This window comes from Oreochromis aureus, linkage group 12, assembly GCF_013358895.1.
Source record: "Oreochromis aureus strain Israel breed Guangdong linkage group 12, ZZ_aureus, whole genome shotgun sequence".
Classification (NCBI taxonomy): domain Eukaryota; kingdom Metazoa; phylum Chordata; class Actinopteri; order Cichliformes; family Cichlidae; genus Oreochromis; species Oreochromis aureus.
Window position 1 is genome coordinate 11457167 of NC_052953.1, and position 144179 is coordinate 11601345.

A 144179-nucleotide genomic window follows, 5' to 3' on the forward strand; every position below is an offset into this window, starting at 1 on the left:
AACAACATAAATTGAAAAAATCCATTATAAATAGCATTTCCTACAACAGCTCCATGAATATATAATGTTCACAATATAATGGAACATCTATTGAAATATAAATAAATATATATATATTTATTAAATATATCATGTCCAACTTTGTATGTTTATCCTGTCAATTAAATGTAATCAACTTAACATGTAAAATTATAGTAAAATTTATTAGTTGACATTTGAAAATTCTGGATACTTGATACTGACACATTTTAGTGCCTATTTTCTCATTGTAGTTCTGGAGCAGGTGTAATAAAAAAATAACTTTTACATGGTCTGTTAAAAAAATGGTGTAATATTTGGATTTGAACATTTTAACACAGTAATCCTCGGGCTCCTACCCAGTGCAGTGAGCAGCAGTCAGTACCCATTGTGGATGGATTAATGTCCCTCCACAGAAAGATGTTTTGCTTTCCACATAGGCCATGAAAGGCAGCGAGTGTGGCTCAACCTCTTTCCCTTCAATAATCTCAGAACCATGGCCTAAAACAACAACAACAAAATCCTGTCACATAACAAAACGAGCAGACTATCAAGTAATGAACAGCAATGAAGTAATGAAAGTAATGAACAGGTGAGTGAAACAAACACTCTGAACCAACTGCTTTGCAATACTAAAACACATCAGTAATGTGACATTGCATTTGCTGATTTACATGAAAGTCGAAATTACCAAACAGTAAATTCAAGTGCAACAAAAGACATTACTAACCTGGCTGGATGATGAAAAGGAGCATGCAACTGAAATTACGCAACCAGAACATTTCTTCTTATCTCTCTTTGATCAGACGCTGAATGCATTATAACCCACTGTGATGCACATATTTATATGTTGAGCTGAAAGCTGTGGTTTGACCTTGGAAATTGATTAGTCAACAAAATCAACACATCAAACCCAACCGTTCAAAGTCTGTGGTTAAATATATCATTAATATCTGTCCCACAACACCCAGTCTACAGTGTTCCCACAGGTGCAAATTCCCACATAATGCCATCCATGGCCTGCAGGCCATACATAGAATCATGAAAAGCAACTTCCTGGGAACCCTTTTTTTTAACTTCACCAAGCATATCAGCAGCCTATTTTCTATTGAATGCAATGCTTGTACTCATGGGCAATTTTCATTCCCCACAGTAAAAACCGGTCCCCGTGGGGTGGTTCATTTTTCAGGTCATGGACACCATCAAGATAGAAAAATGCACACATACACACACACACACACACACTTACAAACTATGTAATGCTGCTATGTAATGATGGCGCTCACAGTTTCAGGGGGTGCAGATATGCCTGTGTGCCACTGAAAATTTTAACATTTATACAACCACGCTCAAATATGCATGGTGGTTGTGGAATTATGCTCTGGGTCTGTTTTCAGCCAGTGGTACTGGTGCACAAGGTGGATGTAATAAAGACAAAGGACTACCTCTAAATTCTTCAATTTCAGCTTGAACACAGTTGTTTAATCACAAAACAATGATCCCAAACACCTAGCCTTCCTACACATCAATCCTATAAAAAATTTGTAGATTGTGCTTTAAGGTCCATGCCAAGAAGCCAACAATTTTTAAATGAACTCTTTGAATAATTCCAAGCAGAGCAGAACAGTTCAAATACGTCATTGAAACACCCAAATTTCTCAGGCACAATAAGTCTTCTTATCTTGTTTTTTTATCAGGTGTTAAATGCACTGAAACCCAATTTGGCACAAAACTTTTTTATGCTGAGCTCAAAGGAAGTGCCGTAACCGTGAGTCAGCAAAATAGAGACATGGAACTGATGCATGAACTGATAAGCTTGTGGTCAAATTTAACATAAATAACAACCTTTTTTAATGACTGTGTGATGGAGATTCTTTACATGTGACATTTCCACTGGGTGTAGTGTATGTATATCACTGATATTTTCAGCTATACTTACAAGGGTTACTAAAAGCTGTTAAATTCAGAAAAACTATAAAGCTGGTTGAAAAAATGAAACTGTGTTTGTGGAGGTAAATGATCACAAAAGACATAATGTTTTAATATAACACTCCAAAAAATGAAAGGAACACTAAATCAGTCTCAGCTGATTTGGTGTTAATGAAATTAACAACTAGAGGGGCAACAATGCGATAACTGCTAAAACCAGATTGGATTTACAGATGAAGGCCACTGACATTTTTCTCTCCTAATCTTTTCTGGCCATTTTTTCATTAGTTTTGCATTTGTCCATTTGACGTCATGAAGCGAAACCTGGACCCTACAGAGGTTGCAAAGATGGTCAAACTTCTCCAGGATGGCACATCAATGTCTTTGCCAGAAGGTTTGCTATGTGCCCCTGCACAAATTTTAAAACCCTTTTCTTTTTCCACATAAATAGCCTCAAATATGAGTGCTCCGGTTTGCTTCAGATGACTGCAATAAAAGCAGGGAAAAGAAGAGCTTTCCTTGCTAAAGTAGTAAAGGAGCCCTTCTCTACATCACACGTTGACCAAATTTTAGCAACAGGAAACTCATGTGTTGCAATGATAACTCACTGAAGCTCATTTACTTGCTAATAGTAGCTGTGTTTCTACACAACGTACTGATTGTAACTCAATCAATCAATTAATCAATCAATCAATTTATTTATAAGCACATTCAAAAACAACACAGGTTGCTGCACATAGTAAAAAAGTAAAAAGTAGATCAAAGATACACAAAGAACAAGACAAAACTCACTAACTAACTGATCTCAGAGCAATGAAAGCATATCCAGCAGCACCTTGCCACACACGCTGGTCCCCCTTTAGGTCAAGCACTGCTTCTGGGTCCTGACGGAACCCCACTGTGGGGTTCTGTCCCCACAGTATCTGAGAGCAGCTCTGATACTGAAGGACCCGTTCCACCCCAGCAATAAACTGTTCCGGCTTCTGCAATCAGGCAGAAGGTTCCGCACCATCCGGACAAGAACAGAGGGGCCCACAACCAACCATAACAAACTCAGACAGGGCTCACTTATTCCTAGTCCCATTTCATGCCTGATCCTTCTGACTTCATTGCGGCACAAGCCACTTTAACACCCCACTCACACAGTGTACATTCCCAAATTTTGAACTGTAAATTTCCAGATTGTTTTATTCTATTTGACATGAACGTATATAATTCACTCACTTATTGCACATGTCCTCTTTGTATATATCTACTTACTTACTGTATATAATGTTTTTTCTCTCTCTATTTTGCACAGTCGAGGAGCGCATCAGGTCACATTTCTCTACGTGTTATACTTATATAACCATGTACGTGACAAATAAAAGGATCTTGAATCTTGAATCTGCGGTAACGTTAATTCAGACTGAACCATTTGTCTAGTAGTTTGAATAGTATGATGATTTCACTGGTCCACAGTGTGGTCATGAGATAACATACACACACAAGATAAAAACACTTCAGTTTTTCAGATAGAACATATCTTCTTTTCCTTCCTATGTTGATTCCACTGAAAGCCACAGTTTTTTATGCATGACACTGAGCATGAAGGATGTGGTCTCACCATGAAAATTAATGAGACAGCAAAATAGAGATATAGGAAGTGATGCATGCTGGTATAAAAACTTAAAACTTTATTGTTGTTTCAAAAATTTATCACAAATAACTATTTGCAGCCCACATTGTTACTGTATGTACATTGTACATTTATGACTGACACTTTCAGCCACTGTTAGTGTTTCTAGATGGTCTAAAAGCTAAGATTATAATCACCACATGTCCTTTTTCTTTTTGTTGTATATGTTTTTCAATTTTTAAAAAAAATGCTTCTTGGACATCAACTTTAGTTGTGGTTAGTCCCATCCACTGCAGGAAACTAAAGCAGCTACAAAATATTAAAAACTTTTATAGGACACAATCACCCTGATGGTTTTTGGATTACTGGTATTTAAATGTCATGGCGCCCCTAGTGGCAGACATGTTTGCGACGCGATACTGCTTACAGGGAAGAGGTGGCTCAGCTGGTGTCCTGGTGCCTGGAAAAGAATCGCTCCTTAAATGCTGAGAAGACTAAGGAGATGATTATTGACCCAAGGACGAGCACGCCCCACTATACATCAACGGGACTCAGGTGGAGAGGGTGAAGACCTTCAAATTCCTCGGCACCCACATCAGTGAGGATCTCAACTGGACCCATAACACACAGCAGATCATCAAGAAGGCTCAACAATGACTCATCTTCCTAAGGAAGCTGAGGAAATTTGGATTAACTTCCAAACCGCTCAGCAACTTTTACAGATGCACAGTGGAGGGTATCCTGACAAACTGCATCATGGGAACAGCACCACCCAGGACAGGAAGGCTCTCCAACGTGTTATTAAAACAGCACAATTCATCTGTGGAGTACTCCTCACACCACTTCAGGACATTTACCACACCCAGGTCAGGAAAAAGGGCACAGAATATCATTAAGGACAGAACACACAATTCACACTCCTGCCATCTGGCTGACGCTACAGGAGTTTGAAAGCAAGGACAACCAGACTAAAACACAGTTTCTATCCACAGGCCACCAGGCTACTGAATCACTGACTAATTGTTGAACTGTAGTTATCTTTAACCTGTAATTCGCAATTTTGTACATTTATATACAACATAATACAACTTCATACAATACAAACATTTTAATATTGCATATTCTGCATATATTACCACTGTGACAGTGTTGCATCTACTTGCACTTTAAATTCTGACTACCCACACATAAGCTACATAAGCACTTGTTTTACTTTATTTTTTTATTTTCTATCTCAGAATTAAGTTATTCTTTATTTTAGTTAGTTGTTTATTTAATTTTGTGAAGGGAACCTGCAAAGTAAGAATTTCATTGCTCTGTGTAACCACTTGGATTTTGTGGTGTATATGACAATAAACTTCTTGAATATCTTGAATCTTGAATTTAGTTGTGGTCACTGAAGACCACAAAAGAGTTTCTACAGGTACAAATCTGTAAACATGTAACATGTCTGTTTGCAAAAAGAACGTTATTTTTAATCAAGTGTTAATTTCCCACAAAGTTCAATCTGTTCATCGTGCCTTTTCAGTGGGAGAAACTGTTCGTAACTCAACCAAGTGACTTCTTCAGTATCAGCTCACAGTGGTTATGACAACGGGATATTAACTGACCCCAAGGCCGATTGTTAGCCAGTAGTCAGTATATTTTAATGCAGAACATTTAAACTTTTATTGTAATAAAACAGAATTTGTCTATTCTGTAGTGTTAATATTTTTAGTATTGAGAATAGAATACTTCTTCTACAACTGTAAAATGTTCATAACCAGCATTTGATCAGAGATAGTCACACCATGTGGGCTCTTTGAATTTTTGTGGCCTGTTTAATCACAGTGATTCATAACATGAAACATGCAATTAACTTGCACTCACTGTGACACTGACTCTCAGTTTCCATACTACACCACTAGATGGTGTTCTCTGCCATATGGTGTGAGCTCTGTGTGCCTTCAGTCTAGTAATGAAACTAGAAAACCAATCATTTAAAAAAACACATTAACAAGTGGTTAAACTGATTAATGCTATTTTTGATCACCACTGACTATTGTGGCAACATTAATACCTTTTTCCGCAGAGCACAATAAACCAAATTTAGTCAGTATTTGGGGTTTTCCACAATTAGCAAGATTTGATCCACACTACTACTTAAAGTGCAAAGTAAAAGCAAATCAAATGCTCCTTCAATCAGCACCTTACCATGTGCCTGCATCCACCAGTCACAGTTGTTTCCTGTATGTTGCAGTTTCCTGGAAAGGTCTTGACACTTAACAGTCTGTAAAAAAGACAGATGTACAACAAAAAGCAAAGCAAACAAAAGCATGTCCTTCAAAACAGATGATCAGCATTGTTTGGATACACTTTGGCTTTAGTGCAAGTGACTAAGAAGAATTCATATGAAAATAGTGATGTAGAGTTGTGTATGCACAGCAAAACAACACAACTGATGTTCAAAATATGAATAGCACACTGGCAGTATACTGGCAGTTTGTGGGTAGCTATGGACTTCTATCTGCAGAGAGTGTCTGTTTTCCAATCGGGCTGTGTCAAAAATATGTGGTACAACTGGTCTGTAGACTACGGTTGTTTGAGCTATTTTTGGTCAATCAGCTAGTTGCATAGAATAGAAAAGTTATAACAGCTGAAGTTAAACCACTGTTAAAAACAACAAAAAGTTTCCTTGGTAGCCATTGTTTGTACTTTTTTATTATGTATTTTTTGATCTATGGTGTTTGAGTCCCTCTTCTCCCATTCCTGGTAAGGTCAGCTATCCAGCCCTTCCCTGTTGCATGCCACTAGTCATCCAGACCGCATTCAATCAATGCACAGGATCATTCACAACAAGCAATGCGATATTGGGATTATGGAGGACTGCACAGGGGCATGTTTGCATTAGTTGAATACCCCTCTCTGTATGCTGTCCATAGGCAAATCCCTCTACAAATGGAAACATAAATTAAATCTTTCAACCACCTGACAACACACTACAAATGCAGAATAGCTTTTGCATGAAGGCCAAGAAAAACAGTGCAATGGCTGTTGACACAGTGCATCTGCGTATCCATCCAGCTCACAAATACACACTGGCCTCAATGCAAACATAAACCAATTGCATAACTATTTAAACAAATATGCCAGTCCACAATAATTTTTCAACATGGTAGTACAAACACCGTATGAAAAACATCACACATAAAATGAGGGGGACCTCAGAGCTATGGAACACCTTTCTAAGCATTTTATTCAAGTAAAATGAAATATAATACTATACAGTATAATGAAGCAGCTGAGCTATTGCATTTGGATATATTGTACATATACAATAAGGAACATTTACACTACCAGTCCAAAGTTATAGAACACCCTCCCCCCATCAAACTAAATCCTTGGAATTGTTCAGTTTTCGCAAGGCTCTGGGTTAGCAACACGTTTTCACTCCCAAAGCGTAAAATTTTAGCTCTGTTACAAATCAGCACTTCTGGGCACCCAACACATATTAGGAGATAAGAAAAATGAGGACACATGAGAACCATTTGGAATGAATCTACACATGTATAGTCATTTTATTTAAATCGCTTTGGAAAACACTATCTAACATCATTAAAGTCATGGTTAACGTTAGGGATAAGGTTATGGTTAGGGTTAAGGTTGGAATACTACTGGATTTCATCCATGTCTTATTTAATGAATCATTTCAGTGTAAGCAGTTATCTCCTGGAAGTTTTCAGTCTTTTGAATATGTGGCTTTACAGCTGAAGGCCCCATCCAAAGTTGTGTTTCTTAATGTTTACAGGCCTCCCAAATACTGCACAGACTTTTTTAATGATCTCAGTGAACTGCTGTCTGTGATCTGTGTTGATTTCGACTGTGTAATTATTGTTGGGGATTTTAACATCCATGTGGACAACCCTCAGGACAAAGGGACAAAAGACCTGAGTAACACTCTGGGCAACTTTGGGCTGACTCAGCATGTAACAGAGGCCACACATAATAGAGGACACACTCTTGACCTACTGATCTCCAAGGGCCTGAGCATTTCAAAGGTTACTGTATCTGATGTGGGCCTGTCTGATCATTACTGTGTTTTCTTTGAAAGCAAAATTTTAGCCCACACAAATATATCAACAGCAGTGATCACAAAACGGTGTATAACTGAACACAGCAGTGAGATCTTTAACCAGGTCTTCCCATTAACACCTGACCTGTCCAGAGGTTCGGTCAATGAGCTCGTCACTAGCTTCAATGCTAAAATGTTAAATGTAATGGACACTATTGCTCCCATTAAGGTGAAGGTTATCTCTGGAAGGAAGAAGTCTCCATGGAGAAACTCCACACTGGTGAAAAATGAAAAAAGAGAGTGTAGGAAAGCTGAGCGCAGATGGAGAAAAACAGACCTCCAGGTTCATTATGACATCTATAAAGAGAAACTTCACAATTATAATTTACAACTGAGGAGTGCAAGGAGGTCCTACTTCTCTGACATCATCACCAAAAACAGTCATAATGCTCGGGCCTTATTTGCTACAGTTGACAGGCTAATAAACCCTCCTGTGTCTGTGCCAGCTGAATTTCATTCGACCATGGCCTGCAATGACTTTACCAAATTCTTCACAGAAAAAATCCAAAAGATTAGACAAGCAATTGGTACATCAACAGCAGATCCAGGATATGTACTGTGTCCACCGAAAAACTGTTTAAATACCATGAACCAGTTTCACCCTATTAACAGCAAAGACCTGGAGGACATCTTAGGTCAACTGAACTCCTCCTCTTGCTGTTTAGATGTCCTGCCAACAAGCTTTTTCAAAAAGGTCTCAAAGACTTTGGAGTCAGACCTGTTACAGATCATCAACTTTTCTTTAATATCAGGTGTGTTTCCAGAACCACTAAAAACTGCTGTAATTAAACCTATACTGAAAAAGGACAATCTTGACAAGACACAAATGAATAACTACAGGCCGATCTCAAATCTCCCATTTTTAAGTAAGATCATTGAAAAAGCAGTTTCTCAACAGCTCAATTACTTCTTAACACAGAATAACTGCTATGATGCCTTCCAGTCAGGTTTTAGACAGAACCACAGCACTGAAACCGCTCTGACCAAAGTGTTTAATGACATATGTCTGAATACAGACAGAGGAAAAATGTCAGTCTTAGTTTTACTGGATCTCAGTGCAGCATTTGATACTGTTGACCACAACATATTACTCAAACGACTGGAGAACTGGGCAGGTCTCTCAGGAACTGTACTAAACTGGTTCAAAACATACTTAGAAAACAGGAAATACTTTGTATCAATAGGTAACTTCACATCTGAGCAGACAAGTATCACATGCGGAGTTCCCCAAGGTTCCATCTTGGGACCCCTTCTGTTCAACATTTACATGCTCCCACTGGCACAGATTATAAAGAACAACAAAATAAACTATCATAGCTATGCAGATGACACACAAATATATATCACAATGTCACCAGGAGACCGAGGCCCTGTACAGGCTCTTGGTAAATGCATTGAGGAAATTAATGACTGGCTGTGCCACAATTTTCTCCAGCTAAACAAAAATAAAACTGAAGTAATAGTCTTTGGAGCCAAAGAAAAACGATTACAGGTCACCAGAGAACTTCAATCTATACACCTAAAAACCACAAACCAGGCGAGAAATTTGGGTGTAGTGATGGATGCAGACCTAAACTTAGAAAAACACATTAAGACAATAACAAAATCAGCTTACTATCACCTCAAGAATATTTCAAGGATAAAAGATCTGATGTCTCAACAGGACCTGGAAAAACTAGTCCATGCATTCATCTTCAGTAGGCTTGATTACTGTAACAGCATCTTTACAGGTCTACCTAAAAAATCAGTCAGACAACTACAGCTCATTCAGAACTCTGCTGCTCGAGTCCTCACTAAGACCAAAAAAGTGGACCACATCAGTCCAGCTCTGAGGTCTTTACACTGGCTGCCTGTCCGTCAGAGGATAGACTTTAAAGTTCTGATGCTGGTCTATAAAGCTCTGAATGGTTTAGGACCAAAATACATCAGTGACCTCCGGACCCAGTATGAACCTTCCAGATCCCTCAGGTCATCTGGATCCGGTCTGTTATCAGTCCCCAGAGTCAGAACCAGACATGGAGAAGCTGCATTCAGCTTTTATGCTCCTTATATCTGGAACAAACTCCCAGAAAGCCTCAGATCAGCTGAAACACTCAGTTTATTTAAATCCAGGTTGAAGACTCACCTGTTCACAGCTGCATTTGAATAAAGCACCAAATCCACACTTTTAAGCTTAATTTCCAAAACTTACATTTTAACTACTGATTTTATCTATTGTTTTGATTTTTGATTTTATATACTGTTTTGTTTGTTTGTTTGTTTGTTTGTATGTTTGCTTGTCTTAATCAATTTTAAATCATGCTTTTTATCTATTTTGTTTTTAATGTCTCTGTAAAGCACTTTGAATCACCTTGTTGTTGAATTGTGCTATATAAATAAATTTGCCTTGCCTTGCCTTGCCATAACCTGGTGCGCAGCATAAGAATGTGGAAGGTCACGTTTTGGCGTTCCTCAGGAACGCCGTGGGACGTGACAAATTGTCAGTGTATTATGACTCGGGAGTGAAAATGGGCTCGGGTTAGAAGCTGTTCTCGAATCTGTTTATTGGTGAGCATGAATTGTCTTCCAGTGGGCAGCAACTTTGACAGGTCTTGTCTGGGTTTGCACGTTCTTTCATGATATTGGCAGCTCTGCTGGGACAGGAAGTTCCTCCAAAAACAGCAGTGCACAGCCAAGGAGTTTCTGGTTTTCATGTCTTTGTGAAGGCCTTAGAAAGCTGATTTGCACATTCTTTCAGTACCCATCCACTCACTCCATGAAGGAGGGTGACAGCTCTAACCTCACACCTTACATCATGCTGTAGCACTGTGAAGGTGTGGCTGTAGTTATCACAAGGTTGTTGGCACCTATCTGTGGAGGCCTTTAGCTCTCTCACCTTTACCAAATAGGTGAGCACACCACCAGCTGTACAGTTACTGGTCTTGTGATTGGTGATGTTCTGCCTGCCCTGCCAGGCTTATCCTGCCTTCCTCCCCTCACCCACAACCGGCCGGCTCTAGTTGTGCTATAAAAGGTTTGGTTGCCAGATCTGAAAGCTGTGTCACTCCTAATTTTCTTTGGCATCCAAGGCTAGACCTGGACATGTTTGTTGACAGTAACAGTGACAACACAGTGATTTACACAGAAGAAAACATTTGATGTGTACACTTCCATGTCCTCATCCTCAGAAAAGGCCCACTTAGTTCAAACCTCGTCTCATAGCCACAAGGACACTCTTGCACGCCTTTGTGGTGGCTTGTATTTTGCTCCTAAGTGCAGTGTATTCTGGGATCATAAGTAGAGATAAAAGCTACTTTCGGTGGGTGGCTCTCCATGCTTGATTTGGCAGATTTTAATACCAAATGACCTTCCTGACACAACACCCAGGGATTTGTACCTTCTCCTGGTATCAAAAAGAGATCTTTTACTTGTTAGGTGAATGTGTAAACCACTACACTTGACAAATGATCAAACACAAAACACATAAACTTCAAAAACACACACACAACAAGCACCAGAATGGAGATCTTAGAGGTCCTGTGTCTGTGCATGCTCCCACCATGTAACACGTAACATATAGCATCTAACTTAAAGTAGCAACTAATGACTAGTAATGACAAAGTCTGACAGTTAGATAATCTCTAATCTGGTTTAAACTGCCACTGTTTCAAACTCAGCCTACTAAAATACAGCCTATAATTAGTGAATATAAACCCTTACAGATGATGGTAACATCATAAAATTTGCAGGTAGTTACATATAGATAGATTTTATAACTAACTACCTACAAATTTTAAGCCTAATGTTTCCAAGAGGAAAGTATTAGTATTATATGACCACATTTTTTTATTATTATTTTTAATTTACTTTATTTGATTGTTATCAAGTTTATTAGGCTTAAGTTAGTTTACAACATCTTATCAGTAAAGATGCAACAATTTTTACTTGTGCTGGGTGTGCTGAAGAATTTGGCCAAATTCACAAAAATAAGTTTCAAAATATCTATATATCTATATATTGTGTTAATACACAATCATTATTATGTAATTTAATCAGTTTTTTGTTTTTTCAGTTGACTAAAACGTTACCTGAAACGCAAGTCTGTGTAGGATATTAAAAACAAGAGATAAAATCTACTTACCTTGGCATCAGTCCTGTTCCCTTACAGGTGAAGGGGGAAAACATACCACACCTATCAAATTCCATCATGTCTTTTATTTGAGCTCTTAGTGAATTAAACTGACCAGACACCTGCTTTTGTGTTTACTCTGTTTCCATGGGCACCCACAAAAGCTCACAGGCCCACCTCGATGCGGGTGAAACTATCAAAATTTGCCACACCCATACAAACTTATTTTGTCAGTGTTTATGCAAGTCTTTGTCATGTTTAAATAGCCCTCCCTACCATGGTGATCTCTGTCTCTCTCTCTCTCTCTCATACACACACATAAAATCAGAGTAAATGTTTACCTAGAGTTGGGTACATGTCCAAGTTGGAGGCGCCGTCTGCCTTGCCTCACCTTTTCTCACTTGTGACGCAACACGCATAGAGTGAAGCCTTGTTTTATAACTGAAACTGGAAGCTCATATATCTCAGCAGGTGACTCAGCATCTTTATCTGTGAGTTAAAGTGCAAACAAATATGCTTTGACGCAAATGCCCAATGATAAGATGAATAAAGTCTGTTTTAAAACCTGTGCCCTCCTACGAAGATTTAAAGGATGTTGCTTTGTTTGATTTTTTTGTTTGATTTTTTTCTTAAATCAGACATTGGATCTGTACGTGATGTGAAGGTTTGATTTTTCATAGCGTGAAACACACTGCGAAACAAACTGAAATAAAAGCTGCATGAAATTTAGTGCAGTATAAACAGGTTATTTTGCCGTATTTTGGTAAATTTACCAGTAATGTAGCGACGCACAGCAGCTTTGGTGTTTCTGGGTTCTCTGTATTTTTATCTGCTCATGTTCTACACAACAGGGTTAATTCACTAGAATTAAAAATTACTCAAACATACTTTAAAAATATTTATATAATGTTATTATTTTAATATAGCATGAGTTTCAGTTGACTTTGCCAAAAAATAGCTGATAGAAACATCCTCAAAAAAACTTCTTTTCACTTTCTTGCTTTAAGTACATTTTCAGAGGCTTTACTTTTTCACTTTTGCATGAGTGAATAAGTTGAATCAGTATTTCATCTTTTACCAGAGTATTTTAACACAAATCTGTAATTCTACTTAGGTACACAGTATCTGTACTTTTGCCACCTCTATATAAGCGTAACATAGTGTAACACTGAAACTGCTGAAAAGTACCAGAGTGAAGTAATAGTAAAAAGTTATTTAAAGTCCGTCTATAATATGGCATAAAAAAAGCTACAAATTTTGACAAAGAAAAAATGTTCTAACACAAAATGTAAACTAACTTTGTTATAATCGGGTGTTATTGTGTGTTTGCAGCTGAACCACAAACCACACCCCGCCACATGGACTTTCTGTTTTTGTCCTTCCTGTGATTCCTCCGTTTCCATCTGTATATCCTAATTATAACGAGAAAGCAACACACTAGAATGCAAACGTCAGACATACTAAACTCGCTGTCTGTATGATAGTCTGTATGATATTTGATTACTGATCATTAATTTCACACGGGCGCAAATTACAGTAAGAATTTTGCAGATTGAAAATTGACCTCAAATGGCAGAGTTCCAAAGATGGATGTGGTCTGACCAATAAGTACGGAGCAAAGGATTACCAGAGTAGGTCAGCCAATAGGACACTGGCCTCTGTACACACCTGTTCCTCATTCAGTTTAAGTTGTAATATTTTATGATTCCCTTCATGAAGTTTAATTATCTGGTGCATAAATAAGTTCTATACGGCTTAAAAAATTAGAAAAGTATAGTATCAAGTCATTCAAACTTCTGGGATATTGATGTGATCAGTTAACAACAGGTGGACTAGAGGGGCAAAAATGAGACGATGCCAAGACAGGAATAGTTTTACAGGTGGAGGCCACTGACATTTTTTCCCTCTTCATCTTTTCTCACTGTTTTTGGCTTGGATCAGTGTCACTACTGGTAGAGTGAGGCGATACCTGGACCCTACAGATGTTGCACAGGTAGTCCAGCTCCTCCAGGATGGCACATTAACACATGCCAATGGCCACTGCTATGAATTTCTCTGACCAAACAATCAGAAAACAGACTTCATGAGGGTGGCCAACGTCTTCTACTGGGCCCTGTAGCCACTGGCACTCAAGGTGGAGCCCAGTTGGAATTCCTTTAATGTTTTTGAGCAGTATTTACCCGCCATAATGGCACTGTTATCTTTTTCAGTTTGTTTGTCTGCCTTTGTGTGTATTTATGTCATCACAGAAAAATGCCATCCTGCAGGAGACACCTACCCTAGTGGTAACTCCCACAAAAAGGGCTTTGAGTACTGAGGTTTTTATAATGTATAATCATTTTCATACATGCTGTGTGGCCAAGAATGTTTTTAGACATTACCCAACAGAGCTGAATGTGACAACGTAAATCTTCCACTCAATGTACACTCTCTACCCTGCACTGTCTCAACCCTGACAACCACCCAGGGCTAGGTCTGTGATTACATCAGCTCTGTCAGTCTGTGGGCAGATTTTGTCAACACAGTTGCATAAAAACTACAAAATCTAGTTCTAAAACTTTACAGGTATGTTTTAATCTAAACGAAGGCCATGTTTTAAGATATTGGAAAACCTAATGCGGTTGCAGCTAATGTGATCCAAGTCTCAAAAAACAATGCCACAAATAGTTTTTATCTAACAAATTAATTTCAAAACGTGTAGCAAAGCGACTGTGATTCTACCCCTGAAATACAGTAGATATGAACATTTAAAGTATCTGTGTTTAGTAACAGAAGTAAGGTCTTCAGTCATAAATGTTTCCTTGCTGATCACTCCCTTACTATTCCTGGAACTGAGTCAAGTGACGCAAGATTCATACGTTCAAACTCAACACATTCTCACAGCAACTTGTCACATACTAATGTGTCCAATATTTTTCTCTTTTGTACTTCGTTTTACTTTCATTTGTAACTTTTTTTGTTTGGTTTAGTTAGGTTTCGGTATTAAAATTATATGTTTAAGTTAAGGCCTTGAAAGGTATGTTTAGAGGTAAAATCATGGTTTAGGTTTAAATAAAAACTCTCACGACATTAAACCTTTGCCTGAGATTTCATTGTCTAATTTAGATGGCGAGTGAGCGAGTGATCAGACTCGCCCACTTGTGGAAAAATGATATGACCAATGACCAAGGTAACCGGGTGTCACTATAGTGATGAGTTTTAATTGAAAATGTTATAATTACTAACGCTCTCTTTTTTTTTTTTAAGCTGAGTATAAAGCCTGAAATCCATTGATTTTCTGCTTATCCAAATAAGTTTGTGTAACGTTTGTCCTTTTGACATGAATGCATAGTGACTGCAGCCAAATCTGTCCGTAAAACAGTTGGACTTTCTTTACGCAATGTGCTTTAGACTTCTTTGTCCTGAACCATATAATTATGTTTTTTTCTACATTTGTGTTGTGAGAGACTTTTAAATTACCCAAGCATTCTAAAAATAGCTCAGACTAGACACACCCCTGTTTCTTTTTATCAGTCAGACAGTGCAAGTGCACGTTCAACATTCATTCAAAAGTTCTCTCACAGCTGTAAATTTTGCAAAGGAAATGCTTCAAATGCTTGTAAGTGTAGTGAAATGAGGTTAAATTTTATATGTTTTGTTTTATATATTAAAAATATGTTGGTCTTACAAGCTTTACCACTGAAATGGTAAATCTGAGCTTGGAGCACAAACACATACCAAAGGCAAATTTCCAGTCTCTCCTACTTTTGTATTGCCCTCATCTCTGTCTGAATACCTCGATGATGTCAGTTTTTGGAGAAGTACTTTCATGCTTATTCTTATCTACTTTGTCTACAAGACTCCCTTGTTCATGTAAACAAGCTGCTGAGACTCTGGATGCTTGCAGAGATAGGAATGTAAATATAAATCTAAGGCAGAAATGAGCAAACACTATCATTTTCACATAACACTGAGACATTTTATTGGTGATCATATTCCAGAGTGAAATGAAGAGTGTTTTCTGACCTATAACAAAAGCAGTGCAATAAATAAAGCCAAAACTATAGTCCTCAGCATTCACAGATAAAAGACATTATAATAGTAGTCCAACATACAGATACTTATATAGTTGTTAACAATAAATAATCATACTAAATAAATTACATTCTAATAAATTCTGGGCAGTGGTTTTTTACACAGCATCTAGTGAAGCCATCTATTCACTCTCCTTCTCTCTCGGGTGTTCAGAGCCATCTTCTTTGAACTGTTTAGCATTGCTGTGGAAAGACAGAAATGTGAGGTCAACAAATACATAAATTAATGTTTTAGCAGAAATCTATGCAATAGCTTCATTTTGAAACTTACATACAATCCTTTTTAGCTATGTAAAGTAAAACTCTACAATTCTGATATTGCACTTTGTGGGCGATTTTGCTATGACTAAGTAATATAACGGTGCAGATGTTTTATTTTAATTTGGGTAGATTTTTATGTCGTTTTGGGATTTTAAGAAAAATAAAGAGTAATAAAATGATTTTTTTTTAACTGCAAATAAACAGGGTTAAACAATCTGGACAGATTACTGTCCCTTTTAATTACTTTCCCTTAGTCTATTCACTCATTTTTGTCACCATTCATTCATGCTTCATTGTGGCAGTGTAACAGAAATCCAAAAAACGATATATATGAGCTTATGAAGAGAATACAGCATGTCCACGCTGTGTATATCTTGAAACTACAGTGTTTTGTTTCCAAACATGTAAAGTCATCATGCGTGTTTGCATGTGTTGCTCAGTAAGATTTAATGAGTAATTAAGCTCTTACAGGTCATCACGTGCACAGTCAGTGTGTCAGTACTGTTATTGTTCAGGACACGCAGGTGAATGTGTACAAATGAGCGTGTGGTTTCTCTTTACGCTGCTATTCACTTCATTGATGGAACAAGTGGAGACACCCCTCACTAATCCTGACTAATTCCTCTAGTAGGGATCTCTCTTGATCTGCATGATGCATGTATTCAACAACAACAACAGTCGTACGTGCTCTCCTGTCATTCAGTGAGCCCACTCCTTCCTGTTTGGCTTTAGACTCATGTGATCCGTGGCTAGACACACTCCTCTAAGGAGTTAAGCAAGACCATAGGTGAGAAAATACATCACGAAACTATACAGCGCCAGAAATACGAGAAGATTATATCAATGTTGCTGCACTGATGGCATCACTGCAACAGCACTGACACATTATCAGCTTGGTAAAGGTCGTAGTTGTCATTTTCATGATATGTATTGTTTTATATCTTTATTCTTATTTTTTATGGGTTATTCAAGGTGAGGGTTGGGTGATTCAATACACTCCTGTAAGGCGATGACTAAACGATATGTTTACAAAATCTGTCTGAAATAAAAAAGTTTCCATGATCTTGCTGGTCTGAACACAGTGCAGTACTTGGAAGTAGCACTGCTTTTTCTGATAATTTGGTGCTTTATATCGTGCAATAAACACTGAGTTGTATAAAAAATAAGTACAGTGAGTACGTGTTGGTTTGCACATAAGGAGGTCAAAACCTCAGGAGCACCTACCTCATTGTAACTTAACGCCCTCAAACGACAACGTCACCGGGGTGTTTCTGAAGCTTCTCCTGCTCTGACACGGTTCCAAGGTAGGAGGCCAGGAAGTTTTTATGTGACCTGTAACTACACAAGACATTCAACATTAGTATCAAAAGCCCAAACAGCTCAGATAAGTGAAATAATCAGCTATTTTGAAAGCCAGGACTGCAGCGCCAGCTACATGGTAATGGTGTGATAGAGATAAATACATTTTATGGTGACATTTTAACTGTCATTTCTATGGGATGTGCACATAGAAAGTATATGGCTATTTAAGTTTCAGACTCACAGAAATAAGTCCTACTTTCTCTCTTTTTCTCTAACTGAGTAGTTATAACTAACCGTGGCTGTAAAGCTTTAATTGCATGACTGCTTGTTTTATTTGCACCATTGTGGACTATTGACTCTGTCCACAATTCAAATAATACCTTTGATTTCATTACATATTGATAAGAAACTGTGATTATGTAATAAATTGCTTGTCATACCATTACAAGAATTCAAGATTCAAAAAAAGTATGAGTAATACAAAAGACCTTACAGCCTTTCTGATAAAACAACAGTGAGGTGGCACCGTTGATGGTGCTGTAGGAACAGGAATGACCATTAGAGCTGTAGAAGTCATTTGAGTTGATCTTGGCAAAGTGGTGAGCAATAACTCTAAAGTCTGGGTGTGTTCGGGTGTGTTAATGTACTTTTTGATGTGTCAGTGTGGTCATGTGCCAGGAAGTGTTTCTGGCCTGGATCTTGGAAGCGTAACCTGTGTTCTGTTGGGATTCATGGGGTGTGGATGGTTTATTGGATAATCTTCCCTACAATACTTTAAATGTAAAAAAGAAGAATAAGATTACTTTTTCACAAAATCACCACAATCAGGTTTCGTCTTAATGTAGTTCCAGCTTTGATGAAAAAGCTGGTCACACTGATAGCAGGTATATTGGGGTCTGCTAGTGGTGAGTTTGTGGGGACATTACATTTTGGTTTTTCTGCACCTCATTCTGTTCAGTTAACAATGGCGGGTTTATTGCTGTAAAAATAAACACACTATCCCACTATGAGGATTTTTTTTCAAGTTGTAAAGTTGTATTTTGACTGCTTTTACAACTGGGAACAAAAGAAAGATTTAAGTTTACTATTAAGAGTTCCTCAGTGAATTGAAGATGGGTTACTCATGCTAATACAATAAAATACTCGGTTAACCCTGCCTATCTTTATCTAGGAAAAGAGAAAATTTAAATGAAGGCTAAATTTTAAATTTTGTCACCATTAATTAATGCCATATTAGAGGGTTTTCTTTTCTTTTAAAATGTTATTATATATAACATATATAACAACTGGCATATTCTGATATATGTATTATGTTACCACTAATTTTTTTATGTTTGGAATTTTATCCATTTACTTTAAAATCCTTCAGCCAGAAACTAATGCTTTGGTTGCTACAGCCTTACCACCAATTAGTGTCTTGTTGTGTGTCTTTTTGTGTGTTTGGCTGTGTGACAGTTTCAAACTCACTGAGCACAGGTCATAAGCAGTATGGCGGTACAACTGATGACTGAAAGAACCACAGCGATGACCACTAAGACCGTCTGCACCAGCTCAGCATTGTTGGTCTCGGTGGGCTCATTTTTCACTGTCCCCAGAGTCTGGATCCCACAGCGCTCTCCATCATAACCCTTCATACATCTGCAGAAAAAAGAGTGAAGAAATCAGTGTGATGACTCAATGAAGAGGCTGTTATATCAGATATATATGCCTTTTGATGAGTGTTTGAATGATTTTTTTCAAGTTGTTGCAATAACTTGAATCTGTCTGAACCTGCCTATTAGTCACATTCAGGTGAGGTTTTAAAAGTATAATTGTTTTGGGGGGTTTTTGTCTACATCATTCATTTTGATGATTGCAAACGATCCCAAACTTGATTTAGTTCAGATTCAATGAAGGCCATATGCTTGTGGCGTACCAACCATGCAAAAATACAATAGGGCCAGGACTGTACTTACATACAAACTGGCTCATGCAGGCCCTCTATGTGCTTGCAGTATCCATGAATGCAGTAGCCCAGGTGGGAGGTGTTGCAGGGATCCTCATTGGTCCTGAGAGTGGATGTATGTCCACTAGTGAAGACCATGTGTTCGGGGTTGAAAGGAGTTGTGCTTTTGCCGTTGTGTCTGTTCCTCCTCTTCCCTTTGACCTTCCTTTTCTTCTTCTCATCACTGTTGGGATGCAAGTCTGTAGGAGGAAAGGAAGCATCTGCAGTTGTTTAGGGTGCCATTTTAGCTTCCTAGACTTAAAGGCTGAAAACATTTTTTAATCAATATAAGTTGTTAAAGTCAAGAGAACTTCACTTTCGTACAATTTTATATACTCATCTTTCTTAAAAGAAACAGAGATATACAAATCACACAGTTATATAATCAGATAAAAGATTCCCTTGTACCATGGAAGCTGACATTTTCATCATCTCCTCCGGAAATCACCCCCTGTTCCAACTCATCATCATCGCTGTGCAAATTCTGGAGGCCTTCCCCTGAGGCCAGGTCGACAGTGACTCCGACTTGGTCACCTGACTGTGTGGTTGTAGATCCCTGAGCACTTAGAGCACTGCAGACTACAAAAAAAGCCAACAGAAATGAATAAGACATTAATTCTACATAGAAATACACAATTAAGTCAAAGTTTACTTCTTTTGATCCAGATCAACATCTTGGATTGTGAAAAACACTCTTTCAGAGCTATAAATAGAAAAAGACGTGAATAGTTGCCGATCTGCTGATAAACTATTTTAAAAATCAGTCTTGGCAGTCATTTTTTTCATTCTTTCCTTTTTTTTCTTACCAGGAACTTTGGGTGAGTTACTTTCTTCAGAAATTGTGCTTATATAGCTTTACTTCTGACTCATTATTTCACCTTCCTCTACTGGGAACAATCTTAAACCAGTACAACCAGTCCACATTGAGGACTGTATTGCACCAGTGATGAATAGGATTCAGTGAAAGGATAATGAAGTATTCGAAATATGATGACCTTTCAGTGCGTCTGGTGTGTCTCCTGCACAATGTCTGGTAATAGTTTGGTCTCTAGAGGCGTCTCTGACAAAAATGATTTTTTTTCTCAAATACCTGTCTCCTCCCTGACAAGTCCTCGCCTGTGGATACAAGTTTTCTCCCCTGACCCATGCCTTGCTGTCATGCCATTTGCATTTCTCTTTTCATTTCAGTCATTTAAACTATCTGCGCACAACAAACACACAGACACTATTAAGTACAAGTCCAGACTTACCGAAGCACAGGAAACAGGTGAGGATGAGAGCGTTCATATCCCAGGAAGCAAGTGTTTTGTGTATAATAGTCCTGCACTAACGTGTGTGTAAGTAGGTGTCGAAGTGTGTCTTTGTCCCCCGCTGATAGAGAGTGTGCTTTGCTCTCTTCACCTCCACTGGGTGCAGCTTTTATAGACCAACGCCTGCTTCTCAGCTTGAAGGAAACAGATGGGTGTGTGTGTGCACTTGTGAGTGTGTGTGCGTGAGGCAGAGAGAGAGCAAAGAGACAGCACAGGAGAGAGAGTAAAAAACGTATTGTGCTTGTGTGTGTGTGGCTTATTCATGTGTGTCTAGTAATTAATCTGCCCCAGGCAATACATTTTGCACCTCACGTTCTGGTGGGGAATAATAGGTGTGGGCGACACTGGGTCGTCAAGCACTTGGTTTTTTATCACCTGTTTGGTAACTTTTATTACTTCCGCAGGGCTGCCTTTATATGGCCTTAATTTTCGATAGTGAAAGACACACATACTAGGATGTTATAAAGCTTTTCAACATTAACTTAAAAAAAAACTTTCTAGGTCATTATGTGTCATTCATTGAATGGCCAAAGTGTTAGAAACTGATTGACTAATCTTAGGCAAAATCATGAGTAAACCACAACAGTAAAGTTACAGGGTTCTTATTTGACAGCAGCTATACACACCTTTTTCTGTAATCAAGTCATAGCTACACTTTAGTCAAGGTACAAAGATGATAAAATAAAAAAAAATGTTACATTACAGTGAGAGCAGTAAGGGGTCATAAAAAGAGTATCTATGAGTGTTTGTTTCGGTAAGTGGCTTCATATACATATATGGGCAAATAGGTCATGAAATGGGAATTGTGACTGGCTTGTAGGAAATACACCTCTGAATTTGTCTTTTTTTCTGAGATCTAAGCCACTTTTTTAATATAATCTTTTTAAGTGTGTCTGACTTGTTACCTGTTTTTATTTATTTGCCAATAACAATGAGCGCGCTCTGTATTATTATTGTTGCGTTTTGTTTGATGGGTTGTGGTTCTGTCTGAATTATTATGTGTGTTTTATTAAATGATACTCAGTGTTACTATTTCTGTACACTGTAACTAAGAGGAGACCTTAAGACTTGGGTGGGGAAGCTGCACACAAGGGTGCGTTGGTTATGTTGTTGTGTCTGCAGAGACAGGCTGTCCCATCGGTCATACACTAGTGGAATCAAACACAAACCTGCTAGGAATGTAGGGAACTACTCCATCTCATTCTGTAACAGTGACTTGGAGCTCCTGGCACGCTTTGTTGAGGATAAACACGCAATTGAATTGTTTGGATATGTGTAATGACACTGAGGATATGAGATATGGATGTGTGGAAAGTCTGACACATACCACCCACAGTAAACACACTGCTGTCAAGCTAAAGGCACGGAGGATGAAAACTTGAACACAAAAACACAATTAGGTGTCTTTGTGCATCTTCACAACACTGTTACAATGTTACTAGCTGCAGATATTGAATCTCCACTTTTCCGTTAAAAGCATTATTCGCCATGTGAAGTATTAGCTTAAAGTTTTTAATGTATATGTACACTTTTGACTACATACCCAGGAAGAGCATGGTGCCTTTGTAGCTGATTCAGTTCTCCATTCATTTACATCCTCTTCTTAAATTTATTGCCCTGAAGTTGAATTCTTGCAACTTTACCAACTAGTATTAATGGCAGGAAAGCAACTCCAGCATCTTCCTGAAAACTAGAAATTTCCCTTTAATTATGTCTCTCCGCTGAGTGCCCCTAAATGATGTACGTGGTCTTTCAGTCTGGAGCCTTAATTGTGGGCATTTCCATCTAGAAAGCGATTCTTCGAGCATAAATGACAGCGAATAATGCAAATATAACAGAAACTAAAACACAAACCTGACTTGAGAAGCAAAACAAATGCATACGTGATAGACATGAGACTTGTTTGTTAAAGAACACACGAAGATGCAGCTTAGTGGGGCTTCCCCCATTGTATTACTCACTGCATGAGTAGCCTACTATTACTTATGCAATAATAAGTAATAGCAGAGTGCAGGGATTAGAGCAGCAGTTCCTGAATTTCAAATATCTTTATCCACAGGTTTTATGCTTAGAACAAAATGGCCACCACAGAGTGGGTGTGTTTGTGGGTCTTCGCGTGTGTAAGCGCATGCTAATGTGTTTTTAAGTATGTCTTAACAGAGCAGCAGCTGCAGGTGAGTTAATGTTTACGTGTCATGGTTGCTGTTCATTGGTATACAGAACATGTAAAGAGGAACCAGTGAGGTGTTAAAATGGATCATTGGGTCTGTCTGAGTGTAAAATGGAGCTATTGATTAACTTGACATCTGACACTGCACTCGGTAGGTCAGATGATGACCATAGACATGCATATTTATTTGGATTTAAAAGGGATGGCTTGGATGCACAAAGTAAACGTAACTTGTAGTAATTTGTCAGTCTTTTATTAGACTCGAATGAAGAACAACTCAAAGGAAAGCTGTTTGGAGATGGAGTTCTTAGAGTTTTATCAGAAGAACCAAAGCTCTTACCACCTGGTTTTTGCAAAACATTTCTGTGCCAAACTCACAGAAGGAAGCAGAAGTGCAAAAGCCAGCATCACCATCAGCACAGCAACATTTCCCCTGGTACAAGACCAGATAACACTGCCCAAGGAAGATTATTTTGCAAACTGTACAGCAAAAAGTGTTCTTACTTTTTCAAATGTAAAGGACGAAAAAAAAAGCGTGAAATAAATTTAAAAAAATACATATCAATATATATTTAAGACAGATATTAATGACATGTAGGAAAAATGTGAAAACTGCAAGAAGGCTTGAGAAGAATTTGAAGCCTCACTGCTGCAGCCTTATCACCTGAAGAATGAGTGAAGACATTGAAAGATACAAAAATAAAAAATAAAAAAAGTAAAAAGTAAAAAAAATAAATACTTTGTAGCTTCAAACACAGACAGAGATTCCAGAGTATAAACATTACTAACAGAACTTTTAAGAATAAGGAAACCTTCACACTACACAAAGTTTCAAGTGTTAAAGCTCAAAACTTCACACTCATTGGCCAGTTTAAAGTAACATCATCATAATAGAAACAGTAATAGTGGCCATTTTCATACTTATGCAAGAAAACAAAAACATAATAATATCTAATAAAAGCTAAAAGCTAGGCACAAGCATAAATTAAAAACAAAGTTCAAACCACAGTGTAAACAGTCCTAATCTATATTTTAGGATGTTAAGTCAGAGTAGACAGGACTGGAAGACAAACAAAACATCTTTAACCAGTTCTATTTTAGGATCTCGAAGGTTGATTCAAAAGATAACACAGCCTCACTGAAGCACAGAAAAGCCTTTCATATTCTAAAATTAGACTTGCATTCTAGCAAAAACCAGAAATCCCAAAGTGAGGAACCTACATTATTGTATTGATTATGATCAATTCTGCTAGTTATCAGGAAATTCGGAGCAACATTTTTTGTTCCGTTCCAAGCTACTATAGTTACTGCTTCACAATTGTTTATTTTCCATTAATTTTTCAGTATCGTGTGGGCGGTGTCACCCACAGAAACTGTTTTTGTGTGCCTAACTATTCATCTTTTCAAACTGAGTGTAACAGGTGCCGCAACTTTAGAACCAGTGCAGCTGGAAAACAATCCCACCGCACACAAAGCTGACCATTTTAACCTCTTTGTTGTGATCTGCCTGCTTGATAAAGCTTTGTGACGTACAGTGTAAAGGAGGCAGGAACAATTTAGTAAGCTAGCCACTGAACTGCCAAGATGTTCTTGATATGTTGAAAGTTGCATTTAGAAAACTGGGAAAAAAAATCTTGATTTGTCTTTTCCAGCAGTGGATGCTGCAAGAGAGCGTGAAATGCTCTAAGCCATCTGGACTCCTTTGTAACCCTGCCACCTTAGCTGAGGGCGAAAACTGTTCTTCTTATACCTACAAAAAGAACACACATTGGTTTTATTTCAAAATACACAAATCATGTCTCGGTGATGTAGCATTTCATCATTTCATGCTTTAATATAATCAACACTGAAGGTTGAGGAACTCGAAATGGGATTTAGGTCATAGCTGTTCTTTGTGGTTTGGTGCGTGTGCTACTTTTGACATATTCCATGGAGACAAAATGCTATTATTTTCTTTTTAATATGTACTGCTGCAACAGTCAAAGCTCATATTCAACATGGCTTCAAATGACATCAGCTTATGTTAAAATAATCCAAAAGCCAAAAGTCTGTTTCTTTTCTGCTCTGGGCTCCTCTTTGTTCTCAACGTTCAGTTTTTGTAAGAAATCTCATTGCTTTAGTTTGAGGCCTACTAAGTAACCACACGTACATTCACACACATTCACATTCCAAAGCCTTACCATCTGCAGAAGAAGTACAGAGCTCCAGCCAATCCTATAATCAGCAGAATCACGAAGAAAGTGATGATAATGATTTGCTTTTCACCCTCTGCCCCCGAAACAAGTTCCAGTTTCTCACACCTGGAACCAATGAAGCCTGTCTCACACCTGTAACACAAACAGACGAGTCATGCGTAACTACTCATGATGACAAAGTAGCACAGGTTCACTTACCCACCCACATAGCCACGTGTGACAGCCCTTTGCCATGGCCTGCTGCTTTTTCTGTTTGTCCCTGTGTGTGTGCAGGTTCCTGGTAGGTGGGGTTAATCAGTGTAACTGAGAGCACCTGGTCAGTCTCCCTGGAGCATTTAAGAACTGGCTGTCTCAGCGCTCAGGCTTTCTTATCTCTCCATTTATCCAGCGCTATGTTATTTGTTTGTTTGGCTTTGGCCTGGTTCTTTTAGGTTTTACACCGCACGACAGTATGCATCCTTAACATTCAATCACCCATCCAACTACTGACACGCTGATTGATAGCACTGATTGACGCATCTCATGGAGTATTATGTTTTTTTAGTGGGTAAATTTTGGTTTGAGTGGTGTCCCTCCCATTATCCCTCCCATTATTTGTCATGGCTCTTGCACATACACACACGATCGTACTTGCAGTGGTGTTCATTGATGTCCACAAGCAGTATGCACTGGCCGTTGTTCAAACAGTAGTGGTCATATCCGCTTTCACAGATCTGCATCGACCGCTTAACCACATGCTGTTGCTTTTCTCCCTGGCCTGAAACACACAAAAAGCCGTTGGACACTTTTCGTAAAAGTAAGACCTGCATGAATCTGTGTACTCAGACAGTGCTGTGGGTGTTACTTTTTACCTGAGCTGTGTCTTATTTGTTTACTAGATTTGAATATCCTCCATTTGTTTTATCTAAATAATTTACTTCATTGTCTTATTTTTAATGTAAAGGCTTCTGAGGGTTATTATATCTAACAGTGTAGAGCTAATTTTCCATATCATTTCTATTTAATAATTATACATTAAATGAAGTAAGTAGTGTTTTAGGGCTGCATCTATCATTTAATATTGACAGTTAATTCCATTAATCAATCATTTTATCTATGAAGTGTAAAGAAAGTAACATTTATCTGTGTGGTTTTATTGTGCCAAGGTGATATCACATCCTAACAGTCAAAAATGCAGATATATTCACCTTATTTTAACTTAAAGAAACATCTAAAAAAAAAAAAAAAAAACAGTAGCTGACTAATTGTATAACACCCCATCCTCATAGCCCCACTTTGTTTCAACTCCAGCTGCTCAGTGTTTCATTTTAATTTTGAAATCTTCTGATTTACTATGCTATAAAAAGGCAGATAAAATGGCATCACAGCAGCTGTAGAAGTTAATACCTGCAGGCAAAGAAGCACCATCTGCAAACGGCACTCTGGGTGATGCACTCTCGGTGAGTACATACGGCCAGATCATCATGACACCTGTCAGATAAAAACAGATCCTCGTTATTCACACTGGATATAAGTCCGATATGAACATTGAGCTACACAAGCCCTTTGTAAGAGGTTTTTCCTAAAGAATGCTGACCAATAGTATTTTCTAATTGCTAACAACCTTAAGAATAGCTGGTCAAAAACTTTTTTGTGCACCTTGCCACCCCCTGTCCTGGGTAACAGACTTTCAAGTGTTTTTATTTAAGTGTTTGCGAGGCCTTGAGAAGGTAAAACAATCAAAAAAGTCATTTGAAAATGGAAATTTTAAAAATGTGCTGCCCAGGTTCTTATATATTTAACCTAATCCAGTCAGTAAATGGTATAGTTTTGCATGCAAACACAGACTTTCACAGCTGCAAATGTTGTTTTTACTTGCAGAGAAGATATGTACAGTCAACAGCAATATGTTTTATGATTTTTTATTGTATGTAGAAACGACTTTAATTCCTTTAATTACTCCACAACAATCCAAAATGATTCATGTTTGTGTTGGTTTTGCTTAGCATTCTCTGCAGGGTGTACCCAGCCTCTCACACAGTGAAAGCTGGCAAAGGCTCCAGCCCTGAAACCTGATTTGGGAAGACGGTTAAGAAAAGGGATGAATGGGTTTGTTTACATAGCACCAGCATTAAAGAAAAATTCAGAAACTGTAAATATGCGGGGGGATAAAAGAAACTGTGAGAATGCCTGTCAGTTTTAGGCGATAACGAGAAGGTATAGCCTGGGTTACCTGGATCAAATACCTGTACTAGCCTGCACAACTTTATAATGGACAGCACTAGAAGCCGCCCACATTCCAGCAGACAGGATGCAAAAACACATCAAACAGAATGCAAGATGTGTCTAGTTAGGACTGGTTATGAATCTGGTAATACTCGCCATAAAATCGCTCCCTTTCTGGGTTTCTGTTCCTGTCTGTTGTTATGGCTGCAGAGGTATTTTTCTCTGTTTTCAGTTAGAGAGCTCAGGGTGGTTGTTGGGTGTTTCTGACATGGCTGACTGGTGTAAAGTACACAGTATGATGGAAGTGATGAAGTAGCTTTCCCGTATTACTAATTATTCACTATTTAATCAGATCATTTATATCATTTGCCAATGACTCACTCTAATTGCACATTCCTAGCATCCAGCCTACCTCATGACATTAATTGAGGTGAAAATAATTGTATTTTTCCAAAATTTTACATAATACATTTATACATAAAAATGTGACTCTTTCTTAGCTGGTGTTTAGTTTTAAATTATTATTGAAATTTAAAAATTTTAAGACCACAATATAAAATATTTAACTTTAGTCACAGACAACTACACCTCGACTTGTTTTATTATTAAAAATATACTCACAACAGAGTATGTTTACATCTCAGTATCAGTAAAATAAGTGAAGGATCGGACAAAGGAGTATAATTGGAATTCGCTGCATTCTTTCCTTCCTAAGTTTGTTATACTTTGTTGTACAAAGAGTGAATGTGAAATGGAAAATGACATACTTTCAAATAATAAATCATTTACCTGACCTAATAGCCAACACCCTTCAGCCTCCCTTAGGCTCTACAGATACCACAGAGTATCATTTGTCTGAAAAACTTTGGATAGTTTCTGTAATTACTTTTAGTCCAGTGGTTTTTGAACTGTGGGCTCCACCAGTGGGACATAAAGCCACTACATGTGTGGCATGGAAAGCTATGCAGGGGGAAAAAAACTGAGGAAAATCAAATGAAATAAAAAGAGTTATGCTCATATTATTTAGGTTACCACGATTTCATAGTCACACTGGATCCTTTTTTACTGATATTGACTGACCAAAATTGAGTGGAATGGAAATCACGTGAATTTTATTGAATTATTAAACATTTTTGGCTGATTTGGGGCATGTCAAAAAAGGCTTTTAGAGGCACTATACTTGGAGTTAACTCAGCTTTTGACTCAAGTGCCAAATACCAGTTTAAAAGTCAGTTTGGTAAGAATGCCAAAATATTAGCAGCAAAGGAAATCTGAAGATCAACACTAAAAGTACTCTTTTTAAATTTAAATGCTAGATTTTAATGTTATATTGCAGTGATTATGCTTTCAAGCATTGAGTATGAATAAAGAAATCAATCATATTAGCTGCAGCTTACCAAGACATATATAAGATGACATATATAAGATGCAGTAGAAATATTATGTGGACTTTGTACTTAAAGTCTTAATAATGAAAGTAATCATCAGTATGGAAAGTTATTTTATAGAACTTAACATCATATCACCTTATTATCTTTTTATAGACCTTACTGTGTTCAGTTTCAACTGCTATCTGCTATTAACATCTATAACACCATCAGAATCAATCAAGCCCAAAAGGATAGCATTATATTGTACTGGTACGTGGTACTTAACAGATGTATTAAAATGAATTTCAAAGTAAAAGCAGCAGCACCCTAGAAGTTTATATTCTCATCACATTGTTATTAAGAGGGTTTTGTTTTGTTTTTTCCCAGATCATCAAATCATGATTTGCACACAACAGGTGACCAGCTTACAAATTTGCATTTTTTTTTGACTCAAAAAGCTACCCTCTGTATCAAACTACTACAGATAAAGTCAGACTGCGTACCCAAATGGGTACACGCCCACATCAGCCTTAATGAAATCTTGTAGTATGGAGTCACTGACGCTGTTAAACAATGTTCCCGTGGCTACAACCATTAGTAACTGCAGTTAGTTACTTTTTAGTTCAGCATTCCGTTCCAGTAGATGCTACTTTTAACTTTGAAAGAGCTTTTCGTCTATTTAAAGGGGATCATCGCTCCGGGTTCCTTGGGATGACTTAAATTCAGTCCATACCTGAACAGACCTGCCATTCACCGTCAACGCGTCAAACTCAAACAATGAATGTCAGTAAAAATAATATTCAAGACTTCAACATTAAGAAAAGCACACACACTTTACCGATAATTGACAGAAGCACTGACAGTTTGCTGATTTCCATCTCAGTCGATAGTTCGCTGGTAGGACGAGCAGGACGAGTCGCTCCCGACTTGGGAAAATATCTGTCAGGTAAAGGTGCAGGTGACGTTTCTTTTGAAAATAGGAAACCAGTGGGCTTTTACTCCTGCGGTTTGGGTGTGGTGTCAGACTCCTGTAATTTAGATTATTTCACTTCTCAGCTGTTTCAATGAAAGGACAGACCCGAGAATGTCTGTCCTTACCGGTTTCCATAAAACAGGAGCTTTTATTGTTGATAATAAAAGGCAGATTGTAATAGGAAAACACGTGTATTTTGGCGAAATTTTCAGATAACTGACAAAAGTGACAGCACAATTTTAAAAAGCCCCAAATTAAAATGACTTTTTATAGATACATCTATTTTTTATGTAGATCGATAAATCGCAGCAGAAAAACCCCCACTTATAATATGTTGTTCTTCTGCACTCTGGCTCTTGCTGCGTTTGTAAGTATCATTATCGACAAAAGTGTGGACACAGTAAAATATAAGCTAAACAAAAAGCTGTCAGCAAACCATTTAAATCCCATACAATTTGAAAAGTGGTAGAAAGACACCCTATGAAACGTCCAAACTGATAAAAGCTTATTTGCGTGAGCGGGAAATTGACAGGGATAGGGTTGTTATATAGCGCACATGGCATAGATAACTGGGTACATATGTGAAGGCTGCATTAAAAATATATTGCAAATATATTATCTGGAGTAAAGGAGTTAGGTGGTACACTGATTTGGCAGATGTCCAAGCCAGGTCGATTGTTTGAAGATTTATTAGCTATGCAGTCCAAATATAGTTTTATTCTTCATTTTCTTTTTCCTGTTTTCGTATATTAATCTCAGCATTAATCACTGCTAATTAAAATTACCCAACTTTTCTTATACCCTTTACTGTACTTTGGGGTTATTTGCTCCTTTTAGGAATGGGACCAGTTTATCATCATATTTCATGGCTAAAATATGCCGTTCAAACATGTTTAGCCTTTCACAGCATCGTGTTACAAGTGAACCTGCTGTTTAATTAGACTTTGGGCAGCCTTTTTAGGCTTAATAAATGGCTCATTTACAGTTTGTCTGGGGATCAGTGAGCATTATCGTTTCAAAAGCTTAATAAGTGAAAATCAAACAGGCATTACGCAGTTTTGGAAATTCTTCTTTACCTCATCAAAATGGTAAAGGAGTATCTTGTCAAATGTTTGGGACGCACAATTATCAAAGCAAAAATATATTTATTGTAAAAAAGACAGTAGCAAAAAGTGAAATTCAAATAACAGAAATATCTTTTGTAATTTATTAAAACTAATTTTTAAATACAAGAAAATAATAATTTATAATAATTTACTTAACATAATATTACAATAAATATATACATTTTTTCATTCTTATTCTTTACATGAAAATAAAACAATCATTAAAAAAAGAATTAACGTTAGATTTGATAGATCTTGCTCTTTCCTTGCTAATAACCTCTTGTAACAGTCAAGTGTTTCCATTTAAATGTTGTCAAAAGGAAAAAAAAATTCTCTTTTTTTTGCTTTTTATACATTATCTTCTTTGTTTTGTTGCAAATGATTCACTCTTGTGAAATGCTGTGGTTTGTCTTTTCTTGAAAGGGAAAATGTTGAAGATGGTGATGGATGAGCAAATGTGAGCTGCAGAGTTCACACCGAGGTCTTAGCAGGTACATATTTTATTGGTACCGTCGATTCTGTACACCTGAAAACAGAAACACAAAAACAACATCAGAAATTGAACTGACACTATTTCTGCATACTTTTTTACATCGCGAAAACCTGTGGATACTCACCTCTTGTAGACAAACAAGTAAAATGCGATCCCCAGAAATATGATGAGTATGAACACCCCAAGAACAATGCCAATGACTTGCTCTACATCGAGCATAGTAACACCACGAGTTGGTTCCGCAAGCATGCAGCGTGGCCCGCTGTACGAGGGTGCGCAGCTGCAGATCGGAGAAAATATGTGAGCGCATTCCAAAAGTGAACATGAACAAACACGTAGAAGAATTTCATACAGATCATTAATAACTAAATCCACTGTGGATACTGTCTGATATTGCAGAACTTACATGCAAGAAGGTTTGTCACTGTCTTGCGGATACATGCACTTGCCACCGTTTACACAATAAGAAGCATGTTCGCTTCTACATGGCTTGTGTAAAGGTAGGACTTGAGGCAACTCCATGCCACCTGCAGAGAGGAAGAATAAAACAATCAACATAAACAACAATTTAACAGAAATATATTACTTTAATTATTCATTCTTATTATTAATCCGTTGATTAACAGGCGGCACAATTTGACACCGGTCTTCTGCAGATAAGCTTCAGTTATAAGACCTTAAATTTTGTGCCCACAACTTAACAAACATGTATCGTGACATCATGGGGGACATTTGGGGCTCTGTAGATTTCATATATGTCAGGGATAAAACACTGTAATGGCATTTGTCTTCGCCGTCACAAAACTCAAACTTAAAACACTCACTGTTGCTAAACTGAGTGGTCAGAGATGAGTTTGACAGAGGCGTTGCTTTGGTTTGGAGATTATCATTCACCACGGCAGAATGTCCTGCTGCAGCCAAAAGCAGCAGCACTGTCACTGCCGGCAGAAACGCTGTAAAAATGAAATAACAGAAAAATAGATTAAATATATAGAGTCTTTATTTTTACTCTGTTTTCCTAACAAGTTTCTTCCTTTACTATTATCATTTATACATAAAAATACTGAGGTTAAGTTTAATAACCAAAAGGTTTTTTCTTTTTTCTTTGTCTTGCTTCATGGCTATATCACAGAAACTAGAAACTTACGTTTCTCCAGGTACGTCTGTCTTTGTGTGACCATGTTGTCCTTTGGTGATGTGATGTGTTCAGCTCCTTCTGCCTGCACAGGTGTGACCAACAGGTCTGCGCTGAGCTTATTTATCTAGATTTTCACAGCCAATCAAAACACCGAAGGCTTTTTTTTTCTTTTGAAAAATGAAAAGTATTTCCTTCTGAAACTCGACTTGAATCAAGTCATTTACTTCATAGGCATGCAGAGACAAAGCCTATGGGGGAGGCACGAGATCCCCAGAGGCAAGTGCTTCCTTCTTCAGAAGAGTCACCTGGCTGGGTGACTTTCAATCAGTTTCACAGTCCAGTAAAGTTGCTTCACTGACAGCGGATGTTGGGAAATCCTCTCTTTTTTCATCAGCGTGATCACAATGGAAGCTTTATTTTCTTTGGCCTCTTAACACATAGAGACAGGTTACAGCACATTAGAATTAGATGTAATTGCAAGTTTTTATTAAAAGATGTAATAAGGGGCCAAACATTTCTAAATAAACTCTTCAATTATGTGTTTACTGTTTGTTTTTTTTATTCTTGTTTTTTACTATCACCTTAAGGAGGTGGGCCCATAGTGGTATGGTTTACACTTTCACCTGACAACCGAACAACCACTTCATTTAGGGGAGAAAACACAAATCCTATTGGGGTTGCGTGAGACAGGGTGTCCAGCATTACAAACTGGTGTGGAGCCACCTGCTCTGGTGACCTTTGTGAATACCAGCCAAAGCTCTGCCATCTCAAGGAGGTCAATAGCATCTTGTGTTGTGTTGACAAATAAAATGCATGCAAGCACTAATACCTGTAGGATTACTTTGTAAAGTGAGTATTGTAATGTTGCTGTTTACCTCACAATTTTTTACAACTTTCTAAGGGTTGTACTAGGCTTTTAAAACACCAAATAAATTATTAAACTAGAGGATTGTATTTTACTGTCCCACTGCTGAAACAGCTTGTACTTAGAGCATAAAGATAATGTTGAGCTATTATCTTTGTAGTCCTTAGTAGTCCAAGATGGCCTGCCTCCTTAAGACAGTGGAGCACCTAGCGCCAGCATTAGGAAAATGGACAGCCATACAGAAAGATGAAACATCTTTGGGGAATCTTTTCACTGGTTACATTCATTTTTCAGAACTTTACTATTTTTGGATATGAGGCATTGCAGAGGATGCGATAAGGAAATGAAAAGCTGTCTGTTAGATCAGGAATCATCAGCCTAATGTTTAAGATGCATAACCCTTAATCATGGTTGAGCTTTACTGTCTCACTACACTCAAAAGCAGAACAAATACACAACAAAATACTTTTGGAAATCATGAAAAAACTGAATAGAAAAAAACTTTGGCACTGAAATGTTTTTATTTCATTATGCTCAAAATGAACCAAACTTACATCAGTAGAAAAAATATTAATATAAATTCTTAAAAAGTGAAATTTGAAATAAATAACTTAATAAATAAATGAATAAATAAATATTATAAACGCAATACATATCAAGTAAATTTCCCAGCAGGTATTGAGTCTTGAGTTCACAGATGTTCAAATAAAACTGTGTTAGATGTTTGGCAGGTGGTCTGCCTGTGCGTGTGCCTATATAAATGTATGCATCTATACCTGCATGTCTGCATGATGTCTGCCCTGTAAAGCATTTGTTAAAATAAATATCTTTATACTGCATGTGCACATGTGTGTGTGTAGGTGTAGGCATGTTGGTGTGCATGTGTGTGTGTGTGTATGTTTAATGCATCAGTGCGTTTCTGGCAGCAGTCACAGTGTTCTTCATCAGCATGGCGACAGTCATTGGACCCACCCCTCCAGGGACAGGTGTGATGAAACCTGCTCTCTCCTTCACTCCTACAACATGCCACAACAATTTACTTGGAGACAGTTTCCCAAGAAAAATAAAGTCGACAGACAGGTATACATTGTTTTCAGAATGTCAGCAGTATAGAAGAAACTGTGATGCAGATAACTTCTTTTTCATTTACCCTCAAAGTCCACATCACCAATGAGCCGAAGTTTTCCCGTGTTTGGATCCTTGATGCGATTTATACCCACATCAATGACTGCTGCACCTTCTTTCACCATATCTGCTGTGATCAGCTCAGGAACACCTACGTAAAGAAACCAAGGATATGGTGACAAACGAGAACTACTTTGAAACTTTTTTTTAACATGTTTTTTTAAATCCTATTCTTGTGTTAGGGGAAGTACTGAAATCGATAACAGATCGATTATTCAAGAAACTAGGAAAATCTTTGGAATGACAGTTGATTGTTCTTTTGTCGGATTAACGATGGACATTAAAACTGAATTAAAACACAAATGTTCAAATAATCATCACATCATATTTGATAACAATCAATTTGAACTCCTCACACATTTATTATTGTTAATTAATAATGGGCCCAAACTTCCGTTGGATAACAATTAAATAACAGGTTTATCGAGCTAAACTAGAACTGCTCACATAAAGCCAGCGTAAAACTTCCATGACAGGGTAAAACAAAACGCCAAGCCTATTAACTGCAATTACTACAGATTACACAACCGGTTAATCCCTCGGCATACATTTTGCTTTTAACACAACCAAAACGCGTGCCGTTTCTCAAAAGGCACAAAGACAGCTGAAAGAGATGATGTATATGCAGTTAGTTCTTCAAAATCAAAGCCAAACAGTTGCAGCATGAAAAGAATCTGAGGTGTGATTCATCAGGAAAAAGCCCATTTATGACAAACAGAGTAAGACATGGGACCCATTGCTGCATTGCGTTAATAAAGAATCTTTCATCTAATATTACAACCCTGTATTGATTAATGGCTGCACGTTCCAGCACGCAAAAAAAACCCCACTACTGTTCTTCCAGAAAGTCTTAATCAATGCCCACAGATGGGCCAGAGTAACAGGCGGAAATGTCGCCTTTTATTATTTTGATTCCAAGAAGCTCGCTTCAAGTAAGGGCTGGTGAGCACTTTTCGCAACCTCTCCTACTTTTTGCAATATCAGCCAACATAAATCCACGTACACCTGTTCCAACACATGAAAAGTAATCTGAAACTGACGGAAAGGAATGCACACTGGAGGGTAGAACCTCTTTAGTAATGCCATATAACTGGCATTGCTTTTCTTAATGTAGGGTTTTCTATCCAAAAAACTAGGGTTAACAAGATAATTCACAAATGTTTGCTCTCAATATATTTTAAACTCTTCTTTTAAAATGAGTTAATCGAGTTTCTCTAAAGCAAAAACAAATGATACCCTTAGTTCAGTATAATAATGACTGCATACAAACAAGTAGCCTATTACAGATTAGGTATAGTAAGTAAAAGCCCACGTACAGTATGTAAAAGGAAAGTTTTCATAGAACTCTATGCAGTTCTGTGAGTACACCTCATGATTCAGTAGCTCGTAGAACTACAATCAGTAGCAATAACTTGAAGTCATTATTTCTGAATGACTCTGTCTCTCACATTGTTGTGTTAGAATTTTGTCCCACTCTTATTTACAACATTGCTTTAGTTGATAAATGGACTGATTCTTATATAGCACTTTTCTACTCTCCCCGAGTACTCAAAGCACTCTTTACAACATGCCAGATTCACCCATTCATACAAGCAATGTCTTCTATGCTTTGAAGTGCTTTCTAACTACCATTCACACACTCATACTCCGATGAGCAACTCCGATGAGTATTTTGCCCAAGGATATTTGGCGTGCAGACCAGGGATCGAACTACCAACCTTCCAATCATTAGATGACCTGCTCTACCTCCTGAGCTACAGCCACCCCAGCCTGTAGTTAACTGAGGTTTGTGGGTATTAATTTACACTTAGCTCTCTTAAGGTCCTGCCTTTCAATTAGGTTGAGCTCTGCACTTTGCCTGGGACTTTGCAACACCTTCATTATTTTCATTTTCAGTCAGTTGTAGATATGCTGCTGTGCTTGGGATCACTGTCTTATTGTAAGACCCAGTTTGGGCAAAGCTTTAGCTGTCAGCCAGATGGTTTCATACACCCTAGAATACTTTGGTATAGAAGGTTCACGGTCAAGGAGAAGAGCCTTCCTACTGACAACCCTTCCAAACAAACCATGTTTGTTCAGTCTTTTTCTAATTGTACAACAATGACATTTGACATGCTAACTGAGACCTGCAGAGTCTGAGGTGTAGCTCTGTGGTGTTTTGCAGTTTCTTTTGAGCATGGTCTGAACTTGGGGTGAATTTACTGGGACATCCACTCCTGTGACGATTGTGGCACTGTTATTACACCCATCAATTCTGCTTTTACAGAGTTGATCACACTTGATGATGAGCAAGTGATTAGTACTAATTCCTGTGGAAGCACTAAGGGCGTACTTAGTTTCTCACAGGATTGCAAATCCTATAAATCTTTAATTTTCACATGACTGTAGATATATTTCTTTGACCACAATTTTTAGTGGTCAAAATAACGAATAACACAACTTGAATAATGAGTGAAAATGTACTAATTGTTTGAGGAAAGATCAGGTGATCCCAAATTCCTAGTTTTGACTCTTGTTTGGACAAAAATGACATTACTGATGTCAATTTTTCAACAACAGTGACATTATTCAACCAAAACACTGACTGAGAAATGCCTTGGCAGATTAGCAAATTATGACAGTGATGGTTGGTTGTAACCGTACAGCCAGTTGATGTGATGTTAACTCCTATGAATGGTTTTGCAATGCTTATTATAGTTAGTATGACAACTCACACCAGAAACTGTTGATTTATTACAGCAGCAGCTCATAAACATTACGCTGGAGCCTACAGCTAGACGCTGGTGATGAAATAACAGCCAGCGATGCATGGCAGCAGTGTCAGTGACACAACACAGGGTAACACTGGAAAATTTTCAGCTTAAATTGACTGAAGTAAATGGCGACAAATGACGTAACGAAAGTGAGGGTTGTCTTGAATGCCAGATGCAGGACAACCCAAACCACCTGCCTGAACTAGTTTGCATGTGTCACTCCATTAATTTGAAAGACGTTTTGTTCAGTATGACATATGTCACTTCGGTAGTTCTTCAGTTGTGGAAAAAACTGACAGATATGTTTTACTGTTGTCCTGATACGTTTACCTGCAGCTGCAATAATGATGTCAGCCAGGCTGGTTAGCTCTTTGAGCCTTTCCCTTGGAGTACATCTGTGGGTAATGGTCACTGTGGCATCACCTAAGACGAAAAAGGACACGTTGTGGTTAATCCACCACTTCTTGGTTTACACTTCTTCGTCGCTGAGATGTCTATCACCTACATCACCTGCTACATACAATGTATATGAATAAAACGCCACATCAGGGTTTTAAAAATATGTAAGGCCTTACTTTCAGTATTTCTAAAAATGCTGACAGTGAAGGTTATCCTGTCAATGACATTCCTTTACACTGCTGTAAGGCTGGTGTCTCTACATGCTCAAAGTGCCAGAAGCAAGATTTTTTTAATCAATATGAATATTTCAAGTTATTACCCAGTCTATCATTCTTCAGGTACTGACAAGAGGTGCATTTTTTGGGGTATTAGTGCTAATGTTAATAATCAGCAAACAGTTAATGTGGCAAAAACCTAACCTAATGAATTCAATTAAGGTTCTCCTGTGGAAATGAAGAATATTGATTCTGCTAAGCAGTGTTTTTATACATTTAAGGTGTAAATATTCTAATCTTTCTGCTTCATTACGGTGAGACCTGTTGTTCTCTTACAGCTTTACAAAAAAAATGAGACAGTGGTGGGGGAAGGACACCCTAAGACAGACATTACACAACGAGGAAATACTGCATGCGTGATAGTAACTTTAATCTCCGTTTAGGTGTGTCAGAGCAACTTGCAAAGTCATAACTGTATTAGGACCAGTATTGTTGCTGTAATCCAAGGAGGTATTTTGCGAAGATAAGAACGAGAGGGAAGGAAAGGCAAGTCACAGCACATCAAACCTGCATATCGCATACCAGAAGAAATCTGCGTGAAGCTGTACAACTCGTGTTGTGGGAAATAAACCTATGGACAATGTGGTTATTCAACTTCCCTTTGGGATAAAAAAAAAAGCTCACTGGGGAGAGAAGATTTTTAAAATAGGAAAGCTTGTTTTTAGCCTTATTGTATATTTGCTTTTTAATATCCAGTTACATAGCACACATTCAGTTGCCATTCTTTGCAAACTTGGTTTTCAAGAACTAGTTAGTCCACTTTAGTGTCACGTTCTGATCAAATGCATACACCTGACATAACCAGATATAAGAGGAGTGTAAAACTCATTTTACATGGCGGGCCACACACAGCCGACTTTCATCTTCAGTTTCGGCCCAGTGAAACTCTCCTTTCTGACAGTGTAAAGAAATAACATATTTAACTGTATTTTTACATGGTAAACAAAAAGCGGCTAAAAGAAATCTGACTTAAATTGTAAGAAATACATTTTTAAAGTTACAGAAAAAGTTCTGGTAGGTCATTGCCCAGATTTGGTCTTTTTTAAAGAAGCGATTTTTTATGCAGCATTTTCATAAAAGCCTTATTTTTATGAATTTACATTTGATAAGTAACATATAACACTGTGCATTTAAGAGAGTTAGAATATTGTGAAAAATGCTTTTTTATGTAATTTGATTCAGAAAGTTCTTTTTTTTCATTTATCAGATTACTTCTAAAGTGAAATATATGAATCTTTTTTGTTATCATTTTATTGACTATGGCTTATAGCTCTTCAAAATCAGAAATCCAGTATCTGACATTATCAGAATAGTTAGAATATTAGAATAAGACCACTCAAAAGAATTTCAATACAAAAATGTCCAACCTCTGGAAAATCTGTACATTTGTGCACTCAGTATTTGGCTGGGAGTGTTTTACCACAGCTTAAGGCGTGTGGTATTTTATGGAGACTATCAGTTTCTTTTTGCGCCGGATGTGTCTCTTCCTCATTGTGACAATGCTTTCAAAGATTCTTTGTATTTCAGGTAAGTCAGGGCAACTCAAGTCATCCCACGCTGTGCAAATGGACTTCAAATACCTTGGATTCTGAGCCTCTCCACTCTTCTTTTAGACTGTGGGAAACTGATTATATGCAGTGACGCTAGCCTCAGTCCACTCATCCCAAGTTCCTAAATCAACTTTTCTTCTGAGGTCACTTTGGTTACAGGAAAGATTTGAAATATTTCACTTTATGTGAAAATATATACACACTTAAAATGATAAACTGTGTATATATTTTCACATTGAATAATCGCATTGAATCACATTGAATAATAAAAAATGAACCCTCAGATTTTCTGACGTTTATTTTAGAGATCAGTCACAGAAAGTGTGTGATGTACATGTCTGTGTGTGTGTGTGTGTGTGTGTGTGTGTGTGTGTGTGTGTGTGTGTGTGTGTGTGTGTGTGTGTGTGTGTGTGTGTGTGTGTGTGTGTGAGAGAGAGAGGGGACTGATGTTTTCCAGCTGTGGCTACAACTGTAGCTTGCCTCCACCAGTGTGTGAATGTGTGTGTGAATGGGTGGATGACTGGGTATGTAAAGCGCTTTGGGGTCCTTAGGCGGGGCTAGTAAAAGCGCTATACAAATACAGGCCATTTACCATTTACCATTTCCTTTTGTGTTTTATAGATATTTTTGTTCCCACTGTGTAAACACAACAATCACTTTGGTCGTTGTATTTACTGATAGGGTGATGTGGGAGAGCTTATGGCTGGAGTAAGAACTCTAACTCCAGGTCAATTCAAAGGTTATATTTAAATTTTGAAGTGGTTTATAAATTGCTGACATTACCTGACGGTATGTGCATTTACAGGGAGGGAAATGATTTGTATGTTTTGGGACATTTTTGAACAATTATGCTTCTAGACACTGATTTTGCAGGACAAGTTTGGGTTCTCCGCTCTAATTCATCCCAAAGGTCTTCTATCGGGTTGAGGTCAGGACTTTCTGAAGGCCATTCAAGTTCTTCCACATCGAACTCGCTCATCTATGTCTTTATGGACCTTGCTTTGTGCACTGGTGCGCAGTTATGCTGGAACAGGAGAGAGCCTTCCACAAACTGTTCCCACAAAATGATGAAGCGTTTCACTGAAACTAAGTGGCCAAGCCCAACTCCTGAAAAACAATCCCACGCCACAAAGCAGTCAGACAAGCACCGTTCTCCTCGCAACTGCAAAACCCGGACTCATTGATCGGATTGCCAAACAGAAACACAAGCGTAACTCGTAGAGACAGACAACCGTTCACATTCACACCTATGGGCAATTTAGATTCACCAATTAACCAAACCCCACTCACCAATTGTCTTTGAACCATGGGAGGAAGCTGTAGTATATGACATATAAGAGGTTATTGATGCATTGATATTTGCTCTCTGCTCCTCTCCTCTCCTCAATATCGTCTAATGACCAAGAACTTTCTATTTCCTCTGTCCATGTCACGTACCTGACGAATATGTGTTAATCTCGATCTGGGTGCAAGGCTCAGAAGACCTGGAACTGGCTGCACCAGTTCATAAGTTCAATCTTAAAGATTGCCAAGTATCAGTAAGAACAAGTTCTTACAGATTATAAATTCTCACTAACTATTTATACCATCCATCATCCAGGAATCACTGATGATTAATAAACTGACAAAACTTGTTAATAGATGACACAGCTACCAATAGAATAAACAATACAGTATTCTGTTATGGGCTTTACAATAATAATGTAATAGAAAACTAAAAGATTTTTTTACATGAAGATGACACAACATACCTGAAATTAATTAAGATTATGCTTATCTTTAACTAAATAAACAAATAGCATTGGTGTAGTTCCAACTGATTCTAAAGGTAAAAGGTAAAATTAAACAAATATGTACAGTTTCAAAAGATAACTCTTATTATCCTGTAAAACACCATTTCCTTAAAGATATACCTGCCTTTAAGTTTGTTTTTGCATAGTGCATTACTAAAACCCTGGCATAGATGTTTCCAAGCAACTACTTGATATAGCTCAAGTCTTTGCTAAGGCAATTTTATGTTTTATGCTCAAATTTTAGAATAGTGTGTTCTTTTACTGATTTTAAAAACTTAAAAGTGGTTCTCAATTTTCAATATGTGCCACACGGCATAGTTTGGAAAGACATGGACGTGGTCTCAATCTCAGTCTCAATTTACTTTCAGAAATCATATAGGCTATTTCAGTCCCCTGACCTAATTTGATGTGGATGAATAAAGAATGTTTTATCCTTTTAGCGATGACTTTAGGGACAACTGCAGTGTTTAGATCCCCTACTTTTCTTTGGTATGCAGCTTTAAGTGCATTATGTTCCCATTTGTGTTGTTCCAACCTGCAATAATACTTTACTTTGAAATGTTAAGCATATCTTGTTGCTTCATCTGAACATGCAATACCTTTCCAAATCCAATCCCTTCTTCCTGCACCCTTATAAGGTGCTGATCTGTCTTCCAGTGCCAAAAGTTTCACCCTGTGATTTTCCTTCACACTCCCAGATTTTCTTTTCTTTCTTCCTCAGCAGGACATTCATCAGCAGTTTTTTGTTTGATTAAAAAGGTGAGGAAACAATAAAGCTTTAAGTTATTGCTCACATCCTGGCAAAAGCTCAATCCTCAAACATCCTTCAGGGAAAGCCACAATGGTGAAACACCAATCCTACAAAGAGCAGCACGCCAATCTTATTACAATGTTGACTCACATTGCAGGTAAAGCCACACAGACATCCAAACGCACTTTCTTACCCCCAGGACGCTCATGATGGCGATCAGTATGCAGCAACATTGCAATGGGCATTCCAACATTTTTGGAGCGGCCAGCGACAAGGACATTCTTCCCCACAGTCTCAATACCTGCACAGAGAAATGATAAAATATGCTAGATTCACTGTACTACTCAAGTAGGGAGAATTTGACTCCCCTTGAAGCTCAATTGTTAAGCAAAAACTATTGAAAAGTTAACATAGGTGTCATCAATTAGGCCAATATCACAATTTGCTGATGAAATTTGTATTAAATACCAATTATGTTGCTAAACCTGATCTAAACCCTTCTTGTTTTCTATTCATTTTTTATGTCATACCAAATTCTGTCAGATTTTTAAAAAGTCAACCTGAGCATGCTTGTAGTATAGTGATAGTTTTAAATAACAAAGGGCATTTAATATCACACAGTATATGTGAGAAAAAAAATGTTTTTGCCCTCGTAGTCACAAAAAAAAGCTGATGACCTGCTGCAGCTGGACTGGACACACCCAGGCCTGAAAACGCCCCGATCAATCATTGCTTAAAAACAATTTTCAGAAGTGTGAAGTTGCCTAAAAGGAATTACCAGCAGCACAATATGTGCTCACAACCAGAAATTTCAGAAGTGATAAGGAAGAAGAATATTAAGCCAGGTAAGTCTATAAAGTTTGAAATCCTTCCAGAGTTTCAAAATATCCCAAAGAGCACAACAATGAATCATCCTATGATGTCAAAAAAGATACAGGAAAAAGATTCAAGTGATTTTTTCCCTTCCTCTGGTCTTTGTGTCTAGTACCGGAAGGTTGCCGGTTCAATCCCCAAATCTGTCTGTCCTGGTCATTGTGTCCTTGGGCAAGACACTTCACCCTACTGCCTATTTTGCAATAATGTATCTTGAAATCCCTAAAACCTTTCAGAAGAATATAAAAACTCAAGCTTTACATCTCTGATATTGTATGACTTGTTTCTAAAGGATTCTACTGAGTCCTGTGATATACTAAATGCATTCCCACTGGTTTCATAGGAATTAAGAGGATAAATAGCAAACAGGTGCCTAATCGAATGCACTTCATCAACAAGTGTGATGACCTCTATAAAAGCAGAATTGAGGTGTATAATACCACATTATTCACAGGAGTGGATATCCCAGTAAATTCGCCCCATAGTCAGACCATGCAGTGCTCAGAGAAACTGTAAAAACTCAAGACCTGCATTTCAGGCTCTATAGACTCTACAGACTTCAGTTACTGTGTTAAATGTTAAAGTTCATGACAGTTCAGTTAGCAAACGACTGAACATAATTGGCGTGTCTGGAATGTTTATCAGGAGAAAGCCTCTTACTTGTTTGTTTTCATTTGCATTGTCTTAGATAGGTCAATAGGGCCAGCAGAAAGGTTTGTTACAAGACTTAAAGGATTCAGTCACGCTTACTCAGTAACTTCTCTCAGACCATGTTCCCCTTTGAAACCAAAACCAAGCTCAAATAATTATATACACATAGTGTATAGTGTTCAAGTTCATCAAAATTGTGCATTTCCATAACTTAGTGTTTGAAACATTCCAGTCATTCAGACAGACAAGTGAATTATGCCGAACCCTTCATCCTTCAACTCTCAATGTAATCTATAAAGAGATATCTGCTTCAGCACTATGTGGGATGGAGGATTCCAGAAGTTCTGTCACAGCTGATAAGCTGATTTCATGATGACATAAAACCCTTAAGCATTCCTACATCAACTGAACTAACCTCAAAGGTAGCCAAGGCTTAGCCGCCCCTCCATCCCCCACTCGTTTTGTACTTTAACCAAGGGGTTTCTTGCCATTCTAGACACTGTTCTCACAACACAGTAAGAATAGCTTTATTTTAAGAACTAAAGTCCTACTATTTTATTCAAATAATGTTTTGATAACAATATCTGTTAAATATAAAGTCTTACACACATTACTTCAAATAACTTTCACACTTTTTCAGAAAACTCTGAAACATTATAGTTTTAATTCATGTTAACACTAATGAAAGTCAAAGAACAGATGAAATTTAGATTTAGATGGAAAAAAGAATATTAGGCGCCACCTAGTGGATCTGAGATGCATAGAAATGAACATAACATACCTACTTCTGCTATTGCTTCTAGAGTTAACTTTACATTCTTTAGAACTGAACATTCAGTTAAAATTTAGGGATCATGCCATCGTAGGTTCAAAAAACAGAGCGAAAGGCAAGTCTACAACCAGTAATAAAACACAGTAAAACCATGACAAACATTTATAGATATTAAGCTGAGTAAATGTTTTGGAGAATGCTGGGAGGCATACCTGCTCTTTTGATGATCTCCCAGACAGCTGCAGGAGTGGCAGGCACCATGGATCTCTGGTCCAGGCACAGCTTACCGATGTTCACAATATGGAAGCCATCCACGTCCTTCTCTGGAGCGATGGCATTGCATACTGCTCGCTCATTTATGTGCTCTAAAATCAGAGGGAGCAGAACATAAGCTCAGGTATATCATGTGAAGAACTGTACAAAGAACTGAAACATAACAGACTCACAAGTCACTTTGTTAGGTACACCTGTTCAGCATTCAGATGATAAGGTCAGAACTCGACATGAGCCCCTTAGTATCAGCTGAGCATTGTTTAAACACTATAATAATAATAATGGATTGCATTTATTAGCGCTTTTTGAGACCCTCAAAGCGCTTTACAATTCCACTATTCATTCACTCTCACATTCACACGCTGGTGGAGGCAAGCTACAGTTGTAGCCACAGCTACCCTGGGGCAGACTGACAGAAGCAAGGCTGCCATATCACGCCATCGGCCCCTCTGGCCATCGCCAGTAGGCGGTAGGTGATGTGTCTTGCCCAAGGACACAACGACCGAGACAGACAGAGCTGGGGATCGAACCGGCAACCTTGCGGTTACAAGATGAGCTTCCCAACCCCCTATATAGCCTACCTGGGTAGTCTGACCATGTCCATCCCTTTATGACTACAGTGTACCCATCTTCTGATTGCTGCTTCCAGCAGGATTACGTGTCACGTCACAAAGTTCAAATAATCTCAAACTGGTTTCTTGAAAATGATAATGAGTTCCCTGCAGTCAAATGGGCTCCACAGTCACCAGAAATCACTCCAACACATATTCTGTATGTATAAAATTTTATGCACAAAATATCCATTAACTATGGGAGCAGAATCACCACAACTGTAAAGACCAGTTAATATGATGTCATGGAGGACACCTCTGGAGCAGTGGTGCGTTTGTTCACCTGGAAGTGGGAGCTGCACCAATAAGCCACTGACCCTCCAGTCACGGTTCATCTTGTCAATCAGCTCCAGCAGCTCCTCCTGAGACACTGTGCTGGGCCGCACCACTGTATCACTGGAAATACCTGGAGAACACATAAACACATATACCTAAACTATGAAGATGTAGTCATGTACTTTTGCATGATGATTTTAAATACACATTGTTTTATTTTTGATTATTTTAAATTTATGTTACTTTTGCTTGAGCAAGCGTGTTTGAACATATGTATCTGTGTATACTTAAAATATGTGCTGCTATTTATTGCCGTGTTTGTAGATATGCACAAAAGAATTTATGAATACATGTTTAAGAATGCATGTGCTGCTCATATCTGACCCAGGATGCTGGCTGCGCGGGTCTTGTTCTTAACATAGGTATGACTGGCTGGGTCGTCTCCCACTAAGACCACACCTAGGTGTGGTCTCATGTTGCCCTGAGCTACCAGCTCTTCCACATCACGCTGGATTTCTCTGTGGAGCTGACGGGCTAGCTCTGTTCCCGAAATCACCACGGCGGCATGCCTGGAAAGATAGAGAGAAAAGACATTAATTAATGCACTAATACAGTGTGCAAAAGATGAAAGATGAATTTAACAGCAACTTAATACCAACTGGATATTCTTTAAAGACCACAGCCAGCTGACTATGTACATCCATAACTACCTTTTAATCATCTCAAACTGGTTTCTTGAACATGACAGTGAGTTCAGTGAGTTCACTGTGCTCAGATAGCACACCAGCTTTCAGTCCAATAATGCAACTTTGAGATGAGGAGTGTTGCATCATGGATGTGCTGCTGATAAATCTGCAGCAACTCAAATCAAATCAAATCAAATCAAATCACCTTTATTGTCACATCACATGTGCAGGTACACTGGTACAGTACATGCGAGTGAAATTCTTGTGTGCAAGCTTCACAAGCAACAGAGTTGTGCAAAATACAATAACGTGCAACAAGCAAAATATAAAAATGGTTAATCTAAAAAGTAATAAATATATGTACCATATATAAAGGTATATACATTACTGAATGTGTGTACTAAATATGTTTTTCTACGTGTGTGTGTGTGTGTGTGTGTGTGAGTGTGTATATACATGTTTTACAAATGAAATAGAGTAAACAATAAAATAAGATATATAAAATATAAAATATACAGAGGTAGGTATGTGCAAAACAGTGGCATTAATGTACAGTATGGAGTGCATAATGTTGAAGTTCCAGTAGTGAGGGTGAGGTGTCTATGACGTGTTCAGCAGTCTGATGGCCTGGTGGAAAAAGCTGTCTCTCAGTCTGCTGGTACGGGACCGGATGCTGCAGAACCTCCTTCCTGATGGAAGTAGTCTGAAGAGTTTATGGCTGGGGTGACTGGAGTCCTTGATGATCCTCCCGCTTTCCTCAGGCACCGCTTCCTGTAGATGTCTTGGAGGAGGGAAGCTCACCTCCAATTATCCGTTCAGCACACCGCACTACTCTCTGGAGAGCTTTGCGGTTGTAAGCGGTGGTGTTGCCATACCAGGTGGTGATGCATCCAGTGAGGATGCTCTCAATGGCACAGCGATAGAAGGTCCTGAGGATGCGGGGCTCATGCCAAATCTTTTCAGTCTCCTGAGAAAGAAGAGGCGCTGCTGCGCCTTCTTCACTGTCTTGTTTATGTGTACTGACCACGTAAGATCCTCAGCCAGATGTACACCAAGGAAGCGGAAGCTGCTCACTCTCTCCACAGCGCGCCGTTGATGGTGATGGGGTGTGTACTCCTCTGCACCTCCGGAAGTCCACTATCAGCTCCTTTGTCTTTGCGACGTTGAGGGTGAGATGGTTGTCTTGACACCAGTGGGTCAGGCGCTGACCTCCTCCCTGTAGGCCGTCTCATCACCGTTGGTGATAAGACCCACCACTGTAGTGTCGTCCGCAAACTTCACAATGATGTTGGAGTTGTTAGTGGCCGTGCAGTCGTAGGTGTAGAGTGAGTACAGGAGAGGGCTCAGTACACACCCCTGTGGAGCACCAGTGTTCAGTGTGATGGGGGATGAGGTGGTGCTGCCCAGTCTGACCACTTGGCGTCTGTCAGACAGGAAGTTAAGGATCCAGCTGCAGAGGGAGCTGCTCAGTCCTAGATCCTGCAGTTTCCTGTCCAGCTTCGAGGGAACGATGGTGTTGAATGCTGAGCTGTAATCTACAAACAGCATTCTCACATACGTGTCTCTCTTCTCCAGGTGTGACTCTGTGATGCTCTCGAGTCAATATGAAGCAAAATCTCTACTCAATGTTTTGACCACTTATTTGAATCTGTGCCAGGAAGAATTAGAGTAGATCTGAAAGGAAAAAGCGGCTCAGAATCATTAATAGCAAGATGTTCTTACTCAAGTGTCCAGTGAGGATTTTATTAAGGCATCTGATTTAGGGACCACAATTTTATGTGCTCTTAAATGTGCTATAAATATGCTAAATATGGTATAACCATAGGGTATAACCATAGGTGACAGCCCTCTCCATCAGCGACAGTCCACATCACAGAGATCGCGTTGTGTTCAGCCGGTGAGGCTGTGAGCCGGTTATGTAACTCTGACACGTCTGTTGAGGAAAAAAATAGTCCCTTTAAATATGCTTGCAATTTGTACTGTAACCTACACTCGCAGGTTTCGTGAACGGCGAAACAGGCTGTCAATCACCACCCTCCGACATGTGACGCTGCGCACGCCTTCGCCGGACCTGAAGCGTCGCTCAGCCCTGCGCAAAGTGATGCCGTATAATAAAAGAAAAACCAGCATTGTTTGAGACGTGCTGCATTTTACCTCGTCGCCGACTCGTGTAGATGTCTCTTTTGACTCTCGCATTTTCTGTGCATCCGCAGTTTGGCCCGGCAGCAGTGATGGTGTAACGTTAACGGGCTACAAATCCTGAAGGAGGAGCGTAGCGGTGAAACAGAGGCCGCCATGTTTGTGTGTGTTTGTGTGTGTGTCGTAGATAGTAGTGTGTGTGTATGTGTGTGTGTGTGTGTGTGTGTGTGTGTTTCGTAGATAGTAGTGTGTGTGTGTGTGTGTGTGTGTGTGTTTCGTAGATAGTAGTTTGTGTGTGTTTCGTTGATAGTAGTGTGTGTGTGTGTGTGTGTGTGTGTGTGTGTGTGTGTGTGTGTGTATACGAGAGGGGGCAGGGAAGCGTGGAGACAATGATGAATGATACTCTGCATTACACACTACACATCTTTTGGCTTATGAGGAAGAGCTGGCCTCCTTTGTTATGTGCACTGCCTGGGAGTGCATTCATGAAATGAGCTGTAACTGTTATGGCAAACACGGTCCACATGTGAGCAGGGAGGCCAGAGCCCAATAAACTAGATGAGGGGCAAAGAGTGTGGTCGTGCCATAATGGAGTGGTGTGTGTAGTCTGGAATTTTCATAAATGTTTGGCTTAAAGCTCACAAAAGTTATACAGGTTAGAGTCTAAGTATAGGGAAAAAGAATAAACTGTCATTTATCTGATTGCAATAAGCACATATGTATAGTCTCAAGTCATAGTCTTTGTACACTTCTATATTCCATCCATCCATTTTCTTCCACCTATACAGTTCAGGGTCACAGGGGCCTGAAGCCTATCCCAGCTGTCCTGGAGCCCAGTCTGCCACAGGGTTAACACACAGACAAATATTTTAGAATCAGAAATTAACCTAATTCCACTAACTGCATGTTTTTAGACTGTGGGAGGAAGCTGGAGTGAACCCATCCTGACAGGGGGAGAACTTGTAAACTCCACACAGAGAGGCCCCTTCCACATGGCACATTTGAACCAAGGACCTTGTTCCTGTGAGGCAGCAGTGATAGCAACAGTGCTAACCACTGTGCTGCCCAATGATCGCTTTATGTAGAGTTTTAACAGATCAAACTCTGGTAATCATCTTCCACACTGTCGATCAGCACATTTCTTTTTCAATCACATGCTTCTAGCAAGAGTCAGGTGTTCACAATTGTTCAGTTAAAGTGAATCACAATGTGGGACATTGTCTCAGCATGTAGGACAGGGATAAAAGGATTTTCTGGATGGACATTCAAAGCATGAAACAATATGAGAAAAAGGACATCTTTTTTGTTTTGTTTTTTTCATCTTGGCTGTTAGGTGAAGTGATCCATACCAATCTCATGTCTGTATGATAAATATTAAGCTACCATCAACACCTGAGTAGCTTAACTTAACACAAAGACTGGAAACGATGGAAAGCTGGTCTTTTGTCTGTCCTGAACCTGCACAGGCACGGAAAGAGCATGAAAACTCCACACAGAAAGACCTCAGCCAGCAAGTGGATACGAACGTACGAGTTTCTTGCTGTGAGACATCATCTAATTATAAATCATTGTAGTGCCTCTACATTCCCAGAATAGATCAAATCTCTACTTCGTACATCCTTGTCAAAAGAATGGTGTGTGGTTCCAAGGGTACTGTACACATACAGCTACAAAGATAGTTTAATAAAGGAAGAGATGACCAAAAAAAAAAAAGCGGCCATTGTTAGTCTTGATGCATGCTGAATCATCCCAGGTAAGGAAATCCCAAAAAACTGATTCTGTTGATTTGGATGCAACATCGCCAACGGAATCAACTTTTTGTAATAGCCATCGTTAGAGAAATATGTCCTATTTTTCCACTAGATGGCAGCAAATATCTGCTATATTAATCTTTCTCTTTGTTAAATTTAAATTGCTAAAAATCTACGAATTAAATCGTCCAATCTGTGTGCAGTACCTGACAGTATGAACATCTAGAACTGATGATAAGGGTCTACAGTCCATAGTAGTCAAGAAGAAAGCCTCACTGTCTGCTCTTAATCATACATGTTCCCTGGAGAGGACGCTAAGATAAAGGTGCTCATTGTACAGTGTTTGCACATAACTTCAGCACTAAGGTTTTTCACATCCCCTGTCATGCTTCATGCTACTGTTTACTTTTTTCAGTATTTATTCAAGACCATAATTGTCAACTGTCCTAAAGCACATGTTGGTATTGCAACATAAACAGCAGAGAAGTGGACATTTAGCATATGTCAGCGTTTCACATCCATCCCTCCATCCATTTTCTTGCGCTTATTCAATTCAGGGTCATGGTGGGGCTGGAGCCTATCCCAGCCGTCCAGCTGTCATATGTGGGGGAGGGGAATACACCCTGGACAGCACAGCAGTTTACTCACATGTTAATTAACCCAACCTACATGTAACCTACACATATGTCCTAACTGTGGGGGGGAGATGGAGTATACAGGGACAATGTAAACAAGAAAGGAAGATTAAAACCTAGGGCCTCCTTGCTGTGATGTGACAGTACTAATTTCCATGTCGTTTTGCCTTGCTGAAAGAAAAATGACGAATAAAATTACATATAAAAATATATATTCAGCGTAACTTTTGACTTTAAATGACCAAACTGGAGTAAGGTGGTGGTCTCATGTCAATTATCCTCATCAAACACACCACAGTGAGAGCAGCTGCATTATATACCTTCCTTGCTGCAGGATTGAGACAGCACTTCAGCGGTACCAGGACCATAAATACATAAAACCTCCCGCATACAAAATTACAACACAAAGAATGAATATTTACATACATGTATGATGGATGTGTGCAAATATTTAACATATAATATTCCCATGATTTTTCATTCAGAGCTGTGCTCTTTAGACAAACATTAGGTGACCAATTTTCCAGTCTATAGTCTTGATGCTACTGTTATTTAACATCTTTATTTTGGTATCATGTCAAAAGTAAGTTTTTTATTTTGTTGTGCTGATTATTCAGACACAAAACATTATAATATTTCCAGAGTGAGCTGGCAAACTAACATGAGTGATCATACAAGAGATATACAACACTGTGGTAACCATTCAAATAAATGTAGCTCACTTTAGTGTGCATACTACAAATGGATTGAAGCATGTTGGTACTACGGTTTAAATTAAAAAAAAAGTTTGGAGAATAAAGTAAAGCACAACAAATATAATCATTGGTGCGTTATTATTTAAAACATAATTATTTATTTATGAAGCTTATAACAAAAGATAGCTGTATGTATAACGTGCAGTCTTGAGTCACACTGATCAGTTTGGCTGTTAATATTACGAAAACAGGTTGTTTATTTGGAGAAAACATGAATATTACACAACGCATGACGCATTTTTAGCGTAAAGGTTTGTTTGAGTGGTGGGAATGAATTCAGAAAATGTGGTAAACACCGCACCCAACCAAGCCTGCCTGGACATGAGACTTGTGAGAATGTGCACAATATCCAGTGTGACAAAAGCTAAGCTGTGGTTTACTCACTGGCTTTTACGTACATGATCTGTTTGCAAATCCCGAAGTTACTTATTTAACCCAGAATATTGTACCATAAATCAGCAATGTGCTATTATATTCTTTTACTGCAATAACAAAGACTGTTTGGTTGTCAACCAAATATAACTTAAACAAAAAGGATCAATTATCCCATTACTCTGATATAGACATCATATTTGATATGTGACTGTTAAAGAACAGACAGCACAGCTGACGCACAAGAGGATGACTGCTTTTTATTAGGATGACAAGTTGTGGCGTGAACCCAAATGAAGAAAATAACCCCAACATTAAAGTTGCTTTGTTCAAAGGCTCAAGACACGGGTACCATTCACTGGGATGACTCGTGTTAAACACAACTTAATCCAATGCATAAAAGAAGTACGAACTGCATTTTAAAAGATAAAATATATTTTAATTGCCCCTAAGCTGGGAAATTGCTGTGATTAAATAAAATAAAATAGAATAACTCACTAAAATAAAATATGGTAAAGGAAAGTGGCTTATTAAGAAGAAAAATGATGGTGTTCCATAGGTTTAAAAAATCTAACTAAAATACAATAGAATGTCATAGAATGTTAAAAGAAAAAATATAATATAATATAATAATATAAAATAAAATAAATCTCCATTCATAGAGAGACAGACATTCATGCCTACAACCAATTTAGAATAGTCAGCTAACCAATCACACGTGTCTTTGGATGGTGGGAGGAAGCTAGAGTATCCAGAAGAAACCCACTCAGACACAGGGAGGGCATGCAGACTCCATACATAAAGGCCCCTGTCTGGAGTCAAACCCAGGAGCTTTCTGCTGTAAGGTGACACTGCTAACCACAGTACCACCATATAATAGGGATGCTAGGGATAATAACAAAAATGTTTAAAATTTTACAGTAAAAATTAAGTTGGTGAGACATGAGATAACTTGCTTTATCCTATAAAGCACCAGCCAGTGCTGTGACCTTTTCATCACATTGACCACAATGTTTCATTTATGACAACTGTAATCTGTCTAGTCTAATCTAATCTCTATCTTGTGTTGAGTATTATAGTCTGTATTGGCAGTAATAAATGGGTGCATGCTAATGTTTAATAACAGGCATTAAAAAAAAGTCTTATCATTTCCGTAAAGCTGCCCTGAGATCTTATATCATTCAAAGGATGATAACAGGAAAAGCCCATTTTGTTGTGTCCTTAGCAGTATCTATGGGGGGAGCTGGCCAGTAAGCTTTGTTTTTTTCGGTCAGGCTGTGGTGTTGTGTAGGTTGTCATAGTTAATGTGGGGTTAAGCTGAGATGGGTGGAACAATAATGCTGGGATAACAAGGTGTGGGTGAAACTGAATAGAAGGTAGAGTCAGTTGTCCCTTCCCAACAGAGGTTGAATGAAGCAGAAGCATGTCTCAGCAAGAGGCAGCATTTGTATAAATGAAAAGGGAAATTATTTCTCAGATTATGCACACCACTACTCAGACATCATGGCTACAGGGATTTTGGAAACTCAGAGTGGGATTTTATAAAACTTTGAAGGCACTCTTCAAAGGTATAAACTGGGAAGGTGTGGTGCAAGAGATCACATTGGGAGGACTTTCTTTTTTCAATTTTTCTAAATACTCAATATATCCATGAGTGTAAGAAATCCCTGAATTGAGGTTTAATTACCCTCCAAACGACCCCCCCCCCCCTCTCTCTTCCACCCACTGTTGTTGACTGGCTCGGCCGGTTATGTAACATATTTATGCCTTGCGCACGTGGCTACAGTCATTATAAATGACAATATGTGGACGGATTAAACATTACCATCCACCCCTGAAACCAAACAGCCCGCATTTCACCTCTAAGGCACAGGATAAGAGTGAGGTCAATGAAAACTGTGGCCATTTAATCGATTTTCTACCGAGGAGCTCGCACTCACCCGTCCAGTCCCGACCATAAAAACCAATCCAGGGATTGAACAGGACAGTGTGTTTGCTCTTAACTCGATCTGAGGGTACACTCAGTTCAGCGTGACCGGTTATTGGTTGTGTCATCCTTACCAGGAAAAATGCATCGAATGGGCATTATTCGATGGGCCTCCTGGCATTTATCTCAAGGGGGCAGTGAGCAAACACTGATTTAAAGCAAAGTTCATACACTCGTTGAAAATTTAAATAAAAAAAATAAAATAAAAAATGAATGCGACTGGATGATCACTCGGATATCTTAATAAAAAAACATTTTAAACCACATTTAGAGATTTAAATTATGCGCATATTAATCGTATTGTTGCAATTCCCCCCTCTCACCCCTCATATGGTACCACCACTAGACTGACCACCACTCTCTCTCTCTCTCCTTCCCTGTCTCACGTTATTCCCCCCTCCTTCATCTAAAAGCTGTCATCCTGAGCGGTACTGAGTCGACGGCTCAATCCCTAAACGCCCGGATGAGAGCGGCAGGCGACATTCAGGGCAACGCAGTCGCATGAGTCGACCGACTGGAAGGCAACCAGACCAGGGGGGGACGACAGCGAGTGCAGGAATCTGAAAATTTTCGACGCAACCCACGTAGATCGCTGTGGGAAAAATTCAGACAGAGACAGAGGCGTGGAGACGAAGAGGAGCGGCGCGTTTCCCCCCCTCCTCTTGCGGTGTCCTATTTCGTTGGTAAGTACATTTTGCCCATTAAAAAAAACCGCTGCACATGTGCCTTTTCCTCTTCCACGGGACTCGTGTCTCGTTTCGCCACTTTCCTTGCGCGTTTGTTGTGGTCTGCGTCCCCGCGGGCTGAGTTTAAGGAAGAAGAGGCCTGGTAAGTAGGAATATAGCGGCAAAGAGGCATGTGTGTGCATTAAAATGGGCTGCAGCAGCTCACGACGCGCTACGCTGATTCCGAATTGTACTCGTGTTATGTTGACGGACAGCGCCGTGAACGTTACATTTTACCGTGAGTGGCAACATTCTTGTTTTATTTCTGTGCGCTAGTTCCTGTTGTTGCTGCTGATCGCACGCGACAAAACCAGTGAGTGGAGCTACACGTGTGTGTGACTCCACATCTGAGAGTCACCAGCTCTTATTCACTGTCCGCTCTGAACCACCGCGTGTAAAATGCAAATGCCCGGCCATGGCTTGGATTTGAAGAGCTGCTTTCAGTGCCCAATAAATCATTTAGTAGTTAATCACACGCGCTCATTTCTCTCAGGGCTTTTCGTGAGCAGACCAAACGCTGAGGACAACGGTGGTCTCCACTGAGCATGCGCACTACCGCCCCCTTTGACCTATAATATTAATCAGTTGAGAGTAGTAGTAGTCTGTCCTGCAGGTCTCAAAAGTGCATCGGGTCGCTTCTCCGGTTTGTTGACAGAACGATTATTGAGTGGAAAAGCAGGCGAGTGAATCGGGCATCACAGGCAAATAAAGCAGATCCTGTTATTCATGAGCAGAAATGAATCTGTGATGGCAAGCTTTGTAGCTCAGGGCAAGCCTCATTGTCACCATGATGACTATTTTCCAAAGAGAAATATCACAGGACTATGGGAAGAATAACAGAATCAACTGGGCAAAACGCTACAGACTGCATACTCAGAACAAAAATATCACAGTGTAAAAATACGCCATCACGAAAGTACTGAAATGTCACGCAAGTCAAAGTAAGATAGTAAGCAAACATTATGCAAATACTCAAGAGGTAGCAGCCAAATAAAAAAGTCCCTGGTAATATATTTTAGCTAGGCTCGTTTTTTTTTCGTGAACTATTTTAAGTGTATGTGAAAACAAATACAAGTAAATTTCAAATACCTAAGTTGGGCACCAAAGTGTATGCACTTAGCTATTTTCATAGTTAATAAAAAGTGCTGATTATCATATTCTAGGCAAATCCAGTTGTCATCTTGTCTTCTTTAACAATATTTCACTACATTAATGATATCTGTTCCTACTGCTTGCATAGGAAGTGGAAGTCGCATATTATTTATGGACCCACAATGCAGTTTTCTAGTTAATCATTAGTCTGGTGCTATGATAAGGAGTGGTGAGAAAGGGGCAAAAATGTCAGGGTCTGTCACTACCTTACGTGTTTTCCGTTCTCTGCTTTTTCTCATATATGTTTTTGGTAATAAAATATTAGATCAGTGCTTCGCACAGCAGGGGTTGTAACCTGGGAGGATAAAATGCTCTGATTGCTATGTCTATTCTAGCTTTATAGGCATTAAGACCGATATGGAAGTGCAAATGATAAGATACGCAGATTAATGACTTCCCTGTTTTTCTATACTTTTATCCTTTTTGTAAACAAAAACAAAACCAACCAACAAACCAACCTAAATTTCCCTGGAGTGTGCTAAACTTTGTTATATATTTATTTATTTATTTATTTATTTATTTATTTATTTATTTATTTATTTATTTATTTATGTTCTTCTTAACTAGAGGGTGGAGAATGATAAGAAATATGGTAGAGAGCAGGGAAGGGTGTTAGGTAACGGTTTGGCCAGGCTTGGGACTTGCTGTTCAGGGCGTTTGCACCCATGTGGTAATAATGAAATGGTAGTAGATTTTGTTTGCTTCTCTTCTCTTGGTCATTTTTGTGTCTTGGATTAACTTTTTTAATAACGTGAACAGTAGCCAGTCTACCTAAGCTGGGCTCGCTGGCTTTCACATGCAGGGATTATAAAATGTAAAGTCCTTACACCTTCGGTTGTGGGTAATCTGCTGCTTTAAAGCAGTCTGATTTACTGACACAGGGAACATTTCAGTTCAACTTCTGTGTTTGAGCGTCAGCTTCTTTTTTTTTTTTTCTTTTTTTACTTATTTGCTTGACAGCTTTGGAGAGAAGAAAACATGTTACTGTGGTTGGACTGCTTTTGACCAAGCCTTTATTAAAGAGTTTCAACCACTATCTAGTCGAGTTAAGGTGCGTTCACGGAAACATTACAGTCCACTGTGTTTATGTTTGACTGTACTTTGACCTGCCTTTTGTGAGTGTAATCTTTTTGAAAAAAAAACAAACAATCAAACCAAAATGATTCACACTAAATTGCCAGTTCCGTGGCGACAGGGTGCAACCACAGCCTAGACCACATGCTCAATAGCCTCTCCTCTAATGGTTACCCAAATGCTCCATGACAGACACCGAGCACCTCATATTTAAGCCTTGCAGCTAAACCTTGTTTAGTAGAACTTTTGTGTGGAAATTAGCCATCAGTGGAGGAGGGCGGGGGGTGAGCCGAGTTTTTATGCATGGAAGAGGTATGTGTACATTGCGTAATGTTTTCATGTTCAACAGTACGCTGAGTGAGCAGACTGGTTTTCGTGGCTGTACTTTTAGTGTGTGTGTTCTGTACAGTTTGCAGTTTCTAAGAACTTTCTGCCCTCTGTGACTTTGCTTTTAGTTCCGGTTCAATGTTATTTTCACCTGAGGCCTCTTGTGATTACAAAAAAATGTTTTCTGTCAGCAGACAGGCTACAACACCTCATATTATAGTCTCTCTTCATGGAGGAGACCTTCATGTGTTTTGATTGAAGGTGTGACAAAGCTCTTAGATTTTTTGTTAGATTGTTTTTTAAAGCAAAAGCCACACCTCATTTAAATTTGGCTGGTTTTCCCTTCAAGGTTGCTTCCAAACTTTCAGATTGCTCCTGTTTTGTTGGGATCGCTCACTTGAAGTCCCACTCTGCCCACTTGCAGGGATATTCACAGGATGTGAATAAAGTGTGTCAAAACAGCATTTCTTATAATTTCATTTCATTTGGGAAGCTAGGTACCGTCGAAGGAAGCCAAAACAGCGGAATTGTGCCAAAAAAAGCCTAAAGGTATGTGATAAAGTTAAGGCTGTTTGGACTGAATGTTCTCTGTCAGATGCCTCAGTGCATCACAGGCTAATCGGTACTGACGGTCCAACCCTGGTGGACAAATTTGCAGTAGAAAAAGACTTGTGTGTTCTTTTACCTTGGATACTTTGAGTATCCTCCTTCTAGTGTTTGGCCACCAACTGGTGACCCAACTCTTGTCACCAATGATGACCTTTTATATTAAATTTGGGTCAGAGTGACACAACATTTGAGATTTTGTTTTATGTACATATTTGAGGTCAACGGTGAACCTAGAGGGAATGATTTAAGTGTCGTGGCAGCTCTGGTAGTGATGCAGGGCTGCACAAGGAGACGTCATTGAATGGGATAAGCACTCAATTTGAATCAAGTGGGGTTTTTTAAAATTTTAGGTGAAGTCTTACCTGTTTAAAATGGTGGCTGCTTTTGAGATGCACAATGGTTATGGTTAATATGCAAATTGCTGCAGAGTTGTCACTGTTGCGCTGACAGCTTGTTTCAGCTTCAACAGTTACTTTGTTTTAAGTGTTCAGAATAGCCAAATCCTGATTTTTTTTTTTTTTTTTTTTTTTTTTTTTTTTACTTTATTATTTAAATATTTATTATTAACATGTCTTTAACAATTCCTTTGGGGAAAAACATCTACTAAATCAATATAAATGTCCTAACTGGGACATTTTAAGACTTGTCAGAGTCCTCTGGTTGAAAAGGAGTGTTTCCAAGAACCTCACCCAATGATTAGCAATATTACAGCAGGAGTACGAGTAAAAGAAAATATTTTTTATTATTAATTAATCTGAAGGTTATTTTCCCAAGAAATGTTTTTGCTCTTATGTATTGCAGAGGATAGTGAATCAGAATTTTGCAGAGCCTCCAGTGGCACATTGTAAATAACCGTCTGAAACCAAGCAGTTTTTATTATTTTATTATGATGTCAAAGAAGACAAAGGAAACAACTTTACATAAAAATTCTTAAACAAATGATCTACCCAAATTTTTGGGAATTATTATTTCTTATTACTAGAATAAAATAAAGAGATAACATGTTAATATTGTATACATTTATGACAGTTACACACAGCTATCAGAATTTTGAATTATCTCAGATTTAATTTTCTTATATAAAAAGACTAAATTAGTTTGACCTTGTGTGTCAACATGACCTGGAATAAAAGACAATGATAGGAAAAGGTGCTCGCCTCCTTTCAGCGATGGCTGCCCACCGTGCAGTCCGGCCCTTCTGCCAGTGGGTGTGTCTGCGTCGCTGTGGGCAAAAGGGCAGTTGGCACCGGCGCTGGCAGCTTCACAGTCAGAGAACACTCTGTCTTTCTGATCAGCCCACCTCGCCCTCCGAGCACAATCACCCTGTTATGTCTGAACCCTCCTTCGCCATGGCAACATCACATGATAGCACTGAAAGAGCGAGAATCTTCATGCTGTGTGTGTGTGTATGCGTGCGCTACATGCCTGCTTGTGCCAGTATTGCTTAATCCATGTTATTGCTGAAAACCTGGTTAAGCATATCATCGATCACGTGTCTTCTGATTTTTTTAGCAAGGGTCAAAACATACATAGGACAGAAGATGGCGGAAAGGTTGGCGTGCAAGTGTTGTAAGAGGACACAGAGCAAAACACACTTTGGGGAATCTGCTAGCTATCAGCGATGGAGAAAGAAGACAAAAACAGATCAAGCAAACTTCAAACTTGCCCTTTTTTAATTGTTTAATTTAAGCTGTGCCTTAGGGTCAGGGGGCCATTAAAGCTTGGGATAATAACCCAAACCATTTCAGCTCTTGGACTATTTTACAACCATCAGTTCGGTTTTACCTCAGTACTTAACCAGATTTTAACTATCAGGACACAAAAATACTTGAGGCTGCAATTATACGTTTAAATATTTGTGGCTAGTACACATGTATATGTATGCAGCTGGTTTCAGGGAACTGCTGTCTCCTGCCAAGTTTAGAGCCATAATGCTCATCTATCCTCCTTTTACTGCTGTCATGTAGACCTTCATTCTTAGAAACCATAAGTTAACCTTAATAGCTCTTAATGCTGAAATTTTTTTTCCGAGAACTCGTAACACGACGATTGTGGTATTTTTGAAGGTTTCCTCGGTCTTCTTCACAAATATCAGCATTTACTGACTCACTTCTTTAATCGTGCTGCCAGCCGTAGGCTTCCTGTTAGTTTTCCTGTTTTGGTTTCTTTAAAGCTGGAATCTCTCGTTTAAATTGTTAAGGGTGGTGCTTACAAGAAGTTATTGCCTCCCGAACCTTTAGATTCTTCCCATGAGAAATGTAAGCCATTCCATCAAACAACAAAACAATTAGCCATATATTACACTCTGGTATTTTACGATAGCTGTATCATTTTCTCAGTCCTGTTGTGTGCTTTTTTGGCCCTGTTTGTGCACTCCACTCTGCCCATAAGAGCGGTTTTGTAGTCTTTCTGGTGGCCTTCTGTAAGCGGCAGGGTCTGTATCAAAGCGGCGTCACACAGAGCTTCTCTTGTTCGGATGTTGGCCTTGTGTTAACTATGCTAATGGCATAGCATGACAGGCTTACTGCTAAACTGTGAGGCCTTGCGGTTCTATTTATGGAAAGTATGCATTTTTCTCTTCTTTTCACTCATGTATGTTTCTCAGCAGCACAGTGGGGCTTGCTTGACATTAATGCGAAATCATTTCGCCACTAAGCCCGGAGGCCAGTTTGAAATTTTGGAAAATGTTTGTTGGCACAGCGCTTGGGAAAGCTATTTTTGGTATTCTGGGGTAATGTGTCTGTGACAAGATGGGTGAAATTATTGAGAATTGGCAGATTTGCGTTGGTTGCACAATTTTATTTTAAATAATTTATATTGTATTTGATTTAAACAGGTCACCTCTTGTGGCAGTTTATCGCAGTTTTCTCCATTTTACTCTATTGTGTGGCGAAATGTGTAAGAGGTCTCCGATATGAATGAGAAACCTGTACATGTCCTGGTTATTGCTGTTGTGTTTATAATGTTACCACTTATTTGTATTTGACTGTACGGATGAGGCAGGGCTCCATGTAAGGTTGAGCAGCTGGCAGACTGGTTTCTGCATACGCTCATGTGACACGGCTATTTCTAGCCAAATCATTCCTCCTCCCTGCTGCCTCTAGCAAGTGCAAGAGCAAGTGGTGGATACGTGACACCTCAGGAAGCCGTGAGGTTAGAAGGTGGGGGCAGTCGTCATAGTCCAGTGGTATCTATCCAGAGGCCACTTTGTGGGATGGGGATAAGCTAGGTAGGACATGACTTGATGGCCAATTGAATGGCTTCAGTAGAAGAGTGAAGTCAAAAGGTATGTGGTTGGAACAGGTTCAGACTGTTGCCACAAAGTTGTAATTTGTCAGACAGTGTTTGCACATGTCACTGGGCGCACTGGAAATAAACACATGAATGGTTGGTTGACACACATCCAACGTTCCTGTTGGGAAGATGTAAAGATATCAGGTGATTGATCACTTCTGCTGCTTACTTAGATTCTGAAAAGTTTGTTAAGTCTGTTTGTTGTTCAGTGTCATTTCTCAACTTCAGTGCCACTTGGATGGGTTGTTGTATTGAATGTGATATCTTAATAGATGCTTCATCATTTATTGCTTTCTGTGCTAACATTGCGGTCTTTCACAGACAGCAATATTAGATTCAATATTTACATTTAATAGGTGGATTCTCATAAGCTTAGAACTAATCCATTAACAATACACAGGAGCAGACATCAGTTCAGAAGCCACCATGTTGCTATCTTGAATACAGGAGCCATGGTAAGGCGCCAAATCGTGCTTTATGTACGTGGCTAGAGACTGGCCACTTGAACAGCACCTTACGAGTTACTATAAATTTAAAGCTCACAAATCAATCTTTCAAACTATATATGACCATAAGATTTGTACAAAAGATTTGTCTTTCTCATTATGTCATTCTCCTCCTTCTCCACTGCTCTCTCTTTTCCCTCATGTCCACTTCTTTCTCTTCTTTCTCACCTCAAGCCCCATTACCTGAACTGAAGTCAGGGGTCTAATACATGAAAACATGCATAAACATGTTTATTTAGTCCCGATATTTTCGTAATTACTTATTGTTAGCAGATAAATGTGACCAACCTGTCTCTGGATAGCTGACAATGAGCCGGCTAAACACAAACAGCTGGTTATAAACTAACATCATGCCAGCTAATGTTAGGGTCAAGTGTGCTAACAATCACACTTTCCCTCTGATAAACAGTTTGATTAGATTCCCAGTGAAGATGAAATCAAGCGATCAACTTCAAAGAAAGTTTCACTAATGCCAGCTAACAGCAGCTAACAGCAGCTAACAGTAGCTTAAAGGGGCAAAAAAGGCAGCACTTATGGACACAAAAGTTCAGGATAACCTCAACAGTTCACCTCGGTATCATTGTCATCGGACAGAAGTAAACGTCATTGACTCGTATTGGGCTCCTTTCATAAGGTTTTGCAGCCTCCTCCAGCGTAAATAGACCTGTACACCTAGCATATTTACAGCTGAGGTAAACAGCAGACTGACGGTCACACTGAGATGAATGGTGGCCAGAGTTGTTCTAATTCTGCCATTGTATCTAGGATTATGCACTTGAATTGGAAGGTGTTTAAAAAAATAGAACTCAATTGATTCCGATCTACAGTCAACTGACATCTATTAATGATATTTTGCACATTGTACCATTGAGGTTTGCTGTCATCTTGTGATTCCCATTTATGTTTTGCATTTCATTCACATGATGGTAAATGCAAAATTACCTGTGTTTGCTCATGCACAGGTGTTCTTGTTACAGTATAGAAAACGATGAGAAATAAATATTGACCCTAGCATTTCAAATTTGTGTAATCAGTTAACTGGGATCTCAAGCTGCATGTTGCAACTCTAGTATTGACCAAACTTATCAACAAATCCCAAATTCTAATCATATTTTTATCCGGTCATTTTACTCAGTGATTTGTTCCACAGTAAGCACCAATTTACTGCCATATGCATAATTTTTAAGTCTAAAATAGTACCGAGGGAGTACTGTTGTGATCACATATAATTTCACTGAATCATACCATTAAGCTCTCACAAGCTGAGACTACCTATTACAATGAGACTACCTATTACAATGTTAGGTGGCATTTTGTACACTTTACGGACTAATTAATCAGAGTATTCAAACGGAGTGGAGGATATGATTGTTGGTCTAATACAAGTCTGTTATTTTTAATAATGATTAGTTGTATAATTGGGTCTCCTTTAGATGTGTGACAGAAACAAGAGATAATTTTGGAACAGAGCCTGGAAAGTGGTTGTGGGCACATAATACACTCCTATTGTGAAGTAAACCTGATTTTCAAGGCTAATATCAGTCCAATAAACTACAGGAGGTTAGGATTAAATGTCATTGAACAACTCGGAGGGTTCTCTGTACTGAACAGGTGATGACATCTTCATAATGTTTATCACATTCCAGCCCTGCCCTGGGTATACAGCAAGTAACCCCTATGGCCAGCAGCCTACTAATACTTAGAGGCTTACCCAGCTCCAGTCTGAACTGTAGTCAACAAACCTGTCTACATACTCTTTACACATAAACACTGCAGCTTTCAGAATACTGTATATGATAATATAAAATGTTTACTAGGTGTCTAGGGCCATGCAAAATCTGTAAAACCTTTAAAACAGAGTTTTCACATCTTTAGCTCCAATAAAATTTGAACTTGCGCAATAGATTTGTGTCTTATTGAGCTTAAGTTCAGGAGTCTTAAAGTAAATTTTGAGCTTAAGAATATTTGATTTTCATAAAAGACAGGGTTGGGGATTTTTTTTCTAAAAGCTAGTAGGTAACTGGGCTCTTTTAGGAATAGACCGCTGATACAAATGTGTGAATGTCAGAGTTTAACTTGCAAACACATCAAAGCATCAGCTCCTTTGAGTCCTGCTGGCTTTTGGGAGATGTTTGCTTAAACAGTTAATGTGCAGAAATGGGACTTATCAGCACTTTGGCATTCTTACTTGGACAATTTTATAACATAATTGTATTTGTTCAATCAAGTGTACAGTCAAGAGGACTTATGTTTAACTGAAATCCCTGATTTAGAAGCATGGTAAGTTGTCATTGAAGCTAGTAGTTGATAAACTATTTAAATTTATTTAAAATTCTCCCACTTAAGAAAAACTGAGAGTAGAGGGGGGGGGATTTTAGCTTCATTGCACCCCCTACTGGTTGGGCAAGATGATGTTCTGATCTGAAGCCATGGATGGAAACGTCTCGAAGAAATGAGTTATACCAACAAGATTAGAGGTGACCCAGGCAGAGCGGCCCTCCTCCCCATCTTACCCTCCATCACCGGAACACCAGCAGACCACTTGTCACAATGGCTTTCCTTCAGCACCAGGCATGCTGTGACAGCATTCACACACAGAGAAAGTAGCGCATGTCACACACAGCCTCCAAGGATGCTGCCCCCAAAAATATCGCTCCCTGGAGTGTGCACGGCAGCTGTATCAAAATATTGTGTGAAATATTCTGACAAGGCTGTGCATTTCAGGACAGACTAATAATTTGCACATTTGTATGGAGAATTGTTGTCAGTTTTGATTACAGGTTTTTCATTTAGTCGGTACGCTAGGGCTGAAATTCTTTCGCTTATATTGAGCACCAGGGTGTGACCTTAACTTGCCACACAAATGCAAAATTGAACACACCTCCTTAAAGTTGAAAAGTGCACTGTGTCTGTGTGTGGACGCCATGTGCCATGAACGTGTGGTGCAGCTTGAATACGTGATAACACTGGTCACACTGTGTTTACTGTGTAATTTTCAGATTAAGCCATTTGTTCTTTCACAGTCGTAGCAACGTAGACCAACATCTCCTGCCATGCAGTACTCTGTTGACAGTCCTGGATTCGTGATTGTGATTTTGTTTATGCACGCATTTGTTCACTGGCAGCGGCCTGCCTGTGGACTGTTCCGTCTCTGCTGTCATCAATCATTCCAGGAGATAAACAGAGTATTTGTAGTTCAGAAACGTCTCAGTCTGGATCCGCTGTGTCCTCAGCTCCCCTTAACTAAGACAATTGAGATTCAGTGCAGTCGCTAATATATTGCCATGGTTTTAGTGAGGATACACTTAATTTATGTATTAAAAAAAGAAAACGAAAGATTCAAACATTATTTAAAGAAATCTGATTTTAATAAATCTGACTGCAAATTCATGACTGATGATGGACTGACCTTTATTTCTAATTTAGCATTTGTTTTCCTGTCTGCAAACTTAAAAGTTACGTCCTCAGTTAGCTTTTTTCCTCTTAGTTTATAAAAATACAGTTTTTTTTTTTAAACCCCTTGATGCGATTAAAGCCTGCTGCTGAAGTCGTCATGTGAAAATCCCCTCCCTGTTGTAAACAATCTAAGTACCATTACTGCAACTCATTCTTAGGACAAAGACAGCCATGGCTAATGCTAACAGCACATTGTTGAGCATTGCTGTTATTCTGAAAACTGAGAGTGATGGGGTAATCCACCGATTCACTGACTTGCAGACCTAATCTGTCCGGCCTCGTGCCTTTTCTTCGATTGTGTGTAAGCTGTGTACGCTTTGGTCAGCATGTAGTTAATTACACTGTGTGGCTGTACATGCATCTATGCAGAGGCCTGGCATTCCTGTACAGTGGTGCCAAAGTACAGGACCCCACGTACCCCCGCCACCGCTACGTCTGTCACTACGTGCGTGCAGCAGCAGGCCTAATCAAAGCACTCTGTAATAGTGTTAGCTGTGTCATGTGCTGGAAGCCAGGATTAAGAGCAAGAGGGCACGGCCACTAGATGCAGCTTAGGAGGAGCCATTCTCTCTCATTCTCTTTTTCCTCTGTCTCTCTCTGGCTTTGTTTTATACTTACCTTTAACCTCACATGTGGTGGCTGCAGCCATCCAAGGTCACTGAAGTGTGTTATACTACAAATACTATAGATTTAATGTGAAACAAAACAAAGCGCTTTCATAATCCTTTTGCTAAAAAAAAAGTACCCACAGCTTAAAGTATCCGCACGTACACGTACTGTTTATGTATCCAATAGTGTCCTCCTTTAACCTTTCCACCACACACTGTTCCACTGGCGGGACACTAGCACCACATAGAACTTTCCCAAACAGCTAGCACTACCAAAAACATCACAAATATGAGCATGTTAGGTGAATCATTTTGTTGTGCTTGTGTGCTACACATATGTTCTTATACTTTTTATTAGGGTACAGAAAAAGCCAGAGAAATTCAAACATAAACGCTAAACAAAATTGGGGGGAAAAAAATCATTCTCCCCTCCCAAGCAAAGAGCTTTATAGTGAATATTGTTCTGGATCCTGTGGCACTCAGGACCACTCAGGACCACGAAATCCTATGTCAGCATTTGCTTAAAAGACCTCATATTTGTCTTTTTGCATTACATAACAATCCCAGAGGTTTTAGATCTCCACTTTGGAGACCATTTGAGACCATCATGGGTCACTTGGCAGCTTTAGTGTAGACAAAATACTGAGGCGACAACATGCTTTATTCCCACTGGTGCAAACATGGACCAAAACATAATTTAATCATGTTGGTACATCTCATTTTTCACTGGACTCTTTCGCCATTTTTGCCCTACATTTCCAGCACTCACTAATACCGGCACCCACTTTGTCCCAGTAACACAGTTTAATACCACAGAACATGCCAGCAGTAGATTACCAGTCTCAGCGGTCAAGAGAAAGGTAGGTAGGCTGGAGGTCTTGGCAGTGCTATGTGAGTACAGAGCCAGATCAAAATTGTTCTGCTTCCACATCTAAAAAGAGGAGAGGGTGGCAGGGGGTCAGCACAGGAGTGAAGAAGGAAGGAAGGACAGGGTGGAAGGGGATTTGGTTTTTTGCTTTTGGGTACCTATGCTGATTCGTGGAAAAAAACTGGAGCTGTTCGGCCAAAACTAAGTACGGGAGGGAGTGAGCAAGGAGGGGAAAACGGGGAAAGGGTCAGGGGTAAGATGACTCCTACACTGAGGAACATGGACACAGATGGCAGAAAGCGAAAAAAGCCAGACTGCAACCTCAAAAAAGCCCAAAATAGTTGGTAGGTACCAAGCCTAATTGTGTCGGTCACATGATATGAGGGCTTGCCTGAATAACTGGCCCTCTTATTGTTAGTAATAAATTGTTGGCTCTTCTTTTTTCTTCTTTGTGGCACTGTTTGATTGGTCTACTAAGATCCCGCTTGTGTGCATGGGTTATTCTCAGAGGTGACTAATAGTTTCTGCTTGCCTAAAAGCATTATTCTGAGCACTCCATCCTTTGTGAGCTGCTATTTTAGCCTTGGTGGTTTTTGTGCATTGGGTACATGGGTTATTGTGTGTGTCCTTGGCTTAAAAGTCCCAAATTTATGAACTTCAACAAGTATAGAAGTATAATTATTGAAGTTATTATGAAGTTTTCTGTTTTTTTATGCATTCAGTCAGTATTTCGTTTAAATACACTGATTTCATTGATCTAAGGTAATTTCCTTATTTGGATGCCTTAGAAACCTCAGCAAGGGCAAGCAGCGTTAGGTTCTGTGCAGTGTGTCTGTCTGTTATTTAAAACAGTCATACAGACTCTTAAATAGGGATGAGTCGCTTTACTTGGTTTGCCATTTCTCAGTAAGGGTGTCAAACCCATGCATAGTCTCCACTGAAACCAGAGAGAGCTGACCTTAAGAGTATTTAAATCTAAGCCTTACACAACATTGAAAGCCACAGGGGGGGGCTTAATTGTTTGCTCTTGCACCAGTGCTCGGTGTAGCATTGATAAAGGCATGGATATTTGTTAGGTGCATGAGAATGTCATTTTAAAACTGTATCGAAGATAATTGCTGTCTGGGGGTTAGCAAGAGATAATTAAGCGGCAAAAGCTTTCATAACACAGATCCAAATCCAACCGTAACAGAGGCCTTATTAGAGACTGTGATGAAAATTTTGTTTCTTTCTCCTCTGATAGTGCAGGAAATGTATTCAATACTTTTGGGGTAATTGGTCTGAGAGTCTCAGTACTACCACACTGAGCAATAGTTGTCCAGGCTTTTTTTGTGTCCATACATAGCAGACAACTTAGCAAAGAACCCAAATTGTATCTTTAAGTACTCTGTTACTATGAGTCAGTCACAAAAACACAGAATTTGTTCCAATTTCTTTAGACGAATCTATGAAAAATGCAAAAGATATGCCCATGATGTGCAGTGTGTCGTTAAAAAAATTGAGGAAACCGGACAGTGGAGTGGAGAACAAAAACTGAAATGTCTGACAAAAAAAACATCCATTGTAGATGAACAATATCTGAAAGTCATCTCCTTAAGGAATAGGAATAAATCCAGCAAAGACTTCACACAGGACCTGGGAGATGTATCTGACCCTTCAGTTGTTCCAATTGCTGTTCACTGAAGCCTCATCAGAAAATGGTCTGGGTGGAAGGGTCGCTGTCAAGAAGGCCTTCCTAAAGAAGGGAGAGAAAAGGCTGAGGTATCCTAAATTATACAAGAACAAGACTGAAAATCAGTGGTGACAGGTCTTTCCAATGTGGCTGTATTTAAAACAGTGTTGTTGGAGATCTTGTCAATAGCATCTGATTGACAGCAGCTTTATTTACCAGCATGACAATGATCCCAAACACCCTTCCAATGCAGTAAAGCATACCTGGATAGAAAAACACAGCCATGGACTGGCCTCACCAGAGTTTGAACCTCTACATTATTGAAGCACTGTGGGATCTTTTAAAGTCCTTCAAGAAGACCGGAGAACTATTAATGAAGACTAGTTTAAGAAAGCCTGCCTTGGAGAGTTCAGACAGTGTTGAGGGATAATGGTAGTCATACTTAATATTAACTTTCAAGGTTGATAGAATTGTAGAAGCTCTGTATTTCTACGTATGTTTGGAGATGTTTCAATAAATCACTGCACCTGTTTCCAATTTTCCTGGCAAAATATAGAGGAATGAAGGGTGACTAAAGACCTTTGCACAGTACTGTATGTTCCTATTTACACCTGGTTTTAAAATACACCTCGGGATATCAGATTACAGTGGAAAGTGCTAAATAAGTGTAAATGACCACCCTGACTCATTTCAGCGCATGATCTCAAAACACCTGCTGAAGTTGTCGCATATGACTACCTGGTGTATAAACTACAAATGCATCATCAGCATGGACATGAGAAGAAAAGATGTCACGAGGAAGGACTCGGTGGTCCTTCATCTTGTCGTCTACCCTTTTTGCAACCCGTGAATGACTTTGCTCTGTCATTCTCAACAGCTGAAACACCTCATACATGTATATTAGTCCTTGAAACATTGTGCTAGCACTTGCTAAAAAAAATCTGTTTCTTCACTGGTGACAGATGCATGTAATAATGGCGCACTGGACCCTTTGACATTAATGAGATCCAAACACAAGTGGCACAGGTTTAAATGACGATGTGTCTCTGCTGTCCGCTTGTGATCCAGTCACCCCGTACATATTTTTAAAAAAAATGGTCTGTCAGACCTCTTTAGCATGCACCTCATCTCTGCTTGATGTTTGTGGGTTGAGACTACCGCCATTAGCTAGAGGATAACACGCCCAATGTTCAGAAAATGTTCCTGGTTGCATTGCGGGAAACCTAAATACCAAAGTTTGACATTGAAGAAACGTGTGGGGAATCTTTGGTTCTGCTGTAAGAATTATGGCACTTTTAAATGCTGATAAGCCTTTTTTTTTTTTAAATGGCTCTATGTGCTAAATCGTTGGAGTAATCTTTTTGTGGTACATTTTGCAGTGGATATCCACATTCAATTGAGGTTAAAGGTTAACTCTGAGGGATTTATTACTACTGACTTTTTGTTGTTTGTGGCAAGGCTGTGTTAATGTCACAAAATCCATTCATGAGTCATCTTTGCAGTGTGTTGAATGCCCGATAAAAGCAGTCCCCCTTTCAACAAAATACTTTACTGTAACCCAGTTTTGCCCAACGCAGCTGCATTAATGCATCTTTAACTTACATTTGAAACGACAATAGGAACTCCATGCTGTCAGGTCTTATGTAATATTGAAATAAAGAGAAAATGAACATATTTTTATATTTGGAAAGAAACAAAGTTAAGAGGGGATTTTATTTCTAAGCAGTCTATCTTGAGACTTTAGTCATGGTGCAGAGATGGCAGGATCTCAAAAGTAAATCTAGCAAAAATTTCTACTGGAGACTGTTTATTTAGCTGTATGCTCGCGTTAATTTTTGACACATTGCCTGTGTGTTTCCATCAGAAGCAATCTGAAGAGTTATTCACTTCTTAACAACCTGACTTAGTGCTGCAATGCAGGGGAGAAAATAAATAGACTGAGTGAGAGGATTTATGAAAGTGTGTGTGTGTGTGTGTGTCTGGTGAACCTTTTGAAGATGGTGCTGAGAGCGACATGCGCTGTTGTTGTCATTCTTAAGCGACCCCCCTCCTGCCCATCGACGCTGACTGATCATAGGACTGTAGCATGTGTGTGTATGTGTGCGTGTTTGGGTTCTAAGAGACAGTACCTCCCTGCTGCGAAGTACAGAGTCAGAGGCAGCAGGTGCAGCTGACGCAGATTGGCTTTTAGCGGGCAGGGCCAGTTTGGGGGACAGAAAGGGAGAGAATGAACTGAGAGGCGATAGAAGAGAAGGCTCAAACAAATACAACATCAGACCTTTGAACAGAACTGGATAGATGAGGTCACCGTGTTTTTAGCCCTTGGACAGTATGTGAGGAGGAAGGGAACAGGACCCAAAGTGTGCTGTGGAGGCATCTGACTTCTTCTTGGCTTCAATGGCGTATGTGAGTAATGATTTTTTTAAAAAAAACACTCCACACAAAAGGTTTTGCGAAGGTTAAAAGAGAAACTTCTGTATGAAGCAGGTAGTTTATTGTTGAGCCAAATCTCCAATAAGTTTAGAACAAAAACCTTGCTGGTCGTAGCCAATTAGAGTTTGTTTCCCAGTAAAGTCATCTCAAGTATAGGATTGTTCTTGCCGTTGTTCTTGTAGAATTATCAGCGACGTGTTGAGGAACTGCTGAAGAGATGCGAACTCTGTGGCTCTGCATTTTGTCGCCTACATCAGCTCTGGCCTGGGCTCTTCATTGTGTCGACGAGAGCCCCTATCTCTGCCCGCAGAAGTCAAGTGACATAAAGACGCACTGTTCGGCGTGTCTTTGAAAGGAACAATTGTGGCAGAGAGAGAAAGGCAGAGAAAGTGATGGGTGGGCTCCAGCCAAATAATGGTGCTGAAATGCTGTGTGCTCTTGTGTGATGGGCCTCTGTATTACAAAGAAAAGTATTCCTGTCTTAGTTCATTTCATTATACTGATTATTCTGCAATAACAACAGCTAGAGATGACAGTGTGCGTTCATCTGTGCATCGTTTTCTAGTATGTATGCATAATATTATTATTATTATTGTTATTATATGAGTCGGTCTGCTACTTGCCTTGTGATCAGAGTGATGAAGGAGAGGGAAGTGCTCTGAATGCCCTTCATCTGTCTGAATGCTTTTCCCTGGCTGTAAAGCACATCCACGCAGGTTCACCTCCTCTTCTCCCCATTGCTGGCTGTCCTCCTCCACAGACATTGGCCGCCTCCCCCCTGTCTGTCCATCCTCTCTGCACTCAGATAACCAGTCAGTGGTACACCTCTTCTTCTACGACATTTGTCATTGGTTGATGTGTGCTGTGAATGCAGATAAATTCCTTTAAGAGGCAGTCTAGACTCAGCTGGCTGTGCTGCTCGCTCTCTCGTTCTCTCTCTCTCTCTCTTTATCTCCCTCGCTTTTGGTGGTTAGCTCGCGCCGTTCTCTCTCCTGCAACACCACCACAACCTGCCGATTCCTCAGTAAGCCTCTTCTGCTCCTTCTCTTCCCCTCTCCTCGTTCATCATCAGTTTTCTTCCCATCTCTCTGCGTAATTTTATTTCTGATCAATCACTCGCCACTCTATTTCCCAGTCTATTTTCTTTTCCATACTGCCATTTCCCTCCGTCCCTCTCTATCTCCCCTCAAAAAATACATTTTGTCTTTGACGTTTATTCATTTCCACCACTGTCCCATCTCCTCTTGATGTGAAGAGTCATGAAGGTGAGTGGCACTGTTTTAAAGGATTTGATCTTTCCGTACTTGGCTTCCTGTTTCTCGTAGTTTTGTAGTATTAAACATAATCTCTCTCCTTCTCTTAACTTACTGAGCCATCTGGTAGATGCGAGCATCCGGTGTCCTTGGAGGCACTGCAGTTGCGTATGCTTCAGGTATAACAATTAGCCGGCTAGTAGGATGCTGCTGTGAGTCATCATCTTGACACTGCATGTATGTTCTAGTTCTGTTTCTTTCAGCATGTGCCTAGACAGGATGAGAGGAAGGGGAGGGGGCTGAATCAGTGTGAGGATAGAGGAGCCGCGTGTCAATGCAGACTGTAGCTCGTGACACAGTGTTTTGCACCAGCTGTGGTGCATTGGCATCTCAGGCGGATTAATGATCACTGTTCAGCAGTGATAACAAACAGTTAAACTAATCACTGGAAGTAGTTTGCACAGAGGCTTCGTGTTACAGTCCATGGCACACAACACGTGTGCCTAGGGGCCGATGCTGTAACAGGTGAAACGCTCTAGTAGTGTTACAGGTTAGCTGGCAGTCTCTGCATTTTTTGGGGTCAATGAAAAGTCTAAAAATCAATATTTTATTAAACAGCTATCATCCATATGTTTATAAGAATGTATCAGAAATGTGAAGGAGTACAGTTTCGGCTACAGATGGCAGCTATGGAATAAAAACCCACTGTACACCTGCAAATGTAAGATTAGGTGTCAAGAATTGATAGAGGCCAAGAAGTGCAGCTAAGCGAGAGTGAATTGGCATCTAGCCTCCCCAAGAATGATGACGCTGCTCTGTAATTGCTGGACTGGTTTAAAAAAAAACATTCCAGAAAAAAACATTTTCAGGTTTAAATGTTTCTACTTTGCTTAATTTTTTCTGCACAGACAACATCACACAGACACTTTAGCCTTGTTTGCCCATGTTGTGTCATTTCTGTATGCATGCGTGTGTGTCTGTGTGTCTCAGTGCTCTAATTATGGATACTGTTTGGCAACCCACATCCACAGGAAGAAAATGAGTCTGCCAGAAATAATCCTCAAGAGCAGGTTGCTTTACGGAGTCACTTTCTAGTGTTTTTGCTTTCTTAGGTACTCTTGGCACACCGTTGCTGTGCAAGGCTCTGGTTTGCTCTTTGAGCGACTGCGTAATTGTTCCCAAAGATAAAACCTCAAACTGTTAGCGGACAAACAAGGAAGGCCCAAAATTTACAAACAGATTTTGGAAATAAAGGTTAAACAGACGATTGAAATGCAGAACTGGTGGTGTTTAGAATGAGATGTGGTGTGCAATGTCTCCAAATGTACCAATGTCTTTCTTATTTCAGTTAGATATTTTTCAAGCATATGAAAGTGTTGCAGTGGTTAGCACTGTAGCTAACTGTTCAGTTTGTTTCCACCATCAGGGCAGGGTCTTTGTGTGGGGAGTTTTTCTCTGTGTTTGCGTGGGTTCTTAGTGGAGTTAGGTTCATTGGTAATTCTAAATTGCCCTTAGGTTTAAATGTGAGTGTGAGTGGTTGTCTGTCTCTGTGAAATTAAAGGGTGAAGCTACAGTTTGTGGGTGACCATAAACTAGGCTTAAGTATGGCCATGTACCAACTGGAAACATTTTGATGCAAAAAACTATAAAATTTCAACAGACAAAACAAACAAAATGAAGGTATTATACATATGATACAACATCCTTTGTGGAAATGGTGTCTGTTAATCAACTCTTCATACTCATCTGAAACTATTCAGGGCTGCTGTATCCAGAATTTTCCCATATAATTCCAGCATTTCTCAGGCACATTAACCGTGACCTGAATATTGCTGTTGCTCTTGCTCTTAAAAAGTCTATCAAAGTCACCTCAGTCATCCCTGGTGGTCTCAGGATCAGCACCTTGGAGAGCGTCAGCGGCACAGTTTTTAAAGGTTGTAAATGATTCACCTGAGCTGTGTTGGAAATGGGATGCTACATTTCGGCAGATAAAATCACATCATTTAAATATGAGCTGGACTTCCAAGTTTGTTTGTTTTAAACTGACTCAGTGCTTTTATCAAAATGGCACCTGTGCATTAGTTTCCTTAACAAAGCGGGTCAGACTCCTTCCTGTGTGCACCTTATCTCAAACATTTCTTCTAAGTTGTTTGAACAGTTATGTGATTTCCTCTCTCTGCTGCCAATTTTCAAATTAAATTTTGCATGCTACTGTTTCATCACCTGGTTACTTCCCTGCATCCCAACGACCTGCAAAATAGAAACATCACGGAGTTCATTCTTATCCAGGTAGCAAAAAGCAATTGCAATTACATTTGCTATGCATCAATTTGCATCCTGGTTCAGCTCCGTCCTTGCTTCTATTTTATTCTGCTAATACTGAGCGCATATTTTACATGAATTATTCATTGATTGTTACAAGTGAATTACTCTTGGTAAATGGCAATAAAATGGAAAGATAGCAGGTTGTATGACACACCGTGCAGCTGTTTTTATTTTGCTTTCAGGCAAAGACTGTAAAGATTCATTCTGAAGGTCATGTAGCCAGACAGTCCATTTAGCTTGAATCACACACATGAATATGAAACTGAATCTCTTTGCTAAACGGCTGGGTACAAATCAGTGCATACTCCAGGTCGTGGCAGGATTATTGAGTTGTGTTCAAGGACGTGGGGTCATCTGTGAGAAAGCGTGATCGTTCCTGCCCCGCGTCTCACATGTTCTCAAAGTTCGGTGCAGATTTCGCTGCTATCAAATGTCACAGGTGAGAAATCAGACGTGGCGAGCAGCAGGGAGGTGTTTGTTCTGGAAATGCGCTGTACTTTGATCATTTTTAACAGGCGTTGTCACGGACATCACAAAGTGCCGTTGTTTTTAGATTTTATATACACAACTAGGAGTGGCCGTATGTAAACTTGAGTCTAAGGGTCGGTCATGTTGAGTTTCTTTTTTTAGAACCTCCTCAATAAAATAATGACCAGCTGACCTAGAGATCACACCCACGCTCAAATCACTCTCTTATCTTTCTTCCATGTCACCCTAAGGCAAAGGACCTTCAGTCTGCTTTTGCTGCAGATGTGTTTGGCCGCACATCTCTTCTGAGCGTTGCCTGGTTCTGTGTGTTGCTGGACGCTCGTGTTTGACTGTGGTGTGTGATGTGGTCCTCTTGTGGCAATGGTGCTCCCCGGAATAAACATTTACACAGTCTCTTGTTAGTCCTTCAGACTTTGCCAGAGTCAATACATTGACTGCAGAAAACATTTTTAGAGAGCGCTACTCAATGGCGTGAAACAAGCTGCCACACATGGATTCTTTAACTTAATCAATAAAGATTCGGCTACAAATCAGTTTAGGGTAGCTTTTCATATTGGTGCGGCCTTTATTAAACTGCCTTTTATTGTGAATTGACATCATTACAAGCAGCAGATATGAGACGGGAAGCAATTAAGTAATCAGAGATAAAATCGTGCCCCACATTATATTGTCTTTTTTATCGTTCATTATTAATTTTTGTTCGTTATGGCGATGGACACAAGTTCACGAGTTTGGTTTCTTTGACTTTTTAATTCAATTCAATTCAGTTTTATTTATACAGCGCCAAATCACAGCAACAGTCACTTCAAGGCTCATTATATTGTAAGGTAGACCCTACAATAATACATAAAAATTTGGCCAAGAGGCACTGAACTTGTGCTCAGATGTGCTTCTCTCACTGGAGAGAATTTCACCTCGGGGGTCAGTACATCATCAAATCATTGTTTACTCATTCTGTTTGAGATTTGGCAGCCTCTGAGCTCTCCTCACCTTCACTTCTGTGATTTTACTGTGAGAAAACCAAGGAATGTGTCCACTTATTTTTCAAATCAGCAGCAACGTAATCATTTTTAGTGTCACTAATGGATCCCTATTCCAGGAGGTCTTGATCAAAAGACAAATTATCATGTTTTTATGTGTTTGTTGTGGTTCTGCAAAGGATAAAGGCTAAGAGTGCGTGACCTCGACTGTTCCAGATGGAGTTCTCGGTCGGGAGGAAGGAGCCATAACTGGCCACAGGCTATTTAGAAAGGAGCCGCTTGCCCCCCACGCGAGGAGAATGCAGTCGGTTTATGCCAAGAGCTGTTTACATTTAATGCTTCCCCATTAAAGAAACCCCCGAAAAAACAGGTTTAACCATAGAAGAAAGTAGGCTGTCATTGGTCCCCATGAAGATACAAACTTAAAAACCCCAAGCAAAGTCATTTGCGGCATAGAGGCCTCTTAAAGACTGCTGGAGGCTTCATAGTAGGTGGCCTCATCATCTGATTTTAAAGCATGTCGCTGTTGTTGTTGTGTTGTGTGTAAGCCTTGGGAACAGTGGTGAGGCCAGCTTTAAGTGGATGCGATCGGCTTTTTAACAGGTAAACATCATCAGCACCTGATTACCCACAAACAAAAATTCTTTTGAAATGACTTTAGTAGTGCAACAAATCCAATTATTGAAATACAGCTCATAATTAAAACTGTTACAGCTACAGAAAACCAGAAGAGAGAAAAAATGAAACTGTTCCAGACTGTTTGAGGTTAACTGTGAAAACACCCCCCACCCCCAGATTGATACTTTTAAAAATTATTTTAGAGAGAAATTAGGAAATAGGGGCTTAATAGTTTTATTTTATAGTTATTCACATCTGACCTGCAAAGGTGCAATGTTGTGAACTACTCCCACCTCGAGCAGCAGTAGAACATCAGCGCAGATGCTGTTACTGCATTGCAGTCTTAACTTAAATGCACCACGTTTTTCTTTTTTGCACTGCACCAGAGCATTTGGTTCTGTTTGAACTTGTACTCCAAAGCTGGTTACAAAACTTGTGTACCTTTCAGTGTCGCCCGGCGAGCACAATTATAGTGACGCTGAGGCTAAAGGAGCACAGATTGGAAGCCAACTATAATGTAAATCTGGCATGAAAACATCTACGGGGCTGCCACTGAAGCAACTTTATGACTAACATTTTTGCTTTAATGGGTTCACGTTTTATAGAATACTTAAAAATTCTGTCTGTTATCACTGTTGGCATCACTGTGTCGGATTAGAATAATAACAGATGGTGTGATTTTTCTTTTTTTGTGTGGTTAAACATTAAAATAAAGTAAATTTAAAAACTCCTATCTGAGATTGTCTGAATGTGTGGCAAAGGTTGTCAGCTGCCCTGGTGCGCGGGGATAAAATGATACTAGCCTTTCTAATGTTCGGAGCATTGCTCATGTCTCATTCTGGAAACAGTGATCTTTTTATAGTGTCAGTGCTGACAGCAAACCCTCTGCACGATCTGATTTGATACCTTTGAAGTGCAGACTGTGATTTCCTATTGTAGATATCTGAGATGTCCTCACTGGAGTGCTATCATTGTTCCAGTTCTGCTTCATCATCATCTATCCCGAATCTTTCATTTATGTGTGTGTGTGTGTGTGTGTGTCCCCCCCCCGTATTCTTCTCCCCTCCCCTCTCTCCTAGTCCCACCCAGACTTCTTTGTTTTTGGTTTTCTGAGGAAGTCACAGGGAGGTGTTGTCAGATGGCTGCTGTTGAAAAAGAGAATTCATAGCTTATGACACTAATCTGTTTCTGTCTCTCCTCTCTCTCTTTTCTCCGGCAGGTGAAAGAACGTGCAGACCGACTGTCTCACACTAAGCTATGGAATGCTCTCTGCTCCCACCATCACTAACCTCCAATCTTTGGACTGAGCTCCAAACGCTTAGTTAGCGGCTGTGCTTCTCCCCTCAGACTCTTTATAACCAGGGGACGAAGAGAAGGTGTGGGCTTACCAAGTCCTCCGCTAAAAACGCACAGAGCACTTCATCTTTTTTTTTTTCTTCTTCTTCTTCTTTTTTCTGTAGATATTTTAAGCAGGATTTTTGTTTCTTTGCATATTTTTCTCACCTGAAATCATATCAAGATGGATCTGGAGTCGTATCTGTGGATGGTGGTTATTGGCTTCATCATTGCCTTCGTCCTGGCATTTTCAGTCGGAGCTAATGATGTGGCCAATTCATTTGGCACAGCAGTGGGATCCGGCGTGGTCACTCTGAAGCAGGCCTGCATCCTGGCATCCATCTTCGAGACGCTGGGTTCAATGTTGCTCGGGGCCAAAGTGGGAGAGACGATTCGGAAGGGCATCATAGATGTCAGCCTCTACAATGACACGGTGCCCGTGCTCATGGCAGGCGAGGTCAGCGCCATGGTTGGTAAGTTGAATTTGCTCTTACATTCACTGAGTGATGCAGTTGCTGCTAATGTCTTAAGCCTCATTTTAGACATGCAAATCCTTATGTTTATCTGATGGACAGTTTTAGGTCATGTTGGAATAAGCACCAGAGTCAATTTGATTTAAAAGCCACAACAGCACTAATACTGAATAGATCCAGTGATTGTTTTTGTTGTAATATTTGCAACCTGTCGCATCTCTGAATGAAGTAAATGGTAAATGGCCTGTATTTGTATAGCGCTTTTCTAGTCCCTAAGGACCCCAAAGCGCTTTACACTACATTCAGTCACCCACACATTCACACACCGGTGATGGCAAGCTACATTGTAGCCACAGCCGCCCTGGGGTGCACTGACAGAGGCGAGGCTGCCGGACACTGGCGCCACCGGGCCCTCTGACCACCACCAGTAGGCAACAGGTGAAGTGTCTTGCCCGAGGACACAACGACCGAGACTGTCCGAGCCGGGGCTCGAACCGGTAACCTTCCGATTACAAGATGAACAGCCAACTCTTGAGCCACGATCGCCCCGATGTGAAGTAACTTGAATGCGCAAAAAACTTGAATATAGATGAAATTTAGGATTCATTATTTTATTTTATCCTTTACAAATCACATCAGACTTCATCAAAACTTGTAACAAACAAGATAAGTGGAGAAAATGTTTGACTTTTTGATGTTATAGCTGCGAAACAACTGTTAACAAACAGGAAACAACCATGAGACTGGAAATAAGAATAATAGTTGTCAGTAGCTCTGAAAACAATCTTGAAATGCTTTTTATTAAAGATGCTTAAATGTGTTTTTCTTTTCTGTCTTCTAATACTGTTAAAAGGCTTTTGAATGAGCCACGATGGAAGAGACACATTTGACTTTGTTGCCTCTGCGATTTTTTTTTTTTTTTCTGAAAATTTTCAACAAGAAAAGAAATCTTTAAAAATTGATTCATTTGCTAATATTAGTTGTGATGATAGTTGCAGCCCAGAGAAACTCCTGCGACTTCCACTCCATAGATGAAAAATGTGTTACCAAAGGTGCCCCCCCCCCCCCTCCCCCCATCACTCCAGTGTTTTAGGCGCTACAAGTTTAGATCCTTATCCACCAGGCAGTAATGTCAGCGAAGGGTCACGCAGAGCCAAACATCTATTTTCAGCCACACGATCAAGTATTCCTACAGCAGTTTTCCTGATGTCAACATCATCTTGTCCGTCTAGGATTACAACAACACATGCTTTTTCCTAGTAAAATAATAAATAAAAACTCTTTACATTAGAAATCTTTCTCACATGCCTAAAACCTTTGCACATTACAGTAATATATGGTATATATTAAAGAAGAAATGATTCAGTCTTTTTGTCCCCATCACCTGTAAAGTTGTAAAATAGGAGAAAAATTTTAAAATTACTTTCCAACAGCCTAAATGACATCTCTTTTTTTAAAAAAAACTTCAACAATGTCTTATTTATTACCTCATATAAACTACTTTGATATGTATTGTTCAGTATTTACCATGTCACAAATTAGGCCCTACTAATCCTCCCGAAATCCACTTTTGATCTTTAAAAACTCTGTATAGCTTAACGCAGACATAGACCTTTATAAAAAGCTTAGAAATGAATTTGAATTTAACAATAACAACAAGTTATATATATTATCCTGGGCTCAGCTGGTCCTCATGTATGTATCATAATTACTGTTATTAAGCAGTGCACCTCACTCACTTTCTTACTGTACATGAAAGGCACTTTTTTTAATGTATTTTCAGATAAAACTTTATTGGGGCTTTGCTAATGTTAGCTAACCTTGCAGCGTTGTAAGTATTTCCTAAGAGCCGCAGGAAAACAAAACTCTTGAAGTGAAACATAAAGAGGAATTGTTGAGTATCAACTGGAGACTCGCACACCACCATTTCAGTAAAAGCAGAAAACAATGGGTCTCCCATTAGGACAATGCCATTTTGATGACAGACTGCTGGCAAATGTTGATTTAAAAAGGGCAGCATTATGCACAGGGGAGATGAAAATTCAGGTGTGGCTGGCTGCCACAGGTCACTGTTGGAGAAACGTTTTAACTGGCATATTGTTCATGCATAATTAAAGAAGTTTTAACCTATTGTTAAAACTTCCTCCAGTGCTTCTTGTGTGCTGGGGGTTTTGGTGTTTTGCTGGAGTTTAAAGTCTAATTTAGGGCTGACAATGATTTGTCCTATTATCTGCTTCTCTAGGATAATAAAAACAACCACATGTATAAAATCTCCAGCCAAAATAAGCTTTTAAAAGGCTGCCTCTTATAAGTGTACTTTGTACCCCCAAAACACTACTTAACAGCTAACTCAATGAGTGTTTCTAGCTCTACTTATCAGAGCACTGAACAGATGCCATGCTAACTCAATTTATGGAAATGTAAGCCAAGAGAAATGGTACACATTTTTCTACACATACACATTCCCTAGCACCACTCGGCTGAAACTGCTGTGAACCTCAGCTGTGTGCATGAGTCAGTGCAGTTTCCTGGTTCAGTTGTTGATTGGCTCTTTGGAGGCAGGTTGTGTCATCCCTCATATAATACCTCTGCTGTAAAACTGTTTTGGCCCCTCTTAATTCCTGTCCTCAGCCCCCTTCAGGTCATGCCGCAGCATCTCAATTAGATTAAGGTTAAGACTCTGACTTAGCCTCCGCAACAAATTTTCTTTTTCAGCAGCTCTGTTGTTGTTGTTTCACTCTGCGTGCTTTGGGTCATTGTCTCCTTACATCACCCAAAATCTCCAGAGCTGCAGGTCATGATCTGCTGCCCCTAAAGTTCTCTTGTAATTTTCAAATTCACTGTTTCCTCAGTGATTTGAAAAGGTGCTTTTTCACTACACACATTTTATGACTTTATTTATAGAGAGAGGTACCTCTATAAACCCACACTTCCAGTTTTTCCTGATTTTAATGAGCTTTTTAAAGTCTTAGGCTCAGATGTTCTTTTAGATTTTCCAGCTTGGGCCATGAGTAACTGCTCTCTGAGTTGAACTTTTTCTGTGTTATTGGTTTAGTTATAATATTTGTCTCTAATGAATGTAGTAATTTAGAAGACACATTTGAGTGATTATTGCGAAACTTTTTCTCATGACTGGATCTTAAAATATTCCTCTTTTTAAATATATATAATCTTCCATGTCAAAAACACTGAAATTACTATACATCATTGAGCAATTTGTGAATAGCAGTCTTTGTTAAAGGAGGATAAACAAAGCCTAGTGTAGTTTTCAGATTATACTTTTGTCTCAGCTTCTATAAACACTGCAAACTTAAGGCAGTCATTTGGAATTTCAAATGGCACTCTCAGGCCCTCATTTAAGATGTTACATGATGTCACACAAACTGCAGATGGGAATTAACTGCTAATTTTCCCAAGAGATTGTTTTTGTGCACGGAGGCGGACAAATAAATAAACTAAGCTAAACGTTAGATTTTTGTCTCTGTTTTGGTCACAGGGTCAGCCGTCTGGCAGCTAATCGCCTCCTTCCTCAAGCTCCCCATCTCTGGGACTCACTGCATCGTTGGCGCCACCATCGGCTTCTCTATGGTAGCCATCGGCACAAAGGGAGTACAGTGGATGCAGCTTGTCAAGATTGGTAATGGCAGAAGATTGTATCAGAGTAGTGTCTGTGTGTCTGCATGCGTGCCTATAATAACTGCCCCATTTTCCAGTGAAACCTGATGGAATAGAAACCACTCTGAGATCTGCCCAGTGGAGTTTGATTTTAGAAAGGTTTTTAGGTTTTTAGTAAACAACAATCTTCAGATTGTGTTTCCAAGTACATGACTCATTTTATACCCAGTGCTTTATTGAGTTTAGTTTAGGCACATAAACCTATTTCTTCCTTGTTAAGAGCCTCTGTCATACATCATACAGCATCCTCGAGCTCAGCATCCAATAATAATGCATACTTTAAAGAATAATAAACTCTCACGTCACCAGAAAACTGGTTATTGGGATTTATTCTCATACTTAATGCATAACACATAAATGAAATGACTTAGAATTCATTGTAGGAAGAGAACTGATAGCTAAAAACACAAACAAAAAACTATTAAAACACAGAATTTCTAGTTGGAGAGAGAGTAGGCAAGGCTCTCCTGTCGTTTCCTCATTAACAGTTTTCATTCTTCTTCAGTGGCGTCTTGGTTCATCTCCCCCTTGCTCTCTGGACTCATGTCTGGACTTCTCTTTATGCTCATCAGACACTTCATCCTCAACAAGGTAGGCGCACATCACTTTCACCTAATGCTGTGTTCAGTTTTGTCACACTGCCTTTGCATTTGCAGCCGTTGCACTCTCCGCACTCGCACTTAGCTGCCAATCTGGTAATTTTAATATAAGAAACTGGAGACAGACTTACACGCGTATGCCCAACTTGTCTGAAAGAACTTGAGCACAGATAAAAACCCATTTGATATGGCAACACCCGCGTATTTGTTATGTAATGGGAAAGCTCTGGCAGACTAGGAAGTGTTGCAGATCATCCGAGGGTCACGACTGCAGGATTACATATGAGTGAGTCATGGGACGATTTGCCGTTTGGGCCGGTGTTACTGCATAGATGGGTCAAATTCATTTTTGCGTCTGCAGGCTATTTGCATCAGAATACTCGATCTTTCAGTTTTGTGTTTGCAGGGTTGAGATTTGTTACTTCTGTAAAATCCACTGTCTAGTTTAGTGTCATTTTACCTGCCTGATTAGTCATATTAATTATTAACCTTCTGATAAAAGCAAGCCATGGTTGTGCAAGAAGGAATAATTGTATTACTCCACACCTTTAAATTGACCTGAGCTAAACTAGCAGAAGATGATGACCTATCGCTGACTGCATATGATCATGTTCTCATTTTAGCTCATATTTTCTTGTGTTGTACATGTTTTGTTTTATTATTTATTATCATTATTGTTGCATTTCCATTTTTACTTCACAGGATGACTCTGTTCCAAACGGATTGCGAGCATTGCCCCTCTTCTACGCCTCCACCATTGGTATCAACACATTCTCCATCATGTATACTGGAGCTCCATGTAAGTGCTTATTCCCAGTATCTCTCTGATTATTTAACCTGACACCAGTGTATGATCAAATTATCACCTCAGGGATGGAAGCGCTTGTTAGTTTGCTCAAAATTCCTCTTGAATGTGTGATGTCAGTACATGGATTTTTTTTTTTTTTTTTTTTTTTTTTTTTAATGTGTGTTCATTAACTGCAGTGCTCGGGTTGGAGACGCTACCGGTGTGGGCCATCTTTCTCATCACTTTAGCTGGCTCGCTGGTCTGCGCAGCTCTGGTCTGGATATTGGTCTGTCCCTGGATGAGGAGAAAGATTGCAAGTAAGTATCTGTTAAATTTGGTTTAGGGTTAGGGTAAGTGTTGTGTTTAGGCATTTGGTTTTATGTAAACGAATGTCCTCACAAGGATATCCATACAAATGTGTGTGTATGTGTCCAGTCTGTCTCTCTCACACCATGTGAAAACGCTCTGACACCAAACAACGGAAGCCAGGGCATGTGTTTTCTTGTTGGCCTCTGCCAGAGGCACTAAAGCCACCCAAAAAATCCCTGTGAACTCTTCAGTGCTCCACTTAGATTTTTGGGCGTATAGTTACTTGGTCAGATGAAAGAGTCTAAGATCATGGCCTGCAGTGTAGAAAGCTTTCAGGATCAGAGCTGGGAATTGTTTCCCTAATGGGAAAACCAGCCCACAGCAAAGCAGGCAGTGCTGTAAAACTCATGACACAGAAAATTAAAACATTGGAAAAAGTAGACAGTGGTGGATAAAGACAAGGCACAGCTCTGTTTATTTTAACTTTGTGCTGGATAAATAAAAGGTTCTTTGTGTAAGAGCTCAAACACTTAATCCAAAAATCTGATCGATGCCAGAAATGCTTTGCACTATAAAGAAATATAAATAAAAGTTAATAAGAAGCCGAGTGGTATTTATAGGCCATGAAAAATAATATCTATGTTTAGGCCAAAAAAATAAATGTTTTTTTCCATTGACCCATGGTTTGTGTGACCGTGTCATGAACCCACTAATGCCTGTGAGGATTACAGGTAAAATTATTTATCTGGATATTACTACATCCATTTAAATAAAACAAGTTATAACTCCGATTGGTTTTTTTTTTTCTGTACTAGGGTATTCAAAGAATCGGGTAGGCACTGGGATTCATTTAGATCATCTGTTTCTTTTCAGAAGTTTTGTCTTCTGAACCTGAAAGCAGAAATAACAGCTTTTTGTTTTTAACCGTGAAAAGTTACAAATAAATTCTAATCTTTTTTTTTTTTCCCTTTTTTTTGTCTAACTACTGTTTTGCTTGCCTAACTGGCCGCCATCCAGATTGGTTTTCTTGAAATCCTTTAATAATAAAAGGCTGCCACAATACACTTGTGGCATTCCTTTCATGATGGGTTTAAAGCAACCTGCAAAAACTTCCTAACTCGGTGCTCTTTCAACTGCTGCTTGATCTCCTCCAGGTCGTTTAAAGAAAGAGCAGGCTCTGTCGAGGATTTCTGATGAGAGCCTGGACAAGATCCCTGAAGAGGAGGAGGAGAGCCCCGTCTTCAAAGAGTTACCAGGGGCGAAGGGCACAGATGAGGCTGTGATGCCACTCACGGGTGGCAGCAGTGACCGGGGCACCCGCGAATCCAGCAGTGAGCTCACCAACCTGGCGAATGGAGGCACTATCCTGCCAAACGGCAGGGTGTATGGTACAACTGGAAATTTATATAATATTTGATAAGAGGGGAGTAACTATAGCTTTATTTATGCGTTAATACTTATTAGCATGAAATAAACTTGGCATTAATGGAGATCAAACTCGTCGGTCATCATAAACATCCTACTTCAAAGCAGACTTTTCATTAATCTTCTGTCTTCCAGGTCGGACGCACTCAATGACGAACGGCAGCCTCAAATCCCCCATCTCTAACGGCAGCTTCAGCTTCGATGGCCACATGCGTAGCGATGGCCAGGTGTACCACACGGTGCACAAAGACTCTGGTCTGTACAAAGACCTGCTTCACAAAATCCACCTGGGCCGCATGGATGACAACGAGCGCTCCAACGCTGGCCCGGCTGACAACAATTACCGCCTGCTGCGCCGCAACAACAGCTACACCTGCTACACAGCAGCAATATGCGGCATGCCCGTCCAGCCGATGCGCTCTGAATCACGCGAGGACAGTGAAAAGCTGGTTGGTGAGGGAGGGGGCAGGAGCAACAGCGTGTCCTACTCCAAAAAGCGGATACGCTACGATAGCTACTCATCGTACTGTAACGCTGTGGCAGAGGCTGAGATCGAGGCTGAGGAGGGCGGAGTGGAGATGAAGCTTGCCACAGACCTGGAGGGGGTGGAGGAAGAAGGGGCTCCACCTCCAGGGCCGGACGACTTGGAGGATCAGGAGGAGAAGGACAAACCTGAGGTGTTTCTGCTTTTCCACTTCTTGCAGATCCTCACCGCCTGCTTTGGTTCTTTCGCCCACGGAGGCAACGATGTCAGGTGCTGCCCCCTACGTGTTACATAACAGATAGCGACCTTTATGGTCCAGAGTACATTTTTCTGTCAACTAAATATAAAAATCACCTTTACGCTGTTCTTTGGACTTGAGTATATAATGCCTGAATAAGGTTTTTATCTACTTTCTTGTTTGTAGTAATGCCATTGGGCCTTTGGTGGCACTGTGGATGATCTACGAACAAGGAGGTGTGATGCAGGATGCTGCCACTCCTATCTGGCTGCTGTTTTACGGTGGTATAGGCATCTGTGCCGGCCTGTGGGTATGGGGCCGCCGCGTCATCCAGACCATGGGGAAGGACCTCACTCCCATCACCCCCTCAAGGTGAGAAAGTCACCTCACAGGAGAGTGAGTGCACATGTGCGTGTCTGTGGATGCGGTTGGGTGCGTTTGAAGGAGAGTTGTGCTGCAGAGGTGAACTATCCACCATGCTTGGGTTTTACGCGCTCCATAGAGCCTCAACACGCTGACACAAACAAGTTCATAGAGGGCTTCCAGCCTCCATGGTGAGTACTTGCTTTCCCACAGCCGTATTAGAATGCCGGAAAAGGGCGGTAAGGTGCAAATGAACAATCACAAGATACTTAGTAATCCGGCGTGCAGACAGCAAAATGCATAAAGCAGTTTGTCTGTTGTGTAACTAATGAATGTTCTGATTTTCCCTCACTCTCTGCCAGCCATTGACCTGCATACAGTGTTGATGTGTACTCATGTTTATCATCAGAGGAAGTCAGGCAGATCGTTTAAGTGAAAAGATCTGTGTTCAAATCCATTACATTTGAGTTTATTAGGTAAAATACAAAGACTGAATGGAATTTTTTTTATTACTTTTTCCTGCTATAAACGTATAAATAAAAATTTGGTGATAAATAAATCTTGATCTCAGCACTAAGCACGCTATTTATGATTTTGGGAATCATCCCAGACTCTGCTAGAAATAATTCTTACTACTTTTTAACAGAAATCTGTTTTAATGATAGTATCTTAGTGGTGCCTAGGGAGTGAAATAGTAGTGCTTTTTTTTTTTTTCTCTGATTTTTTTGACCTATTACATAAAAATTATGAATAAACAAGTAGACTTTCGGACCACAACAAACAAAGCCTTAGGACACTGGCTGTCTGATAACCTGAGCAGTAGACATCTCACATCCACAAACCCGTGCTGTTGCTCTGTCCTTGACTTCAGTCTCCTTCTTCCTCTCTCTCTTCTCTTCCCACGCATAAGCTGAAGAGTTTGCGTGTGTGTGCGTGCGTGCCCGTGTGTGTGTGTCTGTGCATACCACAGAGTTGTTTGTGTGCTGAGGAAGCCAAACTCTGCAAGTCACCGTGCGTTGAATGTACTGTGTGTCCGAGCATGCATGCACATTAGGGTCTAATTGTTCCAGCAAGGCGTTTTGAGGTGGGTGTGTGTGTGTGTGTGTGTGCTTGCATGCGTGCGTGCATGTGTGTGTGAGTGGCTGTGTTTTGTTGCCTGGCAGGAACATCACACAGGGTTGCAGGAAGCTGTTTGGCATTCTGGGTGAAGAGAAGTAGAGCAGGAGGGGTGAGGGAGGGCCACAGTGGGAACCGTAGCCTCTCTTCTCCAACCGCAGGGAGGGACGCCAGTCTGACTCTTGCACTTTTCTTTTCCCCCCGTCCTCCTTTCTCCTTCCTACCCACTCCTGTAAATCACTATTTTTGTGGTTAACCCTCTTCTTTTTCTCAGCGCCCTGCTTTTTTCTTTTTCTTCATTCCTTTACATCTTTTTTTTTTTACGTCTCACCTATAGAGCTTTCTCTCTCTCTCTCCCCTTTTCCCTAAAGTCTCTTTCTCACGCTCACGCCCACGCCATCTCATTATTTTCCCTTCCCTCATTTCTTCTCTTTTTGTTTGGGCTCTCTCTTCTTTGTCTGTCTCCTTTCTCTCTTAATCTCCCTCCTTCCATCACCAGCTTACACTTTTTGCCAGGACCCAAAGACAAATTTGCACTGGTTCACCGTTCTAAAGACTTGATTTCCTCCAGTGTCTGTTTCCATGCATCACTCTGAAAAGAAGTTTGTTTGGGGCAAGGACACGGAAGTGTTTATATGTGTGTCTGCGGTCTATGTGCCCGGGAATATATTTTAGCAGCCGCAGTGAACACCTAAAAAGTGCGATGTATCACAGCAGTAAAAAGACTTTTGAAACTTAAAGTATGGATTTTCATCCTTCTGCCCAGCTCTGCTGTTGAAGCACCACAGGGACAGATTGCTGCAGATCTAGCAGGCTCTGCAAAGCTTAACCAGCAGAACTCAGAGAAACACAAACAATCATATCTCTTTGTGATGAGTCGATATGGCACACTTGTCCAGTTGTGTATAGTTTATTGTTGCTGTTGAGAGGCAGAGCAAATGCTGTGAGTTTTTTCTGTAGCTTTCTTGCAAGACCCTCTACTTCTACATTTTGACATGAGCTGGGGAAAGCACAGGTCTAATTAATACAATTAACATTTGCCTAATGGCTATCAATTTCTGTAGGCCATGTCTACAGATAGAGTTAGGGCCAAGTGGCCATTTACAAATGGGTTCAAGATTAATCAGGTGACATCATTGGTGCTCTGCTGTCTTAGAGATTGGCTCCTGCTGTTCGACCACTCCGCACTCCGCCTGCAGTGACATTTAAATTTCAGTCGTATCTTCTGGAACCTTAGCTCAGTGTTTCTGAAGAATGTTATTGGCTGCCATCTAGTAAGAAAAAAGCCACATTTTTCTCCTTTTAAGTTACATTTTCATGCATTTAATTTTTTTTTTTTTTCCTCTTTCATGATTTGGAAGTTTATTCTAATGTCTAATGTATTCTCTGTGTGTTGGTACTGTAGTACGTGTGAAAAAATGTCCTGAAAGCAGCTGGTGGCTTTAGAGAAACTGTCTTCTAGTAAGCACAAGGCAGCACAGAAACACACCAACACAAAGGCCTGTTTGTATATCTCATACTGAAACTGTATCCATTATGAATAACACACTGGTGTGTAATACCTGGTAGAAGTGTTGTGTTTATTGTGTGTGTGTGTTTGTGTGAGTGTCAGATATTTAATATTATTTCTGTTTTTCAAATGTGTGTTGGGCATGCTTTAAAGAACTGCTAAATGCTCTGCTGTGGTTTTATATGTGGATGCTGGTGAGATCGTGCCATCATGAGCAACGTCCAAGACCTCACAATGAAGAATGTCTCTTTGCTCCTCCCCCCTTCCCTTCCTCTCCCTTCCCTTCCTTCCACAGTGGATTCACTATTGAACTGGCTTCTGCACTCACAGTCGTGTTCGCTTCCAATATCGGAATCCCTGTCAGTACCACACACTGCAAGGTATGACTGAGCGGCCTTCCAGCTGGCCTCTCAACTCCCTTTCAGGCATTTCCAGGGGACAGGGAGCTCACACTGCCTCCCAGGGCGCCGGGCTGGACTGAGCTAGAGTCACACACACACACACCGCTTTAGCTATAATTAGTGCTTAGTCATGTCGTGAGATAATTGGATAAAATCTGTTTTAGTAATTTTACTATAATTTTATGCCTGCCTCCCTACAAGTGCTCTGCTTCTTAGTTAAATTTCTCCACAGAAGTCAAAGCTCAGATTATTGTGGCAGGAAAAAAAAAGGATAATTGCAGTTTATGAAAATGTGGGTCTTATTTATTAGTTTTGACCTTCTTTTCTGTCTGTTGTGATCACTCGTACAAGCTAGGCCGAGAGCTGTAAGCACGGCAGCATTACTCCAACAAAGTCAGCAACACGGGCCCTACTGTCGGGTGTGTTGTGAAAAAAAAGCAAGAAAGTATTTTCCGGTGGAAATCAGGAGGGAGCCTGACTCGGTTAAATTTCCTAATACCAGTTTTACAGTTACATTTTAATTTTATCATTAAAATCTCTTTAAACGTTATCCTGCAGCTGATTTACTGAAATCCAGACGATAAAAATTCTCGTAAGTCTGAGTTGCCTTTAATTATTACAGGGCGCTCCAGGCGGTGGGCTTTTCAAATAGCAGAAGAAGCTCTGCAGAATTGTTTTCGCTCCAATCTGCCATTCCTATCGTTTCCATCCTCATGAGTATGAAAAATGAACCCTAATATTTCCAGTTCTGTAGTTACGTGTCAGGGGAATTGTTAAAGTTCTTTGCTTTTTGGTAAAGTGTTTTCCACAGTGATCACAGTAACAGCATCGTTAGTAGAAATGGTCGTCAAAACGATGTAAATACCACTCATTTTCTCATAAACAAGACTTATCCTTCCCAGGAACTGATAATCCTAACCAATCTTTGCACTGCAAAAAGATCAAAACTAATCCATGTCCAGCCTGCTACAACCAGCCCAGGCAGCAGTGTGCAGCCCCTCTCCCCTGTTCTTTTCAGGAATAGCAGATCGAGGCTGGAATTCGAGACGGACCCCACCATTCCCAAATCTCCCCTGCCCACCCCCATCAACACGGTGTCTCATTCTCTGTTTCATTTCCACCAAGTCTCTTCCATTTTGCCCTCTTAGCACTGGCATGGTTTGGTGTGTGGGTTCTCCACCCTCCCGTGCTTGTCCGCAAGCAGACCTCAACCTCCCAAATACCTACCATCCTCCCCCCCCCGAACCCACCTGTCACACTTGTTTTCCACTTTTTTTACCTTTCCATCTTTCTCTGTCTGTCTCTCTACTCATCTATCTTCACAGCGGATTTTGCATTGAAGTAATGAGTGCGCTAACAGTGCTTGTTGCATCAAATGTGGGCATCCCAATAAGCTCCACCCACTGCAAGGTATTGGTAGCGAAGTCATCCTAGAGAGCCCTCCGGGAGCTCGCCTTCATCGCTTCACCTGTAGCTGTCAATCGCCAAAGCCAATCACAACTCCCGAGGGTTGACGTTTTGATTTCTCGTGCAGTTTTCCTTCAGCAACACAACCCCAAGTTTACCTCAAAGGTAGCTTTGTAAGATTAAAGAATGCTGTCAGGCAGGTACGTGCATGTTTATTAGACAGACAGCAAATACATAGATATCATCTTTATTTATTTATTGTTTTTTGTTTATTAAATTAGTAGTAAAAGGTTGTTTTTTTTTAGATGAAAAACTAGGAATATTTGTTAAACGAATACACAAGTAGAGAGTTTGATGATAATATTGATATCACTAAATATTAAGCTATGCTTTTAGCCTCTTAGCTACTTGCAAAGCTGAAGCTGGATGAAACACCTGAAATCTACCTGAAATGTTTGTTTTTAGCTTGTATAGGATCATATGTGCAATAATCAGTGAAAACAGGAATGCAAAAATGTTAGCTCCACTGAAGGGAAACTTCACAAGACTCAAAACTGGGTTTAAGTTACTGGTGATCTATTTGTCTAAACATCAATATCATCGCCATCCATACCTTATCTTCATTTCTCACCTCCAAATGCCTTCCTGTTTCCTTCCTAAAAACCTTGGATAATCAGCTGCTCTGCCAAAATGCTAAATCTACTGATGGTTAGAGGTATATAATCGTGGTGGTGATTTGAATGATTTAGTGATTCTTATTTATTTGTTTATTTTAAATGTGGAGATGGTCCACAGATGATGCTGGACTAAAAAAAAAACACTAGCAAGACTTGCAGCTCTTTGACATTTTAAATTGTTTGGTTTTCAGAAAGTAGCCAGCAACATCTGTCAACATCTTCACAGTGTGTGTGTGAGAGAGTGTGTCTGTATTTGTGTGTCATGGGCATCCATTCGGTTTCGGTGAAGTTCTGTTGGGTATGAGTGATGATTTTTCTTTTCAGGTCTTTTGTGTGTGTGGGTGTGGAAGTTAAACCGAATGGATGGGTGTGTGGGTCAGTGTGGTATGGTAATGTGCAGTGACTCGTTTCAAAAACTCAAAAGCAATACGAACACTGAGGTCGCACAGAGTTCAGAATTTGTTGCTCCGTGCTTGAGGTACTAAAACCATCAAACAAACAATGTGACCGCTGAGTTAAATATTGTTCAACACATGCACACCCTGCTTTGGAAAGAGGAGAATCCAAGAAATGCTACATTAAAGTATCTTGCGTTTAAGTCGAGAGGCTACATGACCTAAATGTCTTTTCTGGGAGATATTTTTGTGAGTCTAGTAGAGCTTAGTCTTATTAAGACTGACTAATAAACCAAAAGAACAGGCTGGACTCTGTTGGCCTGACCTTCCACATTTAGTCAGCGTGTGACAGACGGTGTCTCATGTTGCTCCGGCCATATAAGAGCAGGGAAACGCGGTTTAACTCCCACCCACTTGTAGCGTCACTCAGAGCTGAAACCACTCACTGCACGTTACTCCAAGACTCAGGTGTGTCACTTTGAGTCTTACTCAAAGAAAAAAATCTCGTTTGTATTCTGATGTTATTTCTATCAAAAGAAAGAACAGGAAGTCTGAAATTTGCAGACAGATTCGCACAAGCTAACTAGCTCTCAGGTTTAGTGCTTTTTGATATTTGGAGCCTAATAAAGAGGTAAATAAAAGACTGTTGCTACTCTAGAGCTGCTGATTTCAGGCTTCCACGGATACCAAATTTAATTTATGCTGTGATAACCTCTATAATCTGCTTGCAGTCACTAACACAGACACTGAAAACTGATCTAATTTTGAAGAGCTGCAGGTTGCACATGGCCTTTCTGCTGACCTGTTGATATGTTATCACCTTTTGTTTGTGTGTCTTTCTGGCCGTACTCTTTGGTGGAAGTTTTTTTTTTTTTTTTTTTTTTTTTTGCTCAGCACAACTTTTAGATACAGTTAATATACCAATTACTACCTGTATCAATATCAATTACTTTGATACTTTGAATTTAATGTATTTTTTGTAAGAGTCCATATAGTACGAAAATGGAATTGAAGTATGTATGTACATATTTTTCTTATACTGTCCCTCTATGAAGCCTGTTAGCTCGCCCCCTGTCTAAAAAGTTGCTGACCACACTCTAGTCACTGGCTTCTTCTTGCCTGACTTCCACAAACAGGAATTTGGTTCTTTTTAGCCCCATGTTTTTAACCTAGTGCTTCTGTTTGTGCTTAAAATGACCATGTAAGGACATCCATGCCGAGGTGATGTCATCTCGGGACAAAAGTAGAAAAAACACATAGTCTGAAGCCTGAGCTTTGGCTCATAGAGATTACTTTTACATACGCTGTCCTCGTTTGAAAATTTGCTAATGTTTTAAATAAGCATGCAGTGTTTTATGTGGGAGCAAATTAGGAAAACCGTAAAAGGTGCCTTTAAATAGAATAGTTAACTTATTATTACTGTTGTTGCCCAAGAATTTGAGTACTACTTCAACTGCTGACTGATACTGTTAGAGGAGACTCTAAGTGACTTAGCCAAAAGCCACAAACACATAATTTCCACCAATCACCATCTGCAATTTAATTAATCAGCTGTTGCTGTTATCTTTTCTGTCCAATAGGGTTAATTAGACAATTAACCACTTAATGCACGAGGGAAGAGTTTAGCGTTGCAAAACATGCCTTAAAAATAGCTGACGTAATCTGACTGCAAAACAATCTTGGAAAAACTTCCATCAAGAGAAAAGCGTGGACAACCTGCAGCTCTTCATACTGACTTTGGCTTTGCTGCGTTGAACATTTTGTTCTGTGCTGCTGCTGATTATTTGTCTTTCTTCCCTCCTTGCTGCGGCCTCCAGGTGGGCTCCGTTGTGGCCGTGGGTTGGATCCGCTCCCAGAAAGCAGTGGACTGGCGCCTCTTCAGGAACATCTTCCTGGCGTGGTTTGTCACGGTGCCTGTGGCCGGCCTGTTCAGCGCCGCCGTCATGGCCCTGTTTGTCTACGGCATCCTGCCCTACGTCTGAGGGCGCAACGCCGGGAGGGAGAGCAGAGGAGGAAAAAGAGAGTCAGAGAGAGAGAGGGGGAAACTTGGGTAGAGGTCATATCTCGAATGTGAGGGTTGCAGATAGATGAGAAGGAAGAGAGTCGACGCACAAGGGTGACGAGGAAGAAGGGAGGATGGTTTACAGGTGGACTTGGTTGTACTGTAGATGTGAGGAGGGTTGGTTCACATGCTGCCTGGCTCCGTAGTCCAGAGATCTTTTTGACTCATTTGAGTTCCCAATCGGTTTTTATTTATTCTCTTTCTTTTTGGTGGGATTGATTAAAAAATAAAAGTGTAACTAGTGTACCATTCAATCTGCTGTACATAAGACAATAACAGGGGACTTACTGGTAACTTCTAACAAAACATGTGACAGTCTCCTTAAAAAACAAAACCACGTAAATATAAAAAATACAGAAATAAAAATGATCAAAAAGCAGTTTATTCTGCTAACATAAGCCAGCAGACTTGCCTGCAGTAAATCCATATCCTTCTGCCTGAAATTCTAGGCAGCACAATCGGTCAAGTGCTTACTTTTTATTATCGTTATCATTGTTCCAAAATGCCAGGGGTGAAAAAAAACAAAAAAAACTAAACTAAACTGTACATATTGTGATATTGGGTCGAGTGTGATTCGTTGTATTGCGGCTTGCTTTCAAACAAAAGGAGAAAAGATGTGCGCGTGGTCAACCAAACCCATCCGTCATCTCACTTTCAACATGCTAGCCAGGTACAACTGGGGCCAAATGGAACGGACGCCTCAGAGAGGAGCGGTGAGACTGTCACTCTGCTTTTGTTTTTTTTATTATTATTATTTTTCACATGATACCATAGAAACCTAATTTACTAAAGAGTTGATTTTTTGTTTTTTGTCAAGAGCTCCTGTATGTTTTTAGAGATCTCATATTTTTTAATGATGTATTATACTGTAATTTGTACTGTAAATAATGTCCTTTAAGAGTTTGGATGCGGGGGTCTGGGATGGGGGATTGGGGATGCGTGCGTGCGTGTGAGTGTGAATGGTTTCGGAAAAGTGGGTGGGTGGGTGGGGGGGCCTCTTCACCTCATAATGATGTCAGAATTCACGGTTAGTTTCAACCCCCGCGGCTCATAGGAAACTCCCACCGATGAACACTTGGCAGGTTTTTCTGAAGTTGGCAGAAGAATATTGATTAGGACAAAGTGTTTTGCTTTACCAAACCCATTCACAGCAGAGGAAGTGAGAGTTGCCGTTGCATTCACTGTTTTATTGCCTGGGTGAATTGAACAGTATTGACAGAAGGTTCTTTTGTTAACGGCTCCCTCCTCGAGGAGATACGCAGATAGCGAGGGAGAGTGAGGTTGCTCTTTAGAGAGCAGAACCATGCCAAAGTAAGTTGTTGTCACCATGTCTGTATGCCAGATAAATGAGGTACAGCAGATGCCAAAACTGATCAGATGTACAAAAAATAAAGCACTGATTAAGTTTAGTAAAAATGTTTGCATATCATCATCCATATGCCTTTGACTTTGGAGAAAGCAGGAGTCACTTCCTTATATCAAAGGCTCCCTGCCCGCTGATGAACCTTAACATTTTTTCATATTCAGATCATCTCAGATCTCGCACCGTGGTTATCCGAGATTATCCGAGTCCAGGTTTCAAATCTAACAGAGTGAGACATGCAAAAAGCTAAAGCCTTGTGATCTGTCATATCGAATACTTAAACGGTAAAACGTTATGCAGATGTCGAAAGGAAAAGGACTCAACCCAAGCCACACGAGTAGCTCCTGAAATTGGGCAGGTGTTGTTTGGAGCAGAGAAGCATTTAGTCTCTCAATCACCTCTGATTCAGTCTGAGCGCTAACGGTAAGCGGTAAGCATGAGGTGTGTGAATCACAGCCCGGTGAGGGTTTCAAGGCTGCTCATGCCACAAAAATATCACAAGACTTTTGTCTTAGGACTTAAGGTTGTATTCGGAGGTAGAACTGATCATCACCAGCTTTTTAAAACGGTCACCTGACCTGTAGATGAACAAAGTCTAAAAGCTTTTTTTTTTTCCTTTTAATTTGAACAAACTCGATGCCAGGTGTCGCAAGTTGTTTTTGTTCTTGTGGTGTGTTTCCTCATTTCTTGTTTTGTTTATTTGTTTGTTTTCTCTCTCTCTCTCATGAACAAATCTATGCTTAAGTAGCCACTTGCCTTGTAACTTTGTGTTTTACTTTGTGCAGAAAAAGTAAACTAATTATGTACTGTGGTGTTTACATCGTAACCATATTGTAGAGTTATCTGAAAAACAAAAAATCCACAAAAAACAACTGTTGCCTAATGATGCCAATGAAAGACAAACTATTAACCGTGAGTTTTTAAGTGAAAGTAAAAAAAAATAAATAAATAAATAAAAAACCAGAAGTGTCTAGAGAGAAAGAGAGCGAGAGCAAGTGTGTGCGCAGTGACTCGTTTTTTATTTTGTTTCTTGTAGCGGTAGTGCTAATCCTGACCCCCGTCACCTTACACTGCTACTACAATGCATTAACACTACATGTATGGGTGCAATTCAGTAATAAAGAGGATTACTAGAGAAATTTCATCAGAACTATATTTTTCTACCATATCTGAGTTTTAACCGGGATGAGCTTCCGGACACTTTGGAGGACACTCTATGGGGCTGATGGTAAAATCTGGCCAGTTGGGACTAGTTGTAAGACTGTAATTGCAGCAATACTGAGAAATGGTCTTATTTCAGGGTGCCATGTGCCACACTTCCTCTCAGCCCGGTGGATTCCTCTAACATATAGACTGATGTGTCGGTTGCCAGTAGATCAGATTTTTAAATTACCATTTTTATTTTTCAATTTTTGATGAAAACACTTTGTAATTTTGTTTCCCTACTGCTTTGGCCACGAGCTTCAAGAGCAGCAGAGCACCGTGCCAGAAAACCATTGTGTAGGACTGCCCCGATGAAGATGAAGGCAATGAGTGGTAACTGGAAACTTGATTGTGAGGAAATTTGTTTCCTTGTTTTTTGGCAGGTGAGCGCTGTTGAAGCTCATGGCCTTCTTTTCCACAGGCTGTGTGTTGTTCAGGGGGGCTGCACAGAGCCGGTGTGTTCAAATCCTCTTGCGTTTGTTCTCTGATGCCCGGAGGAAGAATATTTAGAAGGAATTTTGTGACGACACAAAACATTCAGCCTTCCCCCCCACCCAGGAAAATACGCAGCAGAGATCTGAAGCTTTCATGGATGTTTTTTCCCCTTTGTCTTTAAAGCAAGCCAGTGTAACCGCCAACTTCTAATTGCTAAACAGCTGAGGCACTCTGGCCTCAAGCAAATGGTACAAAATGACAAAAATGTGCAAAAGCAGACGGTAGCCTCAAAATTTTTAAAATCTCTCATGCAATCATGAGGATAGCATTTTGTGCTATTTTTTTCTTTGGATTGTAGGACCAAAGAGTTTGCGTTTTATACTGTGGCATTTATAACCGCTGAAATAAAAGCACAGTTTAAACCTTGCGGTTTTTACAGAAATCTATCTTTATGTTTAATATGAAGTCAGAAGCTGAAGAAAGACTCTTTCATTGGCCAGCTTTCTACTCTGAGGCTTGTGGAAGTTTGTTGCTCTGGTGCAAGATTTACTAAACAATATAATGAGCCGGAGAAAACATTATTTCCTTCATGCATTAGGAGGTTTATTTGTGAATGGACTGAGGTCAGCCGGCATGCTTCGCGTGTTTGATTTGTGCAGTGCCACCATCCTGTGCTGCAGCCCCCCCCCCCCTTTGTAACTGACACTGTCATTTTCTTTATTGTTTTCCATGCATTCTCAGTCCTGATAGGCCAAAAGGGATGCACTGCTCAAGATGGGGAGGGAAAGTGAAAATCGCCTTCTGCTGGCAGTTTTAAGTATCTGAGAGAAAGGGCTACATCCTGAGCCGGCAACAGGAAATGTATACATCTAACGTGGTTCCCTGTAAAATCCAAACACTTTCAAATTTAATCAAACGCAAAAACAGAATGGGCGTAGGGATGACCACGGTCCCTAGAGGGCGCAGTTTGACACGTTCCCTCCCCGTAGAGAGGGACAGCATTTTAGACGGACTGTTTCAACGACTGGTTGAATTGCCATTGAGGGAGCTTCTGTGCTTCTGCCGCATTTCAACTGTTTATCAACCTTTTTGTAGACAAAAACGAAACAGAATGTGCCATTTCTTTCTCCCTGAATGTGCAATACAAGCCGTTTCTCGTGAAGGTGCAACTACATTGCCGTCACTTCAGTGGTCGTGTGTAGCTCCACCTGCCCTGGTGTAATAGCGCCCTCTCCTGTGTGTGTGGGACTAGCACCGCCTCCCAAAGGTGGAGCGGCATCAGCTCAGACTTTCATCTGGATGTGGCGTGCTGTCTCCTAGTTGTCGGGTCTGTTTTGTAATAGAATGTGCTCCTTGGCTGGCCTGCAGGTTTTACAGCTCTGTGATGTCTCTTTACTGTTTACTGCTACTTAACTGTCCGGTCCTTCAGAAATAAGATGCATATATATATATATGAATACAAATGAATGAATTAAAAATAAATAATAAAAAAAAAATCTAAAGAAACTGTAGCCTGCTTCTACAAAATCTTAAAGCTCTTCTGATTTGCATTTATCGTACTGTAATGTTTTATTTAAGATTTAGTGAAACAATGTCTGCATTTAAACTAAATTATGGGAATTAAAATTACAAAGAGTACCTAAAATCCACTGAGTTGTGTCTTATTTTTTTGTAAAGGTGTGTGGTATGTGTTTGTATGCTGCTTAAGGAAAGCTGGGAAAGTGTATAATTAAACACTGGATGGCTTTGTTGCACAGTAGGCGCAAAGAGACGCATATTTAAGACAAGTTACCACAATGTTTATTTCAAATAGTATTTTTTTTTCTTTTTTTACATTATGGGTAAGCTAGAGAACATCTGGCAATGGGATCAGACCATCGTTGATGCCAGCGAGTCCTTGAACCACACCATTTTGTTTCCTTTTATACGAGATAAAGATGTCTCATGTTAGGAGTTATAAATGTATTAAAAATCCAAAAGTGGGAAGGCGCCACAGGACTTTTGGGCCCCTACTTCCACTTAGTAGTGTTGAATTGGACCACACCCAACTTCTCGGCCGTGATTACAATGTTAACTACATGCCTGTAAAGCTTTGTGACTGGCTTGTTTGGGTCCAGCGCTATCATGGCATGCTGATAAAATGTAACCACAGAGACAGAAACACCTGATAAAGTATTCAAAAACCACCTCTGTGGCAGTTCCTGTTGCAGGACAAAAATCACAAGGTAAAAACAATAACACCCCACCCCGCCCCTTATTTAGCTTATTTAAGTCAATAAAGAGACAAAAAAAAAAAATCTTTTGATATACAGCTGGGGTGTAATTTTTTTTTATCCATCTCTGGCATTATGAACCCAACAACAGCAACTTGCTTTATACAATGTGTAATTTTCACTGCATCTAATATGAACTTCTGCTCATGCTGCGTCTCTTCTCATTTCCCCCCACTTTGCATGCATTTGGTTTCCTGCAGCAACCAACCTCTTTAAAGACCAAATGAATCTGCCAGATCTTTTCAGGCTGCTCTTATTTAGGGTTTTGAGTTGAAATAATAATTCACTGACTTGGCACAGATTGCACTTTAAGTTCTCAGCAGCATTGCTGTCTGAGCTGGGTTTCATTTAATAAGTCTCTACAGTAACGATGAAAAATGCTGGTTTGATGCTGGCACACAGCAAGTGACACCATTTGCGTTCGGAGGGATAATGGTTTCCATTTCACATCGGTTAAATCAGTAACCAACAAGAAATGGAAACCATAACCTCCCTGCAGTGTTTCAGTAACACACAGCCTGCGTGCTTTGTGAACGGTATTTGTCCACTTATGTGTGGTTCTCGTCCTCCTCTTAATTGACAACAGACAACCCTTCAGCTGTGATGAAATGTGGCTCCTGCACAGCAGTAAAAATCTCATCAGGGTTCAGGGTGGAGGTTCACTTCATTTTAATCCTCTGACCTCCCCCTTTCTGTCTGCAACCACTGGTTTGCATGCTTAACTTCAAACACCAAGTATAATTTCTTTGTAGTATGTTGCAGATGTGTCTTTCTGTGAATACACCATCAATTTTCTATAAAGAGCTTGTTTTCAAGTTGTTCTTGAAACACGGTATTTTTCCCAGATGAAGATGATGAAAGTATTTTACAGTAGTGTGTGTACCTTGCAGTCTTTTCAGTAAAGCTGTAAAGAATTAGCCTTCATTTTCGACTACATGATTCTTAAAAAGTCCCAGTCCTGGCATTGCCATCGATTGGAATTGTTAGATGCTAAAAATTGTCAACTGTTCCATTCTGCAGCAGTGACTTCATTATATTTAGAAACAAAGGTTAAGAATGACACCTATGTGCTTTAAAAACCAAGAAATGTGTTTATTTTGTGTGCTATTCCAGACATAATGTCCACTGTTCCCGTGATGTTTGAGATTCTTTGGCCCTAGATGGTCTGCTCACATGACACATGGCAGACAGGCTGGAGATACGGCTATTTTTGTGCTATATTGGTATTCATGTGGCGTTCGTGTGTTCAGATTTGCATAAGTTCACAGTGAAGCATACCAGATATTCCTCTGGATTTGCGTGTGCTCATGTGAGGAGGAAAATGCAGCTGCCATAAGCTGAGCAAAAAAACAATGGAGTATTTGTGCCTTTAATAGTTAATGTGTTGTCTGTTGTTTCCCCAGTTAAGTTTCTGCTACATTTTAATGACCCTCCTCCAAACTACAAGTTAGTCCACTGGTTGTCAAACTGTGCACGGCACCCCCCGGTGGGTATTTAATCCCAAGGAAATCAACTTTTATAAAGATCATTTTTGTAAAGTTGAGAGTATCATGCTGTTTATTTCCCCCAAACTTAATTTAAATGTGAAAATTTAAGAACCGCTGAGGCGGCCTGCAAGTCAAAAACCAGGGCATAAAACTCAAAAGTTCATTAGCTCCACTACTTTAAAGGATAACCAAAGAGACTCATACCCTTGTTCTCATTTCTGTCAGAGGAAGCTCAGTAATAAAGCCATTCCACATTGACAGATGTGCCTCACTCTTTGTGAGTTACACAATGTCAGAACTCAAGGTGAAATCTTGCATTTCTATTTGAAATCTTTTTATCCTTTATTTAAAAAAAAAAAAAAACCCCACACTCAGTTTAGTCCAGTGTGTCAATCTGCTGCTGTGAATGAGGACAGGAGATGACAAGACCGACTGAGAATGCCTTGACCTGTAAGATAGGCGTTTATTCTTTTCTTTTTTCTTGTAACCATGTTCTGTACATGCTCGCCAAGAAGTTAGCAACTGACAAAAAGAAAGAAAGTAAAAATAACCAAACAAACAAACCAGAGAGCAGGATTGGGTTAGTTCATTTCCATCCAAAAACATTTTTTATTGTCCTCCAAACTGAAAGGTTTACCCTGTGATTTGGCTTCTTTGATAAGCCAAAAAACATACATTGCATTTCCTCAGGTAGCAGTGGAGGCATACAAAGATCGTTTTGACTGAGAGAAATTAATGGAAAGAGCAATACAGGATTCTCTTTTTCAAGTCACATGATGAGTAATCTTTGCATTCATGAGTAATGGAGAAGAAGATTAATTTCAGATCACTGGAAGCTTGAGAAAGTAGCATCTGATCTTCATTAAGAGAGAAAGGAGGGAGAAGATGAAAACAAACAAAAAAACACAACCACATGAAGACCATGGTTGCGTTTCTTCCATGTTAGAAAAGGCCTGAAAACGGTCACACTGCTGAGATTGTTTCATCTCTGGTTGCCTCCAAGTTGTGTATCGCTTTTATGTAGAGCATCTGTAGTGTACACAAATGGACACTGGATATGCAATTCAAAACCAAAGTGCCCACAGTTGATAGAAAGCAAGGTCACATGACCCAAAACAGGTGATGTCACACAAAGGGGAGGGAGGAGGGTGAGGCTGGACTTGAAGGTAACCAAACGCCGTCATCAGTCTGTGTGTTCGTGTGTGTGTGTCTGTGTGTGCGGTGAAGTGCCGGCGATGCGGCACTCAGCACCATTAATGTACAGTTACTCAGGTGTACGAACAAAAAGAGAAAGACCTCCCCGTCTAGTGACTGTGCAGTTAAAAATGGGCACATGGTGATTTAAGCTCATGCTTAAGTTGTGGTAAACCATCCAAGCACTTCTTTAATTTATAACTATAAATACACAGCAGCGTTTTTACCAGAGAGGCTTCTGTCTGCTCCTCTCCCTCGGTGAGTGGAGTGTGTGACAAGTTTGTCTCTTAAAACGGCTAACTACGCTTTGCTCATCTGCTAAAGGAAACACGGGTTATGTGGATTTGATTATCAACTTTCATATAGATTTTTCTATAATATATTTATATAGTTAATTTTCCTTTCTCTCACGCAGCCACCACTCTTGCTTTCACATTCTCTCGTCTCACTACTTTTATTCAATGGACACAACATAAAACATGGGGTGGAGTGGGGAGCAACAGAGCTGAAATGACACATGATCACTGACAGATGATCACTGAGAGAAAAAAAACAAAAGCCAAGAAGAACTGCAGTCTTTTTGTCATCCATTGGCAGTTGGACTGACGCCGCAATCAGCCAGTTAAAATGGTGGTTTTGAGGGGAGGGAAGGGCCATGTCATCAAAGAGGCGGCGGAGGAGGTTCTTTCTTCGTTGGTGCCGTTTTAGTTGTCGTCTTCGTCGTCTTGGTAGCTGGGGTCGTCTCCTTCAGGTTGAGGTTCTCCAGTGCCACGTCTAAGGTCATGACCTCAACACAACCCATGGCCTCGAAGTCAGCGAAATTCCGCAACGAACCGTGACAGTCATCCTCGTCCTCGGAGGAGGAGGCTGAGGCGTCCTCGTCTGGTAACAGTGTGGACAGCAGCAGCTCCGTCACAAACAGGCTCCTGTCGGCCCACTGGGCCTCGCACGCCTGCCGCTCTGCCTCAGACAGCCGTGGTTCGCTCAGCCTGCACAGAGAGAGACAGAGAAGGAGTGATGAGAATAAGAAATTTATTTGTAACATAAAAATCCTGCTACTAGTTATTCCTCACTGAAAAATCCAAGACCTTTATTAAAACGTCTACTACTGGACACAAGATTTATAAGTTTTTACATTTCCACAATGGGGCCAAACATAATGCTTGCAGATAAATGCCTTAAACTAAGGTTTAAAAGGAGTTTCTGATCACATGTTAAGCTGTGAAGCAATGTTTTTAAGAGTGGATCACACATACACACTCAGACGAGCATGCACGTGGTTGTTGCTAATTTTTCCACCCAATTTCCAAACACAGATAATAAGTAAAACACATTTAAAAAACACAAAAACCAGAGAGACTTGAAAATAAAAACATTTAAAACTGGCACACCTGCTGAGTAGAAACTGGGAGCTATGTGCAGTATGCTGTGTGTTGGGCTCGGGTGGGCCCGGGTTAGGGCTTGGGTTGGTATTATGGTTGGCGCTTGGGTTGGGGTTTGCAGCGGCTGAATTGGTATTTAGAATTGCATTGGCTCGGCCGCCACCTCTGGTGGCATTTCGGGCAGTCTCCAGCTGTTGACGTGCTGCCTGGGCCTGCTGGCGTTCCAGCTGGAGTTGCATCTGAAGCTGCTGGAGCTGGGAGGCAGACGGGCCCGAGCTGAGCTGACCTCCTGCAGACCGCCGCACCCCCGACAACTGAGACAGAAGCTCTGGAGGAACAGAAAGCAACAGTGGTCAGTGTAAAGCATTAAAGCTGATCATACTAACTACAAATGATAGCTAAAAATATTACCATCTTTTAAAGAAATTTATTATTATTATTTTTAAAATAATTTATCAAGTCGGTCAAGCGTTTTATCCCTCAAAATATGCACTGATTAGTTATACTGTCACCAGCGCACCAAATCAAAAGACAAATGTGATTTTCAGGGCTAAAACTCAACGAGCTGGATCAAGGGCTCAGCAGGTATAGTGGGTCATTAGAGAGGCGGCTGGTTCCCTGTGTGTGAGGCAGACTGAACAGGGTCCCTCATTATGGCACAGCTGGAGCTGACATGGCGAATGCCAAGCACTGAACCAGATTCAAATTGGGAACAGGATAAACAAGGAATTGCTACAGCAACAACTCTGCCCACACATTTCTTTACCATCTACACAATATTTAAGTACATGCAGACACAAGTAGCAATGGCTTATAATACCCAAGCTACAGCAGTTAGTTTACCCTTGTTTGTGAGGAGGAAAGTATACTAAAGACAACCTACTAAACATGCCACACCTGATTTAGTATTGAGCACACCTTTTCTTTCCCTGTCAGACCTTTATGATAATGCACATAGCAATAAAGATAAATTATTCCTTTAGTGTCTTACTGTAATAATTTGTTGTCTGACTTGCACCTGGCTCTGCAGCTTCTTGCTCTACAATTATGGGCCCGCACAGGAAGCCTGTAATAACAGGTGCTTTGGGATTGGGGACTAAGGGGAAAACTACACACCGGGGAGCAGCATTTGAACCTTGGTGAGGTGACATTACACCTGGTTGGTGGGTTCAGACTATTTAAAACTGCATCAAATGTACTCCACTTAAGCTCAATAAAGCCTGGATTTTCAAGGCTTTTTTAAAGTTAAAACCCATCGTTCACAGAGCTACCAGGATATTTTCCCCGTTTTACTTTTTTTTTTTTTTTTTTTTTTTTAAATAACACTGTCTGGAGCGGCATTTACATTTCAAGTCAGTGCAACATACGTCACTCACTGTTTACTGTCGTGCTGGGAGATTACCAATCATGGAAGAGGAACTAAAAATTACCCTGAAATGGCTTGGGTACTTTGTTGAACAGTTCTTACAACAATAAAAAAAAAGTTCCTGGATTCAGGAAGTGCCTGATGATTTCTTCAATGAGTGTATGTGTGACTAACCTGCTATGGGGTCCATGGCCTCTCTGCTGTAGTTGGAGCTCTGTGAGGAACTCTGACTGGTGGAAAGCCCCCCTGTGGTGCTGCTGGTGAAATGCATGTTAGACCTGCGGGCTCGCGGGCCCCCTAACCCGCGCCCGGGGTGAAACATCCTCCTCACATGCCGCACGCCACTGGACTCATCGTGATGTTTGCCGTCAAGGAACAAAACAAGATCATAATATTGCTACAACTAAAAATAAAAAATGTATAAATTAAAAATTAAAGTGCAAATTTTTTAAAAATTCATAAACTTCAAAACATGCCTGATTGTAAATAAAAGATTTCTTGCTTGTAAAATTCCATCCATTCACTTCCGCTTATCCTTTTCAGGGTTGCGGGGGGCGCTGGAGCCTATCCCAGCTGTCATAGGGCGAGAGGCAGGGTACGACCTGGACAGGTCGCCAGTCTGTCGCAGGGCTAACACACAGTGACAGACAACCATTCGCACTCACATTCACTCGTACATTTACACCTAGTGGCCTAGTGGCAATTTGGATTATCCAATTAACCTATCCCCACAAGCTGCATGTCTTTGGACGGTGGGAGGAAGCCGGAGTACCCGGAGGGAACCCATGCAAACACGGGGAGAACATGCAAACTCCACACAGAAAGACCCCGGCCTGATGGTGGAATTGAACTCAGGACCTTCTTGCTGTGCGGCAACAGTGCAAACTTGTAAAATTACTTTCAAAAAATTAACAGTTAATGAGTGAGATGTAGCTCAAAACTATCGATGCCACGCCTCTAAATGCTTCCCAGGACTTATTAACTAGCCATCTGCAATCAATACCTGCATAAAAGCTCTCATGTCAACATGAACACGGAAGACATTGAACTTTGCAGACCCGCAATCGAAAGCTATGGCTCTGTCTGTGAACCTGTCAAAGGACTTGTTCGAGCTACGTTTCATTTAACTATATTTTTGCATTTGTGGTTTTCTTCACTGCACCCATTCAAACTACGCTATAAATAGGCAGCCAGACTGCTGTTGTCAGTCCGAGTCTATTCATGAGTGTGCTGTTCATCAGATTATTTCTAACAGGCTAAGCAGACAATGACATTTTAGCCATTTCGACAAATAATTAGCTTAATTTAATGAATGTCCCTTTTTTTGGGAGGAGGTGAGAGCTTCTTTAACCTTTGCACAAGTGGTCATTTACTCATTTAAGTTACAATGTGTCTGCATTTTCATCCTCAAAGGAATGAAGGAGATAAGCATGCATTTCTGGAATCTAATTAACTAAAATGCCTTGACAGAGCCTTGGGTTTATGTGAAGTTTAATAGCAATCAAGTAACAGATTAGATAAGAGCACTCCTAAGACTACTTCCTTTTTTTGAGTAGAGAAATTTCCCAGATAACGCTTAAGTGAATGCAATACTCGGGTCTTATTTCCTGCCCTGATTTCTGAACCACTAACATGTTACTGCCTTCTGCAGTTATATCATCAACAAAAATTAATTTAAATCAGGAGATAAAACGATGCAAATCAGTGTTTCCATTGCATATTTTTTCCTCTCTCATAAAACAATTCTACTGTAATGTTTCTGTCCATCAGCACTTTGCTTTTCTTCATCTCTTTTCTGGCATCTTACAGAGCCAAGAGTAGAAAAAAAAAAACAAAAACCTGCAGCTTTTGGCTCCATGGATTAATTTATAATGAGACCTAATAAAAGTAACCAATTGAGGAAAACAGTATAGTCCAGTAACTACAAAGAGAACGTGTAAAGTCTGGTCACATGACAGCCAAGAATTTAATCATTTAATCAGGCTTGTATCAATAATGATCCAGATTGCATTGATACATCCGAGAATTAATGACAATGCCACCAGGCATCAAAATCACTGGAGAACCAATGAGAACCTGAAACACCCAAATAACAAAAAACGAAGGAAAACAAAAGCTGAACACAAGTGCCACTGATCTGTTTTAGCCACATTTCCTGGTGCAATTAATTTACCACTTAATCATGTGTCCATCTGTTTATTTTTGAGGCATGAAAATGAATCCATGTGCTTTCACTGTCTTGCATCGTCTATGCACCAGATCACTGGCAAACTGCTGAACATTTTATTTATGTTAATAAATAAAATGTTAATGTTAAAATGGCTTGTCATGCACAGTAGGCTTTAATATTGTAAGCAAATTATCAACAAATGTCAGTTCCAGTGAACAGATGCCTCCTTAGTGCAATGATCTTTAAATAGACAAGGCTACTTCAATGACATGAAACGCAGCATTTCTTTCACAAAGCATTAAACTGTACATTAAAATACAGATACTGTCACTTCATATCTGCGGAGATGGTACTTAAAGTACTTGAAAAGGATATCAAGTCTCTGGGTGCTCTGTGTTCAAGTGTTAGATGAGCAGCAAAGTCATCTGTCACATGATTTGGGTCACCACCAGGAAGCGCTGCACATATGGGGCAGATCTAAATGACAGAAAAACAGAGTGTGCACATTAGTTTTCACAACACACACTTCACCTCACACTCAACATTCACCACGAGGTATTAGATCCTCTTGAACAAACACTGAGACTGGTAATATCTTCTGTGAAAAAACTGTGCTTAAACATGAAGAAATGTAACATCAGTAAAGCGAAACCCATGTGAAAGGAAAATATCCAACAGAAATTAATTTAAAAAAGGCACAGACTGCCATCAAAACATCAGAATGCTGCAGGGCACTGGCTGTAACAATGACATTAATAAAAACATCAATATTTTAATACCTTTAATACTTAAACTCTGACTATTTAAGAAGGTTTCAACGCTAATTTTCTGCAGTAGTGACAGACCGATACCTGCTGTGCTTTGTCACACTGTCGTCTGACAGGAGCTGACACCTGAGACTTTATAATGAGAGATATCTGTGGGAGAGTTTCATGACAGAAAGAATGGCAGCTCTGTCCCCAAAGAGCCAATCATGGTGTTGCACTAAGCAGTTTTCACCAGCAGATATATTTACTCACTATGATCCCAGCCTAGAACTATCATACTAAGATTGTTATCAGTTTTCTTGGCTATATATGAATTAGCACTTCATTTGTCTTCTGTGGGATGAGCCATGGAAGACAAATGATTATGTTGGCATTGTGTACTGAATAGTGAAAGATGATGAAAGATGCCGGATAAGTGTCTGAACTTGAAAAAGTTTTTAAAGTCGTATTAAAAAGGGTTTTTTAAAATCAGAATTTAGCTGGTGATTCTAAAGATATTGGTCATTACTGAAATGAAAGTCTTAGGTTTCTCTGCATTAATTTAGACACCAGTGCCCGGTCACGACTCCCAATCGTTCACAGTGCTATCTTACTCACTTGTTAAGTTATATTTATCTTTAAAATTTATCTGTAAAAATCTGTTTATTCAATGTCATGATTTTTTCCTGCAGTATTGGGGTAACGTTTTTCTCAAGGTAATCACATTAGAAATTTCCACAGTGTGATAAATTTTTGTTTGTACATTTAAAAAGGAAGAAAATTCAAATTATCCAAGCTAAGCTGCAGTGTTGATTTAACCAGAGCAGGTAGGTAAATCCTCATATATTCAAAGAACAAGGATTTTGTGTCACTTGCAAACATAAGGAGACATTAACAGTGTTTTTACATAATGGCTGTCTGCACCTGTGGGGGAGAAATACTGTTAAATTTCATTTACTTACTACAGAATAATCACTCATTGAGATCTTCTTTAGCTACATATCTTCTTGGCCTTATATTATATCTTGGAATTATATGATTTTTAACAATGAATATAATAAGTTTTCATCTGGTGTTCCTGGACAGATTGTGCCTCCCCTGTACTTTCTCAGTCTCACTGTCAGCTCATGCGTCTTTCTCACCATTTGCACACATGGAAAACTAGTTCTCCCCTTATTAGAATGAGAAGACAAATATAAAGCCACAACTGAAAAATCATTTTAAGTCAACAGCTTGTAAAGCTCACGTGCAGTCTCAGCCGTATAAGCCAGTGGTGGTGGTGTTTTCATTGTCTGTACAAAAAGAATAAGCTATAAATAGAGCTGCAAAGTCTGCCATGACTTGCAATTTGATTCTTATTTCAGACCCAGAAACTGACTCAAGGGATTTTCAACAATAATACTGTGAACCAAGACAATAAATATGACATAAATGCATGAAAGCATGCTGACAAACCCAACAAGGTTCTGTAATGTGAGGCCCACTCAGACACTGATTCAGTTTGCTTAGTTAAGATAATATTGAAGGAAAGGCAGTTGTTAATATCTGCACAAACATCAAGTTTAAATTTCATGGAGCACCAACTTACCACTTCTGTGGAGGTCTCTGTATGCTCTGCAGCCACATGCTCCTGTAGGGACATCTCTGTGTAGCCCATTCTGCCACAGTAGGGACATGTGAAGGCTTGGGGCTGCTCCACCGAGAAGGCTTCACCACCATAGTACAAGTCTGAGAGGGAATAAACACCCACATTGCATGTAATGTCAGTTATGTAGCAACATTTAAATGCAAGAGTTTAAGTTAAAGCTACAAATATCTTATAAAATGTAAACACAATTAAAGATACTTAAACAATGAACTCTGTTAACTACAGCATTTTTACCCTTTACGTATACCAGGAAACATAAATAAACCCATGCACATGAAACCATCAGCAAGTAGGCCATCTACAGACATAGTCACAAACTACAGCAGTCCATTTAAGAAGAACGTTTAGCTCCTAATGAGATCTAATCAGCACTTCATTAGCTGTTAAAGAAAAAACAACAACAACAAACATTAGCATTAACTAATTAAATATAAGTAGCGAGTTAAATATAAGTGCAAATTTCACTTTTCCTACTGTCATAGTCAACACTCACAAATTACAAAAAAAAAAAAAAAACAGTTTATTACAGTTAATAATGATTAATATATAAACCTTTATTAATATTGATTAATCTCAACTGTTTAACACAATTAATCATAAACTTAAAGATCCCATATTTATTGAAGTTAAAAATTTAAAGATGTGTTCCTTGCCACGAGTCTTCAGGGATAATCAACCTTTTGTTGAGGCTGCTTGTGCTGAATCAAGCAATGAAGTGCAATGAAAACATGCATTTATAGATGCATGCTCATCTATATTCATTCTACAGTCCATACTACCATCTTTTTTAAAATCAACACTTGTGTTGTCCAGCAACACCAATGCTACTTCAAATTTTTCCTTAATGCGAGCATATTCTACTGAAAATAAGAAAAAAGGTACTTGTGAGCTGCTTTAGACAGTTTGGTTTGTAGGTGAACTCAAAAACTGTGACCGGAAGAAAAATCATCACTGGCATGAACTGGGCAGCAGCACGTCAAACAAATTGGCTGAAGGTGTTAATGTGAGTGTGGTTGTCTGTCTCTGTGTTAGCCCTGTGGTAGACTGGCGACCTATCCAGGATTTGCCCCTACCACAGCTGGGCTAGACTCCAGCCTAGTGGTAAATGCAAATAAGTCATCGCTTTTTCTTGATTATGTTGGTTTTTAAATTATCTTTGGAAGCCTTTTTTTTTTTTTTTTTTAAATTTGGTCTTTACAAACATCTGTGTAAAAAAAACAAAACCAAAACCAAAAAAAAACACCATCTTGATTTGACTCTAGACCTGGTGTGAAAGTTTCAGCTCTGAAAAAAAGAAAAAAAACTGAGCACAACGCTAAGACTACACCAGAAAATTTAAATGTCCACATACCCTGAATAGTTCTATAGAGGTGCTCGGAAAAGTTGCTGATACGGGTCATTTCACAGAGACCAATTTATAGCATACCTTTTCTTTCAAATCGCATTTTTTTAAAATAAGAGAAAGAAATCCCCTATTATTAGCTACATGTATGACAACTCATGGCAGCCATCTCATTTCCCCAAATAATCAAAAGAATTCTAATCATCAATTATTTTTAGACATAGCTCAGCTGGTGGAAAACCAGCAGGCTCACTGAAAATGCTTGCAAAAAGTCAATAAAATATCACTGCCAAAAAAAATGAAAACCTCTTTTTAAGCTTGCACCTTCTGTTGTGTTTTCAGCAACAGTTGCTGTTTGTATTTGTTTTTTCACCAGACTGAAAAAGAGCATCTTCAATGTGTGAAAAGCTCCACGCTAACATATTTCACAACACCAAGACAAGAAGTAATAATAGAAGCAGTCGTCCAAAAGTAAGACAAATGGCCCATTTAATCAAAAAACAATTACACTACATTTGGATTGTACCACGCTTAATTACCCAGAATGCTTAATTAAAGAATTAAGAATATTAAAAGATTTGGAGAAGTTTAATCCTTACTGCTGCCAATACAAAATATTCCAGTTATGCAGTGATAAATCAAACCCAGAAGGCCAACAACAGACTCCCGAAAACTCCTCAGGCTGAGTCAAATCTATCACTGTTAAGCCATTTGGGAGCAGCCTTCCCATCTGAAAACAAAAGCCGGTGCCAGGAAAAGATAACATACAACATTGCAAAAGTGCAATCTTATAAAATCTAGTGAAGGGAGGTTTAAAAAGACTGCCAGTATAACTGCTTTGCCCCAACTGGCAGTCATGACAATCCCAAGACAATTCGGTTCTTCAGCATTCGTCACCACTGCACCAAGTTTGAAAACAGCTCAGAATTCCCCATCTTTTGCCCCCCCCCCCCCCTCCCCATCCCCATCTTCCTCATACACCTGGACTATCACTCAACACACCATATGAGCATACACATCATCCCTCTTTAACAGCAGATAAATTCATATTTGATAGCTTGACAGTTTACAGTCCCTCAGTTAACTCGACAGTGAAATACAACAGGCAATTACCCTTTATGAGAACTGGCTTACAGACACAGTGTCTGTAGTTTGAGGCTCAGTATTTTAACTGATGGAGAAATGTTCATAAAGTCAACTACACTCTATTCTCGTTCCTGGTTTTTAGCTGACTGTTGACATGGATGATGCGCATATCGTCTTTACTTACCAAAGTCAACACGGGTTAATATACACTGCATGGGATGCTCTGTCGTGTGTCTGGTTGTAGTTGCACCGCTCTCGTAGCACGATGCGCAAAGATCATAGTCGTAGCAAATTAAACATTTGTAACGTCGTCCTCTGAAGTTGCCCTTTAAACATGCATCACAGCTCACACCTGAGTGAAGAAAGGAGAACAGAAAAGTTAGAAAATGTGACAGTTAATCAATTTTTAATTAATTTTCAAAATCAAGTAATTGATAACTTCACATTGTAAGGATTAGACGATTTATTACTGGATATAATTTATCACAGTTTCTCTGTTGCCATTAGGTTTATTGGATTACAAATAATTTTTTCCCCTTGTATGTTCACTTCAGTTAATAAACTGCAGTGAGAAAAATTCAAAACATACCTACATTGGAAATGTACAGAAATATTACCACTACATGTTTGCAAGCATGTAGTTACCAAAGATAAGATGAAGTCTGGTTGGAAGATTTTAAATGGATATTCACTTGATTTTTCACTCCTGAGCTGGAATATCCCAGATCGCTACCAAATTCACCCCAGAACATTATAATTAAAACGAACACAATCAAGATAATTCAATGTTCATTAAGATAAGCACTGTTTAGTCTGAACTGGGGCTTTGAGAGAAGTCAACTCTTGTGGTAACTTACTGGATTGCATTACTTTCTTGTGCATTTGTTTTGTTGTACTTGGCTAAGCGTTTTGTTCAATATTTGCTTGTGTCACGGTGGGCATAGGTGACTTGGAGTAGATTTCTGGCTATGTTCCTTACAAGTGTTTATTTATTGCACAATTTATAAATAACATGTTACTGTGTTACACTTAGTCCAAGTTCCATCAACGTTTAAGTATAAACTACATTCACAACATTGAGCTCCTCCATTTATTAATAATCACTGCCTTCATTTCAGTACCTACATACATGTAATGCGCCATGTGAGATGGACTGTGTTCAAGTCCAGGCACTTTTTGATTGACTACGACAGTCGTACAGACACCGTGTACGTATGGCATGACACTGGGTTGTGTAAACCCCCCCCTAATATCTCCATTCATAACCATGAAGCTGTAAAAGCGTATACAAACGAGTGTGACAGCGCTAACCCCTCCATGATATAACTCAGGAACAAACACCTTGACTGACAGCAAAGTTAAAAACAACAACAACACAGGCATGGCATGTAAAGGCCGCCCAGGCCTAACCTTCGCAGCTGGCTAACAATTTAACAACTTAACTCTTAGCTCACAGGCAAGTCATCAATGGTAGACTTTACCCAAGTCAACTTTTTGCCGGTCTGTGATCAGAAACGTCTACTAACAAAATTACAAGACATCTACTCAACACTAATAATTAACAAGGTTGGCCACAAGGACGATGTTACTTTGCTAAATGTTAGCTTGCGAAACTTGATTCAGCAGGCCAGCAATGACCAGGAAGGAGGCTGAAACTAGCTAACGTTAACGACATACAAGTTTCAAACCCATAACGCCATCTGGGACGCGCTCCTCGCTTCTATTTCCTATTCTCGACACTCCCCTCGCTCCCCGGCTCGTTAACGTTAACCTACCTACATTACCCATCTCCCAGGCTAGCTAGCACACTTAGCTAAAGATAACGAGCTCCTTCCGCTTGTATGTCAGCGTTGTTTTGGTCAGCTAAAACAGAGTAGTGCATATGTTCTGAAGGGAGAAGACCAACTCCAAGAGTCCGTTATGATTAGACACAAATTCTCCCGGCAGCCATAATGTGCCCCCACGAAATTTCACTGCAACCTCGCTGCTAACACTAGCCTCCGTTAGCTAGGATGAGCTGCAAACTAAGGAATTCTCGGCTAGCTAACATTAGCTAGCGGTGAGCTGTCATCGCTTTTAATCGCAAATCCCGTCTCTGCTCCCACCTCCGTGCTAAAGCGCCTTCTTACCTTCATGACGGGACATCCTAGCGCAGCCCCTTGCTTGGGCTCCCTCGCCTTGCAATGCAAAATAATATGAGTGAAGAGAAGAGAAGCCGGGGCTGGCTGGCTCTCCCTGGCCTCTTCCCTCATGAAGGATCCGGTCTGGCTCGCTGCCCCCTCCCTCTCCCTCCGCCTCCTGCTGTGTCACTGTCCGGTGCATTGCCACTCCGTGCACACGGTGGCGCTGTTGTTCCATTTTTTTTTTTTGACCGCAAACGCTGCTTTGGGTCGCTTGTGGGTGAACTATAGTGACCTTAGTTCCCACGTTTTTAATTTACTGTGAATTTCATCATTGAAAATTCTCAGAAGTGTTTTTAAATCATTAAACAGGATGTGTAACTGGAGTTGAAACAGTTGACGATACTAGGATTTTCATTGTGTGACCAGGAAGGACGGGATTAAAATGAAGGAAAACTCTGGTTGAACAGGTTCATGAATGTAGTTAAGGAGAACACTGAGCGGGTTGGTGTGACAGATGATTGGATGATAGGGATAGTTTGAGATGGATGCAGATGAGGTGTGGTGACCTCTAAATTATTGCCCATCCCAGTTCTATGCACTTTATTTATTTTTTAGCATCATCAAATAGCCACAGAATTAGAATAACTGACAGATTAAGTGAATTTTCATCATTGCCTTACAATGAAATATTATGCTGGGTCGGGATATCGGGTGGGATTATCTGCTCCCACCAAACCAGATACAAATCTCAAAGGATCCAGTTCCAACGCCCCCAGATCATACATCCCTGTCCTGGTGCCAAAGCTTGTTTGGTGGGTGCCCATACAATATTAGTCAGGAGGCTTGATTTGATCATGTCAGCTACTGTCAGATGGTCCCTTATTCACAAATGGTCACCACAGCGGGTTGCTCAGCATGATGATGTGGCAGACTTTTATACACCAGATGCTGTTCCTGATGCAACTCTAAAGGGAATAGACACAACTCCCCAGAGTAGACACAAACCAAGGATGACCACACATAACGTCAAAAGGTATTTCATCTTAGAATTTTTTCATTTAGTCATTTATTTTTATTCAACACACCAAGAATGAGACATCTAAAAGCTTTGTGTGTGAGTTCTGCTGAGAAGCTGCTGCTGCCAGGATGTCATCTCAGACACTGCAAGCTTTGTTCTAACTTCATGGCTCAAAATTGAAGTTTTTGACAGTAATTTAAGGAAGGAGAGTGACGGCTGCACTAGATGAAGATGTTTAAATTATACTGGAGAACTGCTGATTATTTTTGTATTTCACAGTGCCTCATTGTTGCTTCTTGCCAGGCAGACCTTGTAGAGCGAAATCAAGACAGGTCAGCAAAGTGCAGAATCAAACTGGCTCACACATTTGGCAGCTTGCTGAGGTATGTGGATGGAAAGAATAACTGTAATTACGCATGCAAAGCTATTTTAAATTTGACGCAAATGTCCAACATCAGCTTGATTCTGGGAAGTTCACAAGCTTTTCTTTCTTTTTTTTTGTTTTTTTTTAATTTTTAACAAGAAGCAGAAAAAAAGAAGTTTATCTGGTAAAACATTTGTTGACCTCTAAACTACAATCTTTCTAATTTCATTATTTCCACAGCATACAGAGAAAGGTTTAGTTTTAGACCTCAAAAACCTTGTGAAACTTAAAAAAAGTATAATACCCCATGAAGTGGTATCTCATATTTACTTATTTGCCAGAGGTGAAAAAACACAGGGCAATGCTCTACCACTGGAAAGTTTCCAAACACGCACAGACGTCACACAGGTAGTCGTCTGACCCACGCCTTTTTTCCCCATAGATATCACACAGCACAGTGTGATATCTATATTAGCACAGTATATAAACCTGGAAAGTAAATAAATACTTTGCAGATCTGCATATCTATGTCTCCAGTCTTACCAAACAACTTAACAACATAATTGCAGCCAGAATCATCATCTGCACCTGAAGTCCACCAATCATATTATATCCATTCTCATCCACCGTTGCTGGCTCCCCATTCCCGAACGCATCCAATACAAGATTCTGCTCCTAAACTCCAGACCATTTTGGCCTATACTTTTTAACTTTGTCATCAAAGCGCTCAACTTAAGCTAGCCCTCTGATATAATCATTTCTGATCCTCTTCATTCTGGTTACTTTCAGGTAAAATCTTAGTGTCTTCAGCTTCGCCACCTCCAGGTCTACCTCCTTGCTTTTCGACTCACAAAGACAGTGAATTTTTTGTTATAAGATAACCTCGAATGTTTTGAAAGGCACCAGGAATAACATTTATCATAATCAGTATGATTACATTTCACTCAGGATTACCCTGAGTCTATCTAGTAATGTGAAACAGTCATATATATAATAACCTTATTACTGAAAGTGTGACTAATCTGCATCAGTTATATTTCATAACATTTGCTTCATGTTGCACCCAAGAAGTTAGTCTTGGCCTTAGCATGTTGGAACAACACCTGAATTTCCCTGTCTGCAATTTTGGCATTATTTCCTCAAAGCTCTTCCAGTCTTTCAAAATTGTGAATACACAACATGCCCTCTGATGGAGTAGTGGCCAAGACCCTCAGGAGATCAAGCAATGTAGTATTGAGTCAGTCAGGTGAATTGTATCATCTTATCAGTTGAACTCTAGTGCCCTGCTGAAATCAAAACATGCACTTTCCGATACATCTTTATATAAATGGGTGTTAAAAATACAAAAAGTTACTTTGGATTTCCCTTTGTCACACAGTCTCACGCTCCATTCAAGAATACATTTTAGTGTGACTTCTGATTTTTTTAAATTGTAAAAAAAAAAAATAAATAAAATTAAATAAAATTAAAAAAGGACATAATTTCTTGGTCAATGAGTGCAGTTATTGCACTCCACTGTGGAGGATATGGGTTATTTGCATTTCCATCACTGCTTGTTTCAGTGCATTGATACTCATTGATGTAACGCAGTACTCTGTGTACCCTCATCTGATTGCAGGACGTGATACATTACACACGCAGTGACATCCTAGATAAACACACAGATAGACAGATCGATAAAAACATTAAAGTCTGAGTAGTTATAGTGCCTTAAGGTAGTGAAAAAAGCAAAATAAAGCATATGAAATTGCACTAAAACTATTTGCAGAGATGCGTAAAAACTGTTTATATGTCAGGTATCAGGCGCTGTTGGGGTAGCAGACGACACTTCCAGCTGGTGATGTATGCATACAAAAACAGTGGTGTCACTTTAACACGGACCTTTGCGCGAGTGCACTCATTCTTCGTCTCATCAACTGAAACTGGTTTGCGAGCTAAGCTGATGATTTGGCAGCATGCCAGGCAGGGGGAGAGAGACCCCTTCCTTCTCCATACAACCAGCAGCCTTTCAAATATTCCTATAAGAGCTCCCACTGGATATTCTTTGTATGACTGCAATTTCTTTTATGTTGGTGTTGTAAAAACGCCTTCTCCTTACAGTGCGTCTTTCAGCGTTCAACAGTTTTTGTTTTTTGTTTATTTGTTTGTTTCTTTTTTGAGAAGTAGCGCTTCCTGGAACATTTCTATTTGAGGTGCTCTTTGGATGAGCAAAAAATAAAAAATAATAAAAAGAAAGAAAGAAAAGCGTATTTTCGCATTCTCTTTGAGTGTCTTGGACTTTTCTTGAATTTTTGTCTGCATATTCCTTTCGCGTCTTTTGTCATATATTGTCTATTTTTACCCTCATCTGTCCGGTAAGAAAACAAAGACACGAATTGTATGATCTTCAGACTAATACAAAGCTATTAATTGCGCCTATAACACCCTTTAAGGGCTAACGTGAGATAGGCTACTACGATTCATTCAACCTTGCCACGCCCTCAACGTAAACAAATGGGGGCTTGACCAATGAGATCCACGATAGATCAGCCGATGATCAGATGACCGAAAGGAGAAACTATTTAAAACTGTAATGACACGCTTCATTCACAGCTTACACATTTCTGGAGCCGGTTCTTAACAGACGCTCACCAAAACGCACCACCGGCTCTTTGTTACCACTGAATTTAAATCGCTCACCAGCGCACCTCGCTGCCGGCAGTATTACCAAAGACATTTTATATCCCAAGAAAGCTTCAATTTCGTCCACACTCATCTGTGGCTGAGAAATGAATCATAAAAGCGTTTTAATCAGGATTTTCCTACTATGTGCTTATCCGCTTTTTTCATCAGCTACTGAGGAAAACGCCGTTCTTAAAGGTAAGAAATGGCTTTTTGTCTATTCATTCGCTGATTGCTCTCTAAAATAAAGGGAGAGGGTGAAAACCTCACGTCTAGCATATGGCGGAGTATACATCATACGCTTGAGAAAATCCTAAAATTCTCCCACGTCCCGCTTGATTAATGCGCGTCATTTTTAGGCTAAATTACACATGTGAACAAGTGTGGCGGGCAGAGCAAACCAGAAAAACTGTAATGGACTTAAAGGACAAGACGGCGACGTGTCCTTTTTGGAAGGAGTCTTCAAGTAGAGCCCCAAGTGGAAGACACAACGCCACGTCTGTGCGCTCCCCTTGGAAGGATGTCCTGCTGAATCCGCGTTTTACCGCAGACCTCACGAGATCGTTTTTATTACTCAGCTCAGCTGAAATCATTTTGGTCCGTGTGGCCCATTGGGGCGTTGAGTTCATGTTGAGCACACTGTGAAGTTTCTTGAGACAGATGTGCGATGTTGGCTATAAATAAAACTGATCTTTACTCACTGCGAGGGTAAACCAGACTTCGTTCGGTTCATTAAGAGCGCAACACAATGAGACTAGATGAAAAGTCCTATGCAAAACCAATTCGGACTGTACATCTTTAAAATGAAGCACTGCTGCAATTATTTTTAAACTTGGAAACAGTCAGCTTCTTTCATCAGGCATATGTAATTGTAGCGTTTTAATCTCAGGCTTGAGGCAGGTATGCTAAGTTGTGGCATAATTATGAGCTGTGGCTCCAAATTTGTGAAAAAGATGAACTAAAGAAGCGTAGCGATGACTTTACTGCTTCTTGAGTCCAACTTAGACCTAACCGGTGTTTAAGAGCAGATCTTGGCAGCAAAAGGAGGTTGATTTGGTATTTAGGCCCCTCCGTTTGCACAGAGGCTAAAATAAAGACAATGTAAACGGTCTTCAATTTTTATATTTATTATTGTGCATTTTTCTCCTCAGGTGAAGACAGTGGGCAGAATGACTTGTCAACAGACAGCCACTCTGTCGGTGGCATCATCAAGTACAACATGAGAAAGAGTTTAGATCTGGAGCAGGAGGGCTGCTACCTGAAAACTGGCAAGAATGACTGTCTAGAGAAATGTGGCTTCAATGCTACAGCCAAGACTATCTTCATCATCCATGGCTGGACGGTACATATGAATGATAATTTATATGTATCTGTTAATAATCATCTCTGTGTAGTTTAGGTTGATTTCTTTGGCTTCCTAAGTCACTCTCTTGACGTCAGAGTGAAGCAAGCTTAACTGTTTATTTTTGATTGTTGGAGGTAGCAGAATGATGCTTACATAGTTAACTGTCTGACCGATGACTGACGTCTGCTGTCCTTTCCTCTTAGATGAGCGGGATGTTTGAAAGCTGGATGCACAAGCTCGTCTCTGCATTAATGCAACGTGAAAGTGAAGCCAATGTGGTGATTGTTGATTGGATATCAAGGGCCCAGCAGCTATACCCTGATGCAGTCAACCACACTTATGGTGTTGGCCTTGATATTGCAGAACTGCTCAACTGGCTTCAGGTATGTATAGTCATTTAAAGAAGCCCCCACCTATCCAGAGTACCAAAACTAAACATACAAATATTAGTAATGCTTCAGTGGGTTTCTATTCAGCCTCTTTTTTTTAAACTATAGAAAGTGAAAAAGTGATGTGCAACTAGTTAATTATAACACTCCACTGGACACCGAGGTCCACTCGTGCATAACTTTATCAAAGGCAAAATGGCTTAATTTGCAGAACTGATGTATAAATTGCTTTCATCATAGCCTTAAAGTGTAACATTGTGCTTCTGATGTAGTACAACATGGACGCTCCATTTCTGAAATTTTTTTTTTTTTTTTAAGTGTAATATACTTGGGGTTTGTTTGCTTTGAGTACTTTTTTTTTTTTTTTTTTTTTTTTTTTTGTAAGATAAGTTTCCCAGTTTCCAAATAAGATCAGTGCATTTAGCGCTTCTGAGGCAAAGACAACAATTCCCATTCAGTGGGACTGTCACAAAATTGGATCAGTAAATGAAAGGCAATTCAGAGAGAATTCAGGCATCCTGCCATGTAGTAGATGTAGCCAAAGAGTGTCACTGAGACAGATGGTGGAGGCGCTGCTCCATGGAAGGAACTATCAGTGGAGTCTTTTCGGGTTAACTGAGCTTGGCTCAGCTGCAGGCACAACTCATCATTGGCTGAAATCCAGGCTCTGTCCACTGTAGGCCACTGTGGCAGCAGCTGACATCTTTATTTTTTTTATTGTTTCCTGAAACAGGATGAGCACCAGCTCCCTCTGGAGAATGTCCACCTGATTGGTTATAGTTTAGGTGCTCATGTGGCAGGCTACGCAGGAACGCATGTACGAGGGACCATTGGCAGAATCACTGGTAAGTTGGAAGCAATATGAGCCAGAAAAAATAGCCCTTTAAATTGAGTGTTGCCTCATTTGCTTGACCTTTCTAATCTTTCTTCTTCATAGGTCTAGACCCAGCAGGACCTATGTTTGAGGGCGTGGAGAAAGAGAACCGCCTCTCACCAGATGATGCCGACTTTGTGGATGTTCTGCACACATACACTCGGGAGGCTTTGGGTGTGAGCATTGGAATCCAGCAGCCAATTGGGGACATTGATATCTATCCTAATGGCGGTGACGTGCAGCCGGGCTGTGGACTTGGGGACGTGCTGGCAGTGGCAGGAAGTAAGTGGCTGATGTTAGCTCCTCATTGGTTTGAGCTTCTAAAGTCTTTACTTTTGCATGTATCCCCTATGTTTAACAAAAAAAAAAAAAAAATCCTACTGACCTTTAAACTATAATCTACTATACTCTACTTTTCTAGATTTCATGGAGGTGATGAAGTGTGAACACGAGCGCGCTGTGCACTTGTTTGTGGACTCTCTGATGAACAAGGAGCACCTGAGCTATGCCTTTCAGTGCACTGGGCCCGACCGCTTCAAGAAGGGAATCTGCCTGAGCTGTCGCAAAAACCGCTGCAACAAAATTGGTTACAATGCCACAAAAATGCGCAAGAGGCGTAACAGTAAAATGTATCTGAAGACCCGGGCTGACACACCTTTCGCAGGTGAGATACAAGAAGAATGAAATGTGCAAATGCACTGCAGTCATTTTTATCCAATATTATGACGTGCACTTCCTAGAGCAAAAGTGATAAGCAAGTACTATAACCGAGTCTGTATTCATATCTTTAACTTCTATATCTAACTTGTTTTATGATTTTACAGTTGCAGTGTAAACTACTACTGTACACACCCCTGCAGTAGATCAAGTATTAACTCTTGACTTTTGTTCAAGGCTACCACTACCAGATGAAGATGCATGTGTTCAACAAAAAACAGTCGGATGATGCTGATCCAATCTTCAATGTCAAGTTGTATGGCGAGCACAAGGACACAGCTGATATGTTTGTTGACGTGTAAGTTCAAAACCTAAACCCTTCCTGCCAAACCAGTCTTCTTTCACAATGTCTCAACATGACAACGTGTAAATCGCTAACGGCTTAGTTATAGTCCTTCTGTATGCACAGTGTGGTAGTTGTTTTTGACTGAATGTTGTACTGAGAAACAAGCAGATTGTTTCTACAGCTTGTTCTGAATTTTTTCAAAGTGGTTTTGGGCTGTACAACAAATTTGGTGGCAGACTGAAAAGAACAGCAGTTTTCATAAATATAAAAGCATGCCAGGGCAATGTGACAGCTCTCTAAAGACTGGTTAATTTAAAGGTCTACTTTAGTTGCAAATACTTGATGTTAAAATTGGCGGACTTGAACACAGCTTCTGTTTTTAACATGTTTGTTTTGTTTGTTTGTTTTTTTTCTTTTCTTACTCTTTGTGCAGCCACGATAACGCGATTAGTCTGAACATGACAAACACCTTCCTGGTTTTTACCGAGGAAGAAATCGGTGAAGTGCTCAAGATCCGTCTGAGTTGGGAAGGAGAATCTGACTCCTGGAGCTCTATGTGGAAAAACATCAAGAAGAATTTCTGGGGCTGGAACGCCAAACCTTCCAAACCCGTGCTGGAAGTTCGTCGGATCCGTGTTAAAGCTGGAGAATCACAGAAAAAGTGAGCTGAAGGGTCAAAACTGCAGTCGCCAGTCTTATTGGTGCAGAATTAATTTCAATTAATCTGTTCAGACACTGACTGATGCTTTGTGGTGTTACAGGTATGCTTTCTGTGCTGAAGACTCTTCAAAAACAGAAATCTCTCCAGGGGAATATATAACTTTCGTTAAATGCCCTGATGGCTGGGATGCCAAACCAAAAAATCGGTATGAAAAGTAGTAAAACTGGGAAAATTCAAATCGATCATTACCTGGTCCTGTAACTTAGTTGTGTTTATGGTGTATGTAATTATTCTGCTTTTTCTGATCAACAGGGTGCCCATGTAACAATTCAGCACTCCCAACAACCAATGCACCATCACCATGGGGGAATCCAACATGAATCAGGAAGAAGCCGTGCCCTCTGTATTTGAGCACTTTGAGCACTTAGGATTGATCAGCACGTGGTGAAGGGGGAAGTGGGCAGGGGGCTTCAGCTCTAGTAGAAGGTTTCCACTGACTTCGGAAAATAAGAACAATTGGTTCCTCTCAGCATGCGGCGGCTGCAAAATGGTGCACAGCCTGGAAGTGGTGGCACTCTCAACTGTGTGGGTTGCCTCAGAAGTTACAGAAAGTTCCTCTGTGGACTAGTGAAGTAGAGATTTCTGCCAGTGGACACACCAGCAGTTCTAGTCACTGTACTGTACAATTTTTAAAATATTTATTTATGAAAAATTGAAAGCACTGCAAGACCAACCTTATTTATCAGAGCACACCCCGTAATGGAGCGCGTGTTGAATGAGTTTCTTTGAGATGCAGTATTTGTGTATTAATATGTGCGTGTTTGTACCTGTGAAGTGTGCCTTTCTGCTGAAAGAGATTACTGATACACTGTTTAATTGAAGGAGATGTCAGTCTTATTGGATCCTATCTTTCCGTGCTTTTGTGTGTAGTTACTGTATGTGGCTCACTTTTGAGGGGATGTGTCTGTACATAATGTAAATACATTTTTGTTTCTTTTGGAAAAATAAATTCACCTTTTGTTTGTAGCAGCAGTGCCTTGTCCATCATTTCAAGATTAAATCGGTGTTGTGGCCTACTCGCAACATAGAAGATGAACTATGTAACCTTAAGATTCACTTTTATTTTTCAGTAATCCAAGCATGTGCTATATTTGTCACACCTCATGTTCATGTGAAACTTGTATATGACTCAAATTTAGGAGAACGCTGAAAGTGAATGTTTTCTGACAATGACTCCACTACTGCTTGTGAGAACATGTTTGTACAGCTCACTGATGCTTCAACTTCAAGTGCACCTGTTGCCTCCTGTGAGGATGCACTTTACATTTGAAATATAAGCCAAACACCTTTCATTATAAAAAGAGTTTGCTATTCTGAGAAACTAGAAGAAATGGGGTAAATTTGCAGTGGGGTACACTTTGATTTCTGCTCTGCTTGTAAAAGAAAATTGTTTCTTCTCAGAGCTTGATAGATTTCAGGAGAAACTTCAGCATTGCTTCCTCTAAGCTAGAGTTTCTGAATAAACAGGAAAACGTATGACACTTCATGGTTAATGAAAACCCATAACATACGGTGGCATGGTTCAACCATGGCATAGGTTGAACTGAGCAGAGTTTTTTTGTTAGTCTGTTGGTTTCTTGTATACATGTTGACTCACTTTATTCTGCGGTATACTGTCAACACACAGTTAATATCCAACTGGATGTGTTCCTTCCACAAACTTTACCAGTTTTTCACGAGACATCCATTTAGTGGAGCAGGAACAACGCCCCCCCACACACGCACACACGCACTTTTTTTCCTCATATTACTCCTTCACAAATATCTACGTCACAACTGCTATCCTGTCATGTTTCACTGCAATTCTTTGAATACATCCAGACACTTGATATCACTTGGTTACACTGACTAAACATGGAAAAAGAGTGTAATAAGCTGACAGATGTGTGTGAAATAATATACTTGAAGATTTCTAGGTCTAGTAATGCCTTCAGATGTGCTGTATGTAACGTGAGATGGGCCCTTGTGATCGTCGCTGCTGTCTGGCAGCTATTTATGTATTATCTATATCAGGTTCATCTCTAAGACTTCCTATCGCTGTCAAAGTTTGAATTGTTTTATTGTTCTGCTGTCTGATCGCTATCTTCAGTGGTTACTTTTGCTCTTGTACAAATCTGTTGACCCATTTTCACCAAGACAAACAAACATCTGCTCAGAAAATGTCTGTGGCATGAAGCTGGTTTTACCACCACGCTAAGTTGACCACACAATATTGTTTCAGTGACTCACTCCAGTTTCATAGTCAGAGGGTATTTTAATGCCATTAATGCCGTCTGCCTCCAGAATGGAAAACAAGCCATAGCCTTTAGCTTTTAGTCACTGTCTGAAACATATCTTTTCTATAACTGGAACTTATCAGCATCTTGCCTTATTCATAAATGATGAAAATGCAGAGGAATGGTAACCTCAGCGCAGACACAGCATTTTTAAAACTTCTTTAGGGTAAATATAAAATGCCAAACAAACCTTGAGGCGGTTAAACTTCTGCTTTCTTGGTGCTTTGTAAACTGATTTGTAAACTTATTTAATTAAATGATGACAAACTGTGACCAATTTTCACCATCACACGAGGAATGGTGGAGCCACAACAGCGCATGATATAGAAGTTTTAAGACAACTGAACCTGAAGATTCCTTCTGATGTTTTGTTAATCCAGATATTTACTGTACATGTTTGGATTAAGGCATCGAAACAAGTACTTCGCACGCACATTTGAAACTCCTGCACGAGTCACCGTTATGAGAAATTTGCAAACGAAAGTCATTTCGAAAAGTGAATCTGCTACCATATAATGCACTTGTGAGTGTATGCACGTGCCAACTAGCAAAAAAGAAATTTTCTTTTCCTCTGAAGTTTATCATCTTTGTCTGTAGATGCTGTTTGTGAAAGTATCAAGTGTTTGCAATTTCCATGAAATGTATTTAACGTTTGCATGCTTGTACCCGATATCGTCAAATAAATGTCACAATTCAGGGGATTTTCCACTTACAACACTGAAACCATAAATATTCTCAGAACACGAAACTCCCAATAAGCCACTTCCATGCAGTGAGTGTTTTGCAATGATGTTTTTGAGACTTTAGGACTACTGAGAAAAAGTTCTGGATCCATACTGTTTCCACAAAGTATAAGTTACAGAAACATTCAGACACAGCTTCCCCACAGCTATTTGACCATTGGACATGGCCTTCCGAAGAAGCATACAGGCAGATTACATACTACCTCACAAAGCCACTTTAACTGGTTAAAAAAATACACGAAAAAGTAAAATTTGCTTTTCATTTCCTCATACACCTTCTCTCCTCTAGACCCAAACAAAATAATTTGCTTGGCAGCTAAGCACATTATGCTGTGACAGATATCAAACCCTCTCTGGTTTTGATATCTGTCACACCTAAGCAGTGACAGATATCAAGCTAGTTTTTTCTAAAGTGCACAAATGTAACCAAGCATGCATGCCATTATGATCACAGTGACAGTGGTACCAGGTTAATGTTATGTCAGCGAACACCTTATTAAGCATGTTGGCATGTTTCCCGGCATTTGGATGAGAACATCAATGTATGCACCAAGTCTGTGATTATCCACTCTCTAGCTATTAAAAACTATCACTCATAACCTTGAACGTAAAGTCAGAGGATTACCAAAGTCAGCGGGATTTGGGGGAATGTCTTCCAAATTTCACGGCATTTTTAAATACAAAGCTGTTCTACTGTCATGAAATTAAAAGACTCAACAAGAAATAGCAGAACAAGATGAATAATCAGCCACAGGCCACATGCTTTATGTGTGTGTTTATATTTTGCCAGTGTATGCTTGTTTAAACGGGGCCTGGTCTCTGAAGCAGAAATGTGATTAAAATAGGTTTTAGGCAAACCTGTTCTACATTTGCAGGCCAGCTGCAATTCATTTGTGCATGTCCTGGAAAAAATGAAAATAAGCTCCAATAAAGTTTCAAATCTAAATGTTTTTATTTCAAGGTCCTGCAAGCAGTGGCTCTGTAGTTTCTCCCAGCAACACAACATGAGCTGTCCTGTGTTGTTGGTTGCCCTGAAGCCACGTGCCTCGCAGATTAAAGGGTGGCTGTGCGTACATTGCCACATGTTATGTTGTTGGCACTATACCAGTGACTGCAGTGCGGATCAATAGCAGAGAGTGGTGGCGGGAGGCGGGGGAGTTCACCTCACACGATCCCATAGCCAGGAGGGAGGAACCACTTTAACTTTGCTTCTAGGGCTTTCAATGACATCACAGTGGTCAATTAGAGACACTTTGAACAGAAATGAATGTTGACCTCTCTGGGTTTACTGTACAAAGTGTGCTGACGGCTGAGTGGTTTTGGCAAGCCAGCCTGGCAAGAGTGGAAAGCACTCTGAGGTCATATGTACTAACTCTGTTTCCAAGGAAGACATCTGCTACATTTTCTAGGAGATGTTACAAAGTTGGTGAAGTTGGGCCTAAAGCTGTACCATCTCCGAACAAGCAATTGTCTAGATATTTAATGTGAGAATGTTTTTTGTTAAAGATGCTATAATAAAAGGCTGGCAGGTTAAACTGGATTAGAAACTTGCAGTTTATTTTCACTTTCACAAAGTGAAGGGAAGCTGGAGGGATATTTACTTGATTACAGCTGGTGCCTTGTATGCCAGACACTTTTTTTTTGTTGTTTTGAAAAAGACTAAATTTTATTTTCCCGCCTTAACAAACAGGAAATTAAGATTATTCTCAAGTGCTATGCAACTGGCTTTGTCAGCATGCTTCTTTAGAGGGCCCTCCTGGCTGATTAAGCTGTGACTGGGCATTTATGGCAGCTTTTTGAACCTGACGAACCAAGAATCTGACGCATTCACACTCACTTGATTATGAAGGGCCAGCTGTGTAGAAGGGAGAAGATAAGCAGCGTTTGAACTTCTTTTGACCCTTTTTTTGTTACAGTGTGCTTGCAGGTTCAAAGAGACAATCAACTCTGATATCCCTGAACCAAATCCCAGATCAACCCCAGAAGAGGTTATGGACAAAGTTACTGAAATGTACAACACAAATAACTCTTTTTTTGTTTTTGCTGCCACTTGACCTGATAGAAAGCTACATTCTGAAGTGACACTGCAAACACAACAAAGCTCATTTGTGTTAGATTTTTATCATCTTTGTATCTATGGTGACACAGACATGGTAGTTATGAGATGGATTATGAAGACTGTGGTCCAGACTTTAGGTTGTCTTTTATGATTTTATTGACCTTTGGTTTTTTGCATGTAGTGCCATCTTCAGGTTACAGTAGTAGATATTAGGATCGACATGTTTAATGTTATTGACATGGTTATTAGCATTACGATAATGGCTGCTGTAATTTTATTTACAAAAACCTCACTGTAAATGAATTAACAGCAACACTTTTTGATGTAAATTAAATTACAGAAAAGTTACTGTAAATTATTTTTACAGAAACTTACTGTCATCTAGCTGCTAGTATTTAAAAACGACAAATTTGATGGAATGTCCACTCCCAGCAATGTTGCAGTATTGTCATAAACACCTGAATGCTCTAGACCAGCAAAGTGCAAAAACCTCTGCTTTTATAGTGCAAGGAGCAATGTGGCACAGCAACCGGCATCTACTTACTTTCAAATTAACATGTAGTGGTGTTCTCCACAGGACTGTACAGGACTTCATATGATCATATCTTTAATGCTGGAAGAGAACGTGAATATTTGTAAATTGTTTTCATTGAAATTTATCTGATATTTTGTAAGACAGTAATTTCCCAACTTTTGTGGTAAATAAAGTGTTTCTTCTTCTTTCTCCTTCTTCTTATTCTCCTTCAATAAAAAATGTGATCTTCCTTGGTTCCAGTTTAGAGCATTATGACAGTCAGCAGAATTCTGGTGACAATAAGTACAAATCTACTTTCCCCAAAATCGTCTTCTTCCTGTATTTATTGTTTTGCCCATGGACAGTGCTGCATGTTGTGTACATGCTAAATATATTGACATCAGATGGAAAAATGTGTTCACATACAAAGGGAAAGTGTTGTTTGTGGGTGGGAAGGTACCACCCACTATGAGTATTATTAGCCTATCATATTATTAGCCTGAGCACCCAGAGGCTACATGGTTTAAGTTCAGTGTTTATGTTTTGCAGGTACATAACAAGTTTGTTTAAAAGAGGCTGTAATTATATACCCTGGTCACTATGTTGATATGTGTGTGTGTGTGTGTGTGTGTGTGTGTGTGTGTGTGTGTGTGTGTGTGTGTGTGTGTGTGTGTGTGTGTGTGTGTAGGATGGGGCTGGTGTGATGGGGGAATTTTCCACAAGTCTCCTTCTTGAGCATGCGTGGGTGGCATCAGCACTGTTATGCCATGTTGTGGTAGACGAAGAGCGTTGTGAGGGTTATTAATCACCTGTGATTTTAAGTCATGCTCAGTAAATTCTGTCCACTTTTTAGAGCTTTCCCCATGAAACCATCTCCAATTTGTATAACAATGTTATGGTACAAAGAAATTTTAGCTTCATATATCAAATACTTTTCAAGATGTATTTTTTGAAAAGTGGTGTGAGAAAGACCAGGGAAAACACGGAAAGTTTCACAGTAATCATAAATGTTTACATTTTCATCCTGTCACAGTGTGCCGAAGCAGACTGTATGAATAGTGAATAGTGGACCCAAAATGCAGACATGAAGGAACCTGGAACAAAACTTGAATGAACAAAAAGCGAGCCGTTTAATGTCGTTGATGAAGAAATACAAAATAATGCATAAGGCAAGCAAAGACGAGAATAAACAATAACCGAAACTGGGGAAACTAAAGATGAACATGAAAAACCCTAAAAACAAAACTTGGCGTGGATACAAAGACACCTTGACCATGGAGACATGGCGCAAAAGGCAACAGACAACTTGACACTGAACAAAGGAGGACAGAGGACCTAAGTACACAGAAAGATAATGAGGGGATGGGGAACAGGTGGGAACATAGCTGGGACAAATCAGACCTAACGAGACAAGGGGAAGCAAAACTAGACACACTGCACACAGGACAGGGACTTTCACAATAAAACAGGAAACATCATGGAACGCAGACATGACAACACAAACTCGACAACATAAGACACCCAGACATGAAACACATAACGGGCAAGGGAAACTTAAACACAGGGGTAGAAGACACAAGGGGAATCTAAGAAACAAACTATAATGGCAACTTGGGCATAATAGAATGAACTTAGAAAACCTAAAGGACTTAACTATAAACCGAAAACATCAAAATAAACTAAAACTCAAAACGCTGGGTCAAAAGAGCCAGGATTGTGACATGGCCTGGCTGATTTAAAACAGAATAACCAATTAGTGAAAATAAGATATTACTTTTTTAAAATAAAAAATTTGCAAAAGTCTTGAGCCATCCTCCATTTCTTTATATTTTGTTTCTAATAGTATTTTTGCACCAGCAAATTGATTTCCAGAGAGCTATTAGCTGAAAACTAAAATAAATAGGAAATAATCCAGCAAATACCTGACACAAAACCTAAAAGCTGCATGTGGCCCTTCAACTGATCTATCTACTGTTTGAGTGTAATTCAGCCAGGTGCACATGGAGAGCTTGTGAAAATTGATGGAATTATGGTCATCATACCAAATATTGACTTTTAAGCTCGTTACATTTGTACAAACTTTGTTATTGCCTTATGTACTGTGTTTTCATGTTTGCAGATGTTTCGATATATGTTTGCAACTATTTCCCATTTTTTAAGAAAAATACATGGCTCAAGGATTTTGACCAGTAGTTTATAGTATATGCTCACCTTTTATTTAATACCAGCAATACATCTAAAAAAAATTGTGAAGTGGCATTTTGTGCTGCATCATCACTTCTTTTAACAACACTCTGTTCCTTTTCAGGAACTGATGAGACTTTAAATGTCCATTGCTTGATATAATATTTTGGCTCCTCAACAATTCAGTTGTCGCTACAAGTCCCATTGTGTATTTTAGCTAAAATCATTCTGTAATCAGATTTGTATTAAACAAATATATTAATGAAAACAATTAAGAGAACACTCAAATCAGTAATTTGATTTTGAAGAACAAAATAATCAAGTTGACAATCCTTCTGCCATGCATGTTATAGTTTGTTAAGAACAAAATCCCATAACCACAGCCAGTGGATACCAAAATACTCTATCCTCAGAGTGCTGTATTCTAAATCCCACCAGAAGTCAAGGTTAGATTGTTAGAGTATTACCTTAACTGTTTTTGAGCAGTACATATTTCTGGAATCATTACTCATCAGTTATAGGAAACGGAAATGGACGAAGATGGTCAGGTTAGGCTTCGGGTCATTGTCCTAATGCAGAGCTCCAACACAGCTGGACTTATGTCCTCACTGCCCCATCAGATGATGACTTACTAAATAAACAATGTGCAGTTATCACCATAATCCTACCACTAAGTGCCAGCATAAGCACAAATGGAGAGACGGGTGATCCAGCGGTGTTGGAACTGACATCAATGAACTCTTCCGACCTCATCAACTGTGAGCCGAATCAGCTTCAGTTCTCATCCCCTTTTCTCATGGAAATTCCCTTTGGAAGGAAAAGAATAATCGGCTGTGTCTGAATGTCACATATTTGCCATGACTGCTGAAGTAGTGCCAAATGATCTTAGAAACAGGATCTTGAACAATGGAAAGAAAATAATAAATAAACTACGGAACTGGATCAGTTTTACAGTGAAACGTCTTAATGATTAAATTGCAGGCCTTTCTCTTTTAAGGGGAAATCCAACATCAGAGGTCATTTACTGTTAAAGCTCATCGTCAGCAAAGCTGTTTCAACAGTTCTAATAAACTAGGAAGTTATATCTGTTGTATGCTTAATTCTACTGATTTGCACATCTGCATAAAGTTCCATTTTCTTTTTTCGTTTAACGAGTTCTCTCTCTGCTGTCTTCTGTTTCCCCTCATTCCCAAACTGTAATGGCAGATGGCTGCCTCTCCCTGAACCTGGTTCTGCCAAAGGTTTCTTCCTGTTAAAAGGGAGTTTTTCCTTCCCACTGTCACCAAGTTCTTGCAGGGGTTGTATGATTGTTTGGGTTTCTTTCTAATATTGTAGCATCTTTACCTTACAATATAAAGCACTTTGACAAAGCTGTTGTTATGAATTGGTGCCATATAAATTGAATTGAATTGAATTGAATTGAATTGAATTGAATTGGTGAACTTAGATCATCATATCTCTTTTCCAGGATTAGTTGGTGTGGCTTGACATAAAAACTGATAAGCAAGGAAAATCCACTTGCCTGGTCATTGAGTATATGTGAGGCTCACGACTGACACTTTTTACAACCTGAATTTGTAGTTCTATGGCAACTAAAAAAATGTATTATTTTACCCAGCAAACATTTTAGTACTCACCAAATTATTAGTTCAATGAACTCAAAACAATAACTAACTATTAACTGTGGAAAAATCATTTTAAACATAGGCTTTAGAAAATAAACCTTTGGTACCCCATCCTTCACCCTAACAACAGGGCAAAGATGGATGGATGGATGAGTGGACTTGAAATGTGAAAGTTAACTTTATCAGTATTGTTATTTACTAAAACAATCTAATAAAAAAAAAAATACACAGGCAATGTCTTTATTTTTGTCCTTTGATCAAATTTGCCAACAGAAGAATCTGTGAGTTAATCTGACAAATACCCCCAATACCAGGGCAAAGAGCTAAAACTAATACAAAATAACAAAATTAGGATAACACACGCTTTGAAACTCCAAATATCAGAAAATATATGGTAAGACAATAAAAGATAAGTGAGCATTCAAAACAACCCACGGAGTCACTGAAATAAAATTTTCGAGTCGCTTTTGCAGTTACTCACACTTGTGGCCACATAGGACACGTGTAACCTTCCATGTGTTATTCAACAGGTCAGAAATCATTGAGGTCGCATAACATGCTGCCAAATTTAGCCATAACCTATCCCAACAGGTTCTAATGCTACTGCTTCCAAAACATGAATGTAAATGGACTGGTACTTTTATAGTACCTTTCTGCACAGTATTTGTAGTAAGTATGTCCAATGTTCCACAAGTCTCATTAATAATTCACAAAACATTCATAAAACATTCTTCAAAAGGCAATGCTTCGATCCATATGATGAAGCACTTGCCTGGAAACATCTCTCAATTCAAATGTTGCCTTTATAAGGATTCAAATATTAAACCAGACCCGAGTAGAATATGGAACATAAGTGTAATGTGATCTGTGTAAAACACACATACAGACAAACACACATTTAAGCTAACAATACAGATTTTATTTCTCTTTTGATAAAGGGCCTGCCTATTGTTTCTGATTTGTAAGACTTCAAAATAGATAAGTCCTGTATTTTATTTTTAATTAAAATTAATGTTGTTCCTACAGCTCATAATGCATGTTATTCAAAGCTTTGTGAGTCAATGTAGTTAACCTTCAGGGTTATCTGCCTCATATCCTTTCTGATAGAAATATTTCTGAACCTTACTCACACAGGATTAGTGTTATCAGGGGTTATCTCTCATGAGCAGAATTCTCATGAAGTAAGAAAAAGCTGTTTTATTTCACTGACATCTGTGACTGGTAGTTACAAACATAGCTGTTACATCTGCTACATAACCTTTTTTCTATTGAAGTTAATATCATTAATGACATTTGAAAACTTCTACAAATGACTGGAATCGTTCTGTGTGTGTAATACTTAACACATGGTGGCTTGTGCAAGACTCTAATTTAATCTAAACCTTGATATTATCCTAAATCAGAAGAAATACTTTTGTTGTCTAAATCTAGCCAAACTGTGAATGAAAACCTAAAATAAGGAAAAGGAGAGAAAAATTTAGTAGTCTAAAAATATCTGAGCCTTTAGTTTTTGTTTAACACTGAACAAAAACCCCAACCACCACATCTGCTTCTGGGTAAAAGTCCCATGTTTCAACCTTTTCTCTGCAGCAACTTCATCATAATGTCAAGGGTCAAGGATCAGTGATATCTTTATTATCACAGATCAGCAAATTGTTGTACAGTCAGCAACACACACACAGCCATTAAGCAAGTATAAGTAAACAATAATTGTTACACAAGGACACACTGAGATTTAGAAGTCCAGATTTCAAACAGTAACTTTATGAGTTATTTAAAATGCCAGTGGGAGCCTGGAGAAATGATGGAGACTTTATCTTTCTTCATATCACTTATTTTTCATACATTTAGTTAGTCATAGTAAGAGCAACTAACACATGATGTTGTAGGATTAACACAAATACATTTAAATCAAATACTCTCTAACACATATTTTTTCAAGTCTTTACTGAGTGCACCATGACCAGTGTTGCTGATAAAAGTAAGTGAACCCTTGAATTTGAAAAGTGGTTTTAGCTCTTCTGGCCGCGAACCACTTCCAGTAGCTACGGATCAGACGTGTGCAACATTCACAACGAATTTTGAATCTCTACAAACCTGTTTCATCTCAGCCATATTTTCAGGACGTCTAATATGAACAGCTAGTTGATTTAGGCTTGTCTTTGTTCATATTTGCGGTCTAACCGCCATCATGCAATAGTTTTATTTCATTGTTTATGATTATTGTCCTGCAGCATCATCATGTTCTGTTGTGCTGCCACTGATATACTTTGAAGCTAATTTTTCTTTTGATGAAACACCTCCAGACTCACAAACATTTTTAGGCTATTCGGACTGCAAAGAACTTTCCACAATATTTGTACCTGACAATATCAATGACAATAAATGACTATTCTATTCTATTCTATTCTATTCTATTCTGAAGAGTCTAAATACACACACAAGCCTTTTAGGTTGACTAAGATTAAGCCTTTAGCACCACTGCAACTACAGGTCCAACTAAAAACTTTTAACCTTAGTGGAATTCTAATCTTAATCATCTTAAACTTAAAACCAGGTCTTAACCTCTAAAAAGCCCATTGAAGAAGGAAGTACAAGTGCAGATCTTGACCTTTCAAGATTTGCACCATTAAGACAATATATTTCAATTAAACTGGTCTTTTCCAGAGCACACATGCTTCTTTCTTTCGATTTCGATTTCTGAGAATTTCACTTTAATTGGATTGTATTTGATTAAAAACACAGATTCACTTTGTTGGGACACAGTGCCACACAAAGAGCCTCTGAAGCTGGTCGTTTCTTGTGTTCCCATATTTTATGGTGGCAGAAGTGTAGGCTCACAAGTTCTCGTGGGAATGAGCCAGACAAGTGTGAGGGAGCCACAAAAATACCCTTCTAGCTGAAGGAACGTAGAAAAACAACCATAATCTGCAGACAATGGGACTTATGTGATTCTTTCATGTTACAAAAGGATATAAGGTCTGAATGTTAAGAATCAACATTCTGATTTGGCCTTATTTCTCAGACAACGCACTGGCTGAGATCAGTTTATACAGTTAAAGTCACAAATGACATATGGATAGGATAAAGAAGTTAGTTTCGTTTATAATCAAACTACATGGCAAATTAAGCTGCAGTCAGATTTATCTGAGTGGGTGTGTATCCATACACCAGGCGTATCAGCTTTCTAACTGTTGGTCACTCGTAGAATAATGTCACTGATACCACAAGTTTGCTATATAGATATACAACAGTACCTTGGGTTATTTAAGACCAGTCACTTCTTTTAATAGCTGTGTGCACATGACCTGTTCACTGCTTAGATGATTACCACACCTCTTTGCCTTCATAACACAATCACACATGACACTTAAAAGACCCTTTAGTTTTCTACTTTAATATAATCAGCCTTGGTAGACAAGTTAAATAACACATGCATCATATTGTTCTATATTAAAAACAAACAAACAAACAAAAAAAGCAGTTTGGAAAATGCTTTTTGGTGTTTTATTGTAAAGATTTCAGCCATCGTGTTGTTGCTGAGCCGAGTCCTTATATTGTATGTGAAGGTATTTGGCTTTGAAGTCACATGGTTTGAATCATATGATTTGAAGATTGATTTGTACAGTAGATCAAATACACTATACTGTCTCAGCTGAGCTCACTGCAGCAGCAGACAAAACCAACCTCAAAGGGAGCGTCACTTTTCATCAGAGCTGCCCTGCTGTGGAATGAGGATTTACTGTTAATCTTTTAATACCAATGAATCACGTTTTTTTCTCTTGGAGAAGACAGTCCGCAGGGGCACTAAATCCATCTATAAAGGCAAAATCCTTAACATGTGGAAATTCAAATCGAGGATTTCGTTATATTTTTAATATATGGCTACACTTTCCTATTTTTCGGGGGTGTAAAAAACAGTTAGTTTTACACTTTGTTTCAGTGTCCTTCTGAGTGAACATAACATAATAGACATTACAGTATATAGTGTTGTTTTCTAACAATTACTATGTAATTACTCTTAAATTATAGGGGAATTTGTAATGAGTCAGTAAAATGGCTTGTGGTTCTTACATCACAGCAACTATACTAAACTACACTATGCAATGCTAGACTATGCTCTGTACTGTTTTCACTGTAGGACAAAAAGCTACACAAATACAACACGTTATTAGGTACACTTTGGTAGAACTGGGTTTCACACAGCTGATCCAGATCCAGAACCAGTTTCATTGTCAGGAAAACTATGGGAAAGTCAATGTTGTCATTTAGAGCCTGTGGCAAAGGACCCAACAACAGCAGTGTTGCAGGTTTACACATTTTTATTGGCTGGCTTTCCAACGTGCAGCTTTCCAGCTGCTCCTCTTCTGTGGCGCACACAACACAACCCTCTCAGGTCCCAGCAACATCTTTAACAGGGGAGACATGATTAGATGATGGGGTCAGGTGTGTGAGTCAGACACCACACCCTCAACCCACTGCTCCACCCCTCCCCTGCAGCTGAGCCACAAACCACACCACGCCATAGAGTCATTTACAGATGCTCTCCTTGGTTATTCAAGTAGTTATTTGAATTGCTGTAACCATCCTATCAGGCTGAAGCAGTCTGGCCATTCTCTTCTGACATCAACAAGGCATTTAGTTTCACCCTGAGAACTCCAGCTCATGGCCATGTGATTGGTTGATTAGATATTTGCATTAACAATCAGTTGAACATGTTTACACAATGAAGTAGCAAGTGTGAGTGTGTTTATGAAGGCTGATCAAAACTGACATATAAAGGGTAGGACACTGTCTTTATTTAGTGGAAATTTCATGAAAAAGTTAGGCTATTGAGGCTAAATTTCACAAAATGCAATAGAAACTCACTTGCATAAATCCTCACAGCAAACATATGAACTAAAAAACACATAAACAAATATTACATGTGAATCAGCAGACAGAGACAGATGGGTATTTTCAGCTGCTCCCTTATTTCCCAAGGAGTCACCACAGTGGTCCGATGTGCACGCTAGTTTTGGCACAGACCTCTACCCAGATGCCTTTCCCGACACAACCAACTCATTGAGTCAGGCTTGAGACCAGCATGAGGAGTAGACTAGCTTGTGACCCCTGAGGTTGTGTTTTTGTCTCAAACTGGGGATTTTTCTCATATAAGGCAAGTGTGGACAAAATGCAGTCAGTACATATCGAAAAACAAAAGCAAAGAGTTCCTAATTAATAACTGATTTAGGAAATCAATTTGTCTGTTCAGACTGTTCTGTGCGAGGAATTTAAACAGATGTAAAATAAAGTAATTTACTAAGGAAGGTTAGATACAAGGTTTTCTGTTCTTCCAAAGAAACTACTGTCTTCCCAAACATCCTCTTATCGTGAAGTGACGTCATATCTTTTACCAACAGTAATTCTTATTAGTCCATAAGGGATGTGCAATAGCCCAACAGCCAAAAACAACATTAGTATCAGTATTCTGAGTTTCACAAGAACTTAATCTCATTTGTTGGTTTCACAGCAGATCAAAAAAGAAGGAAAAGGCCATGTAAAAGTAAACCTTTGATGATAAAATGGTAACAATTCTCACTGATTTAAAGAGAAAAAAAAACATCTGCTCTAAATTTCTCCCCCCAAAATTTATGACTATCATCTCGTATTTCCTGGGCTGCTTGCCTTAATCATACGCATGGGAACATGGGGGAAACTTATGATCAAAATTTGTTTTTGCCATTATAAACACAATTCTTGGTGCTGCTCACTCAGGCGTTTGTTCTTTTATATACACCCATCAGCCAGGTCATTAAAAGTCTCCAGACAGACAGGGTGTGGACCCAAATTCAGGACTCCAAAGCAGAACTAAACTCGGAATCTTTATTGCTGGAACTTATCAAAATAAAGCTGGGCTGATGACACACTAGGAAATTAAAGGGGAAACCAGAATACTCGGACACAACAAAAACCTGAGAAAACTGAGGCTTAAATACGCTCATGAGGTATTTAAAGAGAGAAGACACAGTTGGGGAAAACGAGACACGGGTGAACAGAATCTAATTACCGACTGCCAAAATACAATAGGAAATGACAGAACACAGGAACAGAAATGCAGACTTGACACAAAGACAGAAAGTAAAACACACAGAGACAAGACTGACTTCATACAGGAGACACCAGGGACCAACCGCAGAGATAAGACCAGGACAGCCTGGACACAAAAGAGAATTAACATCAACCAAGAACTGAGAACTAGAAACGCAATTAGCAAAGCCCAGAAGTGCTGAGAAATAATACTACACTCAAATACTCAAAGGATGAAAAGATATAGAAGCAGAACATAAATGACTTCATAAACCCAAAAATAATTCATTAACACACAAAACTCAAGCCTTGTTAAAGGAGCACAGACACACTGAGTACTATAAAAACTGTGGAATTTGCTGTCTTATCTGTTGTCTTATTAAAAGAATTCTACGACATTCAAAATGAATCATCAGTTTAACCTAAGGCATTTCTAGGAGGGCAGATACTGTAGTTTTGGAATGATAAGCATGGGAAGTCAGTTCATGGAAGAGTGGCATTTTTGGAGCTGTCTTGACATGAAAAGCTGAAGTTTTGAAGATGAATTACAGCTCATTGTTTGTTTTCCAGTGAATCTTCTTCATCAATATTCATAACGTATTTTAGAGCCGCATTCTACATACACTAATATTTTTGTAAATGGGTATTTTGTAATGATGACTTTGAATTATCAAAGAACAAAAGACACCAAAAAACAAACATTGTTACGGCCTGGGGCGTTGGAGGGAGTGAGACTGCCTTTTTGTGTTCATGCAAATCCAAGTGTGCTATGACTTGTGGGTGACTGGCTGCTGGGAGTCCTGTGCCAGCCTTCTTTTATGCAGATCACAGTGTGCCAGACATCGCGGACGATTGGCTGCCTGGAGATCCCATGACCACTCCAAGACCCATTTACTGGCTGATTGTCTGCACCTGGGAGTATAAAAGGCTAAAGATCCTTCACACTATGGGGAACTGCTGCTCTGAAGTGAACATGCAGTGGCCTCCTTGTCTGCTTTGCACGTGAAGCTTGTTTGTTAAACCTGTTCGCTGTGTTGCTCTTTGTTTAAACCTGATATAAAGCTGAACTTAGTTTCATTAGAGTTTTGTGATGCTGGCTTGCCTTAGTTCCCCTTAGCTTTTATTTTGTGTGCCGCCAGCTTGCTTTAGTTAACCCTTAGCTTTTACGCCTGACTGTTTTTTTTTTCTTTATGTAATAATTACTTGCCCAGTGGTCTGTTGAATAGCCCTGTCGGTTTTCTGTTTAAAGTTTGAAATTAAAGCCTTTATTTTACTCAGTTTTTGTGTGGGGGGTTGTGTATGTTACTCCTCCCCTGTCGCCTAGCAGAGGGGGTCGTAACAAACATGGAGTTTTACAGTGATATTTTTCTTAATTAAAAACACATTTCCTTCTGACACCAACTATTTATGGTATGACATACACATCAAAAGTGAAAAGGAATAGGGATGAAGCAGAAAACGTGGCAACCTCTGACTCCATCTCACCCTTACAACAACCCTCTTCATTTCCTTATTCACTACATTCATTTCTCTCATCTGTGGTGTTTCTCTTTTTTCCTCCTGCCTAGCAACTCATCCACCTTCCTTACCTTTGCTGCTTCAGGGAAACATTCATTCAGGCGTATTCTGTCATGTTTCTCCTGACTTTCATTGCTCTTCTCTCCGGAGTATATCTCCACCTCTCCAAGCCCTTTTCCAGCTGCTCTTACTACAGGTCATCTGCAAACATCATAATCCACATAATCCACCCTGCCTGACCTCCCCAGTCAATTTGTCCATGATCACTGGAAATAAGCAGGGGCTCAAAGCACATCCCTGACATAAGCTGACCCTTCCCTTGAACACATCCGTCACTCATACTGCGCACCTCACCACTGTCTCACTGACCTCATACATGTGCTGCACACCCTCACAAACTTCTCTGCAACTCGAGACTTCCTCATGCATTCCCACTGTTCCTCTCTTGGCACCCTATCAAATGCATTCTCTAGATAGATGCACAAAGACACAGCACAACTCCCTTTGATCTTTAATCAACACTCTCACATTAAAATCACATTTGTAGTGTTCTTCGTCAGCATGAAGCCGTACTGCTGCTTACTGACTGTCAGCACTCTTCTTAGCCTAGTTGTGTGGATGCTTTGAGTTCCTGTTTCTCTTTATTCTTTATTATTCTACTTTATTATTATTATTCTAGTTGCTACTTTTGCACGTTTTTTGGCACTTAACTACTTCCACAATTTTCCGCCGATTTTCACCGATTTTCACCGTTCAAATTTTAAACTATTCTGCTATTTCTGCTAATGATGGCTATGACTTTTGGTATTTTTTGCTATTATACTTTTTAAAATATTAAGCTTTTTATGCTTTTTTTTGTCCCATTGAAATGAATGGAAAACTTCCAAAATTCTGCTAAAACTTGCTTGTTTTTGAAACTTAACTACTTCCTCATACTTTCAACTAGAACAACCATTCAAACTTTAAAATGTTCACAAATTACTGGGCTATTCATGTATGATTCAGCTTTTTCATATCTATTGCCGTTTTAACCTTATCCCTCTTTAAGTTTTGAGTTGCAAAATTGTGATTTTTCAGAAAATGCATGCGTTGTTATGGTTGCTATGCACTTGGCTTTCAGTGTGCCACTGTAACTTTCGCAGTCTTCTCTTCATGTCCAAACAACTTCTTGCTACTTGGTCAATTTACACTCAACCCCCACAAATTATACATCAAAACGTAGGTATTTTTGCTGGCTTTCAGTAAAAATGTCACTATCATTGTTGTGGGATTTATAGAATTTTGGCAACTCTCCTCAGACCAACACAAAGTCTTAAAACTCTCCATAGAAAGTCAATGGAGAGTTTGTTCAAAATCACCGCTGGATTTCTGTAATGAGAGGCATTTTCGAATCGTCATATCTCCTTAACGAAGCGAAGTTAAGACATGAGGCTTGTGCCACTATATCTTCAGACACTCCTGACGCTCACAATTCAAGAATTTTTACCTCACCTACTACCGTTTGGCCATGAATTGGGTTTGTTTGAGGGCAGGAAATTCATCCTTCGCTCAGATTTCTTCAGATTTCAAACTCTGGAAATGAGGCACTTTTTTCTCTCGTCATATCTTTTTGATGGATTTCCACACAGACCTGAAAATTTCCATGACTGTTCACCAAAGTCTGCTGTCTCTTACGGTGAAAGAATGATATCGATACTCCAAATAGTCATAGTCATAGTGTCCAGTGGACACTCTTTCAACGATGAGGATGTACACATCCTGGACAGGGAAGAACGCTGGTTTGAGCGCGGAGTCAAGGAGGCCATTTACGTGAAAAGGGAAAGACCATCTCTGAATTGAGGAGGGGGCCTAAGGGTACATCTGTCACCATCTTACAATGCTGTGATTGCAGCCATTCCCCAACTCCCTGTGAATGGTACTCATGGCCATTGATCAGTGTTCTTTGATCAGTGTGTTTTGGTCAGTGATTGTTGATCAATGGTCATGGGAATTTGCATAATTATGATTAAGGAACTGACCTCACAGCCCATTGTTCCTTCAGTGGGCTGGTTTCAGTCATTATGGAAATGTACTGTTTATAAGGTTTGGGGAAACCTGCAGTCAGCTGAGACTGAAGAAGTCACTTGGATGAGTGACGAAACGTTTCTCCCACAAAACGCTACGTCCAGATGAACAGATTCAATTTTTGGAGATTTACTTTCCTGGATGATTGAGAATGCATCAAGACGATACTCCAAATAGATTTTGAGTTAGAAAGCGTTGTTTGAGGGCAAGTCAAGGCAGTTTTCGCTTGCCTCTACTCAGTTATGGTGCATTACAAGTCAAATATCTTCAATAATTCATATTTTAATGATAAATTGTCAACACTTTAAGATTCCCCCATCTCTTCTGAACAAAACGGTGTAAGAATGACTGTTCTAGCCCCTACGGTTAGGTAATTATAGCCATTTGTTTGAGGGGAATCCTCACTATGAAAAATAGACTGCACAAATCCTGTCTCTGTGCTGCGTGTGTGTAAAAACAGGTGCACCTGTTTTGGCGGGAAAAAGTACACAGCCTCTCTGATTGGTGGATTCAAATTTAGCAGCTCCAGGCTGTTTGGCTGCTGCTGCTGCTAGTGTGTGTGTGTGTGTGTGACAGAGAGAGAGAGAGAGAGAGAGAGGGAGAGAGAGCCTTTTGATGGGAGCATCTTATTGTATGATTTAAATTCAATATATTTAGACTGGTTGACTGAATTTGTTCCTGTGTGTGTCTCTCTGTGCATGTGTGTTTCCATATGTGTCCATATTTGTTATTGTGTGACTGTTATACTTTTTTTTTTGCTGATTTCTTTTTCATTTAACAATTACATTTGAGGGACCCTTAGCATGTTCAGGATTTTTTCAGCTGTCCATTTTGCTTTTCCAATTTTTCTATTTAAGTTATTACTATTGTGCTAAGTCATAGCATTTCTGCTGCTTTTCAGTATTTGTGCTAAATACAGCATTTCTGCTAAATCATACTATCTCTGCTATTTGATAAGATTTGTGCTAAATATAGTATTTCTGCTAAAAAAAATAGTATTTCTGCCAAATATAGTATTTTTGATTATAGTTTTTCTACCAAATCATAGTACAGTTTTTCTGCTTTTTATAGGATTTGTACTTAATATAGTATTTCTGCTTAATTATAGTATTTCTGCCATTTTATAGTATTTGTGCTGAAACATAGTATTTCTACTAAATGCAGTATTTTTGGGTAATCATTGTATTTCTATATATTTCTGCCAGCTCCCCAGGGAGTTAATACTCTGTGAGGAGTGTAATATTCAAATTTACATATCAGGGCCTGCACGACTTCCCAACCAGCCAATCATACCTGAGGGCTGACACATTCAAATTTGCATATTGGTGCATTCATGGCTTCTAAGACAACCAATCATATCTGAGGGCTGACACATTCAAATTTGCATATTGGGGCCCTCATGGCTTCCCAGCCAGCCAATCATACCTGAGGGCTGAGGCATTCAAATTTGCATATTGGGGCCTGCACGGCTTCCCAGCCAGCCAATCATATCTGAGGGCTGACACATTCAAATTTGCATATTGGGGCCCTCATGGCTTCCCAGCCAGCCAATCATATCTGAGGGCTGACACATTCAAATTTGCATATTGGGGCCTGCACGGCTTCCCAGCCAGCCAATCATATCTGAGGGCTGACACATTCAAATTTGCATATTGGGGCCTTCATGGCTTCTAAGCCAACCAATCATCTATGTCATATAGCTATAATATTTCATATTTTTATTTTAAATGGTCAACATTTCAAGATTCCCCCATGTCTTCTGGTCTAAGAATGACCGTTTTAACCCCTACGGTTAGGAATTTATGGCTGTTTGTTTGAGGGCAATCCTGACTATGAGAAATAGACTTCAAAAATCCTGTCTCTCTCTGTGTTGTGTGTGTAAAAGCCTGCATTTGGTGCACCAGTTTTGGCGGGAAAAAGCACACAGCCTCTCTGATTGGTGGATTCAAATTGAGAAGGTCACAGCTGTTTGACCTAGAAACATGCTGTTAACAGCCCCTGTTCACTCGCTGCTGCTGCTGTGTGTGTGTGTGTGTGTGTGTGTGTGTGTGTGTGCGTGCGTGCGTGCGTGTGTGTGTGTGTGTGTGTGAGAGAGAGAGAGAGAGAGAGAGAGACACACACACACACAAAGACCCTTTTTAGGGTAGCATCTCATTATTGGATAAAAATATAATATATTCAGACTGGTTGACTGGCATAGACCCTGTCTGTGTGTCTCTCTCTGTACATTTGTGTATCCATATTTGATTTTGTGTGTATTTGTTGATTTGTGTATCCATATTTGATTTTGTGTGTATTTGTCTATTTGTGTATCCGTATTTGATTTTGTGTGTATTTGTCTATTTGTGTATCCGTATTTGATTTTTTGTGTGTCTGTTGGCTGTTCTTATTTGTTTTTTTCTAAATGTATTTTTATTTTATTTTTTCACAGGTGAACAAAAATTAGTTTTGAGCGAACTTAACCATGTTTCTTTTTATTCAGCTTGTCATTTTATCTTTCCAATATTTTCACTTAAGTTATTACTATTCTGCTCAATTATAGTATCTGTTCTAAATCATTGTTATTAAGCTATATTGTAGGATTTCTGCTAAATCATAGTATTTCTACTATATTATATTTTTCTTTCTAAATACAGCATTTCTGCTATAGAGTAGTATTTCTGCTATGTTATAATATTTGTGCTAAACTGGAGTATTTTTGCTAAAACATAGTATTTATATAAAATTACAATATTCATAGTATATTACAGTGTCTCTGGTAAATCACAGCATTTCTGCTATGTTGTACTGTTTTTCTAAATCATACTATTTCTGTAATGTTTAACAATGTTTGGCTAAATATATTCTTTCTGTAAATTTATACTATTTCTCCCAAATTCTTGTATTTTTGAGAAGTTATCGTGTTTCTGGTAAGTTACAATATTTCTGCTAAGTTCTGCTATGTTATTGTATTTCTGCCAAGTATTATTAAGATATTGCAGTTAAGCTAAGTTACTACATTTTAGCAAAGTTCCTTTGCTTCTGCAAAGTTTTTACAATTTTTGCAACTTTTCAGCTTTTTCTGCTAATTTCAGCAGACAGCTTCAGCTTTAAAGCATCCACACAGCATTTTCGCAGGAAATGCAAATTTTTCTAGTTTTAAAAAGACTTCCTCTTATGGCCCATGGTATGGCTCATCACTTGTTCTCAAAAACTGGTACCAGTATACTCCTTCTCCATTCCTCAAGCATTTTCTCACTGTCCCAGAATGTCTTAAATACTCTGGTTAAAACATCCACTGCCCTCTATCCTAGACATCTCCATTCCTGCACAGGCCTGTCATCTTTACCAGCCACCTGATGTACGCCAGATAGGTTGCATCTTGTTATCAACAGCTCCTTTGGATGGTTGCACATGCATTTTTTAAAATTTATTTATTTATTTTTTGCCTGTCCCGTTTGGTTCTTTAGCTGTCAGAATTGACATCTGAAGGCCAACAAAGATACCCAACGGATTTGCTTTGGTGGATCATCCGTATTGGTCCATTTGATCGACCTTTGTTGTTATTATTTATTTTATTTTATTATTTGTTAT

The 144179-nt window shown here is 39.6% G+C and overlaps 8 protein-coding genes across 11 annotated transcripts in view; 2 read left to right on the top strand and 6 right to left on the bottom strand.

Moving 5' to 3' along the window:
* LOC120443166 (granzyme K-like) overlaps positions 1-800 on the bottom strand; it is a 1894-nt gene extending 1094 nt beyond the window's left edge. Inside the window, exons 1-2 of the mRNA XM_039621194.1 lie at positions 749-800; positions 378-519 (exon numbers count right to left, since the gene is read on the bottom strand). Of these exons, the coding sequence (XP_039477128.1) occupies positions 378-519; positions 749-800 (194 nt within the window). The remainder of the gene's footprint in view (positions 1-377; positions 520-748) is intronic.
* Positions 801-15726: 14926 nt separating this feature from the next.
* On the bottom strand, positions 15727-20811 carry areg (amphiregulin). Its single transcript, XM_031727951.2, has 6 exons — positions 20655-20811; positions 19813-19983; positions 19376-19604; positions 18888-19058; positions 17343-17456; positions 15727-16040 (listed from the first exon to the last, which is right to left on the bottom strand). The coding sequence occupies exons 1-5, from the start codon at positions 20689-20691 to the stop codon at positions 17363-17365; spliced, it is 702 nt and encodes a 233-aa protein (XP_031583811.1). The 5' UTR covers positions 20692-20811; the 3' UTR covers positions 15727-16040; positions 17343-17362.
* A 2310-nt stretch (positions 20812-23121) lies between these two features.
* On the bottom strand, positions 23122-29606 carry LOC116310981 (proepiregulin-like). Its single transcript, XM_031727950.2, has 5 exons — positions 29493-29606; positions 26466-26549; positions 25710-25836; positions 25065-25211; positions 23122-24634 (listed from the first exon to the last, which is right to left on the bottom strand). The coding sequence occupies exons 1-5, from the start codon at positions 29530-29532 to the stop codon at positions 24568-24570; spliced, it is 465 nt and encodes a 154-aa protein (XP_031583810.1). The 5' UTR covers positions 29533-29606; the 3' UTR covers positions 23122-24567.
* A 1194-nt stretch (positions 29607-30800) lies between these two features.
* Positions 30801-32480, bottom strand: epgn (epithelial mitogen homolog (mouse)). Its single transcript, XM_031727949.2, has 5 exons — positions 32374-32480; positions 32051-32179; positions 31633-31753; positions 31351-31506; positions 30801-31259 (listed from the first exon to the last, which is right to left on the bottom strand). The coding sequence occupies exons 1-5, from the start codon at positions 32405-32407 to the stop codon at positions 31205-31207; spliced, it is 495 nt and encodes a 164-aa protein (XP_031583809.1). The 5' UTR covers positions 32408-32480; the 3' UTR covers positions 30801-31204.
* A 1317-nt stretch (positions 32481-33797) lies between these two features.
* Positions 33798-48375, bottom strand: mthfd2l (methylenetetrahydrofolate dehydrogenase (NADP+ dependent) 2 like). The gene is made up of 8 exons (XM_031727948.2): positions 48232-48375; positions 45776-45960; positions 45399-45521; positions 44444-44596; positions 42129-42236; positions 37498-37590; positions 34380-34505; positions 33798-34245 (listed from the first exon to the last, which is right to left on the bottom strand). The coding sequence occupies exons 1-8, from the start codon at positions 48372-48374 to the stop codon at positions 34130-34132; spliced, it is 1047 nt and encodes a 348-aa protein (XP_031583808.2). The 5' UTR covers position 48375; the 3' UTR covers positions 33798-34129.
* A 5736-nt stretch (positions 48376-54111) lies between these two features.
* slc20a2 (solute carrier family 20 member 2) lies at positions 54112-94333 on the top strand. 4 transcript variants are annotated; one of them, XM_031728046.2, is made up of 11 exons: positions 54112-54399; positions 77325-77913; positions 81410-81550; positions 82094-82179; positions 82890-82986; positions 83172-83291; positions 84438-84671; positions 84844-85462; positions 85617-85802; positions 88715-88799; positions 93117-94333. In XM_031728046.2, exons 2-11 carry the CDS (start codon positions 77625-77627, stop codon positions 93279-93281), a joined length of 2022 nt encoding a protein of 673 aa, XP_031583906.1. In that variant the 5' UTR covers positions 54112-54399; positions 77325-77624; the 3' UTR covers positions 93282-94333. The 4 variants fall into 4 exon arrangements, with proteins under 4 accessions (XP_031583906.1, XP_031583909.1, XP_031583907.1 ...); XM_031728049.2 differs by lacking the exon at positions 88715-88799 and adding an exon at positions 90146-90230; XM_031728047.2 differs by lacking the exon at positions 54112-54399 and adding an exon at positions 54421-54544.
* A 6219-nt stretch (positions 94334-100552) lies between these two features.
* LOC116311042 (E3 ubiquitin-protein ligase KCMF1-like) lies at positions 100553-113399 on the bottom strand. The gene is made up of 7 exons (XM_031728045.2): positions 113186-113399; positions 111241-111408; positions 108569-108708; positions 106610-106711; positions 104239-104419; positions 102708-103026; positions 100553-102305 (listed from the first exon to the last, which is right to left on the bottom strand). The coding sequence occupies exons 1-7, from the start codon at positions 113376-113378 to the stop codon at positions 101978-101980; spliced, it is 1431 nt and encodes a 476-aa protein (XP_031583905.2). The 5' UTR covers positions 113379-113399; the 3' UTR covers positions 100553-101977.
* Positions 113400-117142: 3743 nt separating this feature from the next.
* On the top strand, positions 117143-122526 carry lipg (lipase, endothelial). Its single transcript, XM_031728044.2, has 10 exons — positions 117143-117420; positions 118374-118564; positions 118771-118950; positions 119690-119801; positions 119894-120112; positions 120252-120494; positions 120725-120845; positions 121267-121494; positions 121595-121699; positions 121807-122526. Exons 1-10 carry the CDS (start codon positions 117330-117332, stop codon positions 121817-121819), a joined length of 1503 nt encoding a protein of 500 aa, XP_031583904.1. The 5' UTR covers positions 117143-117329; the 3' UTR covers positions 121820-122526.
* The last annotated feature ends 21653 nt before the right edge of the window (positions 122527-144179 follow it).

Excerpts from the sequence above, each read along its gene's own strand:
- areg (XM_031727951.2), bottom strand. The coding sequence starts at position 20,691 with ATGAACGCTCTCATCCTCACCTGTTTCCTGTGCTTCG. Across the intron at positions 19,605-19,812 it reads TGAAAATGTCAGCTTCCATG|ACTTGCATCCCAACAGTGAT; the intron begins GTACAAGGGAAT and ends TTCCTCCTACAG. Across the intron at positions 19,059-19,375 it reads CTGCATGAGCCAGTTTGTAT|ATGTATGAAGGGTTATGATG; the intron begins GTAAGTACAGTC and ends TTTTTTCTGCAG.
- LOC116310981 (XM_031727950.2), bottom strand. The coding sequence starts at position 29,532 with ATGGAAATCAGCAAACTGTCAGTGCTTCTGTCAATTATCG. Across the intron at positions 25,837-26,465 it reads TGGTGCTTCTTTGCCTGCAG|GCCAGGGAGAAAAGCAACAG; the intron begins GTATTAACTTCT and ends TGTGTGTTTCAG. Across the intron at positions 24,635-25,064 it reads CTGTACTTCTTCTGCAGATG|GTATAAGAAGAACAGTTTTC; the intron begins GTAAGGCTTTGG and ends TTCTTTTTGTAG.
- epgn (XM_031727949.2), bottom strand. The coding sequence starts at position 32,407 with ATGGTCACACAAAGACAGACGTACCTGGAGAAAC. Across the intron at positions 31,754-32,050 it reads GACCACTCAGTTTAGCAACA|GTGGCATGGAGTTGCCTCAA; the intron begins GTGAGTGTTTTA and ends TCCTCTCTGCAG. Across the intron at positions 31,507-31,632 it reads AGTGACAAACCTTCTTGCAT|CTGCGCACCCTCGTACAGCG; the intron begins GTAAGTTCTGCA and ends TCCGATCTGCAG.
- mthfd2l (XM_031727948.2), bottom strand. The coding sequence starts at position 48,374 with ATGGCGGCCTCTGTTTCACCGCTACGCTCCTCCTTCAGGATTTGTAGC. Across the intron at positions 37,591-42,128 it reads CCATCATGAGCGTCCTGGGG|GTGATGCCACAGTGACCATT; the intron begins GTAAGAAAGTGC and ends TTTTCGTCTTAG. Across the intron at positions 34,246-34,379 it reads TGGTGATGTGGACTTTGAGG|GAGTGAAGGAGAGAGCAGGT; the intron begins GTAAATGAAAAA and ends GGCATGTTGTAG.
- slc20a2 (XM_031728046.2), top strand. The coding sequence starts at position 77,625 with ATGGATCTGGAGTCGTATCTGTGGATGGTGGTTATTGGCTTCATCATT. Across the intron at positions 81,551-82,093 it reads GATGCAGCTTGTCAAGATTG|TGGCGTCTTGGTTCATCTCC; the intron begins GTAATGGCAGAA and ends ATTCTTCTTCAG. Across the intron at positions 82,180-82,889 it reads GACACTTCATCCTCAACAAG|GATGACTCTGTTCCAAACGG; the intron begins GTAGGCGCACAT and ends TTTACTTCACAG.
- LOC116311042 (XM_031728045.2), bottom strand. The coding sequence starts at position 113,378 with ATGCACCGGACAGTGACACAGCAGGAGGCGGAGGGAGAGGGAGGGGGC. Across the intron at positions 103,027-104,238 it reads GGCCATGGACCCCATAGCAG|AGCTTCTGTCTCAGTTGTCG; the intron begins GTTAGTCACACA and ends CTGTTCCTCCAG. Across the intron at positions 102,306-102,707 it reads TCCCAGTTTCTACTCAGCAG|GCTGAGCGAACCACGGCTGT; the intron begins GTGTGCCAGTTT and ends CTCTCTGTGCAG.
- lipg (XM_031728044.2), top strand. The coding sequence starts at position 117,330 with ATGAATCATAAAAGCGTTTTAATCAGGATTTTCCTACTATGTGCTTAT. Across the intron at positions 117,421-118,373 it reads GGAAAACGCCGTTCTTAAAG|GTGAAGACAGTGGGCAGAAT; the intron begins GTAAGAAATGGC and ends TTTTCTCCTCAG. Across the intron at positions 118,951-119,689 it reads AACTGCTCAACTGGCTTCAG|GATGAGCACCAGCTCCCTCT; the intron begins GTATGTATAGTC and ends TTCCTGAAACAG.